The following is a 122886-nucleotide window of genomic DNA, read 5'->3' as shown; positions in this document are numbered from 1 at the left end:
GCATGTGAGTGTAGACTCCTAGAGAGGCCAAAAGAGGGTGTTGGGCTGGAGCTGGGGAAACAAACATTTGGAAGTTCCCTGATGTAGGTACTGGGAATCAAACTTGGGTCCTCCAGAAGGGCAGTGCATGCTCTTAACATCTAAGACATGTCTTCAGTCCCTTTTGGAATGTATGAACAGTTCAGACCACTAGCTTCCTTCCCCAACTTTAGGGATGTCATCCGATAGTGTCCGAGGCTTTTAGCAGAGAGTTCCAAGCTTAGCTGTAACCCCCTCTTCTAGTTTCGTTTCTGCCACTGTGAAAAATACCTGGACCAAAAGCAACTTTGTGAGAGAAGGGTTTAGCTGACTTAACAAGTCTGAGTCCTTCACTGAGGTAAGTCACAGCACTAACTTGACAGTACACCTGCTATTTCATCCAGAATTAACTCTGACCTAAGAATTGACTTTACAGCTAAGAAGTGTGGCAGGAGCCATGGAGATGCTGCTTGCTGGGTGGCTCACGAGCCGACTAGTACGCAGCTAGCTTTCTTATATAATTCCAGACTACCTGCCTAAGGAGGGTACTTCCTAGGGCTGGGCCCTCTTTTTTATATCAGGTTAGGATATAATCCCTCACAGACATTCCTACAGGTCAGTCTGATACAGGCTCAGTTCAGACTCCCTTCTCAGGTGGGAACGGTGGTGAAGGCGTTTAATTCCAGCAGCTTGATCTCTCTGAGTTCAAGGCCAGCTTGATCTACAAAGTGAGTTCCAGGACAGCCAGGGATATATTTCAAAAACGAAATAAATAAACAAACAAAAACAAAAAACCTTTTTTTCTGAGGTAATTTTAGGTTAAGGCAAGCTGACGTTTGAAATTAAGCAGCACACCTGTGTAATACATTGGTTCATGTTCCTATAAAAAGGTCACGAAACTGTTGGCACACTGGGCCATGGAAGGGCCAATGGCCACTCATTTTGTTCCATTGTTGGGAGCCGACTCCTAGCTGAAAGCAGCTATCATCTTTGCAGCCATCTCAGACCATATATTTGTAAGTTGATACTTTTCCACCCTGACAAGAGACTTGTTTTTCTAGCAATTTTTATTTTTGCAAGTAGCCTACAACAGCTGAGCACACTCTGATAAAATCTTGTTTTTCTCAGACATCCTGGACTTGCTGTTTAGTGCACTTAGCTGCAAGGTTAAGTGTCTTCAGCTGCAATCCCCTGTTTGTACTTATATACCCATAGTTGCCTTTCAATAAATGAGACTTGATCAGACACCCTGTCTTGTCTCCATTATTTGTGTCTCTTGCCCCTCCGTCCCTACTCTCTCCCTTGCAGACCCCATTGTCTGACCTGTGGGCCAGGTCACCTGCCGCCCAATGAGAGGCAGCAAGAACGAGAGACCCTGTGAAGGACATTACTGGAAAAAGGGTCGACCAAAAATCCAAAAGTGGAACAAAGGTGATTGCTGCAGGAACCTGCTGCATTGAGACTGGTAAATCATAGTAATGAAAATGGGGCAAGAAATAAGTCAGCATGAACTATATACATGTCGAGCACATGAGAAAGGCTTTAAAGGTGCGAGGAGTAACGGTGAAAATTGAGCATCTGTTGTCATTTTTTTTATTTTATTAAAGAGTTATGTTCCTGGTTTCCTCAAGAAGTAACCATTGATGAAAAAAGATGGCATAGAGTTGGAGATGCACTTACAGATTTTTATAGGACATTTGGGCCTGAAAAGGTCCCAGTTACTGCCTTTTCATATTGGAACTTGATAAATGAAATGATCTCAATAAAGTGTCCATCGATAGTGACGATCGGTCATTGAAGAGGGTGAAAAAAAGTTTTAAAGACAGTGAAAGGAAAGGAAAAGACAAAAGAAAGGGTTGATCCCTCTAAGAAAGAAATAGATTTAATCTCTCCAGATAGTGATGATGGAAAGAGAGCCACCTCTCAAAGGTCATCCAATAGGTCTCAAAATTTGGATCAGACTTTAGAGCCAGGGGTGGGGAAGGAAACAAAACCAAATAGCAGCGCTCAGCTCAAAGAGAGAAATGACTCAACTGTTTAAAAGAAAAAGATAAAATGCACATATCCAAAGTTAAAATCCAAAATATGACCAAAGGATGATGACGATTTGTTGGAGTCAGACTGGGATGACCTAGAGGAAGAGGCAGCCAGATAGTCAATGACAGGTAAAAGAATAATACCTCAAGACCCTTTCCCCTAACTGGGAGGCCTCACCAACCTAAGACAGGAGCTTAACCAAGTGGCTGTTGAGTATCCAGAGATGAGAAAGGGAGGTTGGGATCTGTTCCAACCTAAGACAGACACTGTTTCTGTAAGTTTTCCCAGACTTACCTTTCAAAAAATTAAAAAGGGAGACCTGTTGGGAGCCAACTCCTAGCTGAAAGCAGCTATCATCTTTGCAGCCATATCGGGCCATATATTTGTAGAATGATACTTTTCTACCCTGACAAGAGACTTGTTTTTCTAGCATGATATTTTTGCAAGCACCCTACAACAGCTAAAAAACATCTTGTTTTTCTTAGACATGTCCTGGACTTGAAGTTTAGTGGCCCCAGCTGCAGGGCACTCACAGTAGTGTCTCCAGCTGCAATCCCTTGTTTGTACTTATATACCCATAGTTGCCTTTCAATAAAGGAGACTTGATCAGACACCCTGTCTTATCTCCATTCTTCTTAGTGTCTCTGGCCCCTCCATCCCCACTCTTTCCCTTGCAGACCCCATTGTCTGATTTTTAGGCTGGGTCATTCCATGATAAACTGTTCTCTCCTTTGAGGTAAGTGTTGTGTTTTTGAGTCTACAATGACTAGAAGTATTTTTTTTTTTTTTTTTGAGACATGGTCTTGTTAGGTGGCTCACAATAGCCTCCAATCTGTGGTCCCTCTGCTTCCCAAGTGCTAGGGTTACAGGTGTGAACCACCATACATGGCTAATAGGGCACTCTTGACCCTTGTATTGTAGTATAGCCTTTAAACCCACACCCGTGTGTATACACACACACACACACAGCGCTCTCTAGAAGCAGAGCTACTAGCCTGCAGAAGACCATGACCTATAGTGATAATTACAAAGTGAGGTGGGCAGTACAACTAATAGCTAGGTCTAACGACAAATGACTTGTCAACACTCCATCTTGGAGAGAGGAGGTGGTCTTAAGACCCACAGAAGACCTTTGCTTCTTGTTCCAATCACCACTCTCTTATCCATCTGCATGAAAACAGATAAGAGATTTTAAAATATGACTTGGGGGTATTACTTTTTAAAACGTTGAGAATGACATCTATTTATTTATTGTTGTGGGTCCTGGAGCTCAAATTTAGGAAAGGTCAGAGAACTTGTAAAAAGTCGTGGGTTTGAACTCAGGTCCACCAAGTACTCTTGACATGGCTGTTGCATGATGGGACTTTCTATGGTGCAAGCTACCTCTGTGCCAATCATCTCATGTGAACAATTCTAAACTCATTTGGGAAGCTAGACTTGGTGGAACCTTTGGTTTATTGGTTCCTTCCCTTTTGGGATGAACAGACATTTTGTTTATGTCTCCCAGTCCCAAGACAAGCCCATTTCGATTGCTGCACTGATCGTTGTGGATGAAGCTCATGCAGAGCTACTGCAGCTATCACAAGGGGCACATCCCCCCATTTGTTGACAAAGTTCACAGAAACTACTTATTAGCAGGCAAAAGAGATTTAACATAACTAACTTTTTTTTTTGGAGAAACCTACCTATCTTAGAGTTACCACAAAGTATTTTGCTAAGGTGGACTAAAACTTAAGTTAAATAGGTGGCAGGAGAGATGGCTTGGGTTAAAGCACTTGCTGTACCAACGTAAGGTCTGGAAGAGTTGGGGTCTCTAGGAATTCACATAATTGCTAGGTGGGCATGGTTGTCCACATGCAGTTTTAGTCCTGGAAGGTGGAGGAAAGAGATCAGCTGATAAGACTCATCACCGCAGTGAACTCTAGGTTTGACTAATAAATTCTGTAAAAGGGGGTCCATGAGGATTCCTGACATCAACTTTAGGCCTCCACATGCATGTGCATATCCATGTATACAGAACTACATGAACATATATACACACATAAAAAGTACATTTAAAAAACCCAAATATGACATCTTTGGGTTAGTGTTTATATGTCAACACAAACCATGCTACTATGAAAACTGGCAAGCAGACATTTTGTTTTGTTTTGTTTTTTGTTTTGTTTTGCTTTAAGACGGGGTCTCATTATATAGCCCTGGCTGGCCCTAATAGACCATGTTGGCCTCCAGTTCACAGTGATCTGAAGTGTTGAGATTAAAGGTATGAACCACTACACCTGGCATAACCTTCCTTTTAAGACAAATTATAGTAGACCTTTTTTACATACCAACTTTGGCCCTAAATAATATTATAGATATTAACTTTATTAAAAGTTTATATCTCATCTATCAGAATCAAAAAGGAAAAAAGCTATAAACCAACAAGAATTAATATATTTGGAAGTACACAATTTACATAAATTCTTTTATTCTGGATTTATAAATGTTAACAATTTAGTTAAAATTATACACAACAATGGAAGATATTAGTAAATTCCCCTATATTGATATTAAGACTATTGAAATAACAATTTATTTTTAATTAGTGCAGTAAAACAAGTCTTATACCTGGTATTAAAAAGTGTTTAAAGCACACTTGATAGAAAACAAAAACGAAAAACATTTGTTCTAACAAAATTTATTATGCAGTAATTACAAAGATTAAGACTTCCATCTCAAATAAAAATATTGTTATAATTACACACATAATATGGTAACTCAGAGAGTGATTCCAATAAATATCACAGGAAATACAGTGCATTTTCAAATTGGAGAGACAAGCACTTTCTCATTCACAGTGTTTCCCATAGAAAGGCCTGTCCACATAGTGATTCCTATGCAGGCTCCCTCTTGAACAGTCCACACAGAGCTGTCCCAGCGCAATTCAGAATGTGAAGTACCGGGCAAACCACTCCTGGCGCTGGGGATCTGGAGAAGCCACCGGGGACGCTTCACTCTGAGGAGGACTGAATTCATAAAAAGAGAGATGTAACCCAGGATTAAATGGTGTGCAAAGTAATGAGAAAGCAATTAAATACAAGCCTTGATTTCCACAATTGGCACCCCACGTCAGAACTGTATGTAAGAACTGGCTACTCTGAACTAGAGTGCTTCCTCTGAGAACAGGAGTTCCAGTGGCAGCTCACATGGACCCTGTGACAGAGGAGCCACGTCACAGTTACTCTAGGATCCAAAATGCAAACTACTGGCAAAACCAGCAGTCTCGTCTTTGAGGTTTGAAAACTTGAGTTTTGTGGGAGAGGAGAGCAAACAAAACAGTGTCCCCTCTTTTGACAACTTTCCCCTGACACAAGGGGTTGATTCTCATGTATGTATCCTTCACTAGAGCTAAAGTCAATCAGAGTATAATTCTTTTTACTATTTGCATGTTTACATTAAGCTTCCATCATTCTATCAGATACTTTAAAGAGTGAATTAAAACCTAGTTTTCTTCCTAGTTTGCAAGCTCTAACATCTTAAATCTAACTACGTAAGGTTCTTTGGGCTACTTAAGACAACAAAAGCATCCCTACCGTCTTTGGGGGAATTACAAGGCACGCAACAATGTGTTATGGAAAGTCCAGCGGTCAAGTTCCTTGAGCTCATGCACATGCATCTTACTGATACCTGAACGCACCCATGCACGGGAAACAAGCAACACAGAGTATTTAGCAGGAGACACAGTCAGAGACAGCAAACACTATTTTTCATTGTCTTTTTTTACTCTTTAGAATAATTAGTCATTAACTACATTAGAAATAACTTAGCTTAAAAGCAGAAAACCCCACTTGTAAAACTTACTAGTGAGGTTATTAGGATTTAGTAAAAATAAGAGAAAAATCAACTTGAATCAACAACAACAACAAAAATCAGTTCTAGTAAACTGGGCATAAAACAGTACTTTTTAATTTTAATCATGTGATGATTTAATAATTTCATTTTCTTTAAAATTTACTTAATATATTTAATCAACTCAGAGGCAACTTCAAACTAGAATTAGTTTAAAACTAATTTGTTTCTAAATTTATTTGCATTTAACTACAGCATTAAGTTCTCAGAGCTTAATTTTCCTTTAATTTGGCAATATGCATATATGTTAATAAGCCTGATAAGAGGAAATATATATGTAAAGCATTAGAAATGAAAATTTTAATAAATAAAAATGAGTTTAAAGTTCTGAAAATTAAAGTTTGCACTAATAAAACCTTGGCAAACTATAAATATCAAAACTCTCAGCATATGAATTATGTGAACACCTCTGTTAGCATTTAGAAAATTCAGTACTGATAAATTTAAAAAAAAAATCCTTGAACAATGTCAAACAGAATTTTCTAGATAGGCTGTAAGACATGTTAAATTTTTTTTTTTTTCGTTTTTTTGAGTAGTGGATTTCTGTAATGTAAAAGGGAAATTTCTTAAGTTAAAAATGAGAAGAAAAGAAGCAGGGGGGAAAAAGCTACTGGTGAGACGTGGCTCACCTCAAAAATGTCTTGGGCTCTTTGGGTGGCAATGGCTGTGGAAGAGGCTTGTTGCTGTTGAACTCAACATCATGTGCTGGAGAATTGGGGATGGGCTCCAGGCGGGTAGGATGTCCACTGCCCATCCCACTGGATTCCAGAGCACTTAGATTAGGAACACTCACAAACCTGTTTGCTGGGGACTTATCATTCTTCTTCTTTTGCTGCGTTAAAAATAACACACGTGAGAATACTCATTCCCTGCACAAGCGCCAACAAAGGAAACAGGAAGAAGAGGACATGTAAATTTGGCTTGGAAATATTTTGGAAACAGTTGGGTCAAATTGTGATGTTACAATTAACCAGTGTTACCCAAAGTGTGGTCTGGGGATCCTCGAAAGTGCTCATCTACATGGAATCCTCAAGGACAGACATGCCACCAGGACAGAGAGCACAGGGGAAGGGACGTTTAGGAATGGTTCATCTCTAATCCTGAACCACAGAGTGGACTAGGGGAAGACTAGGTTGGAGTGCAGAGTGCAGGGAACAAGAGAGGTAGGAAGTTCTTCAAATACCACAAGGGTAAGTGGGTTTAGGCTAAACTTAGAGGTGTGAGGTTAAGTATAATATTAAAAGAGAGGTCCATGAACTTTGTCCATCTGTCAAAGAGAGGCTGTTCTTGCCTGGAAAAAAAAAAGGAATACAAAACTGCTTGGCATTGTAGTTTGAACAAAACCTCACATTTCTACTGAAGATTTAAAGCTAACTTAAATAATCTCATTTTATGTTCTCTGTGACATCTTTCTAAAGAGAGAAAACTAAGTATGCAGCATTAAACCTACATTTAATTGGCAATATCACGGACTAGCTCATAATATAAAGGCTAAAGACAAGAGTAGCTGATTTTTTTTGCATCCAGTCAGTATTTAAAATGAGCAAAAAATGAGGAAGGCACATGCAGCCTTGAAATCTGTCCACTTGCAAAAACGTCACCTTTAGTCTCAAAGAATTATATTCCTAATTCAAGGATTGATGAGCATCTACCCTTATGGAAAATCAAAATTAGTGTGTTGTAAAAGACTTAGGATATTCTCAGGTTTTCCAGGTGGATGCATCATGATTTTTTTCCTTGCAAAATTATTTTAGTTTTTAAAAATGGAAATAATATACATGATAGAACTTTTACTTTGATTAAAAAAAAAAAGTCCCTGTGGACGTTTCTTCCTGCCAGACAGTCTACGATACAGTGTGTATCTAGCATCAGAGAACAGAGTGTGAGCACTGGACCAGACAGCCTATGATACAGTGTGTATCCAGCATCAGAGAACAGAGTGTGAGCACTGGGCCAGACAGTCTACGATACAGTGTGTATCCAGCATCAGAGAACAGAGTGTGAGCACTGGACCAGACAGCCTATGATACAGTGTGTATCCAGCATCAGAGAACAGAGTGTGAGCACTGGGCCAGACAGCCTATGATACAGTGTGTATCCAGCATCAGAGAACAGAGTGTGAGCACTGGGCCAGACAGTCTACTATACAGTGTGTATCTAGCATCAGAGAACAGAGTGTGAGCACTGGACCAGACAGCCTATGATACAGTGTGTATCCAGCATCAGAGAACAGAGTGTGAGCACTGGGCCAGACAGCCTATGATACAGTGTGTATCTAGCATCAGAGAACACAGTGTGAGCACTGGGCCAGACAGTCTACGATACAGTGTGTATCCAGCATCAGAGAACAGAGTGTGAGCACTGGACCAGACAGCCTATGATACAGTGTGTATCCAGCATCAGAGAACAGAGTGTGAGCACTGGGCCAGACAGCCTATGATACAGTGTGTATCCAGCATCAGAGAACAGAGTGTGAGCACTGGGCCAGACAGTCTACGATACAGTGTGTATCTAGCATCAGAGAACAGAGTGTGAGCACTGGACCAGACAGCCTATGATACAGTGTGTATCCAGCATCAGAGAACAGAGTGTGAGCACTGGGCCAGACAGCCTATGATACAGTGTGTATCCAGCATCAGAGAACAGAGTGTGAGCACTGGACCAGACAGCCTATGATACAGTGTGTATCCAGCATCAGAGAACAGAGTGTGAGCACTGGGCCAGACAGCCTATGATACAGTGTGTATCCAGCATCAGAGAACAGAGTGTGAGCACTGGGCCAGACAGCCTATGATACAGTGTGTATCCAGCATCAGAGAACAGAGTGTGAGCACTGGGCCAGACAGTCTACGATACAGTGTGTATCCAGCATCAGAGAACAGAGTGTGAGCACTGGGCCAGACAGCCTATGATACAGTGTGTATCCAGCATCAGAGAACAGAGTGTGAGCACTGGGCCAGACAGCCTATGATACAGTGTGTATCCAGCATCAGAGAACAGAGTGTGAGCACTGGGCCAGACAGTCTACGATACAGTGTGTATCTAGCATCAGAGAACAGAGTGTGAGCACTGGACCAGACAGCCTATGATACAGTGTGTATCCAGCATCAGAGAACAGAGTGTGAGCACTGGGCCAGACAGCCTATGATACAGTGTGTATCCAGCATCAGAGAACAGAGTGTGAGCACTGGGCCAGACAGCCTATGATACAGTGTGTATCCAGCATCAGAGAACAGAGTGTGAGCACTGGGCCAGACAGTCTACGATACAGTGTGTATCTAGCATCAGAGAACAGAGTGTGAGCACTGGGCCAGACAGCCTATGATACAGTGTGTATCCAGCATCAGAGAACAGAGTGTGAGCACTGGACCAGACAGCCTATGATACAGTGTGTATCCAGCATCAGAGAACAGAGTGTGAGCACTGGGCCAGACAGTCTACGATACAGTGTGTATCCAGCATCAGAGAACAGAGTGTGAGCACTGGGCCAGACAGCCTATGATACAGTGTGTATCCAGCATCAGAGAACAGAGTGTGAGCACTGGGCCAGACAGCCTATGATACAGTGTGTATCTAGCATCAGAGAACAGTGTGAGCACTGGGAAGCTATCAGGAATCAACAGCAGCTGGCAGGTGCTCTCAACACTGCATCTTTGGCCTTTTCTTACTCTACTCTGGAGATGGCCTAGGGTTTTAAACAGGGCTCAGGGTTTTTGTTTGTTTGTTTTGTTTAAGAAATCAAAGAGTTGATAGCCAGGTGCAGTGGCCCACACCTTTAATACCTTTGAGTCCAAGGCTAATCTGGTCTACTTAGTGAGAGCAGCTAGGGCTGCATAGTGTGACCATCTCTAAAACCCAAAACCAAGATAAAACAAACGAACAATCAATCAAACAAACAAAAAAAACATACTTCTGATAAAATTCTAAAGTAGTTGTTTTAAAGCTAAAAAAGTATTTCTGATAAATGCATAACATTCTAGTATGCTTTGTCTACTAGACATGTATGTATATTTAGTATACAATTAATACAACTAGTATGTATGTTTAGTATACAAGTGTTAATTTTTTTTTGAGTTAAAACCTATGCTATTCTTAATTGTCAGTTTAAAAATAAAATTAAAGCCAGGGTAGATACCAGCTATACTCTAAGCTATTAGGAGGTAGAGGGAGGAATATCAGTAGTTCAAGGCCAGTCTTAGCTATAGGGTGAGTTTAAGGACAGCCTAGGCCACATGAGAATGTTTCAAAAATCAAACAAAAACGAAAACCCGGCATTAAATTAATTCTGTCCACCCATTCAATTAATGAAGAGCTTTCCTTATGGAACTCTAAAGACAGAGCTATAGCAATTTAGTTTGCAAATCGTTAAGTTCAAAGTGTAGAATACTGATGAAGAAAGAGCAAATTGGAATTCTAAACAGAGAAATTGTAATAAACTTTGAAAATGAAATTTCTGGGTAAGGGCCTAGCAGAAATCAGCGCAATGTGAAGCAATAAAATATGGATTAAAAACAGCTTTAACATAAGCTTTATTATATTATTATTTTCTCCTAAGAGATTCATAATCCATGTGAAATCCGCATATACACTTATTTAGTCATTACTTGATTTAATTACAGAATAATAGTTTATTTTGACTTGAAGAAGTATGATAAGGTTTTACAATTTAACACATTTATTGAGTACACACTATACCTAAACACTAGGGCTGTGTGGACAGGGGACAGTGATGTATAAAAGTTAGTCAGATCTAATTCAAGGCTTTTCCATAGTTGTTCTAAGAGAATAATAAAAGAATCAGAAAAGGCCATTCTTAAATTGTCAAGAACTTTCACAAATGCGGAAAGTGACACTTACAGGGTCACCTTCAGTTATGCTGGGAGGCCTGCAGCTAGGAAGAGCTGCCTAGCATCTGGGGCTGGAGTCTCTCTGAACTGCACAGAGGACAGCGCTCAGTAAGGAGGTGACGATAAATTAATTTGCATCAGAGCTTTACTTTTCTTTAGGAGTATGAAAAACATAAAGGCAGAGCCAAAGTGCTTCAATATGAATACAATATTTTAAGGATCTAAATTACTAATGAATGAGTGGCTCATTCTGACTTGAACAAATCAAGACGTCATAAACTTGAGCAGCAGGTTATTATACCTCAGAAGACACCGTGGGCAGCCTGAACCTTTTGTTGCCTCCTCCACATGAGCCCGTTTCCCTCCGGGTTTTACGTCCAACCCTACTCCACAGTGTCTATGGCACATACCTTAGCCAATGGGTTAATGACACCAACAGTAGGACTTGTGTTAAATATTTTGTTGAAGTTAGTTTCTCGATTGACTAATTCCAGCTGGTAAAATTTATTATCCTCCTATGCAAAAGAATTATAAACATCCTTTCAACATTTTCTATTACAGATTTGCAAACTTAAAATGTGTGAGTGCCATTTCATTAAAAATTTAGTGAAGTATAAAGGTTTATATATTTTGTTTAAACATCTCTAGGCTTGATTGCCAGTGTCTCAAATGTAGCAAGCAGGTCACTTTTTAGCACCTTTTAAACCCTGGGTCTAGGGACTTGACCATACCCTTTAACGCCCTTTCATTTCTGTCTGCAGGATCTACTGATGTCCTTTCTCTTTGTGGTACCTACTGTGGCATCTGAGTGGGGCTAACTTGTACTCGAGGTGTTATGTATACACAACTGCACTGACAAGAATGAAGACAATACTGAAGAGACACATGCCTCTTTTATTGGCTACCAGAATATTGTAACTAACAACAGTCCCCAACAAATTGGAATTTCCACCACAACTCTCATGGCTCAGAGAAGGAAAAGGCAGAGATGCCAGACAGAGGGAGAAGTTGTCTCCAAACGGATTTCAAACAGTCCTGACAGGCTGTCAGAGCGCCTTGAAGGAGAAACAGAGCTAAGACAATGGTGATAGGTAAGACCATATCTTGGCCAGGACTTAAGTTGTGCATACCTCTTGTCTGGCATTTAAACCTCAGCCTCATGTCAGGACCCCAAAGATGGGCACTGGGGTTCAGGGAAGAGGGTCTGGGGACTCATTCCTACCTCTTCTCACTATGACCTCATATGCTACATTTCCCTTTTCTACTTTTCAATATCACTTGTCTGTTTAATTGGCCTGTTGAGAGTGGGTAACCAAGCCCACTGTGTTAGCACTGCCAGAGCCAGACTCTGACCCTAAGAGTTTTTGTAAGCTGCATGTTTCACTGGTTTGCACATATAAATATGACACTACTATGTATTCTTCAGTACCTGAAAATGGATTCGATCTGTTCTGTCTCTTCTGGTCTTTTCTTTGAGACAGTGATATATTATACTAAAGGTAATGGAAAAGTGAATGGCTCTTACAGAGATAAAACCTTTCATTTTTGAGAAATTAGTAAGATGCGTTAATTAATTTAGCAAAGAGACTGGGAAGGCCACAGCAGATGGAGCAGTATGGGAGAGAATGGTGGCTGTGTTCAGACTGGCCTTGATTCTGGTGTAACCTAGTAGAGTAGACCCTCCTAACTCTCTTCATTAACCACTGACTCTCGCTTACATTACAGGTTTTGGCCACATGCCTCTTGGGGGTCAGGAACCACCATGTTATAGAAAGAGTGTGGAACTGACTCTGGTTACAACATCAGATCTGCCCTCTGATGAAGAGAAATGCAATTGTATCTGTAACATTCCAAGTAATAAACAGAAGAATAAACAGCTACTTGTAGGCCACAGGTGAATATACTTGATATGCTTGCTCACTTATAAATGAAACAGCAGTCTTCCATGAGTCTGTTGCTGTTGTGTTGGGTAGAGCTATGTTCATGTGTACCAGCCTTGGGAAGGTGGGTGCTTAGCAGACTGCAAGCGACAGGAAGTGGCATAGCCTATTCCTGGGTTCCCTCTAAGAACCCTAATCCACCCTGGAGGTTTCAAAAGGAACTTCCCAGTCTTGAAAACAGCTGGAATTTTCTAAATCATAAAGGTAAGTTTTAAAGGATGTCAGAATATTGGTCTTGTGCTGTTATGTGCTAATATCCAAAGACTGTAATTAAAGTAATCAAGGAATGTATGGAAGATTAGCGTTATTTTTACTTTCACTATGAAAACTTTAGTGACACTATGAAAGATTAGTGACAATGAACAGCAGCATTTTAATTACTGACCAGGATACAGCATTTTAGAAAATCCTGAAACATTTTATAAAATTTCAAACATCTGTATAATTTTTTATTCTCAAGTAGTAATGGTTCTAATGAAGACAGAATATTTACCGATATATATATATATATATATATATATATATATATATATATATATATATATAAATAAATTGCCAGTGGCTTTCTCAGTGCCCTGATGCTGAGCATCACTGACTCCCTGGATAAAGCACATCTCCTCTTAGGCTGGACCACAAAACCTTTCCTTCTGTTTGTTTGCTTTTGGCTCTTGAGACAGGTTCTTGCTATGTATCCCAAGATACTCTTGAATTTCATATGATGCTCAGGGTGGCCTCAAAGTTAAGCTCCTCCCACCTCAGCCTCTTGAGTACTTGAATGGCTCAGTATCTCTCTGGATCAGTGTTTGGTGGGACATACTTTAGGAAATTAACAATTCATTTGAGACAAGCATGGTGATGCCTGCCTGTAATCCCAGTCCTTCAGAGACTGAGGCAGGAGGGTTGTTGTGGGTTTTAAGGGCTCCATAGCATAACTATCTCAAAAACAACAACAACAACCCCCCCCACCACCAACAACAACAAAGGGGGAGCTAATCTGTAAGTTGACAGTGCAGTCTGATGCACAGCCACGCTAACAGATTTTTCTTTGTTCTAATAGGCATGTACAATACACATCCCTGTATATACCAAAAGGATATTAACTATTAAGTGATAAAGACATATTATTAAAATTTTAATATGTGTTAAAACTATTTATTCCAGTAAAAACACTGAAGAAAAGGGTAAAAATTCCCTTATTCTAATGTCAAATTTAAATTTGAAATTATGGTTTAATAAACGTGACCACAATACACAGATTTTACTTTCCATTTTCATTTAGCATTATGCAAAAACACTTCCCCCATTGTCTACTGATTACTAATATGGTTGTACTAAAAACAGAATATCTTACAATGAGTTTCTTTATAACCTGGTCTCGTTCTGTAAGCAGGGATTTTAATTCTGCAATCATCTGTATATCCTCGGGCCTTGATTCTCTCATTAGATACTTCTCTTCCATATCTTCTAGTCTAGAAACAAGAAAACCTTTGTCTCACTGATACAACTCAGACAACATCTGTTGTAATAAATACCTATATCCTTCAATTAGTCCACTTAAGCACACACAGATTTACCATAAGCCTTGCAAGCATGATAATGTGAATGCCCCGAGAGCCATTAAGTTCCCCATAGGTTATGTTTGGGAGGATTTATCCACTTTAAGTCATGTGTGAATGATGTGATGTGTGCTTTGAAGGAACTAAGAAGCCAGACGACACAACTTTACAAAGTCAGGGCAGGTGCTATTAGGAGTGGTTACCATCAACACAATGCTGTGTTGTGAGGTACATAACATATATAAGGAACAAGAAAGATACCAAGGGAGGGAGAACAAAAGACACACGTGAATGACACCCTCTTGTCTCCGTTTGTGAGGAATGCAGTTTTAAAACTCTACAGTAACAACCAATAAAAACAAATTGTTCAAGGCTCATCAGGGAAGAGAAAATCACATTTTCTTGTAGGCCAACTCATTCAGTGGTATTTATATACAGTGTAATGTAAGGATTTGCACACACTAGTAAGACACTATGTGAGAGAAAAACAGAGGTGAAAGGGCTATGTGCTGAGACAGCCACAAGATGTCACTAGAGTGCTCCTTTGTGGTTAGAAGTGACATGGCTGTGGAGCTACTTCCTAGGGCTGTAAGAGCAGCTGATAAAACCTGGAGCCAAACCCTTCCTAGATGTAAAGCTTTATTTGTTTTCATTGCAGAACAATGAGCAAGTTAATGAAACAAAGTAAAGTGAATCTAAAGTAATATCTACAGTTTTGGAATCTCCTTTTTGTTGTACAGGAAAGATCTCCCCTGCTCAAACGTATGCTTTAATTTAGTTGAAACATTCCTTTTATTATTATTTCGTTTTGGTTTAGACAGGGTCTCATTATGTAGCCCTGGCTTGCCTGGAATGCGCTATGTAAACGGGGCTGGTCTCGAACTCACCGAGATCTACTGCCTTTGCCTCCACGTACACCGCGGCACCTAGCTTAGCTGAGACGCTTTCACCTGCCGAACTATTCTAAGCCAATTCTCCCCATAACATACCTTTACATCAGCAACACATTTAATAAAAACGAGATATTAATGAATACACAGTATTGACAAAAAGCAATCTATTAGTACAAACAGGAAAGCATTAAAGGAGAGAACAAGAGACTATTATGAACCAGATGAAACTTAGAAATATACAAGGATTTTATCCAACTTTCTACTAGGAACTGTTCCCACATCCACTTCAAGACAACATTAGGCAATGGTTTTCCACAGCTATCTGGGCAGCTCACTAGACCAACAGTGCTTCTAAAAGGCTGAGTGCAAAGACTAAGAGATTGGGGGGAGGGATATGGAGATATATATATGATGTAAACTCAGAGATCTTCCTACATTGGCCTTCCAAGTGCAAGGATTAACAGGCAGGTAACTACAATCCTAGCTTCCTAAGTGCTGAGATTAAAGGTGTATGTCACTACACCCAGGCTGGTTCTATATTTCTTAAATGACCTTTATGAAATCTACTTTTGACTCTAACTTATAATAGCCAGGTCTGTGAGCATTAATATGGTAGCAGAAATCCAGTTTTCTTCTCAGTGAGTTTTTAGATTATCATTAAAAGTAATACAAAGGCTGAATAGAAAGGAGAAGCAGATCACATGGAAGTGCCAATCAGTTATTGTTGGACTCTCACCAAGTATATTCTCTCTCTCTCTCTCTCTCTCTCTCTGTGTGTGTGTGTATGTCTCTCCCTCCTTTCTTCTTCCTCCTCCTCCTCCTCCTCCTCTTCTTCTTCTCCTTCTCCTTCTTCTCTCTCTCTCTCTCTCTCTCTTTCTCTCTTTCTGTCCCCCCCCCTCTCTTGTGTGTGTGTGTGTCGGGATGTTGGGATAGGGAGTGTGTATAGGTCAATTGTCCAGAGCTCTTAAACAATGCAGTCCTATATTAAACTATACAGAGAAATTTCCCACATTATCATCTATCTCAGGCTACTTTATAAGACCCATCTGACAAGAGAGTCAATGACTTGACTAGAGACTGCAGACCTGAACAACAGCATCACCAGGTCACACGTAGCCAAAAAATTACATTTTATACACTCTGTTATTTATAAATAAAATAGAGGACTGAAACATTTTACTGTTGGACTTCTATAATTTCCAAGCAGACTTTGATTTGTGTTAAGAAGAACACTACTACTTCCAGATATCCTCAAAGCTTCTGAAAATAGCCTGAGTGGTAAATTAAACACAATGAAACAAAACAAAACATAAACAAACAAAATTAAACAACTACAGAATCATTGGAGAGGTTAAAAATTCAAAATAGCAAGTCTTGCATGGCAGAGTACATCTCTTTAGTTACTAAGTACTGGTCTATCTAATGCCCATGTGCACAACTAACAATTCCCTCATAAACAAATGATTTGTTTTTGTTCCAGTATAGTGGGATTTAAAATAAACCCAAGCAACCAAAAATAATCTCTGGCCAGGTGTAGTATCCCACATCTGTAATCCCAGCACTTGGGAAGTAGGGACAGGCAAAGCAAGAATTCAAGGGCATCATGGACTACTGAGGTCCTGTTTCAAAAACAAACCGACAAATAACAAACATGCAAAAACCCTAATCACTTTTTATACAATAAATATTTCTGGACCCCAAGCTACTGGGACAGTTTTTTATTTCACTTAAACTTTCTTTATCTATAGAAAATGTCATTTAGACAAAATTGAGTAGCCTGTTCTCTCATTTATTATCTTGGGTTTTTTCTCTCCCTTTTGGGGTCTTGACAATCAAACCAGTGTCTTGTGCTTGCTAAGGAAAGCATTCTCCGACTGAGCTATGTTCTAGGCCTTGCTTGTTTTTAAAACAAATGACAATTCAATACATTTAAATTTTAGATGCAAGGTTTTGTTTTTGTTTTGTTTTGAGCCTGGTTTCTCTGTGTAACAGCTATGGCTGTCCTGGAACTTACTTACTACATAGACCAGGCTGGCCTCCAACTCACAGAGTCACCTGCTTCTGCCTCCCCATCCCTGGGATCAAAGATGTGCACCATCACGCCTGGCTAGATGTAAGGTTCTTTGGGGGAAAACAATAAGACAATCAAATTTCCATGAAGCTCTAGGAGGATCTGAATACTCGGCACCAGAGAGTACAATTTCTAAGTCATTTCAAAGACACAAAGACTCTGGCACTGTTTCTACACACCTTTAAACCTGTGCCCCACTCTCCCCAGGAGTTCAATAGGAGTTGGAGCAGAAGGGAGAAGAGAAGCTTCCAGCTGCTCCGGGGTTCCCTCAGTACCATACTCTGGTCCATAGGCTTAGCCTGCACCTCTACAGTTCCCTGAATTCAGCTCTCTAATAATTCACCAGGGCTTTCTGAATCTGAAGCATCAAAGCTGAGGTGTGGGCAGCTTACAACACAATTGGACAACTCCAGGCTGTTATTATTAATTGACATTAACTAAGGTGAATTAGAGTTTTAAGTTTTCAGTCACACTGGCTACAGTTCAAGTGGTCGTTACTGCTCATAGCTCCCAGAGTTGGAAAAGTCAATACAGAGCATTTTTGTTACCATGTAAAAACCCGTGGGACAATATCAGTCAAAATTAAAGTGTGTAGAATTTGACTTTAATTAAACAAGTGACTATGTAAAGCTAAAGGATAATTATATGATGGTAGCAGGTAAAAAGAGAAATGTGACAGACTACTGTGGAGCCAAGGCAAAGGATAAAATGAATGCCAGTTCTAAAGGAGAAGAGAAAATATTTTACTTTTAGTAATATAATTCTTCAATTATCAAAAGGTCAAAATATAGATACATTAAGTCAACATTTACTATCTGTTAAAATTTCATAATGAGCAAATAGTAAATGTCCAAATAAACATGTGGCCTTTCCTTTTTGTAAATTAATATTCCTAAGGAGACGTCAGGACACACAGACAAACACAGGCTGTTCCTTGTGTGAGTGTGCTGTTTCAGGATGTGAAGAGCGAGGATGGTACCGGCGTCTGCCTGGTATATATGAAGGCCAGGGAGTGTGCGAGCAATGGCTCCCAGCTGATTTCATCCGCCTCTCACCAAGCATGTTGTATGTATGCTCTGCTGCATAGCATGTGAGTCCACAGTGGCTAAAAAAATCTAAAAACTGACTGTAATCAACGCAAACAACAAATCACTAGGTTTGTGGACATAAGAGTTTTTTCCTGCATTTTATGGGTAACTTCATTAAGTGAGAACCCTCACGAAACTTATTCATGACTTATTAGTATATGATCATTTACGTGAAGAGGGCAAATGCCTCTGTCAGAAAGAGTGCCTTATCCCAGAGGACACGCGAGCAAAAACCAGCAGCCAGAGGCTGTTGATACTGAGTGTGTCTACGTGTGTTTGCACCTATGCATGGAGTACGTGCTGAGACTGAGCAGTTATGTGGATAGAAGATGCGAAGATGGCATCTCTATCTGAGGGAGGTAAACAGGTATAACAGCATAAATGCAGAAGACAAACCAACAAAGCTGACAGTCTGACCCTCAGGGTGGTGGTGGTGACTTAACTGTTACTTTACTGAGGTATCTGGATAATTTGAAAAGTGAATAAGCAGCACCTTAGAGCAGATGAAACCTAAGATGACCTAAACCAGACCAGGGGTTAGATCGGAGACAGACTGAATGGAAGTGAGTTCTCTGCAGGAGTTGGTAAAGATCCTGGACAGACAGGTTCTGTTAATCTTAATGATCATTAAGAAATAATACACATGTTTACTTGAATAATGGGATTACTAAATTTGAGTGATAACTTTATTTGTAATGGTTTTTACTTTATAGATTTTTTAAATAAAAAAAAACCCATTTAAATGCTAATTGTAGGAATTCAAGCAGTACCCAAGTATAGGAAATGAAGTCTCTGCTCTTTCCTGTCCCTCCTGTCTAGCAGGTTCTGGCTAAATGGACACACGTCGTTAAAGTGTATGCTTGCTATGAAGGATGTTCTGAGTGTTGTAAAATACATATTGTTGACTCATGCACAGGCTTATATAATTTCTATTGTTCACAACATACTAATAATGTCACATTATATAATGAACACACTCTGAGAAGTCATCACGGATGTACCAATGGTGTGTGTGTAGGGGTGGGGGGTCGGGGGATGTGTATTATTTTAGGTGACCTGCAGCCATGGCAGCAAATGAAACAGATTGCTCGATGGCCTTATCCTAATTAAGGAACATACACATCACACTGCAATGACATCTAAATATAGTTCTTACACCTTCCTTACTCAGCACCATTTTTACGAGATTCCACCAGTCAGGCTGAGCGGAGACGCAGTGCTCCTCAGGTTATCACCCACACAGGAATGGTCTTGAACGCAATATGACTTACGACACTTGTAAGGCTGCATTTATCTCCTTGAGTAGCTCATTAGTCTTATTAAAATCTGCCCGCATGATATTTTTCTCTCTGAGGTGGTCTGCTGTCATGACATCCAGCTCTTTCTCAAGTCTCTTGTTTAAATCCTGTTCATGCAACCTGTTTAATTTATTTTTAGTTAAGAAAATGTTATTCTGAAGTCAAGTTTTCAAAACGTCTATGTTCTACCAGATTTGAAATGCCCCCCCCTTTTGTTATAATATATGGGAAATTAATGTAAATAGCTTAAGATAAGCTACAGAGTTTGCTATGGGCTTCTGGTTAGTGTTAAAATTTGTCTCCTTTAATGCTTTTTCTAATATAACTTTAAAAATCTTTAATGATGGTCATTTTCCAAAGTTAATGAATAATAAATATATTATCAAAATGCAGACATTTTATTTTCCAGATGATATCATACCCACCACACATAGTATAGACTGAACTTCAATATATTGTTACTGGGAAGGCACTAGTCACAAAAATAGGGACATATTGCTAAGCTTATGTAACAGTAGTTTAGACAATACATCTTCTGCTGTAAGATCTGCCATACCTCATTTGCTGGTTGGATTCACTCCGTATTCTGAGAATTTCTTTCCCTTTAAGTTCCAGTTCTTTCGTTAGGGTACTTATATTTTCATGGAGGTGCTGGACCTCCTTATCCAAGTCTGTGATGTGGTGCTCCCGGTGCCGCAGCTCCTCCTGCAGGTCACTTATTCTACACATGTGCTCCTTACTCTGCAAGGAGACACACAATACTAAAGGTTCCACACTTTGCTTTCTGCATTGAGAGGCCGAAAATGACAATTACGAATATCAAGTGTAATCAGTCTGACAAGGCTTCAAAACCAAACTGAACTGCTCAAAATGAGAAAACCTCAAGGCCCTCTATCTTCTGTATAGCTAAGAAATATTTACATTGAATATAGTTGCAATGTCATGGCTGTAAGAGACTTGAAATACTGTGAAAGCCTAGTTCACTCATTTTATAATGAGGAAGTCACTACTTATGAGCTGATTTTTCAAAGATAGTTTATAATTAAAGTCAGATTGATCATATACATCCAAGAATAGAACACGGGTCTCTTAGTAAGTTGTATAGATCTTGTAGTAAACTGCTGGTACCACTGTTCTTTAATCTTAAAAGGATTTTCATCTAGGAAGGCCTTCAACACACACACACTCCATGATTTAGAAAGGCAGACTTCGGCAGCTGTGAATACGCTCGCCCAGGGAATGGCCCTGTTGGAGTAGGCATGTCACTGTGGGTGTGGACTATAAGACCCTCATCCTCGATGCCTGGAAGGGAGTATTCTGCTAGCAGCCTTCAGATGAAGATGTAGAACTCTCAGCTCCTCCTGCACCATGCCTGCCTGGATGCTGCCGTGCTCCCACCCTGATGGGAGCCTCTGAACCTGTAAGCCAGCCCAAATTAAATGTTGTCCTTATAAGAGTTGCCTTGGTCATGGTGTCTGCTCACAGCAGTAAACCCTAACTGAGACAGCTGCTTCCACGGCTGTCCATACAGTTATCTATCTAGAAAGGATTTGCTTCAAGTCAATGTTTTTGTTTTTGTTTTACAAGGTCTGTAAAGTAGGCATTGTCAACTTTACTGCAGGAAGAGTTGAAAAAAGTAACTTCCCTCTATGGTTACAAGGTGGCTCATTTAAAACGTCCTAGCAATGATGAGCAACTCCAGGCTGACCATCTAACATGGGAGAGCCAGCTAAGTAAAAGCTGAGGGTATAATGAGCCGACAGCAGCTTTCTTTGCACAGTGCCTACTGCTGCACGAACACACATCTCCACAATCACCGAGTATCATATTACAAGAACGTATGCTGGGCCAAAGAGCAAAGTTTAACAAGCATAAGCAGTAGTGCTAATTAATATGTTGGGAATATGAGTTATCTGTCTTCTTACTGAGGACCTACTCCTCCTGTATGGTCATGTCATTCAATGTGACTGTTCAATATGGCTAAGTTAACTACATAAAACTGAAAATGTAGTTTTATGGGTGCACTAGACAAACCTGGGCTATGTGGCTAACCAACTACTACAACAGCTCTCCCAGACACAGGATGGGATGTTGCTACATCTAGTCCTGCTGAATAGCGCTGTCCTTACCCTTGACATTGTCATATTTCACTGTTTATTTTTCTTAGATGCAAACAAAGTATAAAATATTCAATCAAAAGGTCACAAAATAAAATGAAATTTTATAACTTGTGTACAAAAGTAGGGTTGTTCATTTTCTCTGAAAAAAGAAAAATTTCCATCCATGTGTAATTAGCAACTATCATAAAGTACCATTCCTAGCATAAGGGTTGGGGACCCCGTCTAAGGAATCAGCGCAGAGTGATCACACTTACCTGCCTTCGGCTGATGTCCATGCTTCTCTCCAATTCCATTTTAGCTGCTGCTAGTTCCTGATGGTGACTATGCCGCAATAAATCGATCGAAGCTGCATGTTGATGGTTTAGTTCAGAACGCAAGGAAGCTGGAACGCAAAGAAAAGGGGTTAGAAAAGATCCAGAATGTAACCTTTAAAATTAGGGCACTGGTGAATGTGCATGACGCAGACTTTCGTATACTGCTGTGGGATCTGCTTAGCTTTGCTGAGGGTGTGAAAAATGTCAAGAGCTCAGATGACAAAGGCGTGTCTTTTGTGAATTTGGTTTGAAGACAAAGTGGAGATGAAATGCTCTACTGTTTGGTATTAAACTAATGTGGAATTTAGAGTTGTACACTGATAAATGTTTAGGAGGCAACTTTCCTCCCAGTGGGAATTTTTTCACAGTGTCCCTGGACCATGCAAAGTACTGGCTGGTAGACACTCTTAATGATCAGGAGGAAGTCACCACATGCAGTACAGCTTGGAACTGAGTTTCTACATTTTTCTTTTTTTTAAAAGACAGGATCTCATGTAGCCAAGGCTGGTTTAGCCATGCAAACTATGCAACTGGGGCCTTGAAATCTGGACTCTCCTGCATCTATCTCTTACACACCTACCAGAGCTAAAGGCATGCATTGTGCCTGGCCCTGGAATTAAGCATTTCACATACCTCACAAACATTTATGGAATGACCACAGTATACTAGGAAAGAATAAAATTTGACACTGTCTTTATAATTTCACAAGCCAGGAGAGAAGACACTGTGCTAGGGAACTAAGTGGAACACCAGACGTTAATATTAAGGATAAAGAAAACTCAGTGGCGAAAACACCCAAATTTCTGGGTGTCAGCGACTGCGGTGAATTACAGAGAGACTGTGATGGTGACTCAGTCTATAAGATGGAGGGGCTGAATTGGGGCTTCTAAGTAGAGAAGGGGGTGCTTTCACCACGGAGAAAGAATGTCCAAGAAAAGTTAGAACCCAGTTTGTCCCACAACTGTGACGTCTGTGTGGCAGGAAGCCACAGGATACACAGGGACATGAAGGAGAATGGAACATGCATGGATTTCACTTAAACCTTTAGGCCGGTGGTTCTCAAACTGGGATGTGAGACAGGCATTTCTAACAGAACAGAGGGCTTACTTAAGGTGTTTTCTTAAACATGATCAATACTTGAACATTTTAAAATGTTAATATGAAGATGTGAGTAAAAGGCAAATTATGGATTTTGAGGCCAAAACCTGGTATCTAACAGAAGAGATGCTGCCCCTGATTGTAGCCAACTTAAGTTCCTCTTGTGGTTTTCATGGAGATCATGAGTCCAGTTTTTCCTGCTGTTAAGGGCTTCCTTAGAAGAAAAATTTGCCAGATACTGTCATGAAGAACCATGAATGGACTTAACAAGGGAAAACATTTTTTTTCCCTGAACAGCTGAGAGAAGGAAGTCAGGAGAAATGTTATAATAACAATATTTCAAAAAAAAAAAAAATATAAAGGCCTAGAGAGACGGCTTAGCGGTTAAGAACACTTGTTCTTGCAGAGGACCCAGGTGTGATTCCTAGCACCCACATGACAGCTCACAGTTGTCTGGAACTCCAATGCTAGGGGATTCAACATCCTTTTGTGACCTCTGAGGGCACCAAGCATGCATGTACTGCACAGACATATATGTAAGTAAAACACTCAAGGACGAAAAATAAACACAAACACAAAAAGAAGTCGTATGGCCTCGGTGTAAGGATGGCGGAGGGACTAAACCAGAGGAAACAGGCATCAAAAGGATGGAAGAACTCACAGGCAGAAGGTGGCAATAAAAGAAAAAAGCTGCTCCCATTTCCCAGTTTTGACAACTCAATAAAGTGACACTGTTAATCAGAGTGAGACGTACAGGGACGGACATGGACTCTGACAATGGGGAGACGATAAGATTGTATTTTAAGACCTATATAAAACACACTGTTTCAATATGTAGCAACAAATACTAATTTAATGTACGAACACAAGAAGCTTGATCTAGAAACCCCGTTTGGAGTCTCCAGCACAAAGGTGAGAGCTAAAGCCGCGGGGGTAGAGAAAAAGGAACAGGCTAAAGAAAAAAGAACTTGAACTAAATTATAAGAAAAAAGTATTTGATGGATACACATGAACCAGGTCTGGCCCATGAGAGTAAAAGGTACAGATAAAAAAAAGTCATTACAGTATTATAGTAACACAGAGACCAAGGGCAGAAAGACCCAAGAGGCCAAGCAGCCGGATGTGCACGTAGAGAAAATGAGAGGAGAGCCGGTCAGTGAAGATAGCTCAAGTCAGGGGTGACCTCAGGAAGGGTATTCTCATGAGCGTGACAGGCTAAACAGACGACCCAAGGGATCCTGACACAAGGCTAGTGTCTAGGATAGATAAGTAGAACACCGAAAACAACACCGACAATGAAGAATCCAACCAAAAAGGATGAGAACATTAAAAATAGTCAAAATCTCTAGCTACTAAGGAAATGTAAAGTAAAACTCTGAGACAGTATGACACTCCTACCAGTATACTTGACGTACGGTCACAATGTCCAATACTGGTGGAGGGCAAGGGAAATGAGTCATTCGTACAATGGCAACTCAGGGTGCCCTTGAGTGTGTGTGTGTGTGTGGATATGTGTGTGACTGCACTGGGACATGAGTGTGGCGCTTGTGTGAAGGAACATGTGGGGATGCATGTGTGTGGTGCATGCACAGGTGTAAGAAGAGTCGGGGAGCACGGGTGGGTGTTTGGGGGCTCCTGGCCAGTGGCTAATTTCAGGGATCCCTAAGATCCCCGGGGGATCCTGCCTCCATTTAGTTCCACGAAGACAAACATTTATGGGCACCGCCTTCTCGTAGTGCAGAGGACGCTGGCCTATTCTGCTCAACCCTCTTCACACAGTGGCATCAAGTAAAGTCTGTGGCTCGCTTAGATAGCCATCTGGATGTTCCAAACTTTAAATATACCACTTGGTGCTTTCTGTTGATGTTTGCAATGGAGGAACGTACAAATAAGTATGGCAAGATTATAATCCTGTCCACCATACCAAGCATAGCCTTTCCTTCGTCTTCTAATTCAAACCGGAGCGTCTGGAGCTCCTGTTCCATCTCCACGCGGAAGCCCTCCATAGACTCTCGGTGCGCATCTTTCAGTGACTGCAGCTCTGCAGAATGTTTCTGCTGTAAGTGAGTCTCCAGAGCCTACACAGGGGAAGCCAATTACATTATTATGTGAGAATACAGCAAGCAAAGTAGAAAACAGTTCTTGAGTCCAGGAGTTAAGAAGTGTAAGCCGCCTTAGTTCATTTTCATAAAATTCAAGATATAAAGTCATGTCACTGGAAAACAAATTCAGTGTGCCAATTCAGGAGAAGACAATTAATTATGAAATCATTTTGGCTCAACGCATTTTGTTGAAATTGGAAATACAGACCTTTAGCTTCAGGCAGTTTTCAAATGAGATCATTTTCTAAAGTTGTTAAGGATACTAATTTCAGAAAACTAAGAAAAAAAAAAAAAGACCCTGTGCACAGAGACAGGAGAGGAGGGAATTACTAAGAAAGCAGCACAGAGCCTACTCCTCAGCTAGATTTGCCTAAGCACAGTGAGGGGCTTATGAAACATCACTTCAGTCCAATCTTCTATAGCATTTTCTATGAAATGAAAAAAAAATCCTGGAAAAAATTAAGCAAAGGAATAGCTTTCTGGAGATATCTGGAGATGCTGGCATAGAGTGTAATAATATGGGGCGTGGGTTCAGTAAGTCAAATTTTTGCTGTGCAAGCCTAAGGGCATGGGCTTCTTGACTTATGTGTGTGTATGTGCTTATGTATAAACATGCATACATTACAGATGTACATGTGCTCCCTCTCTGTGTTGGGGGGGGGCTACTTAGAAGACAACGTAGGATGTTGGTCTTTGTAGTCCATCCTGAGGCAGTTCCTTGTTGTTTTGCCACAGCAGACTAGCTATCTCATGGGCTTCTGCGATATCTCCTGTCCTCACCTTCTATTCCACCACAAGGACACTGGGATCATAGATGCAAACTATTGTGCATGGCTGTACATGAGTGCTGAGGACATGAACTCCGGTCCTTATAGTGGAGTGGCAAACATTTTACCCACTGAGCCATCTCCTTAGCCCAGGGCCTGCACCTAGCTCACCAGCATCCATGTTAAAAGACAGGCAGGGTAGTGCACACCTGTAATCACAGCTCTGGGAGGAGGGGACAGGAAGATCCCTGGCCAGATCAATCAATCAGTGAGCTGCTGGCTCAGCGAAAGTCATTGCGTATCTCATTAAAACAAAACCAAGCAAAACAAGGGAGCAGGAGAGGAAGAAACCTGGTATTAACACCTAGTCTCTATGTAGACACTTGTGCAAGTATATATGTGCTCTCTCTTTCTCCCTCTCCCTTTCTTTCACACATACACACACACACACACACACACACACACACACACACACACACACACAAAGTGAAAACTAAAGAATATGATAGTGACCCAGTAATATATTCATTTGGTTTAAATTCCTTTTAAGTTATCACTGTTATACTTTTTCATATTGGCTTTGGGATTATATTATAAGGAAATTATATTTTAAAACATATCCAATTTTATTACATCATGAATATTTCTTCTATGCAGAGAAAAAAAGAATGCAAGGGGAAAATCCAAGATCAAAAAAATATCATCCCTTGGATACATTTCCTCCTTCCTTCCTTCCTTCCTTCCTTCCTTCCTTCCTTCCTTCCTCCTCTTCCTCCTCCTTCTTCCTCCTTCCTCCTCCTCCTTCCTCCTCCTTCTCTTCTTCCTCCTCCTCCTCCTCTTCCTCCTCTTCTTTTTTTTTCTTCTTCAGCTCAGAGTAAAAACAAATTTAGAATTTGATAAAAATCTGAGTGTGGTGACACACATCTATAATCCAAGCACTGAAGAGGCCGAGGCAGGAGGATCAGGGGTTCAAAGCAAGCCTGGGCTATAGAGTAAGTTCAAGGCTAGCCTGGGCACATGAGCCTCTGTCTCAAAAGTTTTTGATGAAAGATTATTACAATATTAATACACTATATCTAAAACAGTGGCAACTGTTAACTGCTAAGGAGCCGATGATGTGCTCAGCTTGGCTTTGTGATAGGTGGACAGCAGGTCAGTGGACTCTAATGTGTCTGCTGTCATGTGCAATTAGTGTGTGTGTTTAAGCACTGCGACCCCTGGAGAACAGTTCAGTAAAACAATGTGTAATGTTTTAAAGAGAGAGAGGGGGAGGGATTAGAGTTCCAATGTAATTCTGAAGAATCTGAGGCTGGCGATTCCTATTTCATTTTCGAATGCTAGGCTCACACTGTGCTGCATATAGACCAGACGGTTACAGGAATCTAACTATCAAACTATCATCAATCTAACTACCATCAATCTCTTAGATGGTCTTTGAACTCACTGCCCTGGAACCTTACCCTTTGCTCCTTTTCCTTCTCTTCCTCCATGGTCTGGAAGGCGAGGACGTGTGCTTCTTTGAGGGACTTGTGCCTCTGCTGATGCTGCTCCTCCAGCTCCTCCAGCTCCTGTGTGAGTCGCTGGCGCTCCTGCGTGAACTGCGCTTGCAGCTGCTGCAGAGACGTCTGTGACTGGCAGAGCTGCAGCTCCAGGTTCTGCTTCAGCAGGGAGATCTACACCAGAGAGACACACAACAGAGACTAAGCACAAGGCATGGTTTACAGACTGCCTGCCCAAGGTCAACGTGTCTGGTGAAACAGCCATCTCAAGTTAAAAACGTTCTCCATTCGAAACCCAATTCAAAGACAGACCCATTGTTATTGGATGTGTGTAAAGTGTGTGTATGTGGAGGTCAGGGGGGAGCAGCATGGAGTTGGTCCTCTTCTACCTTTATGTGGGTTATAGGAATTGAACTCAAGTTGCCAGGCTTGACCGAAATACTATATGCTGAGCCATCTCACCAGCCCAAAAGTCTGATCTTGAGTTATCACTAGTTTAAGTCTGTCTTCAGAAACTATCTTGAAAATAGTCTAATTACCATGCTTATAAAATTATGCAGATAAATATAACTGCTGTAATAATATAAAATACATACAAAATTTATAATAAGAACAGAAACAAGAGGCAACTAACACTCTTGTAAAGTAAAGTGGCTCTGAGATTTACTACAGGGTAAATGGCTTCTCGGTGAGGCACTAAGTACGATTATTAGGACTGTGGGTTCAGAAAGAAGAGCTGCCTCCTCTACTAGTACCTGTACCTCAGCACGGTGTGGGAACTGGGCATTTCCACACCATGCGCCTTCACTTAGACCAGCTTCTGGCATACAAGAAACAACACAATAATTGTTAGTCAAGATGATTTGAGGACTGAAGACCTGCTCTTTTGAAAGATTTGTCAGGTTGTTATTTACTTATTATCTACTTGATGTGTGAGTGTGTGTGTGTGTGTGTGCATATCCACACACATTTGTGAGGGTGTCTGCAGAAGCCAGAGAGAACATCGGATCCTATCCCCTGGAGCTGAGATTACAGGCAGCTACCACGCATGAATGCTGAGGGCCAATCCCAGGGCCTCTGGAAGAACGGTGAGAACTGGGAAGTGATTTACTGTTCCTTTTGAGAGCCAATAGTATCAGCTTTAGTAGGTAAAGCATCACCTCTGGCTGTTTTAATTCAAATGACGTCTTTTCAAAGAACAAAAAGCATGTGCTACGTGTATTATGTGCTTATAAATACTGTTTAATTTTTATCTATTTCTGTTCACATCTACAGGTTACTCTAAGCTGAACCGGTGTTAAGTATGTCTTACTCTAGAAATCTGAAGAAAAGCGGAACTTGAGTCCAGATAAAAAGTTATGAAATATGCCTCGTAAACAACTTAAGACACCATCCACTCATACCAAAGTAACAGTATCTGTGGACTCCAAGCCAACAGCAGAGGGCGCTCTACAGCGAGCAGGAGCCCTTTCCATTATTATCCGCAACAACTTTCCTCTGATGTATTGGTGGCAGGAACGGGCTACTCAGCCATGTTTCACAGAGAAAGTTCCAGAGAAAGAAGAAAGATCCAGGTCTCACCAGCAATGTAAAGGAAGGCAAGAGGAAGAGCTGCTCACTGGCAAACAAGGAAAGCTAAAAGCAGCGGGGATAAATCTATGCAGTGAGTGTGACTGAAATATTAGCTACAGGAAGGGTTCAGAACAGAGTTACAGATGACGACTAATAAAAGAGTCGGCACATGCCATCATGAAAATAGCCAAGCCCTGGTGAGAAGTAACACAACTGACACAGATGTTTGATCTGCCATTATGCACTTCCAAAGAAATATTTTGACTGTTGGAATTTTATGAATTATTAATTTGTATACAATGGCATGTTTCAGAGGTTTTACAGATTTGGGGGCTAACGGAGGAACTGTCTCTGACTCCAGCCAATGCAACTTCTTAAAAGTAAAGGAGACAGGGTTTCACTCTGCAGCCCAGGCTAGCTTGGAATTTATAGCAATCCACTCGAGTTCAGAGATTATGGGTGTGAGCAACCATGCATAGCTAATTTCACGAGAAAACCCCACAGCAACAGGTAAGGTCATGCTGTGGGCTAGGATTATAGTTTATGTGCTTGGGATTTTATGAAAGGCTCATCAGGGTGAAATGACTACGAAGGAGAACCCAGAAAGACAGGGCAAGGCATAAAATGTAACTGCAGTAAACATTACTGCAAACACTGATCTGTAATCAACAGTCCTCCTCTGCCCAGCCAGTGTGGTCTTGCAAGAGAAAAGGCCTCTTACAGGTATGGCCTCAGCAACAGGATGGATCTCATGGTGACTGCCTTGTGTTTCTGTTAGAATACAACATGGGAAAGTCAGGGACAGTATGTATCACATGTATGATCTTAACTGATATTCTCAAAGCTCTTCCTTGGCACTCTAAGTTCCTTTAGTGGGAACTAAAATTGAGCTAGCCTCTTCTTCTCCGAGCTGTGTCCCCTGGCACAGCTATATTCATCTGGAAAGAGTAGACATAAAGTTTTGCTTTACCCAGAGGTACTATCTGGGCTGCCAGGAGTCCCTGATCTTGTCCTCTAAATCAGTGTGCTCAACCTTCCTAATGCCGTGGCCCTTTAATACAGTTCCTTCTGTTGTGGTGACCCCCTCCCCCAAACATAAAGTTATTGTTGTTGATACTTCATGACGATAATTTTGCCACTGTTATGGATCATAATGTAAATATCTGATATGTGACCCCAAAGGAGTCATGACCCACAGGTTGAAAAACACAGATCTAAATGCTTAGGTTAGTAAAAAGCTAACTGCTGCCTTACACATATTTATATCTTTGTGATATGTGCTTTCAATGTTCACTGCCTCTATACATCTCCCATTGTGTTAGCTCGATCACACTGCATCAAATTCTATTAATGTGATTACAGACTGACTTAGACTTGCACTCTTTAAAGGTGAAGCTTATGAGGAAATAACTTTAATATAAAAAGAATTGCCACATATATTACACATTTAAATATAAGCAGTTTAAACTTTCTCCCGTTTAAATGCTGTACACTATAATATACTTTACCTTAAAATAACTCCAAAAATTATTTTCCAACTTAGAATGTATGATAATATTTGAATATGCACACTCTAGAAAGTAATAGACATTATATGCAGAGAGACACCATGCAATTTAGTAGTCAAATATACGTTTTTAGTATTCTTAATACTGGAAGCACACAAATGCTAAAGTATTCATTCATGTTCAATGCAGCAACATGAATCATATGCAGCCTTATCATGCAATGCAGCACTGCAGAAAACATACTGGTAAGGCAGCAATAAGGAAATCGGCCGTTATCTTGTGGGAAATTGCATACCATTAGAGAGGACAGAAAATGAGCAAAGCAGTGTAATACAAACTAATGTTTTAAAGCACTGTGAAATGAACTAAAGTTCTATAGCAATTATTTAAGCATCTGAGTTTAATGTGGGTATAAACTGCATAATAGTATCAAGCAGCTTTAATTCAAGATAAAGGAAAACAAGGATGGGGTCTGCATTATATGTTTGGACAACCTTGATCAATAATATTGTTATAGAGTACAGAACATCTATGGAGTTACTTGTTGAATAGTGAATGAGAAACAGCAGTTGCTTTGATTTATATATAACACTCAAATTAAGTACTGCATGGTATTTGAGTCTTTATGTGTTATCAATTTTCAACATTTTATCCATTTGCTTTTTAGAGAGATTTATTTATTTTTATGCATATGGGTGCTTTGCCTGCTTGTTAGGTCTGTGCACACCACGTGCATGCAATGCTGAAGAGGTCAAAGGAGTCGCCTGTAACTATGGTTACAGCGGGTTGTGAGCTGCCAAAGGCTGGTCCTTTGGACAAACAGCCAGTGATCTGAGCTGCTAAGCCATCTTGCCGGCCCTATTTTAAAAAAAACACGAGTCTTTATTTCAGAAAAATTAGTCCCTATTTAAAAAAAATCCTTACCAGTCGACATAGGTGTAGTCAAGTAACATGTTCTATATTTTGTAAACAATTTCAAAAATTTAACTGTGCTGACAGCAACTGCCATTCTCTGGTCTCTCTAGTCTACCACTCAACAAGTAGCCTTTGGGGAAAAAAAGTTTGACTCTCTTAAAAAACTTGGTGTTAAAGGCAGAATTTTGTAGAAATGTCAAGGAGAAAACACATTAAGACATACGGTGTGTTTTATAGGAGGAAGCTTTGCCTGTCTGTGGAGCCCTCACGTGTGTCCTGGGCTTTAACCACACACATGTGGAAGCTGCTCAGCATAAATACAAATGAATAGAGTCATTTGGTAATTAATAGTATTCTAAATATTTAGATTGTATTATTAACTCTAAACCAGTTCAAAGCTAAGGCGGCTGGTGTGACAGGATACCAGGCACAGCACTAACCTACCACCTTTGGTTTTTAATGTGATGTTAAGTTTTTAATTCCCTTCTCCTTCAACCTTATTACCAGAGCTAAAGAACACACAAAGTATACAATCTATCCTCAAGAGATAGCAAATGACCCCCAAATCTAGCTGTATGTTAATCTCCTGACCCTCTGAGACTCTGGTTCTGTACATCAGAACTGGGTCCAGGCTGACCAACAGGTTTGTGTCTAATTACCAAAGTAAGTGTGCACTGCACATGGCAAACACTCTGGAGTGCACCAGAGACTCGGGCTGAAGATGCAGTTCACTATCTCGATAGAACACCATATCTCATTTTGCTTAATTTATAAAAAAGGACACCAAGTACAAAATAATAGTTTTCACCAAATATAGATAATATATCTGATATAATAGTGGTTTATGTCCGATATACCAAAGACTCTAAGTGGACTCTGGGCACATGTTTAATAAACCTTAGTATTTAATGCTTAAAGCCACTGCTGTGGGACACATACCCAAGTGTGTCAGAGGGATAAGAAAATGCCACCATGGAAGTGAGGTCATAGAGGAGTGCTGACTTGCAGGTGCTGACAAAGCAGCATTCACAGAGTCAGCTGTGGATGGCCTCCTCACGATGAATGCATCTGGGCTTTATTTGACGATGCTAAGTGATTCCTTCCCCCACCCCCCACTTTTAGAGAGAATTTTAATTTTCTTCTCTCCCCTCCAAAATGGCATTAATAGGTATATATGGTATTTAGATACATGACCCATTCTTTTCTTGCTTTGTTTGCCTGTAGATTATAAGCCAGGGTCTCACCCCATCACCTAGGCTGGTCTCAGCCTTACAGGTGTAGACCACCATATACAGAATTTTCTCTCTGTTTTTTTTTTTTTTTTTTTTTTTTAAAATTGTTGTTGTCCTGTATCCTAGGGTGTTGGTCTAGAACCCTTCTTTGATGCTATGATGCTATGATTACAGGCACCGGAAGACCTTCCTAGTGCTTGCAATGGCACTTCCCACGGCAGTCACTGGCTCGAGCTTTTCTCCATTCCTTCAGTGTCAGTTAGCACATTTCAGGTTCTGCTGAGATTTAAACATGGGTCCCTCTTTTACCACCGGTACATAACTAGGACTATTGAAAGTCATACCAGCTTAATTGGAAAAAGTTTGGTACTTTTAAGTATTAAAAATAACACTAAAAACTGCTAACTTAGGCTTAGTGGAGAACAATAAAAATAATTTATCAGTATGTCATACTTACTGTCATACAGTATGGCTTACATATACTTTCATGAACAATTATAGACCATTGGTGCTGAGACATTTTGATACTTTTTAAAGACTATTAATTTGCTATTATTAAAGACTCCAGGGAGAAGAAAAGCAATAAAATTACATTTCAGTTAAAAACATATTTTTAAAAAGAAGAATATAGTTCAGATCATGAAATTATGGCCACTCTGAAAACCTTCCAGTTGGTAATTCCAGGAAATGGTTTTCTTGGAAGATTTGAAATTAAAATTAGCAATTAAGAGCCACAGGGACACTTCGTGATTGTCTCAGAGATGCTATAAATTGTGTTCCCCATTATCTTCTCAATCTTAACTAAAACAAGCTAGAAGCATCTGTAAGGAAGAGACAGATGTATTAGCAATCGCTTGATGGTTTTAAGGATGGCCTGTAAGAAGCCACCCCTTGTCAAGCACGAACTTTCAGTTGAGAAGCTGGGTCAGTGTATGGTGGGTGAGGAAAACCTGTCTGCCCCGTGCTGCGTGCTAACAATTCAGGTTGGTTATGCATGATGAGGGCGAAAGGTGACCAATGACAACTATGATGTCACATCAGGGGTTTAATTAATTGAGGACTGTTTAATAATATTTAATGCTATTTTTTGCTTAGGGAATATATAAAGATATTCTGACCCAGGTACAAATAGACATTTAAATAATGTACCTTTACTTATATTAAGTCAATGATCTAGTTTTTATTTAATTAGTATATTTTTAACCACTAAGGGGAATAGTTATGTCATCAAAATGTCTTGAGATACAATGTAATTAATTTCAACAACAATCACATCTATTTGGGTTCCTATCCCCATAAACAAATACATCAAAAAACTGGATATTAAGCTGAACACAGAAATGATCAAGTAAAATTATTACTCTAAGTTATGCAATTTTTATGTTAACAAGAATGTTTAAATGTAGCCTTTTTGTTCATCAAATTGAGATAAATATATCTGTCATTTATTTTAAAATGTACTAAGAAAATTAAGGTAGTCATATTGACTTTTTAATTTACTTATTTGATAGGAAAGTTGACTTTTCTCAGGTAGTAGAAAATATTAAAGTTTCACAGGACATATTTAGACTCAGACTTTGATCTGTCTAGGGAAAGCATGGGCAGGCTACATTCTGCTTATAAGTAGGCACATGGGAACATAGCTGCCCGCTGCCTGACACTCCCGTGAGTGAGTGTTTCACAGGACAGCAGCAAAGGCAGTGGCTACCTTTAATATTTTCATCCTCCACTACCTGAGAACAGGCGCACATCCTCACAGGCCCTTTCCAGGAGAAATGTACTGACCTCTGCCCTAAGGTAGCAAGGAGTCGGGGGACACATTCGGAGACATTCAACTGTATGATGTCATAAAGAAGGACAGGGTATTAATGGGACTTGATATGCAGATAAACTCACTGTTTTTCTTCAAAGAGAAAGAGAAACATATGAACTAGTATTTTGAAGCTTAATTTCTGCACATGTATCTACATAAAAGTCAAACATAATTCTTTTGCCAATTATAGGAAAGGGATTTACCTCATTTGTTAAAAATTATGACATGAAAACGTAAAATCCCTATTTAAATTTTCCCAAACACTTATTCCTTTTAAGTAAAGTCTATTAATACTTTCTTTAAAAATAAATTTTTAATTAAAGAAAACATATTTTGCATTTATTCCCCTTTTCTGATAATCAACTAGTTAGCGTTTTTCAGAGACATAACCATGCCTTTCAAGATTAAAATGAAAATGAATTTTATGTATAAAATGAAAATCTAGCTTAGCTTCTTCATGAAATACATTTAATAAGACAATATGATAGATGAATGCACATACACAAATGAATGGTTAAAGGTTAGATATTGTTAGTACCCATATGCAAAAAAAAAAAAAATCTTACATTGTAGAATCAACAAGTCTATTTTTGTATCTTAAAGCTTCAAAGCAGTGTTGTTATGCAAAACCAAAAGTTCGAGCGACATGCCTTGTGCACAAACTGTAAGTGCCGCTCACTTACATTGTTGATAGACTTATGCAAAGCTTCCCCCAGAGAGTGCCGCTATGAGAAAAGATCACAGAAGAAAGGGGACGTTCAGAAACTGAGTCAAAGAGAGCAGGAGTAACGTGGAGTGGGAACACACAACATAGTTATAACATGCACACAAAAACAGTTCTGAGGAGAAATTTGATTTAAGAGGAAATTGAAGACACAGTGTAAATGATCTGCACACACTGGATAATCAGAATAGGAATGGGGTTAGATCATCTTATCTGATGGATCTGTGGGCCAGTCGACTTACCTGTGCAGGATACTTAAGGTTAGAACATGTGACCTGAGTCCAGGGTAAAATGTAACGCTTACCAAAAGGTACAGAAAGAAAGAAGAGCTATTGTTCTAAAGTCCTTCCGAGAGCTGCCACCTAACTACTTGGGTGCTGCACACATGGCTGTAGGGCACAGCATTCTCCAAAGAGCAGAAGAGAACCACAAAATTGCCTTGGCCTCTTTGTATCACCACTATCTTGAGATAATCCTTGGAAATCAGGACTCCAGAGGGAAAAAAAATGAAGTGATTTTATAGCTTTTAAATTCTCTTTTCTAGCATGAACTCTAGAGACTGCAATGTTGTTTTCCAATGTCACAAGGTTGAATGGGGGGCTAGAGAGCTGGCTCGGAAGTTAAAAGTACTTGCTGCTTTTGCAGAGGACCAGGTTCAGATCCAAAACCTCACATAGTGGTTCACAACCATCTGTAACTCCAATTTCAGAGGATCTGATGCCCACATACAACACACATATGGGGTATACATACATACATGCAAAGCAAGAATATTCATACATGTAAAACAAAGAACATATTCTAAAAGGTAGATGACACGGTTTACTAGAACTGAATGGTGGACGATATCACACCTGTGAATTTGACATTGTATGTCACTGACTTGCAGAGCTATAAACATTGCAAGACAGGCTGGGATCCTCAAAACCTATGGACTGGATGTTTGTGTCCCCAGCACACCAACTCTTCTGTTGACATCCCACCCTTCAATGGATGGTATTAGAAAGTGAGACCTCAGGCAGGGGTTAGGTTATGGGGACAACACTTTCATTACTGGGTACTGTCCTTACAAAAATACCCCCAGAGAGCTTCCCCATGCCTTCCACTATGTGAAAACACAGAGCCGTGAGAAATGTTTATGTTCAAAAGCTAGTATCTGCGGTGTGCCACCAGCATAGCCCAAGCTAAGACAGGACGATTGGTACCCAGGAGTGAGGGTGGTGCTCCTCACTTCTGAGCAAAACATTCACACATGTTTAAAAAAAATCTACAAAGAAAAAATGTTTTAAAGAAGAGACAAACAACTTAAAAGATCCAGCATCCTGGGAGCGGTTTAGACAAGGCTGGAATTTGAGCTGCACATTGGAGAAGCCTGTCTTCCTGTAAATGGGCCTTTTCAGAAAGAAAAGTGGACAGGTGCAGAGAGTTGTCAGTCATTTTAGAGAACACTAAGAGAATGCTGGGTAAATAAAAGGGTGGTAGAAATATGGACAGTAAGGCCACCCAGAGGAGGGCTCAAGCGGAAGAGAAGGTCACAGCGCTGAAAACTGGTGTGATGGCCATCCCTCCCACGACAAAGCCATGACCTTTGCTGACAGTGGCTTCTCTACCTGAGTCTTACAGAAAACAGAACTTAAGAGGAATTGAATATTGAACTAAGTGTCTTCCAAGAAGTTTTCAAGGTCAGAGTTGGCTGTCAAGAAATGGGAGGTTGTACAGATGGCTCGGTGGTTAAGAACACTTGGTTCTCTTACAGAGGACCTGGGTTTCATTCCCAGCACCCACATGGCTGCTCATATCTACCCATAATTCCATTTTGAGGAGGATATGGTACTCTCTTATTACATCTAGTAGCACCAGGCAGGTATGTGCTGTACAGACAGACATTTGAGCAAAACATTCACATATGTTTAAAAAAAAAACTTCAAAGAAAAAATGCTTTAAAAAAGAGACAAACAACTTAAAAGATCCAATTGTTAAGCAAAAAGTAATTAGAATATCAAGATTTTGAAAATCCTAAGCCTATCCATCATGTAAACATAAGAAAGCAGGCTGTTAAGACAGTTCGAAATACACCTGAGGACCACTTACTATGTTATTAGCATGACCAGTGAACATGGACTAAGGAGTTCTTACAGCAGTAGCCAGCAAGAGGGAAGGCTCTGGGCATGATGGCATGCCTTTAATTCCAGCAGTTAGGCATATCTGTCTCAGAGTTTGAGGCCAGCCTGGTCTACATAGAGATTCCAGGACATCCAGAGCTATATAGTGAGACCCTGTCTCAAAGAAATAAAACAAAACAAAGAGGAGGAGGAAGAGGAGGAGGAAGATGAGGAAGAGGAAGAGGAAGAGGAAGAGGGAAGAATGCCTCTGGAAGTGAATCATCTATCTTCTTGGTTTCTAAAGGCACAGTGACCCTGTGCCTCATTGTTAGCAAGCCACCTAAAGCTGGGGGTAGGGTGGTGGTGGTGAAGTTCCAAAGCTTTAGGGGCTAGACTGGTAACCCAGTGTCTCATTGTCTCTGGAAGCTGTGACCTCAGCTACAGTGGCACTTAGAGGGCAGAGAATGAAGAGGTGTTTTTCAAGCCTTTAGATCTCACTGTGTCTGCCTTGCAGTTCAGAATAATTACTTCCTTTCCTGTTTCTCACATCAGGAAACGGAATGCCTGTTTTATTCTTTTCCCATCCTTGCATGTGGAATGCATAAAACTTACCTAGTACAATGGTTTAGATGGTAAATCTTCTGAAAACCCATGAGATAAAGACTTGGCTCTTAGGGTGGTGTTATTGGGAGGTGGTAGAGCTTTGAGAGATGTGGCCTGGTACACAGCTTTATATCACTGGGGACAAGCCCTTGAAGAGGAGACCGAGGGTCCCCAACTCCTCTCTATTTCCCTCTGCTTCCTGTTCCCATATGTCTTCTCTATGACTTCTCTAGGACTCAATGCTTTCAGCCATTGACACCCTGACACCACACCAGAGGCCTTACAACTAATGAGTCTACCCAAGTATGGGCTGGAATCTGTCAACTGTGAGTCAAAGTAAACTACTTTATAATTATGTTGGATCAGTTTTATTAATTTCTCAGGTAATGTTCTGAGTGGAGATAAATAAATGAACCATAATAAAATCCACCTTAAGATGGAAATAAATGAATATGTGATAGCATTTTAGCATTAAAAACAGAGAACACTGTCAGGTGTTTTCTCTATAATTTTCTAGATATTATAGCTGAATAAGAACCTAGTTGTTTTGTTTGTAAATTGTGATGTATACACTATTCCAGAAAGTACACAGGCTGTGCTGAACAACTCTTGAAGCCCGGCCTGCTGGCACACAACCATAGTTTTGGATGCTTGGGAGTATGAGGGAGAAAGTGAATTTGAGCCCAGAGTTCAAGATCAGCCTGGGCAACATTGATCGTGTAGTCCCCACACTATCACCACCACCATCATCACCACCACCACCACCATCAACAACAACAAGAACTAAAATAAGTTAAAATATATTCATGGGATATAAAGTGGGGTGAATGAACTATTCAAAGAAAACCTCTTAGTACTAAGCACTGAAGAGACACAAAGAAGAAAAGGGAGAAAAGAAGGGAAGGAGCAAAGAGGAAAAACAGAACAAGGATGACCTCTGACAACTTAATGCAAGAGAGATTACAAGAATAACAAGAATAGGGCCAGCAATGGTTCTGCCACCAAGTCAGATGACATGAGTTCAATCCCTGGAATCTACATGGTGGGAGGACAGAGTTGAGTCCTGCAAGCTGCCCTCTGAGCTCCACACATGCACAATGTACATGGGAGCGCACCCACAAATAATAACAAAAGAATAAAAATTAATTTAAGAAAAAATGATGGGGAAAGTGGTGACATTTCTTTACAATACAAATGCAGTCCCTAAAACGTTCTACACTTCCTGGCTGAAAAATATCAGAGAGATTTTAGGAATGGTTTCCATATTAATACATCATTGAACTGACTATACCTTGCTAGGTATAGAATGTGACAGAAGGATGGGGGGAGTCTGCCCAGGAAAATCGACCACTTTGGGTCCCTAAATAATAAACTAAAAGCAGTCCACAGAAGGGCACTAGTAAGCCATGCCAACCTCCAGCAAGGGTTGTTTACTTGTTCTTATTCCAAAGGCTCCAAATGATTTAACACACACACACACACACACACACACACACACACACACACACACACACACACACACAGAGAGAGAGAGAGAGAGAGAGAGAGAGAGAGAGAGAGAGAGAGAGAGAGAGAGAGAGAGAGTTCTTTTTCAGAGCTCCATTATAAATTATGGAAACCAGAGAAAACTGAGCAGGCCTCAACCATTCCTGAAATGGCAATACATGTTTTTACATACATAAAAATTAGCTTAAAGACAGCCTACTACGAATTCTATTTTGAAACTCTTTACAGTCATTAACAGAAAGAATAGACTAAGATATCTGTAGATTATTCAGCACTAACTTATTAGGAGTTGCTTCATGCCTTAGTTCTGTCCTTGCTTGTTGATGCACACAGTCAGTCTATTTAATTACTAGTTTACCAGGATCACCTTGCTTGGTGATGGGTACGATTGGGTCTAGTTAATTATTGGTTTAACCAGACAAGTGCAAGAAGTCCATAAAGTCTGAGTTTGTGTAAATAAGTGAAATGTAGAAACAATGTTAACGATAGCCATAAACGTTGTGGGAATGGTATGGAGGTAGACATACTACCACTTTCTGTTTGTGCTATACTATCTCAGTACTTGAGGCATAGACCAACGAGAGAAACCAGTACCAATCGCTCACTTGAGTAAACAGTTCTAGAAACTCAGGACACAGCTACTGAATATCTTCTGCTGCCCGATGGCATCTAAGGGCTAGAAACGAAATGATTTTTACATTTTCAAAAACTAGCTGAGTTTTCCCATTTAAAGCTTATGTGTTCTGTTCAAATATCAAACTAAAATGTTACAAATTCTCAGAACTTGGGATCACATACACAACTGATGTATTTAGCATACTATTTCATACAACTATGTTTCTGGTCTTAAAACATTTAAAATGTTTTAAGTCTGTCCTACAGAAAAGAAAATACAGCGAGTTAACACGCAGCGGGTTGTGTTTCTCCAGGTAAGGAGTGCCAAGCAGAGGACCGACTACAGGTGCAGACTTGTCTACCTGGTTTAAGAGGTCTTCCACCTTCTTCTGCCATGAATCCCTGGCAGCAGTTTTCTCTCTCTCTTTTAGCTGCAACAGTTGGGACATCGCAGACTTTTTATCTTCTTCATGTTGAAGCCTCAACTCCTGGCGAAGCTTGGAGCACTCTTGTCTAAAATAAATTGCAGGCATCTGCTTTGTAAAGACAGTCACTTCTCTCAGGAAAGGTTCTCTAGGGGCTCACGGGGCTTCTAAAAGCCCATTTAATCCTCAGGTCTCTGAGTCTGAGTGCCATTGGGCTAACTTCCAGAACGTAGTCACTTGACCAAGAGCACTTACTACTCTCCCATGTGCAGACTAGGCATGAGAACAAATGGGTCTTCTAGTTTCATGTTAATTCTCTGCTTGTTTTTGTATTCAAGAAAATTAAATTTCAGAAGTGAATCTGAATTCAAGCAAGGGGGAAAAGACTTCTAAATCCTCTCTGCATTTAATCATGAGAAAGATTAACTTACAACACCGCTGCTAGCACCCCTTTTAAGGAAGCTATCACAGGAAAACTGCTTATGGTGAGACTGCACTGCAGAGCCCAGTGTACCTAAGATTTTCAGTCCACTTGATCTCCAGGTCATGGGCCATTCTGTCCACCCTCAACTTCTCTTCTTCCTTCATGGTGGCTAGTGTTTGTTCGTGCTCATGCCGTTCTTGTTGTAGCTCAGCCTGAGAAACAGAAGGACAAATGATGACTGGCCTTCATGAACTCAGACAGAACAACAGTCCAGCAGCTTCTGATACACTAGCTAGAATTAGTCACAATATTTCAGTGAAATACAAGGAGCACATTCTGTATTGAAAAGTTCTTCTCTTATTTTTTTTTAAAATCAAAGCTTATACTATCTAAACAATTTAAAAGTTAGTTTATTAAAGCTTTTTTTAAAAATCGTAAGCATACATCATACTGCCATGTTCTTCTAATGAATTCATATTCTTGTTTAGAATCAGGCTACTTACCCAAAGCCTAATCATTACATCTGTGTACCATCAAAATGAATAAAGGGACTATGAGGAATTTAAGTTTGGATGTTTCTCTTACATAACTTGAAGCCACATGGCCATGGGCTTAATGTTACAACAATGACATAGCCTCTGAGGAATCCTTGAAGATTGGCATAAATCAAGTGATTCACTGGTGGCTGGAGGTGACTATGTGGACAAAAGTGTCAACTAAGGACTATTCTGAGTACTGTGGTTGTTCAAGAGCACCTAGCAAAACAGGAACAGGCATTGGGCTAGCCTTTGGTCACTATGATGGGCATTTTGGGATAGCACAGGGTATAGCAGTTATAAAGGTTGTATTCAGTACTGAAACTCTCACAGGACACTGTTGACGTGGCTAACAAATTAACCACTAAGCTGAACTCAGGCGCCTGCCTTGCCTAACCCTCAGCCTTCTCTCCACAACACAAATTAACCACTAAGCTGAACTCAGGCGCCTGCCTTGCCTAACCCTCAGCCTTCTCTCCACAACAGGCAGCACTAAACATCATACTTACAGCATTTCCTATTTAAGGAGATTCTGCATTAAGATTTATTTTATTATGTGTATGTGTGTGTATCTATGTGTTGGCATGTGCATGTGAATGCAGGTGGTCTCAGAGGACAGATGTATCTTATCAGATGTCCCTGAGGCTGAAATTACAGGATGAAATACATTAAAGTTAGGAATAGGGTGTATCCCAAGGTGAGGTACCATACTGACATAAACACACACATGCACACATGCTCGCATGCCACATGCAACTTTCAACTAAATAGATTTACCAATTTAAATACCTTCCCCCCTCATTTACTTTTGCTCATGTAAAACACCACCTCCCAATATGATTTAGTCATCCTATTCAGCTGTATGTGGAAAACTGCTACCACGGAGGGTATAGACAATGTATGGCATCATATACATTAACTATACTGCATATTATAGTATTATATTATAGTGTATATTATAGTATATTATATTATAGTATATTATATATTGTATGCAAACTTTTCGGCATATTAGCATTGTTGTATCATATAACCACTAGAGAAAGGTAAACAGAAGCCATCTATTTTGTCACAGATTTCAAAAATAAAATCCAATTGATATTTAAAATACACTCAATTATTCCCTAGGTAAGCCATGAACACAATTATATACACACAGGATAGAAAGTACATCAAGTATTCATTCATATATATATGTATGTGTGTGTACATATATATGTATATGTATACATATATGTATATATATGCTTACTTTTGAAGTGTCACCAATTCTAAGCCAAACACTTATACTATTACCAAAGCCAACACCAACCGAGTGATTACACTTTGCTGACTGCCATAGTGTACACAGCTCAGCCCATTTAATTATTATAACTGTGATATGAAAAGTATTATTATCCCGCTCTCTGCCTTACTAAAGTGTCAGAAAGGAAAATGCAGCTGTGTCCAAGTGACATAGTAAGTGGTGGATGCAGAATCCTCACAGGACCAGTCCCGTCTGACTGAAGCCCACACTTCAGATCACTCCTGAGGGAGGACTTGAAGAACCCTCGTCTATTGTCTGCTTAGTTTTACAGGTTCTGAAACTTTGAGCTACTTCTTAAGGGGGGGGGGGGAGGCGGAGCCTCTGAGACCTGTAAGTCACAGAGAAGCTCTTGTTGGCTATGTATGAAAGCTGCAGCTTCTACCAGAAAAAGAACTTGCACATTCTAATTATCCTGGATTGAACTGTGTCTGTAACAAGCATTCCTGACATCTCAGCCCTTAGACTCAGCGTGTCTCAGGATGCAACCTCATTTGGAAACAGCGCTCACACAGTTGAATTGTTTATGAATGTATGCAGTTTAATTGAAAGGAAGCTGTATCGGAGCAACAGACTCCTTAATCCAGTATGACTAGCACACTTAGGAGATGACAATATCGAGACAGACAGAGATGCAAAATCCTGTGAATAAATGCAAAACAATCTCGGGCTACAAAAGGCTACAAAAAGAAAACAGTTTCCTCTTAGCAACCTGAGAGAGAGGATGTCCTCGCTAGCACCTTCATCTTAGACATCTTGATGACCCATTTCAGTTGCACTCAAATCCCAGCATTTGGATTACTTTTGAATGGGAGTCCTGGGAACTAATACACTAATTCTATACAATGATGTCCAAAGAGGCTTTACGGAAAGTGGCCCAATTGTATTTTTATAGACATTTAGATTACAGCAGAATCATGCAATTACCTCAACACTTAATAGGGCATCCTTGGTCTCCTTTAGCCTGCCTTTTGTAAGGTCCAGCTCGCTCTGAAGCCTCTCCTGGGAATCCTGAAGACTAGCAATGAGTCCTTCAGCAGAGCCAAGACCTTGTTCACTCTTCCTTACCAGATCTTGGAGGCGGCCAATCTATGAGCGAACAGAGTGGTTTTAATATGCTGTACAAAGGCAGAGCAGCGCCATTTCCACAGCTTCTGAGACAGTTTCCTTATTTTTGACCTTACTGAATGGATCCCTTCTTCACCACTATGGAAGAAGCACTTGGCCATGATACTCTTTACCACCTGTGATTTCTTTTAGACTTCCATGTCTACAGTTTCTACTTTCCAAGACCATAATGCAAGGACATGGCTATACCTTTTCTCAGGCTCTTGGCTTAAAGAAAATTCCTGGTTGTATCAGATAATAAAATACCTACAAAAGGGAACTGAAGTGAGATAAATATTACATTAAAGATAAAAATATAAACTGTTTTAAAGCTTTAAAAAAAAATGAACCATTTCTATACCATGAATCAAGTCCTCGTGCTATTTAGAAAGGCAATAGACTTAGGTTAATGTTGGCAATCTCTTGCATATATCTTTGCGACTCAAGTTTTATTTGTATTTCCATGTAAAAGTTGCCTCAGGGGAGAAAACCTTTGAAGTGAAACTAGGAATGAACGAACAATTTGTTAACTGGGTCAACAGAGACCTCGAATTATAAGAGCTATAATCCATGAATTTAAAGATCTTTAAAATCTAAGAAAATGCTATGAAGTCAAAACTCATTTTAAAAAAAAAATAGGCAAGCCTTCTTTTAAGATACATGACCGTTTTCCTTGCAAGTATTTTCTTACAAATATCGATTCCACATAGAACGGTCTGGAAACTGCCCTTCAGCACCCTCTACCTAGCCGTCCGGTTATTTCAATGTTTCTTCCTGTTTCTTTCTTTGTGTGTGTATGCTAAATGAGTCTGGGGTGGTAGAGTGTGATCTTGTTAGTGTCTCTAAATGGTCATCATCTTTGTAAAATGATTTAAGATCTCCCCTTCCTGTGCTCTAACATATATTCATAGCAAAAGAATCTGAAAATTTGGTAAAACTTCATCCGTTTGATTCTCTGAACCTAAGACCTACCTAGGTGACTAGGTGGACTATTTTCTTTCATGGTTATGACTGGTCTGGTCAGTTGTTTTAAGTTCTCTGAGTCATTTTAAAACGACAAATTGTCATAAAATACATATTCATCCCTGATTTTAAAAGGTCACTGGCAGGGTCATAGATAGCATCCACTTGCAGTGTTTGAATACTTAGCATCATTGCTTGAACATCCCAGTTCTGTATTCCACATTGCTCATTTGTGTCTTCTTAACTCTTTGTGCTGATCTGGCTTGTGAATAATTGTGTACAATAACGGTAAACGACTTACAGTACGGAAGACCTGGGTAACAACTGGAAGATTATTGAACTTAGCAGAAAGTCTAGGCTAAAGTCCTAGCTCTGTCAATATAAACCATAACAATCTCCATCTTGGGGGAGGGGGTTACTGTAAATAATCACATTAAAGGACACAGAGAAAAATATTAACTAGAAAAGATATAAAGGATAATCCATATGGAAGAACAGAGCCAGGTATGAGCCTACAAGAGAGCCTACAATTATAGTACTTGGGAAGTTCAAGGCCAGCCCAGGTGACACAGTGAGTTCAGGCTAGCTTGGACACTATGTGTTTTAAGGAAGGCCTGAAGAGATGTCGCAGCATTTAAGAGCATTCGATGCTTGAGGATCCAGTTTCAATCTCCAGCATCCAGAAGGCAGCTCCCAACTGCCTGTCACTCTAGTTCTAGGGGATCTAGCTCCCCCTTCTGGCTTCCACAGAATCAGGCACACACGTGGTGCAGAGACAGAGATGTAGGCACAACACCCATACGCATAAAATATTTTGTGTTTAATTTTAAAAGAAAAATAGCAACCAAATTTAGTAATATGGTAATATTCTTGCCCAATCTAACAAGTTTTCAGTTGAATGAGTATTTTGTGAATATAACATATTTAAAAACATATGAAGAACAGCATTCTAAGTACCACCTCAAGAATAAAGGGAAGTTGTATTAAGAAAATAAAGAATCTAATTAAAAAGGAAATAAATTTCCTTTTTTTTTTCTTTTTGCTAAAAGTCAAAATGTTTTACCGCATACATAGTTAAGTGTAATAAAATACAAAAGTCAAGCAAGGAGCGAGAAGGGCTGATTGTTTTCTATGAGTCCAGTACAAATAGGCCATGTCTGAAAACAACTATTGTTTGCCACTGTCAGGATCTCTTTTGGCTCATGGGAGATCTACTCTCCTTCCCGATTGGTATTCTGTGCTCTCAGGAATTCAGCCCAACTCCAGAGAACAGCTTGGTCAGAGTATGACCCAAGACAGCTGCCTCAGTCTGTAGCCACTGGGAATGGTTCAACAGCAGTCGTGGGGATGAACACATCCTTCACAGAGATCTTAGATGTTCTGGAGAAAATGGGTCTCCCAGTGACGTTCTTTTGTCAGCTGTACCAGGCCCAACGGAATGCATGACTGAAGAATAAAGTCAACATAACTAAGGCAAATCCAGGAGGACAAGGAAAACCAGTTCCAGTGTTACCAATTTCAGTTCTGAGTCAAAGCTGCTTGAAATTCACATTATCCAGGGACATTTTACTCACCTGGGTCAGTGTAAGTCCTTCTGCTCTTTGCAACAGAGAGAACAACCTAGATTCTTGTTATTAAGTCTCCTGAGAGGATACAGAAGGTAGGCATCAAGTCCCTAGAGTCTCCATCTATTCAGCCCCTTCTCTGTGGAAGCGGAGGCTAGTGTGGACGCGAGCATACACCTGACTCACGCACTGTCCTCCTGTTTCTGCTAAGCATCAGCCTTACACCATGCAGGCATTCAAAGGTTTCACAGGGCCTCTATTGTTAAGAGCTGCCTAAACTCTCTAACTAACTCAGAAATCTTTTTTCGTTGGTCTTTGTATTTGTTGCAAAGGTAAAGTACTGTGGTCACAATGATTAAACTGAGCTCGAAATAATACCAATTGGAGTGAAATTTTGATTTTTACCCACTATGGACAAGTTCTCTCTTTCTAAAGTGACTTAGTAACTAGAATCTCCTACCCTGGCTTGTATTACGGATAGAGGAGAGAATACAAATCAATGCTTGGGAGACCAGAAGTGATGCTATTCCTATAGCTGCTAAAGCACCACATCTATACTGATATTCCAATAGTATCTACAAAGGTTCCATGCATCAGGGCCTTTGTATAATATTTCCTCAGTCTATCATCCTGTCCAGCCCCTGTCAATCACTTATTCCTTTTACAGAATGCATCGAGCTAGATATATAAATACCTCATTTTGTGAAACTCCTTATTAGCAGAGACCATGTTAGTTGTAACTGTAACAGCACCTCAGAGCTCTTTGCACCTAACCATCCATTCAATGTTTACTAAAGAAATGAATAAGTCAACTACTAAGATACACCATATATACTTACTAATTAAGGGATAAAATCTCTTTAACATCTCAGTACGTATTTAATCTGCAAAAAGAACCCCAGTCCCTCTGCTTTCCTAGACCTTGTACTATGACTAGGCCACTAGCAGGCCACATGGTGCCTCCATGTAGAAACAGGCAATGCCCACGGGCGTGGGAACAGCTCCAGAGCATGGAGAGACACATGGCAGATGCTTCTATGTGAATTAGAAAAAGACTTCCTTTCTTTTGGGGAAACGAGTTCCATGGAGATTAAAGCTATTTCTGAATTTCTCCTACAAACAGTGCTGACATTTTCTCAATAACCCTTTGTTATTTGCTTATGGTGATAAACATTAAGACTGAAGCTGCTGTCACAGGGCATGTCTGTCCAAGACTCCCACAGAGCCTGCTAAGTCCCTTTCCAGGAAAATGACATGGTTCCATATTGTCCTGAGCTGCCTCTGTGTGGTTCTCTCTCTACACACTCAGCAGCATTGCACAGCCCCAATTTTAACCACAGTAAACTTCCCGGTCATGGAATGCCATGTTGCTCACTCCCACCTATGAAATCTAGTGAGGTTAGAATTACGTTTCTTGTTTCTCTTTAGTTTATAAAAACACAATAGTGGTGCCTGTTCTCCTTACTGTTTTGTAAACACTCTCACGGTAGTGAAGACGGGAATCTGTTCAATTTACCAACCACTTACACCCCTTCCTCTTTCGTTCTCCTTTGTGTATGGGAATGAAAGGCCAACATAAACCTCATTTGTCTCCCTTTAAGAACCAGACCTGATTTCAAAAAAGGCTGTAGAGCACCAGCTTAAGTTCCAGAAACTAAGTCATAAGACACCAAGCAGCTCTAGGAACAGACTATAAAATCCAGAACAAGATCATAAAACCCCTCCAAAGAAGAACCTGGGGATAACCACAAAAAATGGGGAAATATATCAGAATGGTCCATCTGTGCTGGGCGGCTCTATCTCATCACACGGATGAACATTCATGACATAGGAATGCAGACCACCGACTGACAACCTGTGACCCCCCTAGGACACACCAATGAAACTTTAGATTACCTAATCATTCTAGCAAGTCCCCACCCCCACCCTGCCCCACCCCATTCCATATAAGGAGGCCTGCGTGACTTTGTCTGGGATCATCATTTCAAAGAATGGTTGACCCATCATGCTAGTTGTTTCTGCAGAATAAGTGCTCTTTCGTTTTGCATACTGAGTCTGGGGTCTTCCTTCAGCTATTTCCAGACCCTTAGAGAATGTTTTCTTCTGCAGCCAGAAGGTTTAGCTTTCACTGAAAGACCAAACAGGCCCTGCTATGGCTCCTATAAGCATATACTAATGGTCGGCCACAGGAGACACGCAAGGCGCGTGTTACCATGACTTAGAGAGTTGAGGCTGAGTTCTCAAACAGCAATGCATGCCATTCAGAGTCACCGATGAACAGGTGCTAAAATTCTTAAAAATTTACTCCTAATGGTTTTAAACACTTATTCATATTAGAATATCCACGGTATCTTCCGTGTTTCATTTTTTCTAACATTACTATAGTTGCATGCCTAATAATGTAGTTATAATCTGTTTTCACTAACGATTTGTGAATGGGTTTTGTACAAGCTTTAGTTAACTGGGAAAGGTGGCTATCCCTCATTTTAAGTTCAGGAAGCAGAGTAGGAATCCTGTCCCTGGAGATCTGAGTCAGTAGGCTCAGCTCAGTCAGAAAGGCTGCCCAGTCTGAAGAGACAGCAGAAGCAAGTGGAGCCATGAGCCAAGCAGATTCTTGGGGAGCGGTAATAATGTGGCACCAAAGCCAGGACGCTGAAGCATAATTGAAAATGTAGCCAGGAGAGAAGAAAGTTACATATTCACTGCAACTCTACTCAGAAGCCTCAGTATGTAGATTGGAAAAAAAAAATGGACATGAACCGTTTAGAATTGAGATAGGAAACCTAAGGAGCCTGCGTAAGAAACAGGTCACTTAGGTGCCTTCTAGTGAGGGCGGGCCATGGTAACTTGTGTGGACTCTGATGACAGTGCATTCCTGAAGTCACTGTGGATTAGCTAGGACAACAGAAGACGGGCTGGGCTGCCGCCAGGGTCGGCCCTTAGCCTCTATCGCTCTCTAAGGTAGGATTGTCTGCTTTCTCTGGATAAACATTTATCAACAACCCAGAACACCGAGGGCAATCTACAGCCCACCCAGCGGCACTTGGGTCCTTTGCTGTGGTTTCCAAGGGCAGATTCAGAGTAAGAACAAAGTGGCAAGAGAGGGCTGTTGGGAGAGATGAGGTCAGTGAAGGCCGAGAGGCTGGCACCATGCAAACGGTAAAGACAAGAACTCACACGGAGAGTGAGAGGGAGCTCACCCAAGAAGCCATACAGGAATAAACCAGAAAGAAAGAAGGCAAATATTAGGGACGCATTTAGCAATTGCCAAAACAGAGACAGCGGAGGAACTGATGATCTATAAACATATATATGTATGTTTACATTTATTTATTTATTTATAGCATTTCCTTATGTATTCTATCCTTGGCCTTTGCTTTCCAAGGCTAAATAATATTTTCCTGTCCATCCAACAATCAGTCTTAGAAACCAGTATCCAGACCCTATGAAGTTTCTCTCTGTAAAATAAGGCACAGTGGAGCAGAGACTAAGCGGGATTCTGCATATCGGCTGCTACCCTTTCCCCTGTTAAGATGCGCTCTGGTTGCTTTGCGTCCCTCCACAAAACACATTGCTGGCTAATGTTTTTGATATCGAATGTTTACCTAATAGGATATAAACACGGCATTAGGAAAATCCAGCACCGAGTCAAGATCCTTGGCGGGTTTTCTCACCTACCTATGCCCCTGCACCAGATTAAGTGACTACACAGTGTATACGTAATGTAGGCGAAAGGCCTAAAGAGCTCTTGCCTCCTGATTGGCTGAAGTCAGCTTGTCCCCCAGCGCTTGCTTTAGATTTTCCAGCTCTAGTTGGAGCTGAGTTTTATCCTCTTCCAGACTCAGCTTCTCCTTTTTATACTGTTCTTCCAACTCCTTAGAAAGAGAAGGAAAATTTAAAAATTAGTAAGATCGCAGTACTATATTCCTAAAGAGTCCAATAAAGACGGCCCTGCTAATATTTTACTTTTCACATCAGCTCTCCCTGTAAATAAGCTCACAGTTGACTACGATGCCATTTAATATGCAATGTGGTATAGCAAACCATCTGATACAGTCATTAGTCAATGCTTTCAGTCATCAGAGTGTTTGACTGGCTGAGCTACTGTAGAAAACCAGGAAAGCATTATATAACTGATAATTTGGCTGAAAAACAAATTTTCCAATTCTCTTAAATTCTCCATTCTTTTATATTTATGTACAAAAATTCCTCTAGCATTTCTGGAATTCACTATTCAAAGGTGGAGTGTAGGTGAGAACCAACAAGAGCAAAGTGAAGGAAACTAGATTGTAACATCAGTTAAACTGGTGCCTGCTAAAGAACTTGCCAACTCTCTAGGCATGCTCCTGAATACCTGGGCCTCGAAGGCAATAAGATGTGGCACGGCACCCGCTTTAATAACCCACAGGACCAAAAAGAAGTTATTCACTCATCAGAATTAAATTAACTGTACACAGAGAAGAGGGAATTATCTAGGCAGAGAAGTGATTAAACTATACAGAGAAAGACGATTGTTGGCATGACCACTCCATGGTATGATTAATGGTAAACTTTTTATTTTAGATACAAGAGACAGAACAGCCAGGGGCACGTGGACAAGTCCAGGGCAGACAGAGAAACAGGCCGGGCATGGCAAGTTGACTGTACATGGCTTTGTGTGAGAGGAGATTAGCAGAAGACGGAGAATACAGAAAACATGGTGAGAGGAACAGAAACAGAGCACAGACGGACCCACATAGCAAGAAGAGCAGGGTTCTAGGAGAATGGGCAGTTTGGGGGAAGGGAAGCCCATGAGCTGGAGGGAACCTAGCTAGGGGAGGAAAGGAGCTGAGATGCTAGCTTGGACTTCAGAATGTGCAGCAGATACTTGTGATTCGGAGGGAGGCTGGAGGCCAGCATGAGCTCTGATATGCTGATAGGTGCCATTGGCCACCACGCCCTCTGCCACAGGTAAGGGAAACTCCTTCTGGTAGAGGGGAACCAGTTTCACTGGTTCCTGAGGAATCCCGCCTTTTACCCCATTGCCAGAGGCCCTCCTTTAGTCTGGGCTGAGCTCACTTCTGAATGCATGAAGTGCCTTTTGGAGTCTGGAGACCTTCAGTTTCCTTTGGACCTGACACTAAGTATGGTTGAAAATAATGGCAGTTAAAAATAATGGCAGAGTAGAGGAGCACTGAGCATCCCAGGCAGAGGAAAAGGGATACTTGAACACAACGGAGGTGCACATACATGCGCAGTGTGGTAAAAGTGCTGTTTCTATAGTATAAGGAGAGGAGAATGGTGGTAAGGTTAGAGATCTCCATGACAAAGTGGAGTTGGATGGTATTTGGAGAGTAGCCATTGGTTTTGATATATGACTGACACATGGCTATGATTTAGTATGGTGAAAATATTTAAATTACAGTCTAGAGAGGGAAAGATGCAACTGAAGAGTCTCCAGGGGAACAGGCAGTGGCTTCCACGGGCGCTGAACACTGGACTTGATAGTTGGGTTCTAGCAAGCTGTGACAGCAGTATGAAGTAAGGTCTGTAGAGATGCTCCCGAGACACTGGAGCCCAACGTTTCTCACTGGGGCCTCATTGCACAGGCAACTTCCTCTGAAGCTCCAGTAGGAAGGCAGGTGGTCTGCATTATGACACGATAGGGATGTACAGTTTAAGCAGGTGAGCTTTTCATGTAGGGGAAGATGGTACCCTTCTGCAACCTCAGTTCCTAGGGGCCAAAGGCTAACATGTCCAAGGAGAGCAATCTTGGACGCGCTACATGATCGTTTCTACACAGGTTGTCCCTGTACATTTGTTCAGATGATGAATTCCCTATAGTTACAGTAAATACTAAATAAGGAGAAGAGAGGTCACATTAGCTAAACTTTGTTTTATTTTGTCACTGTCATCAACATTTTATTAGTCAGTCATTAAGTTCGTTAGGATAATTCTTACCTTTTCTTTTATTGAAAATAGATTTTTCCCCTCCTGATTACAGATTCCTCTCTCTCTCCTCCTCCCATGTCTTCCTCACAGCCCCTCCCATTTAGACCCATTCCTTTTCTGTCTCATTGGAAAGAAAAACAGATTTCCTAGGGAATACACACACACACACACACACACACACACACACACCCCAAAACATAACAGATCAGAGTAGGACAAAACAAACAAACAATAAAAGGAGCCCAAGAGAAGGCACAAGAAGCAGAGACTCAATACTGGCACACTCAAAACACTAAACAGGAAGCCATGATATTTATGTGCGTAATATAGCACAGACCTCCGCAGGCCCTGTGCCTGCCGCCTCAGTCTCTATAAGTTCTTTTTGTGTGTTGACCATGTTGATTCAGAAAGCCTCGTTTCTTCAGTGTCCTCCACCTCCTCTGGCTCTTACACTCTCTCTGCCTACTCTTCTGGAGGGATCCCTAAACCGTGATGGGAGGGATTTGATGGAGACATCCCATTTAGGGCTGAGGGTTCCAAGGTCTCTCGCTCTACACAATGTCCAGCTGTTATTTGATCCCATCTGTTGTAGGGGGAAGCATCTGTACAGGGCACTGATCTGTTTCCCTTAAATCCTCTTTAAAAAATACTTTGACATTAGAGAAAGGGTTCTGGAGAAAAGCTAGTTTTCACTTACATACTTAGCATATTCACTGGGCAGCAACAAGGGGAAGCGGCTGCATCAGGTAAGAAGCAAGCTGTTATGGCAGGTCCTACCTGGAAGGCAGGTTAGAGGGCTCTGTAGCAAATCCCTCCGAACAGGAGCACAGGAACACTCTCTCCAGGAGCTCGTGAGCCCCAGGAGGAAAGCAAAATGTCACAGGTGTGGTGAAGGGGAAACTTGCTGGCTTAGAAAAGGCTGGTCCCCAGCTTCATGAAAGCAGGAGGCAATGGCTGGGGTAGGGACCCTGGCCAGCCCAGCTACGAGCCTGAGTTTCTCAGGCCTGTGCAGCTGCCTGTATCCATGCGCAGCGCTCGTGAGCTGTCACCCGTGTCGGGGTGGGCTTTTTGTAGATGCAGCTGCTTCTGAGTCATTCCTGCTCCTTGTAAGTAACCCCTCATCCATGCTCCGAATAGGAGCTCCAGACCACTCATCACCTCCCCACTTGCACACTGATGTAATTATTACTTTGGTCTCTTATAGCCTCTTTTTGGGGTGAGGAGGTGTGTATATTTCTTCCCCAACGGAACCTCCAACATAACACAGAGCTTTTGAATGTGTTCTCGTACAGGAAAGGCCAAGTCATCTTTCTGATGGCAAACTTGTTCACCATAAGTGGAGAGCTGGAAAGAGCTCAGGAGTTAAGAACACTGACTGCTCTTCAGAGGGACCCATATTGGGATTCCCAACACTTACATAGTGGCTCACAGCCTTCTGTACCTCCAGTTCCAGGGGGATCCAATGTCCTCCTTTGGCTTCTGTGGTCCCTGGCACACATGTGGTGCAAAAACCCTCACACATAAAACAAAAATAAACACATCTAAATTATTTTTAAAAGGACTGTAAGCGGGTTAAGGCAGGTTTAAGGGTAACTCAAAAATTAGAATTGCATGAGTAAGAGATGACTGGGAGTAATATGGTGAAGACTCTTGCTTAAGTAACATCTCAAAGCAGGACACCATCAGTTAAAACAGGATAAAGTGATAAACAGGAGCCAGGGAAGCAGCAGGTGCTGGGTGCTCAGTGTGCAGGGTGTGCATTAGTGTGGAGCCCTTAGCAGAGCACGGTCCCCTCTTTAAGCAGGCACAGGACTACATAAGGAGGGGACACGTGAGTTGGCATAGAGAAAATGGCAATCAGTCTCATGAGAGTCTGCCACTAATTTTTGTCTCCGAACACATAATAGTTGAGATAGCAGTAACATTCTAAGAAAAAAATTCTAATTTTTACATCTTAAAATATCCCAGTACTTATGCCACAACATAAAGGTTATTATGGCAGACAGTCTAAATTTATACTCTTATCTACTCCACTTAGTAACGTTTGTGACACAAGTCTCCAGTCATGAGTATCAAAGAATATATCACAGAAAAATCACTTGTAAACTGTAAAGTGCAACGATATAAAACATTACAGCCCTTATTAGCAAACATCTGCCGGAGGGTAATTAAGTGCTTTATGGTTTTACAGACCTGAGGCCTAGGTTTGAGTAAGTCTTACAGGGGACTGAGCACATCTCTTTATCAGTAAGCAGGGTGCAACAACCAGTCAGGGTACAGAGAGAAAACTGTATGGAAGGTAACTGCAGTATGGCATATGACAGACAACAAACACTAGTTAGCATTATTGATCCCCACAGCTAGGACGTGCATGAGTACTCAACACCTGCTCTGCACAAGAGCACCGTAGGACACATTACATCCTCTTTTACCAGAGAAGGTGCCAGAGGCACAGCTTAGGGTCCCTCCCACCACAGCCAACAAGCCAAGTGCTACCTACGTGTAAAGGTGTCAGGTGTGTCAGACAATTTACATTTCCTGCTATGTAATACTGCTATCACACAGTACCATTAATAGTGTGATTAATTAAGGAAAGGAAAAAATAAACACACACATGCACGAATAATATTCCCAGGGAAGGAAGGCATCTACTAGAAATATGTGTGTTGGTGAGTTAAGGCTTCCTGAGATGGACAGTTATCTCATGATGAAGAAGCCCCATGTGAAATAGTGCTTATATAAAGTAGTCTGCCTCAATAAAGCAGGCCTCTATCAGGACTTAATGTAAGCCAGGCGTATCACTACAGCATCATGATTTAAAGCATGCTGACAAGACAGGAGCCAGGAAACTCCAGCAATGGTTCTCCCACAGTACAAGTCACGATGGACCACCACCAGGCTCCCTGAAGTTTGCACTCACCATCTGTAGCTTTATCCTATCTTTGCTTGCATTGCTGTGGACAGCCTCAAGCGCCATGTGGTGTTTCCTTGCTAATTCTTCCAAAGTCTTCCCATGGGCCTCGTTTAACTGGGCCACCTCTCCTTCCAATCGATTCTGCAGGTTCTTAAGCTCCATTTCATAATATTCTTGCTGAGTTCTCTTTGCTTCATTTACTTTCTGGAATGAAAACTAAGATTAAGAACTGGCACCTGCTTTTCCATCCATGTTGTCAGTGTCTGAGTATCTTAGATGTACATAAACTGGAATGAACTCATTGCTTTGGGACCTAGACTTTGAAACCTTACAATTGTTCTTCTCGGAGAGTCACAAGGTGGATGAGGCAAAAATAAAATCCTTTAAATCAAAACATAAAATAAGACATTGCTGCATTAGAAGCAAACGTGGGTTGGTACAATAGCAACCTTAAAGGATGAAGGTTTGTGTACAGTGCACAGAATGGCTTACCTGCTAACTACTCATGTAATATCTAATACAACTGGGGAGTCAGTGCCATACCTGTTCACCAATCACAAGCCAGTGATGAGAAGTAAAACAACAGTGGCAACGCAGTGCTATGACTTGTATGAAAGGGTGTGTCTACTGTATGTTGCTAGAGGATACAGAAAAGGGGTGTAACCTCACTCTGTCTCTCTCTCTCTTACACACACATACACACACACACACACACACACACACACACACACACACAGAGAGAGAGAGAGAGAGAGAGAGAGAGAGAGAGAGAGAGAGAACAGACAGACAGACAGACAGACAGACAGACAATGAATCAATTCAATTAGGGAAGAGAAAATATCGAGTTGGCAATGACATGCTCTCACACTCGACTTTTCACAAGCCCAGAAGGCATACAAAGGTTGCTCATGTCAAAAGCATGGATTCATACCCATTTCCATTGCCTTTCAGCATTTTGAAAAATGAAAAAGTAGTTAATCAGGGGACAAAGATACAGGGAGACGGAAGGCCTAACTTGGTCTAATGCACACAAGCTACCACAGGCCACATACTCCTGGGAATACTGAACCAACAGTGATGGCGCTCAGAAACAGGCACAAGTCAAATAATGAAATGGGGTCTTCATGCTAAAAACTTGGATTTTTATTTTGGAGGTAATGAGAAATCACACATACACACACATACATGAGAAATCATAATGTATATTACACACACACCGACACACACACACACACACACATTCATCTTTGTAATAGGTTAAGGAGAAAAGCTTAGGAGGTTGTTGTCACTACCAACCAGAAAAGCAATGATACCTACTTTAACTTAACAATCTGTGAGTGGGTATGAAGAGAAGAGGATGGTATAGAAACATATGAAGGGAGATTGGAGAAAAGACATGGGAAATACCTCTCCTGACTAGGTCAAATAAGGAACACAATAGACAGAGTTTTAAGGAGAAAGAATTTCTGTGCATACTGCAATGACATGTTTATAAGAACCATAAATAGAGGCATTGAGTGGAAAGTTGAACATACAAGACTCAGGGGAAACGACTTTGCAACTACCAGTGAACAAATGGTGCTTGTTGTTACTGGAATAAATGAGTGTGTGGAATAAGAAAGAACCCTGGGCTCATCTTGCCAGGAAGGTCATTACTGTAGCTTGCAGGGTTCCCAGCTGGGTACCGTGTTGCATTGGGTACTTTGCTCCCCTGGTGGCCAACAGCACTGTCTGGCACTGTGGAAGCTGGGATGAAACTTTCTGGTGAGCACCAGCTTGATTTCCCATCGCCCTGTGATTCAAGCTTGTGATGTCTTCAGCAGCAGGGTCTTACTACCGTCAAGTTCGAGCACACAACCAGGACCAATAGTGATGACGGCAGGAATGTTTTGGGAGTAACTGTGGTGGTCTGAATAGGAATGGCCCCCATAGACTTGTGTGTTTGAATGCTTGGCCCATAGGGAGTGGCACGTTAGAAGGTTTAGCCTTGTCGGAGTAGGAGTGGCACTGTTGAAGGAAAGATGTTATTGTTGGGGTGGGAGTGGGGGGGCTTTGAGGTCTCCTATACTCAATCTATGCCTGGGGTGGCACAGTCTCTCCCCGCTGCCTGCAGAACTCTCAGCTCCATCTCCAGAACCATGCAGGCCTGTATGCTGCTGAGCTCCCTACCATGAGGAAAATGGAGTAAATCTCTAAAACATAATCCAATCACAATTTAATGTTACCCTTTAAAAGAGTCGCTGTGTTCACGTTATCCCTTCACAGCAATGAAACCTTAACTAAGACAGTAACCAATTGCTACCTGTTTCACAAGACAGAACTGGCAGAATTCTGGCAGAATGTCTGGTACTTTTATCTGGGCTAAAAACCTGTGGCTGGGTGGGCCTCAAGCCCTAGGGGAAAACCTACTATCATTCTGTTCAATTAACATTGTATTAAACTGTCACCCATATACTTAAACGTGTAAGTTTATGCAGCTGTCAATTCTCAGCAGTTAAACTTCTTGTTTTGCAGTAGGTGGGATTACTACAGAGACTCACATCTGGTCAGAGTGCAGAGAGTAAGAGGCTATAGAGTGCTCAACTTAAACGGGACGTCTGTACCACACTCCCTACCCATAAGGCATAGGGATCAACTCAGAAGAGACAGAAAGATGCAAAGAGCCAAGGTTAGAAGACTGCACTGAAACAAGCGTTTTGTGGCCATTATAGGACGCTTGCAAACATGAACTCACAGTGGGTCATGGCGGATGCGTGAGACCAGGCCAGCCAAAGTCCCAGCATGAATGGAAGAAGCTCACAAAAATCCCACTTCTGGCTGAGGAGCTACTGGCAACTAATGACTGCGAAGGGGAAAAGAGGCAGTGATCTTGGGACTCAGTTCTTACCAGCTAGGCTGCCCACACTCCAGTGGGTGGCCCAGCACCTATACACACACTGGAAGCATCAGCGCTTAGTGGGTTTAAACAGAGCTCATGAATTTGGGAGGAAAGGTAGTAGATATGTGGGAGAAGGTGAAAGGGGAAAGATTTGACCAAAGCACATTATAACACATTCATATGTGAGATTCTCAAACAATTATCATTTTTATTGCTAGGAAAATCTCTACTGCTGGGGGTGGGGGGAGGTACAAACAGTACCGTGTATGATGCACTCAGTCTCCTGACAACTACAGACAGGGGAACTGAGGCAAACTCAGCTTCAATGGCACGGTGTTAAGAGAAGGTAATATCAAGTTAAGGAGTGAGCAGCAGCAGCAACAGACACTTCTAAATATATTTAAATATTGATAGGAAAAGGGAGAGGATGACCCAAACTCACACTTCTTTTATGGGAGAAACAATCCCTGGCTTTCTGTAAAACTGTCCATAAGTAAGCCGCAGCTGTGGGCATCCCAATGCTGCTGTAAGAATTTTCACAACTTGATTGTTTGTCATCTTCTTTTTACTTTTGTGAAATTCCCTAGGATCCAGACATCATGCTACATGGCCCTGTGGTCTTAGCTACTGGGGAGGCTGGCATAGAGGATGACAAGTTCAGAAACAGCTTTAGTGGAGACTTAAAGAGACCCCGTCTCACAATACAAAGTGAGAAGAGCCTGGGGATAGAGTCCAGAGGCAGAACATTTCCCCAGTACAGGTAAGGCCTTGGGTTGCAGGCCTTAAAACAAAACAAAACAAAACAAAACAAACAAACAAACAAACAAACAAACAAAAAAAACAAAATCCCAAACCAGAAAGATAGGAAGTAGGGGAGAGGAAAGAAATGGGGGGTGGGGGTGGGGAGGAGGGCAAGAAAGAAAAGAAAAAGATTCCTAGGAGTATATGCAATTACATATTTTATTTATTTAAAAAATATGTTCAATATGGTCTATAATAAAATGCAATCCCACTCAATATCTGGCTTGAAATAAATCGAAATTCTTAGATTTTTTATAATATTATTTTATAATATATATATATATATATATATATATATATATATATAAATAGTTTTTCGAGACAGGGTTTCTCTGTGTAGCCCTGGTTGTCCTGGAACTCACTCTGTAGACCAGGCTGGCCTCAAACTCAGAAATCCGCCTGCTTCTGCCTCCCGAGTATTGGGATTAAAGGCATGCGCCACCACTGCCTGGCTTTATAATTTTTTATAATTTTATAATTATTCCCAAATATTTGGAATGCATACATAAAATTGCATAGAATACCTTTAAATCTCATTTCCTCAACAACAAACAAAAACTAGACTAAGAAATGTACGCCCCCCGTGCGGCAGGACTTGGGATCTGAACTCCCTTCCTCTCCTCCCCTGCCCACCCGTCGATCACAGTACCTTCTCCAGCTCCAGCACCTGCTGCTTCTGTTCTTCATCCAGACTCTGCGTTCTGCTCTGCAGAAAAGCTCTTTCTTCTTCCAGCTGACATAATCTTTCGTTGGCTCTGGATTTTTCTGATTCTAAATCTTTAATTGTAACTTCCTGGGTCATCTGAGTTGCCTGAAGCATTCCAATATGACCTAGAAACCGCCCCCCACAAAGAAAATCTCCTTAGTTTATAAGTCTGTCACTATGAAAGTGTGCCTCTAATGACACAACTGTACTTCATGCCTGAGTGGTCCCCAGCTGTCTCGTTGGCCTCCTTGCTGTACAAAGGGAAACCATCACCATGGGAATGTCTTACCCAGTTAGACTCCTTTAGAATACAAAGTCGTTTTACACCACTGATGGTCCCTGGTACCATCTGGATTTTTTTAAAAAGGAGAAGCTACAAGGTAAACAAGTTAGCATAGGACCTTGTGGGGAAGTCCCCTGGGAACAAGTATGGAAAGAGGGCGCACTGCTAACCCTATGAAATAAAAATGGGCCATTTATTCTCTTCTGTTCTTTCCTCCCCTCATTACCCACTCCGTTTTTCTCTGTCTCTGTCTCTCTTCACCTCCCCCTCCCTTTCCCTCTTCCCCTCTCTCTCTGCCTCTCTCTCTGGGAAAGTCTGTGTGCAAGGAACAAAGGTAGCAGCTGAGTTTCCATTGAATTCATTTTAGATAAAGACTAGACTGAAAAGCAGAAAAGAGCAAGATTATGAAGACGAACTAAACAACAGTTAAACTAGGTGAAGGGTGTGGAAAGAGTAGTTGGGCTGGATATGATCACAACACACTGTTTACATGTCTGGAACTGTAAAAGAACAAACAGAAGACTTATTTAAAACAGGGACAGGTGAAGGGAGAGACCTGAGTGTGTGAACAGGTTTGCAGAGAACGCATCATTGAAGGCAGCGGTTTTCAAAGAACCCTGGACAAACAGCAGCAGACTCACAGGGAGCTGTAGTCAGAACAGGCTGCTGCAGCCCAGTGAGAGGGAAAGCCTGGGGGTAGGTCTGTCTGGCATCTGTGGGCTCTCCAACAGCCCGAATGACTCTGATGTATGGTGGAGATCATTTAAATCACTGGCTTATGGGCAAGAAAATTTGCCAGTGAGCCAATCAAAATTAAAGGTGTTCCTGAAACAGCTTCACTGGATACGATACATCATCCAATTAGACAAAAAGCAGCTTCAGACTTGACCTGGATCAGCAACTGTCTACGAAGGTCGATCAACTGAAGACCACCGCCACATCACATGGGTGTCTGTGAACTCACCTGTGTTCCCTACATACAAATTCAGTCAGCCAGTCAGACAGACAGATAGACAGAGGGAGGGAGCGAGGATAGAGAAGAATAAATAGCTCATTCTCATGCATCGGGAGTATTTTCTATAAAAATATACTCCTAAGGCCAAAAAATACGAGGTATCCTGAGGCAGGATAGAAAGACAGGGGACAAGATGGGGACGCGGGAAGCAGAGGAACCCCTTGGTCCCAAGCCTAGGTGAGGCCTCTCAGCATCCCAGTGCCGTTAGCATGTGTTGTGAAGACTGTTTCCATAGAGACAGTCCTTCTCTTACACAAGAATACTCAGAGATCAGCAACACGCCATGCTTAAAGACTGCACACACTTAACTTCGAACTCAGTCTTTTTCTGGGAATCTCACAAACGAGGCTACTAACTGGTCGCCAGTAAATGCTTCCTGTGATTTGGAGACGTGGCCCTGAATAAAATCCTGGCTTGGAACACCCCAGGAACTCCTTTCAACCTCAAATTCCACGACAGCTGTAAAGATGGCAACTGAAAACCCACCAACATCGTACGCATGGCTACTGTAAAGACAGAAATGCAGGTCCCCCATAAAGGCTGGGGCCAGATGTGTGTACAGATGTGTGTATTATTCAGTGATCACCCTTTTCCTGTTGACTTTGGGTTTGAATCTATACTAAAAAATCCCTTCAGGCAAACAATTCTGCTTCAAATTGGCTCATCCTGAGACTCCTGTTTGCAGTGAAGTCATAGACCTAGCTTAACCTTGGTGGGGATCCTTAGGAAGCCCACAGTCCGATAGCAGGGAAGAAATTGTGTTCCACAACTGTTGACAATCCCGTCGTTCCAGTGTTATAACCACGCAGAACATATTAGAGACTTCTAAAATGAAAAAGCACAGTCTAAACAATTTCAAAATACCAGGAGCAATGGTAAATACTAAATTAGAAGAACTGTCAAAATATTCAGACATTGTTTTGAGTGAAGAGCGAAGCTTCCGGTTTTGCGGAGCACTGCGCTCAGCTATGAGTAGACATACTAGCTTTGAGGACGAGATCTGAAGCTTGCTCTTGCAATCGCTCCCGGGCAGCTGCTAGCTCGCTCTCCACTTCCTTGTGCTTGCTTAACAAGGCCATTTCTCCCTCTTTGGCATCGTCAAGCTGTTTTTGCAGAACCTAAGGAAGATCAGATAGCCATAGTCAAAATGCAAGCCTGCCGTTAAGCTGAACTGTTTTCTTTAAATTACAAGCATCACCTTTCTCTTACCAGAAAGTTCTGTGTAACTCGGACTACCTAGTTTTAAGTCTGTAAGACGAGGTAACACAACCTGGCATTTTAAGTCATATGACTTAATGAAGGAAGTCTATTTCTACCCTGCCTACTGCATTCGAATGCTCTGCGGATACTAACGTGGCCAGGAAACCTGCTGCGCCAGTGCAATAACACATGTGGAGGCTTTTGACATCCGTTCTACACGAGGGCTAGCTCTTATAAATTTCACTTTTAAGAGCAATAATTTCTTTGCTCAATGTTTAAATATCAAATAATGAGGCAGACGTCCTTAATAATAAAGAGAAAAAGAAAAGCACAATTAAGCCCTAAGCTCAATATTTTTACTCTCCCAAGCCACTGGTGGAAATACCAGGAAGCTGTTTAAATAAAATCCATGTATAGTATCAGTAGGGTCTTAAATTTATCTTTCTGGGTGCTTGATATCTGAATTTCTAACTGAATAGGTAAAGGTAATAAAAATTACTCCTTCCACTGTTTTTCCTCACAAAGGCAAAGAAAAAAATTGGGGAAGGGGCTTAGTGTGGTATGAACATAACCAAGCAACGCTAAAGCCAGCAGGCTGCTCTTCAAATCAACCAATTAATACATGAAAAGGTGATTCATAAAAGAAAGGTAGACGAGGCTGAGCAACGGCTTAGCAGTTAAGAGTATTTGCTGATCTTGCTGGAAACGTAAGTTCAGCTCCCACGCACCCACGTGGTAGCTTACAACCATCCACAACAGATACCCGGAGTTTTGTAAAACACCAATATGCATAAAATAAAATAAAGATAAATCCAGAATAAATTTCTTAAAGTCATTAAGCGTCTACCATCCAAAAGACTTCCTGAACTCAGGGAAGCAAGGCAGCTGCCTGCAAAGTCAGAGCTAGGGAGGCAGGAGCTGGGAAAGCCTGGAGCACACAGGCTAGCTTGAACGGCTGAAATGACAAATGAAGTCCTCTGGTTTCAGAAGATGGAGAACAATCCTAGAAAATACCCAGTGTCAACCTCAGTTTTCACATACATATGTGGGCACACACCACATTAACACATAAACACGCATGCTCACACACCACACACGAAAACAACAAACCCTACACGGCCCATGCAAAGAACAAACCCTACACGGCCCATGCCCTCTCACCTGTACGTTGTTCTCTGCTGTGGCCAGAGCCATCTGCAGCTTTTGGCATTTGTCAAGAAGGCTGCTGGCTTCATCCTGCACCATCTGCAGTTCCGTCTTCAATTTGCCTATGGTCTTTCGTAAAATGGCTTCTTGCCCCTGAAACTCTTTGCGAAGATCAGCCTCCTTGTCTCTGCTGGCCTGCAGGCTTTCGGCCGTGAAGAGCTGTGACCTTTTCAAATTATCAAGCTCACGCTCATAAAATAATTGGGCTTTGCTCAGCTTGCCCTCATATTCCTCAATGAGCGCTTTCTTTTCGAGCCTCAGCTCTTCCAGGGTGTTGTTCAAGGCCTCCACCTCCAGCCTGTGCAGTTCCTCGGCTTTCTCCTGCCCCAGGTTCACCGAGGCGCTGTGGTCCTGCTGTGACTTCAACAGCTCTTGGACTTTGAGCCTGTGAGTGGTTCTCAAATCTTCCAGGGCTGACTGTTTGTCGTTTTCAAACTGAACCTGGAGCTGCCCAAAGCTCCGCAACCTCTCTTCGAATTTCTTCCTGATCTCTTCGACCTCCCGGGACATGGTCACTATGCGCTGAACGTGCTGGGCCTCTGCACAAAGTTGCATGTCCTCAACTCTGCGCTTATAGGCTGCAAACTCTGTCAAAGCCTCCTGCTTCATCTTCACATGATCTTCTAAAGACGCTTCCAAAACTTGAATCTTTCTCTTCAGGTCTAACTCTTCGGTCACCTTGCTTTTGTATAGCAGTATTTTTTCTCTTGTTTCTGCAAGGATTTGTTGGATTTCTTCTTCGTGGGCATCTTTGAGGGCCTGAATTGCAGAATCGTGCTCATCATTTTTAGTATTCAAAGCATATATTACCTACATGGTTTGGAAGAGGGGAAAAGAATTCAGCACATAGCCTTTTATATCTTGAAGCTAATTTTTTCATTTGACTTGACTTTTTTTTCTACACACATATTATTTCTAGTAACTATTAAATACTGAAATGTCAGGCAATTGTTTTTGTACCCACAGGTTGATTCATTTTGCAGATTCTATCCTTGCATAGACTTAAACTGTTATTTTAAAACATCCAAGATGTCTCACTTGCAAAAATGCACACGTGCAATCCCGGCACCCAGGAGGTTAAGGCCAAAGGATAAAAACTCATTACACATACAGTGAGTCTATCTCTGTCTCTGTATGTATCTGTAGGTCTGTCTATCTTTCTTTCTCCCCCTCTCTTTCTTAAAAGAGCACTCAGAATTAAGAATAATATACAATAAATGAAAGGAAGAAAGGAATAACAGAGGCCATCTGGGCAGAGAAGAGTTCTCTGCACAACCCAGGATGAGGTAGTAGGGGCTACAGAGGAGAGGAGGAGGAAAGTCTCAGGGAAGGAGCCACTTTGCACCATGTCCTTATCTCGCAGTCACATGCACGGAGCTCTAGGTACCAGGGTTCCCCAGAGCCCTGTTTATGCGTTAAAGGACCTACTTAAACATACAGATGTTAGAAATTCCCTTTCTACATCCCTTATAGTTTCCCTTTGTTAGGGGATTAAAACTATTTTATTGACGATGAACAAAGTCTGCTGTGTTCTAAACTAGTTAAGTCGATCCAATTTCTCTTATACTTTGAAAACTCACTTAAACAATTTAAACCTGACTGGGGCTGTGCCTCTGTGTTTCCACAGGGGACTAGGGAGCAGTAGCTCTCCAGTCCGAGGGAGCTCCAGAACCACAGGGTTCAAGGGATACAGGGTCAGTCCCCTTTCCCCAGATCACGCCTATGCTTTGGAGCTCCCAGGGACACCTGAGATGGGAGTGATCATGTGGACATTTTACAGACAAGAGTCTTTGAAATTTATTGTCACCTTCAAGAGAACAATGTTAGAATTTAGCTGAATTATAGACACTGAAGAAATCCACATACATTGTGGTGAGTGGAAAAATCTTAGCAAACCACGCTGAGTGTGAGAAGCCGTTAAGATGAATGAGCAGGGTGGACATGGTGGCACACGCCACTCATCCTAATAGTCAAAAGGTTAGGGCCAAGGCATGGCCATGAACTTATGGCCAAGCTGGACTACGCAGTGGACTACCAGACTAGTCAGGGAAAGCACTGCTTTGTCTAAAACAAACAGCAAGAAAAAATGATAGAGAAAAAGAACAAGAAAGGGAAAGAAAAGAGGGGCAGAGGGGCAGAGGGGCAGAGGGGCAGAGGGGCAGAGGGGCAGAGGGGCAGAGGGGCAGAGGGGCAGAGGGGCAGAGGGGCAGAGGGGCAGAGGGGCAGAGGGGCAGAGGGGCAGAGGGGCAGAGGGGCAGAGGGGCAGAGGGGCAGAGGGGCAGAGGGGCAGAGGGGCAGAGGGGCAGAGGGGCAGAGGGGCAGAGAGGCAGAGAGGCAGAGGGGCAGAGAGGCAGAGAGGCAGAGAGGCAGAGAGGCAGAGAGGCAGAGAGGCAGAGAGGCAGAGAGAGAGGCAGAGAGGCAGAGAGGCAGAGAGGCAGAGAGGCAGAGGCAGAGAGGCAGAGGCAGAGCCAGGTGAATTTCTGAGTTTGAGGCCAGCCTGGTCTACAGAGTGAGTTCTAGGACAGCCAGGGCTACAACGAGAAACCCTGTCTCAAAAAACCTTAAAAAAAAAAAAAAAAGGATATTTCCAATAACTCTAGAAATAATAGCAAGCATCAACAAGCAGGCCTGTATTAAACCAAAAAGCTTTTGAGCAGTTAAAGAGTCAACTGAGTAAAGCGTAAAGAGACGACATCATACAGAATGAGAGAAAATCTGTGCCGGCCATACTTCCAGGAGGGATCAGTACTTGGAATATATAAAGAACTCAATGTATTCAACAGCAAAAGGCTACGTAATCCATTTAATAAAGGGTCAAAGGATCTGAATAGATACTTCTCAAGGTCCAAATGGCCACTGAGTATAGTACATGAGAAAAGTGTTTTAACAGCCTCAGCTCTCAGGAAAGTGGAGACCAGTAATATGGCTCAGAGAGTAAAGTAGCTTCTCATTAAGCCTGACAACATGAGTTCGATTCCAAGAACCCACATGGTAGAAGGAGAAAACTGACTCCCCCGAGTTGTCCCCTGAGCTCCATGCATGCAGAGTGGCATGAACACACACACAACAAACAAGTACATAAATGTGTAAACAACTACTTTGATATGTTTTGGTCTTTAATATGCTTGATAAATAGATCCCTCATGCCAACTTTGCCATGTGAAAGATCTATCTGAAACTGTACCTTTAAAACAGTTTCAAACCCCTGATTTTTAAAAAGCATACAGTATGTATAACAGTAAATAATGAAACTGTCGTAACAGTTTTCAATTTTTTTTAATTGAAAATAGGTTTTTTTTCAAATAACATATTCTGGTTACCGTTTCCCTTCCCCCCAACTCCTCCCAGATCCTCTCCTCTTCCACCGACCCAAATACACACCTGTTCTTTTTCTCTCTCGTTAGAACACAAACAGGTATATAAAAAATCAGAAGAAAATAAAATGAGACAAGGAAAAACAAGCAAACCAGAATATAATGTAACAAACAAACGAAAGAAAAACAGCTGAAGAAAACACACAAGAATCATGTAGACAGAGTGGCACAAACACTGGCAGACTGAAGAAAAACAGTCAAAGAAAACAGGCAAGAAACACATACAGACACAGTGTCTCACATGTCTACACAGTCAGAAAACCCACAGAAATATACAACTGGAAACCACAATAGATAAGCAAAGACAACTAAGGTAAAAAAAAAAACTAAAACTCAATAGAAGAAACAAACAATAAAGACCCTACAAAGCATTATGAGTCAAAGAATCTTCAACAATGCCATTGAGCTTGTCTTGAGTGATCCATCTGCGGTCAGACCTTCAGAGAAGTTTCTACACCCAGTGAGACTACACTGGAGAAAACAAACTGCCCACTTGTAAATGGCTGTCAATTGGAGATAGCATCTAGGTTGCAAATGGGGTGTGTCCACTTCTCCTGTCAGTACAGGATCCCATATGGCCCAGACCTGTGCATGCTGTCATGGTCTCTATGACTTCATATGTGTAGATCAGATTGACTTAGAGGGCCTTGGTGGTTCTGTTTGTTTTATGGTTTTGTTTCGGAGTCCTTCATCCCCTCTGGCTCTCAAACTCTTTCTACCCAGTCTTCTGCAGGATTCCCTGAGCTCTGAGGCTCCAGGGAGACTTGAGAGAGACACCCATTTAGGACTGAGGGTTCCAAAGTCTCTGACATTCTGTACATTGTCCAGCTGTGAGTCTCTGTATTTTTTTCTTATCTGCTGCACGAGGAAGCTTTTTTGATGATGACTGAGCAAGACACTGATCTGTGAGTATACCAGAATATTGTTGGGAATCATTTTACTGCTGGGTTCCTTAAGCAGAATGCAGTATCTCGTTTCTCCTAGTCCCTCATGTATCTAATAGCAGGATCTTGGCCATCTAAGCAGTGTCAAGGATGGGTTCCATCTTATGGAGTGGTCCTTAAATCCAATCAGATTTAATCCGGTGTTGGTTACTCTAACATCGTACCACTATTGCACCAGCCTATCATGTAAGCATGTCACCACTGTAGATTGGTTTGTGGCTGGGTTGAGGTTTACATTTTCCTCTGGTGATATGTTGAAGCACCTTTCAGGATCATGAACACTAGTCATTGGAGGTAAAGGCTCTAGTTAGGTGCCAGCTGGACTTTTTCTTGTTCAGTGAGACATGTGGGTGTTATCTTCAGCAATGAGGGCTTACCATCAGATTATGGTTGAGTCACCAATAGACTTGGAAATAGCTTGGGTTGTTTGGGGATTTCAATGGGTCCTCTTTGCTGACAACTCAATTAGACGTAATCCAGCCCCAGAAGTGGAGGCTTCATTTGGTGATAAGAGATGTCCAATGGGGGCTCTATCTCCCCTGTTATTTGGTGATTCCATTTAGATCACCTTCACATATTATATATTTTAGGAAGCTTCTCCTGTATTAAGTTTCTATATGACCCCTCAAATGATCCTTAGTTTTAGCTGTCCCTCCCTGCATTCCTCCCTGATGTATCTTCCCTCTCCCTTCTCTATTTCATCCTCCTGTTGTATTAACCCCCCACTTCCTCATGCATCCAAAACTATCTATTCTATTTCCCCTAGAGTGATCTGTCACCATCCTTAAGCCCTTACTCTATACCTAACTTCTGTGGTTATATGGATCATAGCTTCCTTATCAAAGACTTAACTGCTAATATCCACATATAAGTGAACACATAACATATTAAACAATACTTTAAAATTCTTATAGGAACTAGAGAGATGGTTCAGTAGTTACAAACACTGGCTACTCTTCCAGAGAACCAGGATAAAATTCCTAACACCTACATGGTCACTCATAACCATCTACAACTCTGTTTCCTGAGGATCCAACAGGCTGTTTTTTCTTTTCTGGCCTCCACAGGTGTAGGGGGAGGAGCTGATAATTAAAATCTAGTTCCCTAATCGGTTCTTGATTGGGTCAATAATGACGGCAGAAGCTAATCACTGGGCAAAGGATAAGGTGGGATTTCTGGGCTGAAGAGGAAGAAAGGGGACGGAGAGGATTGGAATTTGGACCAGGTGGCAGAGTGGACAGAACAGACACCATTTAGGCCTGTGGGCTATTAGATCTGGTGGTGGCCTCCACCACTGGATGAATTCTAATATAGAATAGCCAATGAGTTTAGGACAATAGATTCGGAGCAGTTATGTCATTTGGTTGATTTTAAAATATTAAGATTGTCTGGTGTTTTCCATTCATGACGATTCAGGTGGGCAAGAGAGAGGGCATAACAGTACAGCGGTCACTGGTCGGCGGAGCCAACCACTAGGGTGGTCAGCAGAGTCAACCAGTGCGGCGGGCAGTCAGTGGAGTGCAAGCAGTAGCTCCAGACGTTCTCGGGAGGGATGGGTGCTGGGACGCTTAGCAAGACAGCCATGGGAGCTGGGTGAGATGGCCGTTTCCAGCATGGAGGAACAAATGGGAATAAAGGCTGCAGCCATTCTCGGAGCAAAGCCAGGATCTTGGGAAGGCATTAGCTAGCCATGGGGGCTGATTAGATGACAGGCAAGCTGCTGATCAAGCCTAGCCAGAGCAAGCGTGCATTTTTAAAATTATACGCAACACACAGGCACCAGGCATAGTCACAGTACACAAACATGCATACACATGCTGTACAGACAAAATAACCATACATGTAAAAAAAGATAATAAGTCATTTTAAAGACATGGAAATTCCATCCACACCAGCCAGAATGGCCATTATCAAGCACACAGAATTAACGAATACTTTGGATGCAAAGGTGCAGGAATTCCTCTGTCCATATCCTCCAGTATGTTGTTTCTCTGTAGCCATCACTTAACTGGAGTAAAAGTGGATTCAATGTCATTTTAGCTTGCATTTCCCTCATGGGTAGTGAAGTCAAGCATCTTTTCTGTTCATTTCTGACGTGGTTTGAATAAGAATGGTCTCATAGGCTCATATATTTGAATGTTTAGTCATCAGGGGATGGCAGTACTTGACAGAGATTAGGAGGCATGGCCTTGATGGAGGAAGGGTGTCACTGGGGGTGGGCTTTTGAGGTTTCATTAGCCCAAGCCAGGCCACGTGTCTCTCTCTTCCTGCTGCCTGCGGATCCAGATGTAGAACTCTCAGCTACCTCTCGGGCACCATGTCTACCTGTGTGTTTCCATGTTCCCTGACATAATTATGGACCTGTGAGCCAGTCCCAATTAGATGCTTTCTTTTACAAGAGTTGCTATGGTCATGGTGTCTCTTAACAGCAACAGAACACGGACCAAGACAATTTCAATAGCTCATATATTGTATTCTTTAATTTCCTGTTCTATAGTTATGTTTGTAGTTATTATTATTTTTTTATTCAAGATATTAATCCCATCAGGTGTATAGCAAGTAAAGATGTCCCTATTACCCATTAAGCAGTCTCTTCACTCAGTGAACAGTTTCCTTTGCTGGGCAGCAACAATCTCACTTATGAGGTTCTGTTTATCAGCTATTGATACTATCTCTTGAGCAAGCAGACTCCTATTCAGAAGGCCCGTAGGCCAAATTACTTTTTCCTTGAAATGTTAGAGTTTCAGATCTTCCATTAAGGTCTTTGATCTATCTTGAGTTGATTTTGTGCAGGGTGAATTTCATTCTTTTAAAGTGTGGATTTTCCCAGCATCATTTGTTAAAAAAAGTTGTCTTCTCCAATGTCAAAACTCAGCCACATGGGTTTCGCATCTGTGTTCTAAGTCTCGTCTGTCTGTCTGGCCTTGTCACTGCGCTCTACAGTATAACCTCAAGCCAGGCAGAGTGGTGCTGCCAGCTTTCCCTTTTTGCCTAGGAGCCCTTTGGCTCTTCAGGGTCTCTTGTGTTTCCACATGAATTTTAAGATCTGGTTTGTTCTCTATTTCTGTGAAGCATGACTCTAGAATCTTGGTGGTGAATACAGTGAACCCAAAGAATGGTCTGGGCGGTAAAGCCATTCCTACAATACTTATTCTGTCAATAAAGCAAGGGAGAGGGCTTTTATTTTTTCTAGTAATTTCTTCAATTTATTTCTTCTTAGTTATAAAGTTTTAATTCTAGTTCCTAGTGTATCCCACCCCCAGTATGACCTATCTATCAAAAGAATCTTTACAATCAGAATCTTTTAATTTTCTCAAATGTTAGAAGAAGAAGCACAGAGAGAATCTGAGACTAAAGAAAAGGGAGGATGATACAAAGGGGGATAAGGCAGACATTGTGAAGGGTGTTGGCTCCATACTGAGGTTTGTGAACATTGTCAGCAAGAGGGGTGGGGGCAAGGAGGTAGGGATGCGGGGCTGTGTGTCTGTTTGACTTGTCAAGTTTGGAGAAATAGAACCTACTGGAAAAAAAGAAAGCAAAATGTACTGGGGACTGAACCAGGGCCTTGTGTCCAGTAGGCAGGGGTTCTGCCAAATGAGTCTCATCTCCACTTCACACTTAAGCTTTATATTTGTCTGCTGGGACCAGTGAACAGGTTACCTGGTCATACGTTATCAGAGTTAAATGATACTGTCAAAACCCAAATTTCTCAAGAAAACTTCTTACTTTTATCATGAGTGCTTGTTCTATTTGTTCTAGAATGTTAACACGCTGCCTGAATTTATATTCAGTGATACTCTTGAAATAGCTTTGAATGTAAAATTTTCACAAATTATCCAAGATAATTCTCTAATTCTTAAACATCTCCAATGAGCTGTGAACAGCTTACTTAGGAAATATTACTTGTCTGTAGCCTATAGTTTGGAGCCTGAATATTAGCCCTGTGCCTCAGTTAATCATATTAATTTATAATTAATATTAATCATATTAATCAAATACTTAAAGCTCCTTTCCTCTGGAAGTCATGAAATTGTACAAATTTCCTTGCTGATTTTCTTGACAGTTCCACTGAGGATGAGAAGTTTCATGTATTTACGCCATCTACATTACTTAAGTGACAGTTTTAATCACTGCAAACAAAGCAAAAACTGTTTATAAAACCAGATTCATCACAAGTAGCTCAAGATGAGGTGGACAAAAGAAAAGCAAAGAACGAGGAGATCTCGTTCTTTTGAGAATGAGCTCAAAAGAACAACGATGAGGCAGGAGCCACAGAATGGTACCCAGTACCATCAAATACAGAAGGAAAGTCAGTAGAAAACCCTAGGCTACGGCAGCACCAAGTGCATGTGTGTGCATCACACACACACACACACACACACACACACCTAGAATTCCACCTGCAGATATGCACATGCATAACTTTCTCTTTTCTGAACCAATTTAAAATATATTTTATCTACCAGTGCATACTATTCCTAAATGCATTCAAACATTATTTTCTAATATCAAAAATTATTACACTCCCAAATTTAGACTGATAGAATATTCTCTAATTCCCAGAGCAAAATAAACATAATCAAATGATTCCAGTTGTGAAATTTTTAGTATATTTTTTTATCAAGGTGTCTAGATCTACCTAGAATTCCACATAGTAGTAAACTGTCATGTCACTTTAGTATTCTTTAACCAGAAACACATGCACACACACATGCACATATGTAGAGAAAGAGAGAGAGAAAGAGAGAGAGAGAGAGAGAGAGAGAGAAAGAGAGAGAGAGAGAGAGAGAGAGAGAGAAAGAAAGAGAGAGAAAAAGAGAGACAGAGAGAGACAGAGAGAGAAAGAGAATAAGAAAAGGTATTTTTCTTTTTTAAGCTTTATGTTTGTTTTTTTAAAGAATTTAGATACTGGTTATAAACTATGTAGTTTTCTATATTTTTATTTTATATTTTTAAAATATCATATGACTTAAGGAAATTTTATTTTCTATCTTTTCAGCCCAACTATCTGTGTGCTGAGTATCTAAAATTAACTGATACCATATTAATCATCTGAGGATAAATCTACGAAACATTCCTTTTTCAGCCCTCTTCTCAAGTAGTATCCTTCCCTTGTAATGTTCTAGGCTGAGGCAGGAGGAGCAGCACATTTCAGTCCCTAAACCGTAACATATGACTGTGTCTCAAAACACAAACAAAAAGAGATAAGTAAATAGGAAAGAATTCACTTTTGCTTATAAAAGGTAGATCCTATGGCCCTGAGGCCATCAGAGTATGAGAGTTGGCTCTCACCACGGGCTGCAGCATTTGGGAGAGTGGGCCAGGCACCTAGCCTGGGCAGCACAGAAGAGCAGGTAGGAGGCTGTGAGCTGGCCCCACTCCCTCAACTGGGCAAAGCAGGAAAGGTGACTCTGGTGGTACAGGCACAGGAGAGCTGGCAGGCTGACCAACTCAGCTACCCCCAGGCCCAGATGCGAGGTTTTGAGCTGGCCCACCCTGACATGTACCCTACTTTGAACTGTTGGAGTATGTGAAGGAATTGGTCTTACAGATCCAAAGCTGCAGAAACTCCATGACATAGGGCAATAACGGGATGTCTGAGAGAAGTCCCAGTGAGGGACCAGTACTGATGGTGTAGCAGAAGCCAAAGGCCTCCAACCACAACCAGTCACTCATTGCAATGAACATTTGCAAGTAAAGCTGTATGGATGATAGGGTGTACTGTGTGGCATATTGTGACACAGCACAGCTTGAATGGTGAGATGTTCTTTCTTATTTTTCATTTTTTAAATTTTGTGTTGTTTTTTGGAGGGGAGGTTGCAAGGGTGGAAGGTGGACATGGAAGGGCAGGGAGATGAGTAGGATTGGGGTACATGATGTGAAATTCACAAAGAATCAATAAAAAGTTTTTTTTTTTTTTTTTTTAAAATAAAACCTCACTGTTCACAACAACATTCCAAGACCAAGAGTCCTACCCATGTGCAGCAAGTGACAGGCCAGGGCTTGCCACTCGGCTCTGTGGGATCATGTCCTTTCTTTTTCTGGGTCGGGGTTGTCAAGCAAAGGCCAAGTTCACAAGCACAGAGGGAATTTTAAGGGGCTGGGAGAACAGTAGAGAAACACAAAGTAACCCTGTAAAGAGAAGCTGACAGTTCTCAATGATACATGAGGAAAACCTGTCTAATCCACATTCCCACACACCATTCAGGTACACGGTTCATTTCCCACCACTAACTGTACAACAGGATGCACTTGAGAGTTGTGCACAGATGGATGTCCAAGGTGAGTGGCACAGAACGTACACGTGAGCTCTGCCCTGGCCGGAAGTGAACGGCCTCCATTCTTCACCTCCGGATCCACTTTCTTTCGTATTAAATTAAACAGAAAAACAAAAGCTGCTTTTCATACATTATGTAATCAAATTAATTCCAACAACAGACTTGTGCCATGAAATGTTTAGGAGGCAATTAACAAAAAAAGCTCATTCGGATTTATATAAGCCAAGGGCACTGTAAAACCTTGATTTTAAAATAATTTGAAAACCTAATTGCTTTGGGAAAGAATTACTTTTTAGGAAACATTTGTTCTGTTTGTTTCTATTACTGTTGAAAACATATTCCAGAAAATATTTATAAAGTGTAACGATGCTTTCTTTCTCTGCATGATGTAGATAGAATGCATCTATTTTCTCAGGAGATTAAACCTGACTTTTGAAACACAAAAAGTCTTTTTGAACACAGAAGTTGTTAATTCTCACAAATCCAGCTATCAACCAATGAGATCTGTGGTACCAAACTTTAAAAATAACCAACAACTTTTTGTGAAGGTCTACTTAGAGCTCTAAATTTTTTTTTATGAATTCCAGCAAAGAAAAATACATGCATTCTTAATCCTGAATAGAACTTTTCAAAGTAAAACATACACAAAATACTGACAATTTTAGATAATATACATGTGTGTCAAGTATCAAGCTGCAGGGTGCAGGATACGGGACACAGCATGAAGTCTTCCGTAGACTGGAGGTAATCAGAAAAGCCCTGAAAAGGTGAGGCTGCTGAGATGGCTCAGCATTTAGGGCATTTGCTACTCTTCCAGAGGCTCTAGATTCAGTTCTTAGCTTCTGGAGCTCTTCAATTCTGTTCCAGGGATGTGATGCCCTCTTCTGGCTACCACAGGCACTGCACACAGATGAAGCACATACATGCATACAAATAATCATATATATAAAACAGTTTTTTAAATTAGTAAATTTAGAAAGGCCTGAAGGACACAGGCAGTTGTGCAGAACTATGAGGAGAGCCACTTGGGCTAAGGCACAGGGAGCACTGTGCTCTGGGCTTTGTGTAGTCTAGTGACTCATCAAGAAGATTGACTGCCAGGGAAAGCCAATGTTGAAATTTACATTTCTAGAGACTGACAGTGTTGCAGAAATTTGATTAGGAAAGTAGATAGAAATTTTATACTTTAGTAATTTTAGAAGACTTAGAATCAATACCTATTTCTTCATTTGTATGTATTCAGTGACTCTAGACACATTCTACCCATGTCCCCCCACCCCAATATTTTCATTGATTTTTCTGGGAGTTTCAAATCATGTACCCCAATTAGAATCTCTTCCCAGGACTTCCATATTCACCACCCCTTGTGACCTACCCCAAAAGAAAGAAGAAAAAAAAAAAACAAAAAAAAACAAAACAAGAGAAAAGAAAAGAAAAACAAACAAAAACCAAAACCAACTCCACTTTGTGTTACCTATATATTTGCTGGAGCATGGTCAAACTCTCAGTAGCCTGCCCCTTAAATAGAACTTAGACTCTTTAGACACTAATTCTTTACATTTCACAGTTTCTCACTAATTTTCACATAAGACATAATTTTTGTTTTACATTTAAACATTTCTTAAGGAAGAGAGCAATATATGATTAACTGCGTATCATAGCCTCCCTCCCCCAACCCCCACATCCCCACCCCGCCCCCAGGTTCCTGGTAAAGCAAAGTTAGTAATTAATCATGACTATCAGTGATGGTGGTGGAGGAGGTTAGACAAGAAGATTCAGTTCAAGTGTGTCGGGCCGTGGAAGGGTATCCTGGTTCTTGGGTTGTGGGTGTTTGGCCCTGCCCCCAGAACCCAGGATGGTTCTTGTAGACTCATGGGTGTTTGTGCCCCATATTAGGCGCCAGCTGTGGGAAAAACTCTTGGGGAGTCCAGCGGCGGGGGACAAAGTCACAAGGGCCAGCAGCAGGGTCCCAGGTGGGCTCCCCACACTGCCGGCGGAGGGTCCCACATTCACATAGCAGCCAAGGGCGGGCCGACGGCTGTGTCGGGAAGGTTCAGGATTCCAAAGGCTGGGAACCTGGCAGCAGGCCCAGGAGACATGTGGAGTCCAGGAGTTTTCCAAAGCTTTTATTGGTCATGGCGTGGTGAATGGGTGTAGATGGTTCACACTCCCCCCAAAAGCCAGGGGAGCTTGGCTTTTATAGGGAGGGGGAAGAAGGGAGGGAATAACTTAATTAGCTACATCCCCCCCCCTGCCTTTAGACAACTCTTTAATATTTTAATCTCTGGAGGTGGAGACCTGTTAATCACGCCCTCTACCTGTGCCCTACGTGATTGATGGTGCAGGTTGAATGGAGATTAGACCTCATGTCAGGAGCCTGGGTTCTGGGGGCGTGGCTGAACACCCACAACCCAAGAACCAGGATACCCTTCCATGGCCCGACATCCCACTCTCTTTTCTTTCATAAAAGGAGAAGTAACTCTACATCATCTGTAGCCTGCAAGGTGCAGGTTAATGAGAAATGTGGACTGCATGGAATAGTCTGGAATCTGGGAGCATAGGGAGATATATGCCATCCCTGACAGCATATATATGTCCTATTGGGTCCCTGGCTACCTCAAACCCAGCGCTCTACCAGGGAGACCAAACCATCTCTTCATGGCCTGACACAAGTGTTTGCCTTAACTACATAAAGGGCTAGGGCTGTCCTTGGCACAAGAGCATATACCTAGCAAGCACTTGAACCCAGGCTCAATCCCCTGTGTTGACAGAAATCAACTACTACAGTGAATCAGTACCATAAAGCCATAGACAGAGGGAGTTAGTAAAATGTTTTATGTTGAAAGAAACTCAGTTGGTTCTCACCTAAAAATAAATTATAATTTGCTGGACCCCTTTTGTCAATAAAATAAAGTAAGAGTCCAGTTGTTTTATACTGGGACGCAGCCTGGACCAGGTTTGAGTTAAGTCTTTACAGAAAGCTAAGATTCTAAAACAGACAGACAGAAGTACGGCCTTACAAACCAAGGTCGGAGCCAGCTAGGAACTAGCTAGTAACAGAAGCAAGCAACAGCAGAGGGTTCCTGAGCAATCACTGCTTTTACCAGGAAGTGTGAACATGTCAAAATGCTAGCAATCAGCTAACTTTTGCTTCACTCAGAGAGGACAGTTTCTAGCCCTTGTGTTCCTAGGGGTAGGGGATCCATGGGCAGACTAAGAGCCTTATAGTTCCGACACAGAGTTAAGGACCACAAGAAAAGGGTCTCTCCTTCTCAACTCTTGATTTTCACCATTGGTAGTGCAAGCTCACATGCTAATATGAACAGAAGACAGCAGAGCTAACAGCAGAGTCCCAGCAAGGGAGGTGGGGATAGACCCTCTCCCAGTGGCAGCAGCAGCACCAGGTGGCTTGACAGCCCTTATCCAGGAAACCCAAGGATGAGATCCCACAGAGCTGGGTTAAAACCCAGTAAGCCCCAGCCTGAATCCCACTGAACTTGGGTAGGATGCTTGGCCTTAGGATCTACCTTTTATACACAAAAGTAAATTTGGTTCTGTTTTCTTCTCTCTGTTTGTTTGTTTGTTTGTTTTGGGGGAGGGATTCAGTCACACATTGTGATCCAGGGACTGAAATGCAGCTGACTGCTGTGAGCATTTACCCTGAGTGGGCCCGGAGCTTGGTATCTAGTCATTGCAATTCTTTTGCTTCCAGCTTCAGACAGCACCCGCTTGTGTTAAGAGATCTTGAACAGGGTTTGGGGGCCAGGACCCTCAGTCATATAGACAAGTTGTTACAACTCTTGGGTGGCTAGTGTCATGGCTCATAGGCCTGAGATACCATGATCCTCAGCCCTGACATTGGCTATGTCAGAACTCCTGCACAGGGGCATCCAAGGCCTTTGGTTTTGAGGCCTCAGTGCTTCCGGAAGCTGTTCTAACAGTCAGGGCCCATGGCTGCTCATCCTCGGCTTTTCACACATTCATCTCCACCAGCTCTCTGCCGTTTCTACCCAGGTGCTCTTGGCTCTGACTCTCTGCTACCTCTGCTCTGCTCCTCGTGTTAGCGTGCTAGCGTGTACTACCAGGAGTAAAAATCAAAAGTGTGTGTGAGAGAGAAGACTCCTTGAAAGAAAATCTTTATTTGGCCTAATGTCACAATACCAGAGAAGCATCACTCAAAGAGTGAGCCAGATAGCCTGCTTAAATCCATATCCGATAAGAGTGTGGCAAGGGGTTTCTACAACAATCAGAGCAGACCTTCATATAAATGAGAGTCTATGTGCACAGTGCAGATGAAAATCTCTACACAAATCACATACCCGAGGAGTTCTTCCCTCTAGGCTAGATAAAATGGCTACAAGGTAGTCAAGAGTTCACTGCTGGCAAATAAATAAATAGATGAAAATAAAATCTAGAGCAATCTGTTTTCCTAGCTGCGGAACTTTCTGGAGCCACAGTTTTGTCATGGTGGCAGCCAGTTATGGTTGCTATGTAGTTTCCTCCCTGCACCACAGTGTCCAGAGCTGGTGGCTCTAGCACGAGGGACATCTGACTGGGGGTTTGACATTCTTTACTCAAGGCATCTGGGACCACAAAGAAAGACCTGACAGTTGTCACAGAGGGGGTTGAGGGGCTCGGTGTTTAGAGGACATGCTATGAACATGTGAGAACTGGAGTTCAGATCTCTAGCACCCATATAAAAAGCGATGTGGGCAGGACAGCTCCCTCACAGCCCCAAAGTTCTGAAGGCAGGGACAGGGGATTCCTCAGGGAGAGCTGACAGAGCAAACTAGCCAAACCAGCAAGCTCCAGCTTCAAGTGAGAAACCCAGCCTACGTAAATAAAGTGTACAGCAAATGATCAAGAAAGACCCCTAACATCCACCACAGGCCTGCCCCACACATGAAAACATGCATGTACACTATGCACATATGAAAACATGCATACACAACACATACACATGAAAACATGCATATACACTGTGTACATATGAAGACATACATACTACACACACGTGAAAACATGAATATATACAACACACATAAACATGCATATACACTATGCACATATTAATGTGCTTGCACATAAAGACACACATAAACACATAGATGCAAGACATACACACATAGACATACACACACACACACACACACACACACACACTCAGGGCTCAGATGGTCCCTTTATACAAATAAGTAATTTTAGGATTCTTTTCATTTGACAATACCATTCTCCTCATCCTCTGACCATTCGGTCTACTCATTTCTAAATAACCAGTGTTTCTGGTTCCTCTTCATTCTCTAGATATCTGTTGCTTATCATTGCTGGGAAGATTCTTACTGCTCCTCCTGACCTCAGTTATCTCTGCTCCCATCTCTCTGTCCACAGTCCTTACACTAATCATCTTAAAGCATAGTATCATTCTGCCACCATATAGCAAAAGCAGATCCTATAGGCTGAAGACAAATGGCCCACAAATAAAGACAGCAAAAGCGTTCAGATCTTGCAGTAAAACAAGACCCGGCTTGAGTCTGTGGTGCTGCTGATGCTTATGCCAGCTGGAAAAGTTATGCAGACTCTGCATATGCTTCTGCACCTGCAAATGAGAATATTAGGTTAAGTACAGAAAGTAAGGCAATTAAGGTGCTTGCTAACACACCTGCTGTTACAGACCTACAGAGAGTAGTTACCGTCCGTCTGTCCTGTTTTATCCACAAACCATGCTGCACACGCTAGGACTAACGTTCACACTCTACTCCACTCACACTGGCACTCTTGGAAGGCCATAGCTTTCCACCCAGTTGAGGTGACCTGTCATCCCTGTGCCCTCCCTACTTTATATGACTCATCTTTGAGAAGCATCCCGAGGAAGGCCCATTTCACCTTTGAAGTCTCATCTGTCACCAGTTCCCTAAATCTTCTGTTCTACAAGTCCTGCCTGGAACCCAAATGTGTCATTTGCAGTCACATCAGCCTACTGTTTGACATACATACATCTTGTCTCTGTAAATGAAATCAACTGTCAGTGACATCAGAGAAATGGTTTGTCTCCAGACTGTCTCACAAATGTCCACCAAATAACAAGGAGGTGAGAATGAAGTATCTCTTAAAGCATCTCTCCGCTACCCTCTATTTAGTGTGTTCCATCCTGCTTTCTTAGGCACATTTAAATTTCACTAACAAGATGTTTTGATTATTAAGCACATAAAGTCATCTCTCCTATAAGCCAGCAGGACAAACAGCTAGCAGAGTTTTCCACAGATTTGACTGTAGTGAAATTGTTGATGTTCTTTCGATGTCACAACAAAAACGCCTGCACTACTCAATGAAAAAGAAGAAATCAAAACTGCATTTTGCTCCGTTGAATCAAAAATCCTATTGCTCAAAGAATAAGTTTCAGAACAAAATATCCAGAAGATTGGTTAATTATATCAATACATATTATCTGATATTAAGTATACAAAAATATTAGCCAATTTTATTTGTGCTTAATAAAATAGAATGAATTGATACCAAACTTCAAATATCAAAAATGAATTTGAAAAGTCAACTAACAAGGCCATGACAACCAAACTATTTCTTTTTTAGAAGTGCTCTAGAGTGAAGAAAATAAGATAAACTCTATTCTGATAAAAGCTACCAAGAGCAATTTACCTAGACCTCAAATACATAAATTTTAAATGATTACTAAGAGAGAAAGATGCTAAAAATTTAAGCATTGTGAAAAATACCACCAACAAAAGTTAGCCTGCTGATCCCAAGGGGAACTCAGGGAAGGGGAAGACCCAGGCAGACATACCAGCAGCTGCTTTCAAGTGTATAAAGAGTAGTCAATCATCCAGGTCATGGCCTGCTTCATGGGCATAAGTAATTCACTCTTACGATGGTTATTTTGTAAAAGAAAAACAAGAAAAAGAAAAACAGAGAAAGTGGGCTATCACAGCTGCAGGTTTTGGGACAAGGGACACAGCAAACGAGGAGTAAAATGTGGAAGAGGAGCAGAATTCAGTGAAATATCTTTAGGAAGCCTCAGGGTAAGGAAACATGAGAAAAGATAGAAGATGGGTACCCAAAATGGATAATAACTCCTCAGACTTAGTAAGACAGGAAGTCTTATTAAACAACAAACAAAGAGCTCAGAAGATAGACTGTCAAAGAAGACATGATGGCAGATGAGAGATGAATGCTTGGACTCGTGTGTCGTTGGGGATTTTCAAACAACCGGGTGTCATGACACACCGGTTAGAATAATGGCTCAGATCCTGAACGGTAACAGCCAAGCTGAGCGAGATGGGCAGGAACGCCCCTCGGCTGCTAGAAGGAATGGCACAGACAACTTAGTGGAGGTTTACAAGACTGAAGACCTTCTTACCACAGACCCTAGAAATTTCAATCCAGAGAACTTCACTAAGCAAAAACACGCTCATACAAAATCCCATAAGTAGATGTTTAGGGCGTTATTCAAAACTGCTGAAACTTGGCAGCCACTCAGATGTCTTTTAGCAGGTCTATAAGCCAATTTTTTAACAAGATTTTTTGATTAACTAATCGATGGGTTGATTGATTGATTTGGTCTAGTAACAGAGATGTATGATATTTCAATGGTCCAAGAGTGAAGCCCTTAACATAAACTATGGTGGTAATTATATGTCATTATGGGTTCATCAGTTTTAATAAATGTATCTCCCTGGTGCAGGAAGCCTTTATAATATACAAGAACTTGTGTGCGTGCAAATCTATTTCTGTAATATCTGTTCAGTTTGCAAATCCAAAGCATAAGGTCTGCTTTAAAAGCGCATCTGAGGGGGCTGGAGAGATGACTCATTGGTTAAGAGCACTGACTGTTCTTCCAGAGGTCCTGAGTTCAATTCCCAGCAGGCTCACTACCATTTATGATGGAATCTGATGCCCTCTCTTCTGGTGTGTGGAGACAGCTACTTCAACCCTCTCTTTGCCTAAGTGCTACGGTACTAAAGAACAGCTCCATCCTGTCCTAAACCTAAATGGCTTGCTACACCCAGATGATTAAGGTGTTAACTGCTGAACATAATCCTTTGATTTACAGAGCGCTGAACATCTTGCCACCTTTGGATAACACCATGTTATGTGTTATGGCCACAAATGTTATGTGCATGTGGCCCTCTCTTTAATTTTGGCCAACTAACATAAAACAGAGAATGTAAATTGCTGTGATGTGTTTCAAGGCCAACTGTCCTGTTCCTGCCAGGAGAGGAGAGGAGAAGAGAGAGGCAAGGAAGGGAGAGGGAAAAAAGAGATATCTATGTTCTGTGTGAACACGGCCCTACCCAACATAGAGTGGTCTTCCTGTCCCTATGTCACTAGGGGGTTGTCAGTTCTAATAAATGTGTCTCCCTGATGCAGGAAGCTCCTATAATATACAAGCACCTCTCATTTCTGTCCAGTTCTGCTGCAAATATGAAATATAAATAAGCTCTACTTTAAAAACCACACATGAAACACAATTCCCCGGTAGTCCCTCCTGTGTGCAGCCTCTGGAAGCTAGTGGTAAATAAAGTCCCACTGGTCCCTGAAACAGATCAAAGAATTTATTGAAGAAAATGAGTCACTCAAGGAAAATTTCTGTTCATTCTGGTATTTGGCTGTGTTCAATTAAAAAAAGAAAATCATCCAATGGCTTTTTCCTTCCTACTCTCTTAGTTAGGGTTTTACTGCTGTGAACAGACACCATGACCAAGGCAAGTCTTATAAGGACAACATTTAATTGGGACTGGCTTACAGGTTCAGAGGTTCAGTCCAGTATCATCAAGGTGAGAGCATGGCAGCATCTAGGCAGCATGGCACAAGAGGAGCTGAGAGTTCTACATCTTCATCTGAAGGCCGCTAGCGGAAGACTGGCTTCCAGGCAGCTAGGACAAGGATATTAAAGCCCTCACCCACAGTGACACATCTACTCCAGCAAGGCCACATGTCTGAAAGGTGCACTCCTGATCTGAGCATATACAAACCATCACACCCACCTCCAATGCAGAGTGCTGAAAACAGGACTGTGCCTAACGAATGTCACCATACAAAGTCATGATCTTGAGCCTGTCAGGTGGCACAAACCAAAGTACAGCCTCTCAGGATCAGAAAAGCCTCCTAGGCCAGACAGAACAAGCACTGTGGTATGTGTAGCAGAGCACAGGAAGAAAACAGGTTACCATGCAGGCAGGTGAGAAAAATTAAGTGAAATTTTGGCAAGGAGTTGCTGGAAGTCAAGCGTGGGCACCTGTCAGAATCGAAAACTTCCTGAAGGTATAGTCAGGGCTGACTTTTGTATGTGTCGGCTAAACCTCAGCAGGTGACTACAAGAAAAACTGCAGATGGAGCTAGAGTGTTACAGGGGAAGTCTGGAAGGACAACATAAACCGCATCTGTCTCCACTCAAGGACCAGGCCCCTGATGTCGAAAAAGGCCATAAGGCACCAGCTTCAGGAATAGAGCATAAGTCCCAGAAACTAACTCATAAGACACCAGCTCTAGGAACAGACCATAAAATCCAGACAAGATCATAAAACCCCCTCCCAAAGAACAGCCTGGGGATAGCCACAAAAATGGAGAAATATCTCAGGATGGGTCATTTGCACCGGACAGCCCTATTTCAACACAGGATTGAACATTCATGATATTCATGATATAGGAAATGCAGACCATAGACTATCTGTGACCCCTTAGCATCCACCAATGAAATTTTTGATTACCTAATCCTTCTAGAGATAAGAATCTAGAGATTCCAGTTCCCTATAAGAAGGCCTTCGTGCCTTTGTCTGGGGTCACCATTTTAGAGAACGGTTGTCCCCTGCATGTTATTTCTGCAGAATAAACACTCTTTGTTTTTGCATACTATCTGAATCTGGGGTCTTCCTTCAGCGATTTTTAAACCCTCTACTCGGAGGGGCATAGCAGCAACTGAGGAAAAAGCTCACAGCTATCCAGACTCTCATTTGAGCACTAAAAGCCCAAACCAGGTAAGGGCAGTGGTGGTCTCTCTTCTCCAGTCCCAGGAACCAATGTTACCCATAGAGGCCCGGGGAAGAGGAAAATCCAATGCCATTTAGGCCAAGGCCAGGAAAATCATGAATATAAATGAACATAAAACTTATTTCAAGACTTTTGGATGTAAATTAAATATGTTTTGGTGAAAAGGGTACCAACCTGTTTTTGCAAAAGATCACAGCAAAATTCATTAATTTACAAGATACTGGTGGCTCTTTTCCTACTGTGACATCTTAACCTGAACAGCTGTTAATATTTACCATGAAAAACAATAAAAGTATGGCTGTCTCCTGAGAGGCTCTGTCAGAGCCTGACAAATATAGAGGCAGATGCTTCAAGCCAATCTTTGACTGAGCTCAGTGTCCCCAATGGAGGAGTTAGAGAAGAGACTGAAGGAGCTGAGGGGTTTGCAGCCCCATGGGGAGAGCAACAGTGTCAATTGGCCAGAACCCCCAGAGCTCCCAGGGACTGGACCACCAACCAAAGAGTACACATGGAGGGACCCATGGCTCCAGCCACATATGTAGCAGAGAATGGCCTTGTTGGACATCAGTGGGAGGAGCGGCCCTCAGGCCTGAGGGTGTTCGATGCCCCAGTGAAGGGGAATACCAGGGTGGGAAGACAGGAGAGGATGGGTGGGTTGGGGAACACCCTCATAGAGGCAGGGGGATAAGGGATGGGATGGGGGTTTCTGGAGGGGAAACCTGGAAAGAGGAAAACAATTGAAATGTAAATAAAGTAAATATCCAATTAAAAAAAGAAAAAGAGTAAAAATATCAAATCAATAATGTAAATCACACATCAAAGCGAACCAGAAGCTAGGTGGTTTTGAAGACCCCCAAACTCGGGAGACCCTTACTCAAGTCTCGGGAAGTCGTGACCACCCACAAACTCCAAGACACCATACCTGGATGCAATCAGCAGAGGTTTATTAGGGAAGAGAGCTGGCAGCCAGCGGTCAAACTGCACACACACCCAGGAGTAGAGTTTGACAAAGCCAGTCAGTCTGAGGAGGGTTTTTAAAGGGGTAAACCACAAACCAGGGGAGTGGGAAGGGGGGGGGGTGAGGGGTTGTCAAGGATACATAACATAAAAATAGTGGAACATTTCAGAGGAACCCACCCTAAATGATTTAGAGCCATGTGAAAATCACTCTGCACACTCATTCTTCGCAAGAATGTAGTTTTACCATGTCACTGTGTCCTACCCTGTCATTACCAACTATTCCAGGTTAACTATTTCTCACTTGCCATAGCCCCACCTAGATGACTTGTATCTTTTTCTGTGGTCAGGAATGTGTCTTCTTGCTTTGGGCCTTCCCCACCCTGAGGCTTGAGTAATGTTAATCCAGCATCCTCTGATTCAGGGATAATGTCCTCCACCCAGAATGTGTCCCAGGGCAGTGAAAGCCTGAAATCTTACATCCAGTTCTGCTTTCTGGAACTTGCATTCTTTTGCTCAGGTCTAGGGTAAAGAAAAAGTCTGTATATATTTCATAAAATGGTCTTTATAATTTTTCACTCTACAGTTTCTTCTATCAGACAACCGTAACACACAATTTCTGGTCATTCTTAAGGCCTTCCTAGTGGGTCTTTCCACAAGTGCTTGCCACATGCAAAGACTGCTGACATTCCCAGGCAGATGAAAAACCTATAGATGCTGTCCTTCCCTCCTCCACTCCTAGACACATGTCTGTGAAGATCTCAGAGATCTAAACAAAACAAAGTTAGTTCTTAATTACAGAGAGTCCAGGCAACTGTGAGAGGAAAGGAAGGAACTTCTCCACATGCCAAATAAATCACTGTGACCGGGTGGCTCCTGGGTGCTCATTAACTGTGACAGGGAGTGGGACCCTATAAGAAGCTGATCTTTTCTTTGAAGCAGGTCTGCCTACAGACCTCTCTCAAGGCTGCCCTAAAACTGCTTGGTGCAGCACCACTTGGGCCTGGCTGAGGCTTAGCTCACCTGCAAGGCCTTCAGAAAGCCTCTCAGGTCACCTATCCCCACCAGCAGCCCTTCTCAAGGCCACTTAACAATCAAGTCCACGAGTGGCCTAAGAAACAACAGTTCTTCACTTAACAGCAGATCATGCTGACTGCACGCTGCTCCTGGAAAAGGCACTACAGTGTAGAAAGGGGCTGCAGACTGGGCTGCAGAGAAGAGACAGGCTTCCTGCTATCTGTCCTCGGACAAGAAGCAGAGTGTGCTACCATGAACTTCAAGTGACATCAAACTGTGTAATGGACAGTTCCCGACTCTTCTGGAATGTCATGAAGCTGAGCATTTTCTTTTTAAAAAAAACATAAAATATTGAATAGAGAAGTTAGAAATACTCAGAAATTAACAATGTTTTATTCTTTCTACATCTTTCCCTTAGAAAACTCTTTTTCTCCTATATAATTATTGAAATCTATCTATACTTGGGGGAAATTATCTATGTTATATATTACATGATTCCTAATCTGTTCATTGTAAAAAGTTTTGAAAGCAGAGAGGAGGGGAGAGAAGGTTGCATTTTTATTTTTAAGAATTTAAGAGATTAGACATAACGGGAAAGTACTAGAAAGAATGAAAAAAATCACAATCCTTACAATCTGAGAAGATGGAAGGACAATTAGTTTCATGGTAAAAAACATTTACTTTGGAAAGCTAACTTCATCACAATTATACAGAAACTGGATGCTGACCAAATAAAATGCACCCAAAAATACACTGTAGTTTTTCATACGTCCATCTAATTTCCGGCCAATATTACCACTATTCTCAATTTCTATTTTCTTTGCAAAGGAAATTCAGAGAGATACATAATACATAATGACACTGAACAATATTGTCAAAATTGCATCTGCAAAGTCATGTAAAACATTTGAATACCAACTGTCACATCAGTTCTGTTCCAGAACAGCACTGGAACTCCAGGGAGAGCCATAATACTTTGGGTTCCTGTAATATTTTCATTCAACATGTTTTGCCAAGGACCAGCCTCACCTTGGACAGGGGTTCCTGAGAGAATGGCTGTTTGGGAGCTTTTTCTTTCTATTCTAAAAACTCTCTGGCTCAGACAGATCTCTCTATTAGAAAAAATTGTAAAAGCTATCTGCATAGCTCATGGGTTTTCTGACCAAAGTCAGAAAGCTACTATTGTAAGACCCCCACCACCACGAAGGGAGGACCTCCCTCAAGCCTCAGAAATTCGCGGCCACCCAATAACTCACAAGACACCATTCTTGATGCAACAGCATGAGGTATATTTCAGAATCAGTTGACTGATGGTCAATTTGTAACCCATGCAGGGGCAGAGGAATTGACCCGGTTGACTGGGAGTGGAGGGTTTATATAGGGCAGAACCACAAACCAAGGGGGGATGAGAGGGTTACCAAGGAAACATAACATAAAAACAGTAGAAAGTCTTAAAAGGTCCCAACCCAAATTTAGTCAGGTCATTCGGGAAAACATCTTATACACTTATCTTTTGTAAGGATGTAACCTCACTCAACCATTTATCTTGCGGTCAGCCAGTTCCTGGGACCACCCAGATGACTTGCATCTTTCTTTGTGGTCAGGAATGTGTCTTCCTGCTTTGGGCCTTCCCCACCTGCAGGTGGGTTCTCTTTCCTGAGGCTTGAGGAATGTTAATCCAGCAAGTGTCCTCTGACTCAGGGATAATGTACTCCTCCCAGAATGTATCCCGGGGCAGTGAAGGCCTGAAATCTTACATTCAGTTCCACTTCCTTGGGACTAGTGAACCTGCATTCTTTTGCTCAGGTCTAGGGGGCCATAAAAACTTTATATATTTTTCATAAGTTTTCTATATATTTCACTATAAAAAATTATGGGATCTTCCAACCAAGTTAGAATTCCTGCTTGAAGAGCTGTTTTCACTCTTCAGACATCTCCAGACAGCTTATCTCTGTCTAGAGAAAATTCTAAAAAGAACTGCTATCACTTTCTGCTAGCTCATCTTATGCAGACCAAAAGCCCAGTTTTTAATTTGCATTTCAATTATTTCAATTCAGTCAATTACTTCAGGTTTCCTTTTGATTATGAGTCAGCATCCTGTGACCCCAGCCCTTTGATTCTTAGAAGACAGCAAACATACACTTTCTTTTAACATTGCAAAAGAATTCTGAAATCTGTCTGCCTTGGTTAAGCACAGACAATAAACTAGCTGGGTGGGACCCTGTCCTGAAATTACCATTTCTATGATATCTGGGCCAGAATTGTGTTCCAGGCTGACACTGAACTCAGGAATCTGCCTGGTTTTTTATATTTCTGACAAGCTGGCTAATAATCTAGCTGCCTTTTTTCCTTTAGATTCATGAAGCCCTCATATAATTCATATTGCATCCTTATATTTTTGCATAGTTGAGAAATTATATATTTTTAAACTCAGATTTTAGAGTTCTTTTCCACAGCTTTAAAGGCTGTCCTGAAGGTCCCAATGTTTACAATTTTGCTGAGACATAGCCATACCCTCAACTCCCAGACTGCTGTTTCTAATTATCAGGGAGTCGCTAGCATTAACAGGGAGGACAATTCCTCAGAAGGAAGGAGTCCTCCAATGCTGATACTGGTTCTAGAAAATATGCACATTATTATACAAACAAGCCTTATACCCACAGCATCCATTGACACTCGTGGAAGCTCACACCTGGGCTCTGTCACAGGGGAAGGAACCATGTCACTCTGTCCCTACTAAGGCCGCAGCAGGCTCAGCAATATCTCTTCTATAGTTTTTATTTAACATAACTCATTCTATTCTCATACACAGTTAGTCTTTTTCTGTATTTGGAGCCTTTTGTGTGCCTTTCAATAATCAACTAAATATGGCATCTTATAAATAAATACATATTGTGAAATATTAGTGAATCATCACCCACCACTGTAAGTCCTTAGAAGTTGTATGTCAGAAAGAAAGGAGACTGTCTATGTGGTCAAATCTGGAGGGAGAATAAAGGCTGCTTCTTGGGCCCCATTCTGGCCCTGGTTTGGGCCTTGTGGACAAACCCAAGCCAGGCTTGAGTTTTGAGAACTGTCTTAGTCACTTCTGTCCTGGAATGACTCAACAGGACCTGTTTAGCCCTGCCTCTGCTCAGCTGTTGGTGATATAGAACTTTGCCACTGGCCCTGTCAGTCACCCCATACCCTCTTGTTACCCTTCTACATCACCTATGTCATCTTATCCCACCAAAATCCCTCCTCCCTATGCTCCGAGTTTATATAAACAAGAGGTTGTTACAGTAAAGTTGAGTTCCTGCCTCGACAAGACTCCCTGCCAGGTGTGTTTCTTTGGGCCATTAAACACTCACCATCCCACTCAGCCCCGGAGAGAGACCTGACTGGACAAGGACCTCTCTCTCTTCTCCCCTGGACCTGCTGGCTGCAAGGAGCCCACAGATGCTCATGAAGAAAACAACTCCTGTCAAAACGTATCAGCTGAGTGCAACCATTATGACCGGCATTTCTCTACAGTTTAGGACAGGTCCCATCTCCCTCTGACATACCTTGATTCTGAGTGACTAGGACCCAAGGACAGACCTGAAGAAGAACTGCCACAACATCCCTTATGTGGTACATCATAGGATCCTCAGACTGGAGGCCATTATTAGTAAGAACATCTGAACTGGTCTGAGTGCATAACTGAGAGGGAAGGTTATAATGTGCATCTTGCTTGACCACATGGCCTTGGCTAATCATGAGACTCAAAGACACAGGGTTCTGAACAAGAACGTTCATGACAGTAAAATTTAATGAGGTGACTCAGTAGGACTGCAAAGTTACTTGATATAACCCATGCTGGATACTATTGAGTATGGTGGGACACCGTCCTTGAAAGCCACAGTTTTGAGACCCACAGCCATCTGAGGTCCAGAGCTCCATATTCCAGTATCTATGCCAGACACTCTAGTCCTGAGGTGAAATACAGACTTCCTGGCTTGTACTAAGAGCTTCAGGACTTTTTCCTGGGTTACTCTGAAGCCTTCTGACCACACTCACTGACAGGAATTTCCACTATTCCAGACGCTGCATGGACCTTATATTGTCAAGTCACATATTTTTATTTTTAATCACTAACATTAGCTGTCTAACACAAGCATAGCTCTGGGACTGAACATAATTTTTATTATTGACTTTAAATAAAAAAAAACTATTTTCTAATTTTTTCATTTCTCACTTTCCTACCCAAAAGTGCTGTGAAAGAATTAAACAATCAATCAATCAAACAAACAAACAAAAACAATAATAACAGCAACGAACATTTCACCTAGGAGATCTTCTCTTTCCTCCTTTCTCTCCCTCTTCCCCTGTATGAAGCCATTACTAGGTTCTGTCCAGCCTCCAGAATGCATTTGTCTCTGCTGTTGTCTCCATTTTTATTGCAATGAGCCCAGTGCAAGTCACCAGTGTCAAGGTTAAGGAACCACGAGCCTAACTCCTCCCTGTACTTGCCCTGCTGCTGTGCTATGATCTACTCCTCATTCAGAAACCAAACTGGCCCCAGAAACAGAAACCATGCAGCACTGTTGCTCCTAACCGTGTCAACAGCTTCCCATCAATGTGCACAGAACAACAAAAGCAAGTAGCACTGGCTAGTGCTTTAGTCTTGAAGGACTAGAAGTCCCCCTCGAACTCCACCTAATCTTGAAGCCATTTGTACCAAATAAGTCAAACGATCCAACAAAGTACTCACTAGAGACAGGCTAGGAAGCAGCTCTAGCTGGGCTAGGGCAGTATTATCCAGGCTTTGTAGGCAGAGGAGGTGGGGGTAGTTAAAGGCATGAGATCCAACTGAAGAGTATTTGAGGTCTTGGTAGACAGAAGAAACTGACGGTCGTCCAAAGTCTAGACATGCTCTATCCCAGGTGTTCCATCTGCTAATCAAGTTGTGCACTTTTTCAAAGTTCATTCTATCAACAACCAAAGTGATAGCCTATGCTACGTTTGTGGTACTGTTTGACCCCCAAAAGTTCATGGGCTAAAAGGCTTTGATCTACAGAGTTGGAAAGCTAATATGGTAAAAGATAAGTAGGTCACAAGACTCCCCTGTCTCAAACAGTAAAGTTGATGTTCCAATGAGGAGGCGTCTAAGGGGTTTGGCAGCTGTTTACAGAGTTGTGGGTTATAAAGGAAGCTATACCACATGCTTGGTATTTTTGGTTTGTGGTCATTTTTCCTTATTCACCACCATGTCATGGTGCCTCACCATGACACTAGCCCCTGGTTGCTTAGACTTTCTTGTCATCAGAATCATTAGCAATAAACATCTCTTTACTTAGACCATACCCAACCTCAACTACTTTGTTACACCAATACAAAAACAGACTAAGACTCTTTATGTTTTACAGACTTACATAAAATTTAGGAATTGAGATTTCTCACATGTTCTCCAGACTGTAACCTGCTACCTCAGACAAAGCAAGTTGGCCTATAACTCTACCATTCTGACGTCCAGTCTTCATCTTCCCAGAACTATAGTCCCCTCCAAAGCAGGTCTTTATGTGACAGCCCAAGGCTAATTGTGTGCTTTACCACTGTTTTATCTAATAATAACTAAGGGGATAATCCACATCTATTAGCAACTTTTGATTATTAAGGAGGATGAACTCAATGTAGTGTGGGGATGAGAGGTAGTTTAAGGATCATTAAGTCACCCTGTTAAGAAGTTACACACTTATCCTGCCATCTCCACCCTGATGGCCAGTCACACCCACCACATAGCGAGGAAACAGAAAGCCACTTATGGCTTTTAAAAACACAAAGATAAGGGTAAGAACATTCAATTCTTAAAAAAAGAAAATCTTGCAAACCAAAAAAGTTTGAAATATGAGAGAAGCATAACAAACAAGGGAAGCAACTGTGTCTTGAAACACTTCTTTCTGCTGTTTGCTAGGTGATAAACGTTTTAGGTCTCAATCTACTTCTCAGCAGGAATTACATACAGTTTAATGAAACGAGTATTATAATGCTCTCCCTACTGAGATAATCTCTATAGCATCATGAAAGAATTTGAAGAAGCATAATGAAGTTCTAGAAATAAACTTTAAATTTGAGAACATTCAAAGTCTTTAGGAAAAATAAGACTCACATTTAATTCAGTGACACCCGTCGTACCTCCCACATTCAACCATCATATATGTATGTATGTATATATACATATATATATTTCCATAAATGACCACAAATATATGTGTGTGTGCATGTCTGTGTGTATATGTATATACATATATATACAAACATACATACATATATGTATATATATACATATGTGTATATATATACATATTTGGAAAAGCTCATATTTCAAACAGTAAACAACAAGGAGGGAATGAGAACTCATGTCAAAGACTGTCTTATTAATAGTCTAGTCACAGCACATGCAAGATAACTAAAATAGAAGAACATCAAAGTCAAGATATCTTGCAAGACAAAGGCTAACATGGATTCCTCCCTGGGGTAATAGGAAGGAAAAGGAAAGAATAAAGAATAATAGGCTACTGTTAATATTCTGGACTATTCTCCAGAACTTGACGCTGAAACCCTGTAGCTGAAGACACTATACACTTGAGTCATAGAGCGTGGAGAAATGAAACAAGTATGGAACTAGAAGCTTCATCCTTATTGGCCAGCTTTCACAGTACCAAGTGGTTCTGTTTACATAACTAGAGGAGAAAAGTAATCACCACTGTTACCTCACTGTGAACCTTTGAACTACAACAGTGACCAGTCTGGCAAGACATGCACATGTGTGCAATCATTACACACATGTCATAGAAACCACCTTCTGGTTGGATTTACAAGCCCACTCCATAAATTGAAAAAAATCTCATAGCTGGTACAAGTCTCAGGTCCCAGGGGAAAGCCTACTATTACTACTTTGCTAAATGGCCACAGTGTTAAATCAACTTCTAATCAGTTATCACTAAAACTGTAGATTCGTGAGTGCATCTGTCAACCCCCATTTGGGAAGCTTCTCTGTACAAAGACAGGGTTAACACAGAAAGCCACAACTGATCAAGGCGCAGAGAATAAGGACTATAGGATGCTCAGCCCTAAATGGAACGCGGGCATCATAGCCTCTCCCCACACGGCTCGGGGGGTCACTGCTGAAGAGTCAGAGATGGTAAATGAGTACAAGAAAAGAAAGACTTCTGAACACAGCAAGGCGACATATGTAAATTCACAGCATATGTAAATTCACAACACATGTAAATTCACAGCAGGTGAGACACCAAGCCCAAGACAGACAACTCAGGCAGACAACACTTCAGCACCAAGAGGCCAGTAAGTCCATCTAGCTGAGGAGGTTGGAACCTGAGAGTGGCTGAGAGGGAAAGTCCATTTCCACTAAGGTTGAACCCTCTGGTAGGTTGACCATGCTCCACATAAGCAAGAATATATGGGCAGCACAGACTGCATTTGATGTTTTTCTTTAAAAAGAGGACACAGAGTTTGATGAGTGAGGATGGGACAAAAGGTCTGGGAAGAGTAGACTGGGGATTGAATAGGATCAAAGAACTAATGAAAATCAGACCAAATGTAAAAGATATTTGAAAGGAAAAAATACCTAAGACACAAAAGAAGAGGTAATTTTAATTCCAAAGTTACTCTCTTAAAGACTAAATGTAAAAGCAGGGTTACATAGAAATTCTGGAGTTGTAAAAGGAGACCAGGCACTCACTGTAGCTTCCATGTCTTTAGCTTTGTTATATGGGATGTCTGATAGAGATGACTGATTGAGTTTTAGACATGTGATGGGAAAATGGGGTCATGGTAGACACCCAGGTGCACATGACAGTCTTAAAGGATGAAATGGAAAGAAGCTTCCCCCAAAGTAATTAGTGGCTCTACACCCCAGCAACATTTCAGTCACCAGAATAGAGATCTTCTTTTCCAAGGGCAGCCCTTGACACTGGGCACCAGATCAACTGGCTACTAAATCGTGGTTCTTGCCACACAACTACAATCAAATAGGTAAACACTATTCAGAGTGTCCTTCCTTCCTTTGTGCTGTGTCCCTGTTGGTTGATATGAAAATGGGTAATTTCATGAAACCTGGGAAAGTGGTTCTAGTCCTGGCTGGTCCTAGACTACTCCAGACACAAAACTGTCATCATGAAAAAAATAATTGACACTGACAGCTCAGAAAGCTCCTATAGCCTCCCTGTTGGTCATTAGTTGCTTTTCTCCCAGAGTGACAGCTGCCGTGAAGTCAGATACTAAGGCTCCAAGAAGGTGGATAACTACAAGAACCTCACACCCTCAAAGTCCTCTGTGGGTATCCCCTTGAACAAAATTGTCACCAACAAGGATTCCCTTGAAGATCCAGCTCAGAAATGAAAGGCCAGATGGGCAACGATCAAGTTTAAGACCAGACAAGACATACAAGAACAAGAGGCCGTTCCAAATGCTTAGGGTTTAGGTCAATTATTTTTGTTTCCATCATTAAAAAGAAATACGGAGTAGAGGGAGCATTATCTAATAGTTTATTAGAAACTTTTGTTTTTTTTTTTTTTCCTGAAGGGCCACGAGAGTGCTGAGGTTTGCACTGTTGCTGTGTATTTTAATGCTAAATTCTATACCAGAAGTCTAGGCCTAAGAGTGACTTCCCATGTTGTTGTGAAAACCTTGCTCCTTGACTTAAAACTATTGGTTAAGTAAAGTTACCTATAGCCAATGACTGGAGGGATTAGAAGTAGGTGTGTTTGGAATGACCTGATTGGGAGAAAGAGAAGAGGGAGAGAAAGAAGAAAGAGAGGAGGGAGCCACCATGAGGGGAGATGGATGATGAACACATGGCCAGGAGAAACAGCAAGTATCTGTGGAACACTGCTGGGGAGGGAGCCAGGCCAGCAGTTAGAAGACTATATTAGGGGTTTACTCCCTCCCTCCCCAAGTAATTGTCAAAGACAAATAAAATAACCATAGCCTGAGTTCTATTTATTTGTAAGTTGTTGGGCATGAGCTTAAATTGGTTTTATTACATGAGAGTGTGGCAATCACCTCTGCCTTACATTTACACGGTGATATAATGAAGCCAGCTGATAAAATGAGAAAATGCTACAAGAGGCTATGTATATACAGGACAGGGTAGGCATTAGTCAATTCTCCCAGCTGAGCCCAGCCTTTAATTCATGGTCTAAGTGCCAGATGTGTAAACAAGCCCTCTAGAAATGGATTCTACCTCAACTCAGCTTATCAAATTACAGAGGGGCAAGTGACTGTCTTGTTTTGCATTCCCGACCCAAGAACTTGTGGGGAAAATAAAATGGTAGTTATAGGAGGCGTAAGAGACAGCAAGAAAAAAACACAGCAACAACAGACAGCTGAATAAGTGCTGGATAAATGGCTGTCCCTGGGCTTAGTAACCGCCAGTGAGCAGTGCCGAGGAGCTGACGCAGAACTTGAGATTCACCAGAACCAGGAGACTCCAGGGTTAGCTGCCTAGAGCTCCTTCTCTGAATCTTTTATTCCAGGGTATCTCGAGGTTCAAAGCAGGGACAGAGAGGCAAAGGGAAACACGCAGAGGAGTTTTCATCACTGTCCTCCGATGAGCTCAGGGAGCAGAAACTCTCACTGGCCAGTGGGAGCTGTTTATATGATGCTTGAGTCCACTAACCTGCAGTGCTGAGGACATGGAGGAAACATCTTGCCCGCGGCATGCCTTGGGCAGTAAATGAAGCCGTGTGGGAGCAGAGTTCATGTGGAGGATAGTGTAGCACACTCTCTAAGATGCAAGCTACCTGTAACCATACTCCACGTGTTTATCTTTATAAGAACTTCCATTCCTCATTATTTTTGTCAATAAGAAAAATTCACTGTGAGTTTTCCTATCTTTGAGTTCAGCTTTAGAAACGATCATGTCCAAGAAAATTTATTTTCCTAGAGTTTAAATTTCAGTTTATTTGTGTTAAAACAGCGTTTTCTCTCTACCTTCTATGTACTTACCAGAATTATTTTAGTCTTTTCACCCTTCTGATCCAATCTGTGTTTGAATTAGGTAATGGCTAAAGACATGAACAGCCTAAGAAAGATTCTATGCACCCAACCATGACTAATGTAGGTGGTGGCAGTGCTGGGCAAAGGGGCACTTTATTATTTAGAATGTATTGCTAGGAATAGTGTGAGCTGGCTCTCCTGAATTTTATATATCCATTGCTCTCTCTCATCTATATATCTCCCCTTTTGCTATTTTTATCAAAAAAAGCATATTTTAATTCTTCCAAAGACCTGTTATTTGAGATATAATTTAATATGAACTCATTGTGTATAAATGTAGTCTTCCTATAAATATAGTCTTGCTACTGTATAAGCTATTCACTTACAAATCATAATGTAAGACATGAAGGTTGGAGACTGGAGAGACGGCTCGATGGCTAAGAATACTGACTGCTCTTGCAGAAGGCCCTGGTCTAATTCTCAGCACCCACATGGCTGCTCACAACCCTCTGTTATTCTAATTCCAGGGGATCTGATGCCTTCTTCTGACCTCTGTGGGCTCCCGAACACATATAGTGCATATACATATACTCAAGCACATACATAATCATAAAAATTAAATAGAAACATATATACGCACTATAAATAAAGATTTTTAAAAAGAAAATGAAGTTTGATTCTCTTGAATATTGTTATTTCAACCACAATAACTATTTAGGAAAATAAAATACTACCCTGAATGCATTCAATCTCCCTGAGTCTCAAAAGCTGAGCAGGTCAGATCTGGTTAGTACTTGGGGTGGGGATCCTTAAACCTGTTGCCCTCTAGATTACAGCTTAGACCTTACAGAAGACAGTCAGTTAAAGTAAGGCAAGGTCATCTCGAAATTTCATCATTAGAGCTTCTTCCTTAGAATCTTAAAGTGCTCGGCTGTGTCTTCTCCATGCCATGTGCTAGAATAGCATCAGAGGCAAGAGAGAGCAGACAGCGAGACAATGGATGAAGTAAGAACGTAAACAGCCTAGAAGTGAAGCAAACTGTCTTACCTCTCCGATGTGAGACAAGTAGCATCTGTCACAGGACCTCATTGCCATGAGATCCCACAGTGGGCCAAGGACTCTGGCTGAACTCCCTAAATCTGTGAGGCAAAAGAAGTCCTTCCTTAATTGGTCCTGTCTTGTATTTTGTCACAGAGATCAGAAAATCGGACTGATAACAGCTATCCTAACGTTTATATTTCTATGCCAACCTAGACCTTGTACATGGCAAAGATGCTTCAGTTGAAACACACATGGCTGATGGCCTTCTGAGGGTGGAGCCTGGGTTTCCTTCACTTTTGCAGCAGGTACTTCATCAATTGCTGCACGCCTCACTGTTAGAATGAGAGGGGGAAAGATGAAAAGACAAAGGCGAAGAAAGGAGGTGATGAGTGAAGCTAAACTGGCAGCGCATAATAAACACCGGGAACTATGTGAAGCGCGTAACTTCATGTACAAAGAACTGAAAAAGTAACGAAACACAACAAAACTCATCTGCACTATCAACAAATGCCTACACAACCCCTTGCATGTGGTGATTATAGTTTAAGCAGCAGAGGAAAATGTGTATGACTAGTTTGAGGAAAAATGAAATTCTCAGAGTCTGTAGTGTGGGACGATGTAGCAGAGTGTGGGTATAAACAACCCTGGGACTCAACCCCAGGAATTCTATTGACAAATGGTGAAGGAGTATAAGCTTTCAAGTTATGACTTTTTACTAGAAGATACTGCCTACTGAAGAAATGTATGAAAACAAGCAGTGGCCGGCACAGGGGGAACATGGTACTCAGAGAGAAAGCCAGGCGTACTTTCAGCCAACAGATGTGGCTGCAGAGCTATGTGTTGACATAGGTGTTATAGGAAGTGATTACCAAATCCTGGTAGAATTATCATACATTGCTGCAAGAGCTAGAAGTGTGTAAGTACTCTGAATAATGGCTGGCCAGTATCTATAGTGGCTATACCAACAAAAATTTTAATGTTGGTACAAACGTATAGAAAAATGCTTACATATGGATACTGAAAGAAACATGCTAAGTGTTCAGAAAACATAAGACATAGCAGAATAAGACTCGGTATGGAGCCAGCTCCCTGCATCTGAAGCTCAGGCCCAGCAGGGCAGAAGAAAACATAGACAAGAGTGGATTAAAAGCCTTCAAGAAACAGCTACGTTCTCCTTGTTTGAACCCAGAAAACTGTGGCATTTACACAGGATTTGAATGCAACAGAGAGCTAGTGCCACAGCCATTGTTACTTTACAAGTGTACAATGTTGAGAAAGTTATTTTAGGCATCTCTACACCTCGGGATTTTCCTGCCTGGTGGAAAGAAATATCATCTGTTTTAAGACGCTATAACGAGAAGATGGAATTGAGTGGGGACAAGGAGACAGATTTCAGATGTTTCTTCATGCAGCACTGGGGCTGGAGGGAAACAAAGGGCAAACTCTGCTCTGAGAAGAGAGGAGGGAGCACTGAGCAGTGAGTGGGAGTGACAAGCTGAAAAGCACTGGGAAGCAGAAAGCAATGCGACAGATGACAGAAACGTGCCAGGAGCAACAGACACCACTGGAATCCAGAAGTTTAGTAGTTCACAAACATTCTTCAGTGCCTTCAGGAATCTAGAAGTGGACACTCATGACCTGCCCCAGTGAAACCAGGATTAGCTAAACAACCTGCACTGCTCCATAAGGAGCAATGGGAGCTGACCATAGTAGTAGACTCTCCCAAAGACGGAACGATCAAGACCAGGCAGACCCCACTGCACACAGTGAACGTATATGACAAGCTGCAAGGCAGTGCCACCAACACAGTCAACAAAGCAAACACACCAGAAAAACTGCTCGTATCTCATCAGAAACCTTGAAGGCCAGATGACATGGAATGTTGTAGTTCAATCACTGAAAAAAAAAAAAATTCACTGCCAACCTAGATTACTGTGTCCAGAAAAGATATCCATCAGAAGCAGTGGAGTAATAAAGATATTCTAAGATAAGAATAAGCTATAAACTAAAGGGATTTGTGGCCACTAGTTCAGTGTTATAGAAGGTACAAAGAGACAGAATAAAAGTCCAAATCTCAGTAGCCGACCCCCCCCCCCAAAAAAAAAAAAACAACCCAGTAAGTCTCCATAGGAGAGGAGATAAGCAAAAGAGCATTAGGAAAGAATTACATTAATATACTAAACCACAAAAACTTTAAGATGAGCAAAAAAGAGAGAGAAGAGAGGACAAAGTATTCAAAGTAACAAAATGATGAAAGTTAAGGATGCCTGTTAATACTAACTCTGAATGTAAATTGTCTTAATTTTCCAATTAAAAATAACAGATGGCCTGGGGAGGTGGCTCGGTTGCTAAGAGCACTGGCTGCTCTTCCAGAGGGGCCCAGGTTGAATTCCCAGTACCCACATGTCTGCTTACAACCATCTGAAATTTCAGTTCCAGGGCATTGGATGCCCTCTTCTGGCCTTTAGGAATGCCAAGCTCACAAGTGGGACAGACTACTTGTGATGTCAACAGAAAAACAGACTGAATGGATTAAAAACGAAACCCAAGTACTTGATATCTACAAGAAACTCAACTAATCCATGACGTCCATAAACTATAACAGAAGGGATGGAAAATGATATTCAATACACAGACTCTGAAACCAAGAAGGATAAAATATAGCCACAAATGACAAAGCAAACATCCCAACAGTATTAATAAAAGACAAATAAAGCTACTACATATCAATTAGGGGCCCAATCTACTTAGAAGAGATGATGGTTTTATGTATAATACACTGAATGTGGGCATATCTTAGTCCACAAAATAAACAACATTGGACGTATGGGGACACATACGTCCTGATAAAATTATTGTAATGGCTTTACCATACTCCACCAACAGACAGACCAAGTCAAGAAATAACCAAGGAACTATCAGTGTTAAATAATATTCTGAATCAAATGGGCCTAATAGACTTCTACAGAGTTCAACAAATGAAGAAGAAACACTTTTCTCACAAGTTCATGTCATCTTCTCCAGAATAAAACATATATTAGACAATAAAACAGGCATTCAAAAATATGAAAAAATTTTTCACAAATTTACCATATCACAATGAAATGAAAAAGAAATGAGAACACAGACAGAGAACAGTAATTTTCTTTTCAATGCTCAATGGGTGACTAAAGTATCTAAGTGGAAAATTTTAATTTCTAGAATGAAATAAGAATGAAAACATAGCAGAACAGAACCCACAGAATATGGTGAAGACAGTTAAAGGAAGGAGGGTAATGAAAACTGTAAGTTCCTACACTTTAAAAAAACAGGAGGTTTCAAATAAACACCCTAACAATTGTTGGTAAAGTCATAGAAAAACAAGAACAAAGAAAACTCAAAACCAATATAGAAGAAAAGAAATACTAAATAATAGAACTCCATTTAATGAATCAAGATTAAAAGGGTAATATACAAAAGACTGTTGAAACAATTTAGTTCTTTGAAAATATAAACAAGATTACTATTACTAAACAAACCTGAGGGAAATGCAAATTAATAACATTAGAGACAAGAATGGAGACATTACAACAGAGACCACTGAAATCTGGAGGATCATTTGGTTTTGTTTTGAAAATTTATACTCTGGTGCTATAGAGAAGATGGAAGAAATGGAGATTTTTAAACACATATGGTCTACCTAAATTAAACTAAGATATTATAAACAACCCAGACAAATCTATAATAAGCAAAATGACAGAGTAATAAAACCTCTCCCAGTAAAACAACAGCACAGGACTAGATGTTTTCTGCTAACCTTTACCAGGTCAATGTGGCATGAAGTGTTGATACACCTCCAGTCCTCCATACCACAGAAAGTAGACAATGGTCCAGGTTCATTCTATAATTCATTTTCCTAATATCAAAACCTCATGAGGACTCAGTAAAAAAAAAGGAAAACTATCGACAGGTATCATTGATGAACATAGATGCAAAACCCTTCAGGGAAACCCTTGCAAACTAAATTCACAACGTACTGAAAAGACCACACAAAACGGTTAAACTGCCTTAATTCTAGGGAGGCTAGCTTGCAGAGCTGGCTCAACATAATCATGTCAATAAGTCTAATCCTGGGCATAAACAGAAGCAAGGAAGGACAAATCACATAATCATCACAATAGATAGGCAAATGGTCTTTCACAGAAATCCATCACTCTTCATGAAACAAAATCCCTGAAGAAACAAGGACTTGATGGATCATAATAGCAAAGGTTGTAGATGAAAAACAGAGAGCCAACCTTAGACTGACCAGAAAATCACTTAAAGGATTTCATTCAAAGTAAGTTCCAAAAGTAAGATGTCCTGAAACAACCCAAAGGGGGATTCCCACTCAAGTCTCAGGACGGTGCCAACCCAAAAACTCACAAGGGACCGGCTTGCTGCAAACACATGAGGCAGTTTAATATCAGAGCTCTGGGCCAGCCCCTATCTCCATATGTCACATAGGAGATAGAGGGACTGACCTGCCAGCTCAGGGGTCTAGGATTTTTATAAGCACAGGGTGGGGAAAGGGGCAGGGTGCAGTTCCTCTCTTCCGGTTCCTGAAACCGGTCAGTCTACATTTTTAGCTTGCTTCAGACAAAATTTTCCATGTCCTTTAAAGTGAGGCTTAGAGAAAAGCCTATATATATTTTATAAAATGATTTTTATAATTTTTCACTCTACAGTCCACTTACAACTTAAAAACAGGTTTATTTTGACACAGCTTGAGGGTATAATTCATGACATTATGGGAGGCATGTTAGGCGGCAGGAGTGTCAGACAGATGGTCACAGAGTGGTTATGCTCAGGAGGGAGAGAGACAGATGAATACTGCTGTCTATTCACGTTTTCCTTTTTATTCAGTCTGGGACACCAACTCGTGAGACAGTGCCTCCCCACTCCGCATCCTTCCTGCCCTGTTCAACTGAGTTGGAAATGCCCTTGTAGACACACCCAGTGAGGTGTTGCCAGGATGATTCCAAATCACATTCAAGTTGACAATAATGATAACCCTTCCAGGCAGCAGTCATTACAGGTGACATAAACCTACCCAGAAGCCCTGGAGGCTGCCAACAGAAGACCATTCGCTTTTTATAAATAGACTTAGAAAAGTGACGAGATACAGATCAACACACAAAAATCAGTAGTCACTTTTGTACATGAAGAATGATAAAGAAATCAAGAAAGCGAGTTCATTTACAATACCTTAAAAAGGGCTAGAGACAAACTTAAACAAAAAGCTAGAAGAACTTAGGATGAAAACTTTAAATTCAAAGAAAGACATGAAAGAGGGCAACAGAAAATAGAAAGATTGCCCATATTCATAATGTAGCTCAGGCTAGCCTCCAAAGTATAGTCCTCCTCAGCCTTCCCAATGCCAACTACAGCTATGCCCCACAATGCTGAACTCAATATTTTTAATATGACCAAACGTGTAAAAATTTTGTGTCAATAGTTTCGTCAAAGTAGAAGGATGTCTATGCTGATATTTCCCATTCAATGCATCACAACCTTGCTTTAAAGCTTTAGTTTGCTTCATTAGCATTTGTTCAATACCTATAATTTTTGAGCTGTTTTCCAACATTTACAGAATTTTGAGCATACATGGCTATAAAATGGCCCAGTGCTTAAGAACAAGAACTATTTGGAAAAGACCCGAACCTTTCCCAGGAGCTTACAACTGTGTCAACTCCAACTCCAGGAGAGCCAGTGACTCTGATCTCTAAGGGCAACAGCAGTTTAAAGCATTAGAAGACACTCTAAAAACAAGGTTGGCCCTTTTCCAGGAATTTTTGTCTAGCAGGAAGAAGAAAAAAAGCAAAGCAGGCCCCCAACACATACATAATTAAAAACAATAAAAGGATATTGTTTTTTTAAAAACACTATCTAAGATTTTGCATTCATGACCGTACATTCTACTTCATGTAGCCAAATGATGGCGGAATGTGTTGAAAAAGCTATATTCCAGTGTCCATCCCCATTGCCTGGTTCTTCCCCTGAGACTGTCCTTCCAACCTGCCTTGTTACATCATTGAGAATCCAAGGTAGCATCTGAATAATAATCATCCAAACAAGGTAAACCTAACAACTACAAACTCAGAATCCCTTTCTGCTGCATTCCTTACTGAAGCTGCTCTTCCAGCTGCAGTCCCAGGTTCTCCTCACCACAAGCTGCTCTCTCACGGCACCTAACTCATCATTGATCTACAAATGACTTATGTGGGCATTCACCTAACTGCCAACATGCCTACAAGGCCAACATGGCAGTGAGACAAGTCTGGCCTCAAATCCTGGCTCCGATCAAAGCCTGGCCCAGAGCAAGTCACTGAAACTCTAATACCCAGTTTCCAGGGGAATCTGGCAGCAACCCCACGGGACAAGATAAATATAGGGTCCAACTTAACACGGCTTTATCATATCACTTAATCTGCTTCATCCCAGTACCTTCCAGGGATTACCGTTATGCATTGGAAGGGTCCCTTAGACACACACACACACACACACACACACACACACACACACACACACACAGAGTTTATTATTTATTAGCTTCATGTTAGCCTCTGAATTGGCTACTTTGCTATTGCCATAATGAGATGCCATGACCAAGGCAAATTATAGAAGAACGAGTTTATTTGGTTTTAGGGTTCCAGAGGGCTGAGTCCAATTATGACTGAGAAGGTGGCAGCAAGTGGCAGGCACACTGGCAGGAACAGCTGAGAGCTCCCATCTCGAAGCATAAGCAGGAAGCAGAGAGAGTTAACTAGAAATGTCATGTGGCTTTGAATCCTCAAAGCCCAACCCTGGTGATACACTTCTCCAGGAGACCACACCTCCTAAATGTACTCAAGCCGTGCCCCCAACTGGGGACCAAGTATTCAAGCCTTAGAGCCTGTGGGGGACAGTCTCACTAAGACCACCACAGCCTCACTTCCCAACACAGTTCCTAAAGCCACACAGCAGTGGTAAAGCCTCTGCGATGTGTTTGTCCTTTTTTAAGTCAACAGTTATGTGTGTAACTGTAATGAGGGCCCATGTACGCATGCGTGGAGATTGGAGCACACCTCACAGATGGACTTGGTTTTCTTCTTCAACCATGTGGCTTCTAGGAATCAAGCTCAGGTTGTCAGCCTTGACAGCAAGTGCTCTTACCCTCTGAGCCATCTCACTGACCCTCACTCTGTGTTTGGAAATGAATTATATGTTGTGTCCCTTTCTCTGAAGTAGGACAACGTGATAGATTCAAGATATAATTAACAGGCAAGTAGCAAGTCTGAATGGAATTGTGTAGCTTCCTTCTGACTGTAGCACGGGCCAGGCGACTGGCTACTCACAGAAAACATGCATATTATTGAGTCCCGGAGCCCTTCTATTCCTCTCACCACCAAGTACTTGGGGAAATGCCAAGAGCCATAGTCGTGCTTAGAGGAGGGTGTTTAGAGCGGTACAGTCACACAGACCCATAACACGGGCTGAAAGCCAGCGCCAGGGCTAAGTAGAGGCGGAAGTCTGCCTGTTTTCAGAGATAGCCGACCTTTCACACCGACGGAGCTCCGATTTGTAGGGCCCCGAAGGGCTGCCATGCCCTGGCTGAGACTTTCCGCGTGCTGCTGTCTACTAAGTAACATTCTGCGGTTTTTCTAAGATCAACACAACCTGATGTAGGCATGGTACCCCAGGAAGGGAATTTACACTTGACATCCCATTGCCCCCCAGTTGAGTTCCTGCTTTTCCTTGAGTTTGTGTTTTTCCTTCCCTGGCTTGGTGTATATATCGAACCTGCTCAGTAAAAGCTTTGGCATTCTCTCATAACGAATGACCCGAGACTGTCTTCCTTTAATGCCCCAGGCCTACGCCCGAGCTTGGTACCGTGGCACTGCTGGAGCTGTCACTATTTATGAATTTACTCACCTGCTAACATGTGTACCTAACTCTAAACCTAAGACTCACAGTGTGTTATAGATAAGCTGCATTTGGACATGAATTACACAGAGAACTCAGTGTCAATGAATCAATGGTGCGCAATGTGTTTCAGGTGGCCATGTCTAAAGGCACTGCGTGCTGACCCGGTGAGGACATCAGAGACCAGGGGTACACATCAACCTAGTTCTAATTTGCCTGAGAACTCAGAACATGGAATGTGACCTGCTTTGAATAATGAGAACTGACCGGAATTTCATTACTCCTCAGCCTTTGCTTCTAGCTATGGTTTCCAACGATGGGAGACATCGCTTCATCCAAGAGACCATGGGCAAAACAAATCACACTTTGGGTTAGAGACTGTGTTGGCAGAGGCTAAGCTCGGGGCGGGTGGGGCAGGGGAGGACTGGATCGCACAGGATTTGACATTTATTGACCGCCTTGTGCCTACATAAATTATCTCATCTGACCTTTGCAATAACTTTGCGCAGTACGTTCTGTTAATGTCAATTTACAATGAGGTCCAGGTGAAAATGTTTACTGAAAGGCGGCACGTGAGGAAGCTGTAACTCACTTTCATGTAGTGCTAAGGGGGCCATGGCTCTGATTGGCTGATGAACACTGCTGCAGCCCTCCTGGGGGCCTCTGATTGACTGATGAACACTGCTGCAGCCCTCCTGGGGGCCTCTGATTGGCTGATGAACACTGCTGCAGCCCTCCTGGGATCCCTCTTGCTCCTACACAGAAACACTAACTCCCCAGGTTTCTTAAACCCTCCACTCCTTCTTTCTACTCCCTGTCTAAATAATACACCAAGGAGATCTGTAACCACCGAATGAAATGTACAAATCAGGGCACCAAAACCTTATTAAGGAAGTGTTTTAGAAACAAAGTTTCTTTGCCTGACCAGAGCATTTACATAACTTTCTACTTCAAATAGAAAAAGTTGTCCATAATACCATAGTGGTATATTTAGGATTCTTATAATTTATTCATGAATGTTATGTGATCAGTATTTCATTTTCTCTATCAAATAAAAAATTATATAATAGTAGTAAATTAACAGAAATAAGTAATTTAAAGTGCTTAGCTTAGTGTTTTTGGAGACATTAAATTTTCCAAATACAGCTAAATCTGAAGTGCCCACCTCACATGCCATGGTTGGTCACTAGCCTTTGCTTCTAATCTCCCATGGACACTACAGAGCTTTGAGACTCCATGTATACATCAAAGTGTCAGAAGCAGGAGGAACAGGACACACACATGCATCCAACTTGACTTCTCACTCAGTTTTGTTCCAGTAGGAAGGATGAAAGTCTTAATGGCATAAACTCAAGGTCTACAAATGACAGCTGTCTGCTGGTGCAGTTGAGCAGCGGCTGAGAAAATATTTTCTCCAATATTGGCTCTTGTCTCAGATGTTTTAATTATACCAAAACACTGACTACAGCTGGCAATCTCCCACATACAAAGGTTGGCAATTCCAAAATTCACTGTCAGACAAGAAGTGATTGGCTTTGTGTTTCCAGGACAAGGTGAAGATCTTTAGCTTCTGAACAGTGAAATCTGAAATATTCCAAAATCCCAGCAGTTGTTTTTCTTTGTTTAGTCTTCCCCATGTGGGGGTCTCAGTATTATCCAAGCTGGTCTAGAACCCATGAACTTAAGCCATCCTCTAGCCAAACCTTCTCTCATAGCTCAGCCTACATGCAAATGCTGGGCCCAACTCTTAGAAGCTCTGTAAACATTGCCATGCAACTCAAACATTTTGAATTTTGGAGCACCCTGAACTTTTTGAGATAGGAATGTTTGACCAGTAAAATCTGCATAAATATGTCCAAAAAATCTTGGAAATCTGAAACACTTCTAATTCAAGCATTTTGGATAAGAGATACTCACTGTGTAATATTTCAAAGAACCACTTGGTTACCAGGTAATCTAAAAGAGTAACTATGGCTCAAATAGGCTTAAAACAGTAAATGAACCAGATGGCAATGTACCCTCCACCTCCACCAAGCTGTCATTTATAACATTGTTTTCCAGTTTTAGTGCTAAATTCAGTTAGCAAGTGTTCCCTGCAGGGGTCTACCTCCAAAAAGGCCTACTGTGCTCCAACTGTGACAGCTATTTAATGTCCTTTACAGTCACAAAGGATCTGTGATCTCAGAAACTTTCTACAGTGAAAAATCAGTGGTTTGGGCAAATTCTGGTGATGCACGTCACTCTCAGCATCACACTGGCATTATCTGGATGTTCATGAGAAGGGGGTTTCTTGCCAGGATCAGCTGGCAGGAAAAAAATGACAACATATGGTCAGTAGGTCCTCTGTGCCACCCAGCATCTAACTAGTATTGAAGACCTAGGTTCCTCTTCATGCCCAAGTCACATGGAAGAGATTCAAGCTTTCCAGAGATGGGAGATACTCATCATTTTAGAATTTAGGGTCCAGCAGCTGACATCATTCGATTTATCCGGTTACTATAATACATGAAATACCCCTCCCCCCAAAAAAAAAACTGAATCTTGATCATTCATTGCATTTGTCTCTCGAGGTGCTGGTAGGAAGAGGCAGATGCAAGGTTTTGTAAGCAAACAGAACAAAGAAAAAATGTTAAAAACAGTAAGTTTTCTGGCTTTAGCATTCAAGAAATTGTGTCTAAGTAACAACACAATTAAGCAAGCATCAAAAACCAAACAAAAAACAAAACGAAGAAAACATTTGGGGCTGGAGAGATGGCTCAGCAGTTAAGAGCACTGATTGCTCTTCCGGAGGTCTTGAGTTCAATTCCCAGCAACCACATGGTGGCTCACAACCATCTGTAATGGGATCCGATGCCCTCTTCCGGTGTGTCTTAAGACAGCAATAATTAAGTAATAATTAAATAATTAAATAATTAAATCTATAAATTAAATAAATAAATCTTTAAAAACCCCAAACATTCAAATGACTCCGGTAGTAATATCCAAACAGAGCGAGACAATCTCTCAGTCAATTCTATAAGTCTGCAATTTAGTCATTCTCAATAAAAGCACAAAAATAGTATGACGTTTACCTAACATACAGAGGAAGGGAGTTGGGAAGGGTTCAGGTATGTTGTTCCTCAGGCGCCAGGCCTTTTTCTTTTCTTTTTTTCTTTCCTTTTCCTTTTTTTTTTTTTTTTTTTTTTTTTTTTTTTTTTTTTTGTTTTTTGAGATAGGATCTCTTATTGGCCTAGAATCTATCAAGTAGGCCGGTCTGGCTGACCAGTGAGCATCGGGATCTACCTATCCACCTCGTTTGCCTCACTCCTTCCAGGATTACAAGCATATAATACCATGCCTGGCTGCCTGTTTTTTTTTTTTGTTGTTTGTTTGTTTTTTGTTTGTTTTTTTTTTTTTAAAAACACGGGTTTTGGGCATGATGCTTGTATGGCAAATGCTTTACCAACTGAACTATCTCCACAGGCCTTAAATCTTGAAAATTACTACAGTGTGGGTAAGAAGAGGATTGGTTTTAATATTATCAAATATCTGTTGATTTGGATGGTATACAAAATATTGCGCCAATAACAGAAATAAGAACTGTGATCTCCCAGATGAAAATGAATGGAACTCCACAACTGAGTTGGATGGGGAGGTGGGGGGCATCTCCAGGACATGTCTGAGACCTGGGATAAGGGAGGCAACCAAGAATCAGTGTGTGTGTGTGTGTGTGTGTGTGTGTGTGTGTGTGTGAGTGAGCTTAGCTGTGACTCACAGCACTGGGGATATGAAATTTGAAGAGGCCACCTTCTATAGCCAGGCAGGAACCACAGTGGAGTGATAGGGACACGAACCCACCCACAAAACTTTCAGCCCAAAATTTATCCTGTTTATAAGAAATACAGGCATGGGGAATAGAGCAGAGACTGAGGGAATGGCCAACCAATTACTGGACCAACTTGAGACCCATCCCATGGGCAATAGTATCAATCCCTGACACTATTAATGATACTCTGCTATGCTTGCAGACAGGAGTGTAGTGTAGCTGTTCTCTGGGAGGCTCCACCCAGCCGCTGACTCAGGGGATGCAGAGACCCACAGGCAACAGTGGATGGAGCTTGGGGACTCTTATGGAAGAGCTGGGAGAACTGTAGGTGTGGAAGGAGATAGGAACTTTATAGGAAGACCAACAGAGTCAACTAACCTGGATACTTGGGGCTCTCAAGAGATGGAACCACTAACCAGAAAGCATGCATGGCTGGTCCTAGCCAGCTTGGTCTTCATGTACATCCCAAACAACTGGAGCAGAGCTATCCAACTGGAGTTGGGGTTATCCCAAAATCTATTGCCTGTAAGTAGGGCATGTTCTTCCAACTGGGCTGCCTTGTCTGGCCTCAGTGGGAGAGGAAGTGCCTAGTCCAAAGAGACTGGATATGCCAAGATGAGAGGGATACCCGAGGTGGAGGGGCTTCAACCCTCTCTGAGGAGAAGGGGAGGAGGAAGGGGAGGAGGTAACTGGGAAGAGGAGGGGCAATGAGCAGGATGTAAAGTGAATAAATAAAATTTTTATAAAAACAAAAAACTGTGACTTAACTAAAACTGGGAAGAGGGAAAAGTCAGGAAAAAAAAAGTAAAACTTGGAAACTCAGCTGCCCACACAACCATCTACAGACTTGAGTTTAAGTCCCGACAGTCCATATAAGTGCCCCATAATTTCAGTTCCTCAACCTCTGTGTCTGTCCATGAGTGGTTTAAGTTAGCTAGTGCCCAAAATTTTGTCCAGAGTTTCCTTTAACTATAAAGGCAGGTCCATCCTTCCTATGCCCCTGCTAAAGGGGTGGGGGGGGGGGAATGGGCTGGACAATTACTAGAATATCGTGGCTTTTCATTTGTTTGTTTTTATTCTTGAAACAGGGACTTGTTATGGAGCCCAGACTGGCCTGGTTTATTATAATAATCCACTCTGTAACTAAAGATGGCATCAAACTCACCATGATCCTCCTGCCTTGGCTCCTACATGCCAGGATCACAGGACTCCACTACTCTACCTATCTGGATATCATGCTTTTGTGCACATTAGTAAAATCACAGAAATTAATCCACTCAGCTATGACTCGACCATTATGTCCGTGCTATTGCACAAGGCAACGGCAGAGCTGCAGTGTAACATGGGAGAGAGAAGGGGGATGCATTTGGCATGTGCTAGCATTGAGCTGAAACAGCCAGATGTTGTTTATACCATGAGGCTACTTACAGCAGGAGTTTAGAAACCCAAGCTAGACATTATTATGCAGCAGTATCTAATTCTTAAAAACAGAGAGATTACGATTATAACCTGAGTAACTGCAAAGTACAGGAGAGTAAAATGGGCAATTGTGTGAGTGAGGGGCAGCAGAAAGAGGAAAAGCAGGTACAAGTGACCAGAAGGGGGCAATGAGAAAATGAAGGGGTGCTTTACCTAGGGAGGAAGATACATACAGAAGGAGCAGAGGGTAAAACAACAGAAAGAATGTCTGAAATATTCACAAGGAATCATATTACTGTGTATCTACACAAAATATCTATAATGCATATAAGTCTATGCATACATATACATATATACATATATAAACATATACACACATACATACATATATACATACATATATACATACATATATAGTTTAAATAAAATCTTCCCATCTAGAAGGCACAGAGGGTAAAATAACAGAATGTCTAAAAAAGTCATAAGGAATCATATTTCTGTATATCTACATAAAATATCTATAATGCATATATGTCTGTGCATACATATACATATATACATACACAAATATACATACATATATAGTTTAAATAAAATCTTCCCATCTAGGCTGACAATGCTCCCCACCCCAAGAGCCAGAGACAATCTAATAAAAGCCCCAACCAGGCATGAGAACCCTTCTTTTGCAGGGTTGCATATGAGCTTTACAAAACATTTTAGGCTACTGCAGTTACCCTCAGTTACCTCCCAAAAGATGAAAGGAATACTTCCCTACTGCTAAAGACACCATGTACTTTGGACACAGCACCCAGAGGACCTGAGCTGGGTCTGATGCGAAAGCTACTTCTCTGAGGATTAGCTTTCATGGTACCAGAAGGCTCCATGCAACCTTCCCAAAGGTAAGCTACCAATAGTATCACCCAGCTATGGTGCCTTTGAGCCACAACAATGCCCAGCATGGCACAATAACCCTTAATGCCCAGTAGTGGCACACTTACATCATTGGTGACCAACAGCTATCTAACTGGATTTGAGACTAACTCAACACGAGGGAAATCATGCTTAGCACTGAAAACCTAGCCACCAACTCAGTGCAAGGGAAATCATGGATCTTGGAAGAGAACCACTTTATTTAACCAGCATGATCCCTCGCTGCATTCTAAATATTTGCCCTTATGCCCGCGGAGAAGTGTAGTCTTCACTCATCATCGAGGAAATTTTACTTTCCAACAGAGAGGGTGACTGGAAGCCACAACCAATCAAAATGCAGAGTTGTGGGGTCCAGTCTTAACGGATAGGTGTATGAAACAACTCCTGTACCTATGGCCCAGGAGTCATTGCAGAATAGAGGTGGAAACACTGTAAGCACTGGACAAAGTCTGTGGTGGGATTGTGTTTGCTACAAATGTCAGAGACGCTACAGTCATGATGTCTCACCAACAGTAACCGGCTAAATATGACCTAGACAAGGGTGACTTTAATAACATAGAACAGAAAATCTCAGGAGGCCTGGACCCTCCACAAAGACCTCCATACAATTAAGAAATGAGGAGAGTGGGAGGAACACTCTCCAGGAGAAGAGGGCCCAAACTGGTTAAGCCACAGGAAAGAGCAAGAGGGCCCATGGGTGGGACTGGAGAGAGGAAGGGGAAAATGAAATGATTGATGAAATCACATTATAATCTGAAAAATAAATACATAAAATCAGTTTGTCTATGAAGAGAAGATGGGACTGCTTGAAACATTTACCAGTTTTCACATTGCAGAAATACATTTTTATTTGGAATGTAGAAAAACATTTCCAAAGGATCCTAAGACTTTAAAAAAGAATGTTCACTATGAAACCAGAACATCAGTTGCATTCTGAAATGACAATGTTATATTTTAGACAAAGAGCTTATTTTTTTCTTATGTGAAAATTAAGTTCAGATACCTCTTATCAATAGTTTAATGAACTCTCAGTGCTCATTTAAATGGCTGAGACTATTTTACCTCGGCTAACCCAGGAAAACGGTAGATCTAATTCTCAAAAATACTGAGTTTTTCTACTTCAAGATAAAATTCCTTTCATATTACCACCTCCCCAACCAGTGCTCAGTAACTTTTATATTCTGTGAAAGGTTTTCATATTAAAGCTACAGGAAATAAAAGATACGGCCCCTAAAGCTGAACAATCAACAATCAAAGAAAGGGTACAGTCATAAACACCATGACCACTATTGACAAATTTGCACCACTAAGTATCAAATAAGAAATAAAGGTAACAAATCCTGTAAACCTTCAGAGTAGGGAGTCCCCAAGGCATCAGACTGGTCAGGGCAGCTCCAGGTGCAAAGGCCACAGCTGGGTACTGAAGGAATCAGGTGTCATGCAGAAGACCAAACTGAAAGCTTTTTCTCTCTACCATCTGCAAGGTACAACTCTAAGTGATGCACAGAATGAGGTGTACCAAAAGCTCAAAATCTAAGAGGTACAAGTTAAAATAGCAAGATAGCAAAACAGAAGTTTCTACTCAGAGCCAAGGACAATAAAGCAGCGTTCCATAGCAGGTGGCCAAAGCACTCTTTAAAATGCCAAAGGAAGAAGATGAAAAGAAACAGGGCTGGGGTAGAATACCCCCTGTGTCAGCTGCTATAACAAGCAGCTTTGCGGAGATCCCAGAATGGTTCTAGTGGTCCTTAGGGAACATACAGAGAAGGGTCTCAGGAGAGATGCCTCTCCCACACTGAAGCTGAGAAGACAGCTTTAGGGGGAACACTTGGAGAGCTTCACCTCAAGCATTGTGAAGAACACTGGACCTGGCACCTGATCCATTCCCCATCCCCTTAAAGCATCAGCAGGATGAGAAGAAGCTGGGCAGAGACACATTGAGATGACAACAAAATGAAGATAAAGGTAACACCAGCCCCAGGAGGCTGAGCAGGGGAATCAGAAACTAATCAGAACTTAGATGCCTTTTTCATTACCAGGGAAGGTAAAGTGCCAAACTCAGGCAGCTCAGGTAGGAGGTGGGGAACCCACGGGTGAAGACTGAGCTGGAGCCATCTGCCAAGGCTACAAAAGCACTGGAGTTAGACTCCATGGAATGTCATAACTGTTCCCTCCCTTCTGTGTCCTTCCTTGTATCACTTCACAGGGGTCAGACAGCAGGGCTGCCTAGACAAAGGAAGGAGAGTAGAAACCAGGTCAGAAGCAAAAAGCCCATGAAATCCCTTTCCCAGTTGCCTACCTTCCCCCCTTGCAGGAGGCAGGGCTGAAGAGTGTCAGCTGAGTACAAAAAGCTTCACCTGCACATCTCCCCACGAGGCTGTATGGGTTGCATTGGACATATTGATAAATTTGAGGCTTCTGTTACCTAGTAACTTGAGGATGACCTATATTGTCTAAGGATAACAAGAAAAATCAAGTCCATTCATAGCAGAAAACGATCCAGTCCTAAGAAGTAAATTTAAAGGGATGAAAGGTTGGAGGGGGTGGGCAAAGTACTGTTTAACAAGGCTAGTTCCCGGTTGCATCTCCAAGTTCTGCTTTTTACATAAGACTCTAAGCAGTAACATAGGGGGCAAGTACAGAACTGGGGTCTTACAAATCAAAATAGAATCCATGTGGCCTCTCCCCTGCCTTGAAATTAGCCGTTAACAATTTCAGAAACATGCCGCAACATGGGAATCGACCACCAATTCAGCACTCATTTGCAACTCTTGACATAAACGACCTAAATATTCCTGACTTACAAGCAGAGACTGTTCTGGCCTTCTCTCTCACTCTCTCTCTTAGAAAAGCCCCTGTATATAAAAATGGCTCTGAGAACTGCTATTCCCAACACGAACAGGCTGCTCTCCTGGGTTCTTAGGAAACAGACTCTGAGCAAACATCACGCACTGAGTATTTTCATTAGTTAAAAGTATGCTGGAGGGCTAGGGGTTATGGCTCGGGGGCAGTGCTCGCTTAGCATTCACTAGGTTCTGGGTGTGATCCCGGGCACCAAAGGGGGAAACAAATCAAATAAGACTCACCACGTACATTAGAAAATACTGAACGGTCCTCTTTCCCCTATCAGAGCTAGGATAGTCTCTAGAACATGCCTTTCAAAACCACACAACAAATTAGGATCTGAAACCTTGAAACTGTTATTCAATAGAAGGTCTGCTATACATATTTTAATAGAGCTGAGTAGAAAACTCTCAAAATGAATGCAGTATCAATGTTGTTATCAAATGCAGAAGAATGGAGCCCAGAACTCAGGAGTCACTGTTACTCTGAGGTCAATCTGAGTTACATAGTGAGATCCTGTCCAAAAAAAAAAAAAATTAAAACAAAATACTCCTTTAAAAAAAATGTAAAGGTATCTAACCCATTTTTTCTTAATACTCTGTTGGTATATAATAAGTATTTTCAGTGACGCTCTTAATTAAGAGATGCCACATGCCATTACAACTCTCTATATATCTTATTATCCCATCGTTACGTCTAGGAGAGTAAAGCTCAGGGTTAATGACTTGCTTGAGATCAACAACTTTAACTCAAGATAGTATGTGAGATCAGCAATGCACGCGCTTAATCGTGCTGTTTCTTTAATGCTGATGAGAGTCCATTTGACTCTTTGGTTGTTGTTGGTGGTGGTGGTGTTGGTGGTGTGTGTATATGTGTTGTGTGCACACTTGCACACGTACATATGCATAGAGACCAGAGATAATACCAGGTGTCTTCCTCAGTCACCCTCCATCTTACTCTTTGAGACTGGCTCTCTCACTCAACCTGGAGGATGCTGCTTCAGCTAGACTTGCTTCAGCTAGACTAGCTGTCTAGCAAGCCACAGGCATCCCCTGTTTCCTGCTCCCCAAGCTCTGGGATTTGAAATGTATGCTGCAGTACCCAGAATTTTTATTGTGAGTTCTGGAGATCAAACACAGGTCCTCAAGTTTTCATGGGCAAGCACTGTATCAACCGAGCTCTTCTTTTAGTCCCAAGTTTCTACTTCAATGGTTATCTATCTCTACAATACATTATTTTGAAATAAGAGCTAAAATCAAGTTCCAACCATATTTAATTTGCCTCCTACTGATATGAACTCATTAGTAAACTCTTGATGACACTCTCAGGCAGCAGATACAATGGAACAACTAACTTCTAACAATCCTTTTATATGTACACTCACAACGTAAGGTTTATGACACACTATTTACAATAAGTATATGCGATTACAGAATTTGATAATTTCCAAGGGGATAAATAAGAAAAACAGCTTTTTAAGGTTTGTGAGACAGGCTGCAATGGACCTATTATTAGACTGTTTCATTGCCAGGCTCTATCTTAAGGAATATAAAGGCCAGTGGTAGGGGCTGGGAAGCCTCAGGCATTTCAGTACAACTCATGGATAACCATCCCTCACCAACATGACTCTTACACTATCCTGCCCAGGGAATATTTGGTCATTTCTGTAGAGCTGTCTATTGTCACTTCTAAGTGCAGGGCAGAGGCATGTGCAACTTGTACCCAACGTTTGCAAGGATGCTGCTAAGCGTCTCTGTACCACACAGGACAGCTCCCTAATGGGAAAGTACCCAATCTAAAATGTCTATTACAATGATTAAATGTCCAGAAAGCCTACTACAAGGGATTAAATGTCTGCAGCCCTTCCAAGCCCACAGGGGGTTAGATACAGTAACTACAAACAGGAAATCAAAGTGTGGGCAACCCTCAGCAGTAACAAAAGCCCTGAGCCAGCAGCACCTGGCTCATTACATTTGAGAGAGAAAGATACCATCATTCTCTTAATATCCTACCTGAGCCGGCGGGGCTGAATTACCTTTACTGGAGGAAAAAGAAAAAAAAAAGAAAAGAAAAAAAGAACAGGAAATTGAAAGTGTGAATAGAGGGAGAAAGTTTATTAAAGAAAACCAGCTTTTATTAAATACAAAGTCCCACTTGTAACCTATGGAGTGTTGGTTAGTCACAGGAGTCTCAGAGAGTTACAATCTAAAATAAGAACACAGATGTTGTGGACACGGCACAAGAAAAACCCAGAAGAAAAAAAAAAAAAATCCACGAGCCTCACTGTGGCTACCAGCATTCTGAAGATGAAGCACTACCTTGGAGTCTGGGCTTTTAGCCTCAAATGTTCTGATAACATGTGGCCACCACAGTAACATCCTACACTTCCATTCTGGGTTTGACGACCCTTCAGAAAAGCAAACAGTACCAAGTGCATGCGCAGCATCTCTTAGGATGATGCTTAGAGCAAAGACAGACAATCCAAAGAAGGAAAGTCCACAAACGGTGGTGTTGATTAGCTTGGTTTGAGTCGTGATCACGTTGTTTTTGTTGTTTTCATCTTGTGTTTCTATGCATCCCTTCATTCATTCGCGTTATCTGTTTGTATCCTCAATCACATCTTTTTACTGAAACCGCCCCATCTCTTCATTCCCTTCTCACCAGAATGCCCCTTCCTCTCTCTAAACTCTAATGAAACTGTATGATGGAGTTGAGCCAGATCTCAAGAGATTATCAGGCTGTGACCCTCAAGCCCACCGTCCTCTTCAACACTGCAACAGTCTTAGGGAACCTGGTCATCACGAATGGCGCTTCCAGAAATCCCAGAACAGTTCCACACAGCGTTAGACTGCTGGTTAAGAGCTACACAGAACCAACCCCTTCTGATCAGTATTTACTAAATTCGAAAAAGGACTCCCTAACGGACATACCACCCTGAACTATGCTTGGAAAACTGCAGGTGATGTATCTATGGGCTCCTTGAAAACCGTCTTCTGATAAGATGAAGCATTTGCTAAATGCAAGCACAGTCTGATTCATCTAATAAACCTCACTTGACATCTTGTGAGGGTAAGTAAGGAATGACTCATTAAATCCCTAAAATGGCACCGCAAGGTATGTTTTACCCTCCTACAGTCCTCGGAATAACCTCGGGAAGTTTATTCTCTCCTTAACCGTGTAACCAGTAGCAGGCACCCATTAACTCCGAAGATTCTGGGTCATATTAGGTAAACCGGTACAATACTTCACCGGCTACTGTAGCGCGGTGCTTCGTGCAGCCCTTGGCAGAGGCACTTGAGCAACAGGAAAAGTCCATTACTACAGTGGAACCCAGAAAGTAAGCCCTCGTGTGCTCGGTGCAGGTTTAGCCCTAGCCGGTAATGGGGTGCAAACCCTGTAAATCCCGGGGTGCGGTGTGCGGTCTAGCTCAAGTTAGGTGGCCAGCGTTCTACCCAAGTTTGGCGGAGCGAGGAGGCAACTCTGGCTGTTGCTTCTCTTAGGAGCTGCCTCCTGAACCCCGAGCCCCAGTACCCCATACCTTGGTGAGCTGGGCGATCTTCTTGCTCATTTTCAGGTGCATGTCCTGGCTGTAGTCCATGTTGTGCCCGGCCAGCTGCGCGGCAGCCGGGGAGGTCGAGAATTTGGCCGGCCCGGACGCGGAGCCACCGTAATAGTGATGCTGCCAGCTCATGCCCGGGGTCGCCATCTTCCCGGCAGACCCCGGCCGGGGCACCTGTCCCCGTGCACGGGGCGAGGCCGGCGCAGCGACGACACGGGACAGGCGACAGCCCGGGCGACCGCTTGCCGACCCGCCAGCCCGTGCCCTCCAGTCCCCGCAGCCAGCACCCCCCTGCCCGCCCGCGACGGCCGCGTCCCCCTGCCTCGGCTTGGCGGCGTCGCGGCTAGCGTCCCGCAAGCAGCGGCCACCACCGGGCCCCGAGACTCCGCCGCCGCCGGGGTTGCGGAGGGAGGCGGAGACGGGGCGGGCTGCAGCGGCGGGAGGCGGGGCCCGGGACGCGGGAGCCGCGGAGCGCCGTTACCAGGACGCGCGGCTCGGGGCTCAGCGAGCGCGCGCGAGGGTGGCCACGTCATTTCCCCGCAGCCAAGCTCCGCCCCGCAGCTCCCCGCCCCGCAGCCCTCCGATCTGCGGCTTCCCGGCCCGCAGCCAAGCTCCGCCCCGCAGCCCTCCACCCCGCAACCCTCCAACCTGCAGCTCCTCAGCCCGCAGCCAAACTCTGACCCTAAACCCTCAAACCCACAGCTCCGCGTCCCTGCGACCCGCAAATCCGCGACCCCGCAATCTGCAGCTCTGCACCCCTCAGCCCTCCAGCCGCCAGCATTAGTCCTTCGCACAGCCTGTAGCATCACAGGTCTTCAGCCCCTCCATAAGCGGCCCTGCTCCATAGAGGCCTCCAGATCACACTCCCACAGGGCCTTACAACCCCATAGACCTGGAGTTCCCACAGCATCCCACAGCATCACCACTCAGACACACAGCTGCCAGCTCCCTAACCCGCAGCCCACCCATTCCCGGCAGTATGCACTCTTTGGCTATTGCCCTGTGCCTGAGTGGAAAATCTAGTTGTGTTTGTTTGTTTGTTTGCTTGCTTGCTTGCTTGCTTGCTTGCTTGCTTGCTTGTTTGCTTGCTTGCTTTTTAAAATAATCGTTCAGAGAAGTTAAGAATTTGATGATGACCTTCACTTAGCAACAAGCAGGAAGCTTGACAGAGTCTCTCTGGGTGTGCCTTTTGTGTACAGGCCCAGCAACAGTGTACCCAGGACCCTAAAACCAGGCATCTCTACACCAGAGAAGCGGTGGTGAAGTAGAGGGAGATCCATAATCCTACACTTGATTGGTTTTCTCAAACTCACTCAGACTCAAGCATTTCAGGGTCAAACTGACCTAATGTGTGCCAGGCTAGAATGAAGCAATGCCAAGTGCCTATGTGTGGAGGAGCAAACCTCTACAGTCAGCTGCTTCCGTGGGATGCAGCCTGGAGCAATTAAATATGAAATATAATTGGTTAAAAATTAGAATAGGACTGGGATATAGTGGGGGAGAACCTGCCCTTAAAGACTGGGGGCTGAATCAAGATTTGGCATTACAGGTACTTTTTCACCTTGCTAGATATATTACTTTATACTGATTTTTTTTTAAAAGCATATCTGCCCTTCTAGGTAAAATGACTTAAAAACAACAGACAAACAAAAACTTGTATCCTGTGTTGAAGTGGGGCCCTTTTAGATTAACGTGAATGCAAACTTTATAGAATGATACTTATATTTTGAAAAGTCTATTCTCCGTGCAGTTTTGTAGAACTGAGGTCCTCCGCTTCATGTGATTCCTCTTTAACACGGGAGTAGCCGTCACAGGAAATTGATTGAATATGCTAGCAAGTCGAATTGGGGGCCAAACTAACAAAGTATCTGAATGTGACAAAAACTAAACAAAACGCAGACTGACTAGGATCCTAAAACAGTTCCAAATCGGTTAGAATTCCAGAAGGAAAGATCAAAACTGATAACACCTTCCGCCAGATGCAAGGCATTCAGGACTTTAGTAGACCTTCCAGAAACAGAATTTAGTTCTAGTGTTCTGAATGGGGCAGGTAATGAGAAATGTATGTGCACTTTCTGCTCCCTTAAGCACTCATTAAATAAGATAAAGAGAATTAGAAGTTGTATAAATTGGTGACACAACAGCTCCATGACATGGTTAAGGGAAGGTTTTCATTTTAGATATTAAAGAACAGCCAGAGATATCTTGAAGAGTCCCGAGCAGGCAAAGAAAGTAGACTGAACATGGCTGGGGCTATCTGCAAGAAAGGAGAGGCTAGCAAGGGATAGAGAATAGAGAAAACACAGAGAAAGAAGCAGGAATAGAGTGTTGAGAGAGAAAAGGCCAAGCAAGAATAGTAAGGTTATATGGTGAACTAGTAGCTGGGGAGGGAAGCCTGTGAACTGAAGGGAGTTTAGAGTAAGGGAGGAGAGAGAAGGGTGGGGATGCTAGCACTGACTTCAGAGTGTGTAACAGGTACACGTGACACTCGGGGGTCCTGGAGGCCAGCATGAACCCTGATATGCTGATAGGTGCCACGGGTAACCATCTGTTCCTTCTGCCAGCCGTTGAGAGCAGTAACTCCTTTCATAGAGGGGAACCTACAGTCCAGGCTGAGCTCATTTCTGGGTGTATGGGTGGCCTTTGGAGTTTGAAGAGTTGAGTTTCCTTTGGACCTGAGATAAAGTCGTATTATTTAATTACATTTAGGGCAGAGAAAACCCAATCATATTAGCATTCTTTTGTACTCATTTCCAATTTAAAAAATGTTCACTAGATTTGTATATCCTTATCTTCTGAGGCAAGAGGGGTGTTTGGAAGTTCTGTCCCTATAACAGAGTGGAAAGAGCATAAGACAGGAAATACAGAGACCAATACGTAGCATCAACTGAGTCCCTTTCCATAATTCCTCCTAAAGGAGACAGGTACCTGCATCTTCCATCTCTGACTTAGACGTTAGAGGTTGTGGTATACAAGTGTCTGCCATCACTACTTTAAGGCAAGAGAACTCACACACCCCTAAACTTTATGCTCAGAAGATATCAGGTGTTCGATGAATTTAACATTTTCCCTATAAATAATGAATAAATAGGTTATTTATGTATAATTATGTTTATTATAAATAATACATAAAGATGTAAAGTATACTATAATACCTTCATGATCTCATAACACAGGGGCTCACTTTTAAGGAAGGTGTGTACAACACTAGAGAAAAGGAGGGGTGCCAGTTAGACAAATCTTCGTACAGTACCAGCTTCTATCATGAGATGTTTATTCAAAAGTCATCACTAAGCGTTCTTGGGTTCTTGGCGTTGAGGCTGTGGATCAGTTTCTGTCCTGAGGGTGGCAACAGTGTAGTAGAGAGGACAGACTGGTAAAGAATATGCAACAGCATTAAGGTGTTTTAAAGGAACTTTAGGATAGACTTGGGGTGTCTGAGAAGGCTTCACAACACACAAAAAGGTGGTAATTAAACAAACTGCTGAAAGAGGCATGTTTCAGAGAGAGAAGGAAGGAAAAATGAGCTCTGGGATTGACCCTAGAGACAGGGTTGAAAGAACAGAGCCTGTTTAGGAAACATCAGGTGCTGCAATGTGACTAGAGCAAGGTTTGAAGGGTTCGAATGCTAGTGTGGTAGAGCAGGTGTCAAGACGACTGGTGGGTGGAAAGACTTGTGTGTCTTGACAATGAGACTTCGGGAGCTTATTCTGATGACACAAATGAGCCCCTGAAAAGCCTTGAGCAAACAAAATGAAATACTTAGATTTGCATTTCTGGTCCAAAATTCTTGCGACTGAGGAATATGGACCACAGAGACACCTACATGGATGAGGAGCCCTTTGTCCCTAGTAGATGAGACATGAGGAGTTGCCACCTTAAATATGTCGATGATAAGAAAAAGGAAGGGGTGGAAAAGAGCCATCAGGACGTACAGGCTGGGGAAAACAGAGCAGTCAAGGATGTCACTTCAGAAACGGAATAGTAGGGACCGATATGTTCAACGTGTGACATGATAACCTTTGAGATGCCTGTAAGACATCTATATGGAGATCTTTGATCCAGTTAAATATATAAGAGGAACTATAACCATATCCAGAAAAGAAAAATAAATGCAAATGCCTTCAAGGGGACACCAGAAGCCATGCTTTTGTGTGGAAAAACTGCATCAATGTAGGTGGGTATTGTAGTTTGTATAAACATCCCCTGAATATCCATATTTTAAGGGCTTGGCTCCAGAATGATACAATGGAAAAGTGGTGAAGACTAAAAGATGCTCTTTGGTCCAACCACAGCCTCTGAATTTATTTGTGGCCCCAACAGGAGCAAGTTTGCTCTGCCACATGCTTGCTGCCATCACTGTCTTCCAGACACACCAGAGCCACCAGCAAATGGGTCTATAGGTCTTAAGATTGGAGGTTCCAAAACTGTCCATGAAATAGATCTCTCTCTCTCTCTCTCTCTCTCTCTCTCTCTCTCTCTCTCTCTCTGCACTTACTGTCACAAGCATTTTATGTAGTGATGGGAGGCAAGTAGGTTATTGTCTGGCACATTTTAGAATTTCTCTCTGAGGAGGAGTCATCTGCAGTGAGTGAAAGCATCAGACCTATGAGATAATAGCCACGAACCCAAGGTTCATACTAATGCAGAACCTTGGTCTAGCACAGGTACAGGCTGGTACAGAGGAAGTCCCTGAAACCAGATAGAAGAATAAACATTAAATAAAAAGAAGTATTAGCTATTAGAGCTGTAAGGGAATTTTGAGCCTAATCTCTTAGTTTTGTACACACTGAAGATCAGAAATGTAGTTACCCAAATTTTCAAACTAACTACTAGGAGTGATAGAATTATATATGATATTTGTTGGCTTACAGCTAATTCCACTAGGCTCCTCCCAGGAACCTAGCAACAGCCACCTAGCAACAGCTTACATCATCACCTGCCTCCAGGTGCCAAGCTGTGAGCCAGGTGTGGAGGCTATAAGAAGACCACTCATTACCGCACTTCTCTCTTTTCCCTTTTTTCACTCCCTCTCTCCATCTTCTTTCTCTCTCCGTTCCCACATGTTCCTGGCCAGCCTGTTTCTCTCTTCCTCTCTCTCTCTCTTTGTCCTCCTTTGCCCTCCCTGCCCCTTTCTCTGCCTCTACTGGTTTTTCTCAGTTTCCCCTTCCCTTCTCTCAATAAACTTTCTTTATACTAGGCCTGTCATATGGTGTAATTCCTCAGGGGGATATCTTGGCAGGGCCTGCCAAGGTGCTCCGTCCCACTGCACTGTACCACCTTATAAAGCATAACAATATTAAATCTCAATTTCTGGATGTTACTGAAATAGGATCTCACCATGCAGCCCAGGAATGCCTGGAATTTGCTATTTAGTTCAGACTGGCCTCAAACTCATGACTTTTCTGTGTCTGCCTCCTCTGTGCTAA

General features: G+C 41.9%; 1 protein-coding gene across 14 annotated transcripts; it reads right to left on the bottom strand.

Annotated features, from left to right (window-relative positions):
* Positions 1–4508: 4508 nt before the first annotated feature.
* On the bottom strand, positions 4509–117866 carry Fam184a (family with sequence similarity 184 member A). Of its 14 annotated transcripts, XR_013105450.1 has the most exons (20): positions 117437–117865; positions 63342–64196; positions 61963–62098; positions 59626–59807; positions 55304–55501; positions 50205–50327; positions 43745–43906; positions 41069–41190; positions 40492–40642; positions 35263–35304; positions 27501–27713; positions 25096–25249; positions 22014–22141; positions 20196–20380; positions 19613–19759; positions 14085–14202; positions 11204–11308; positions 6576–6778; positions 5631–5724; positions 5017–5063 (listed from the first exon to the last, which is right to left on the bottom strand). XR_013105450.1 is itself a non-coding variant. In XM_034524520.2 (19 exons), exons 1-19 carry the CDS (start codon positions 117602–117604, stop codon positions 4982–4984), a joined length of 3474 nt encoding a protein of 1157 aa, XP_034380411.2. In that variant the 5' UTR covers positions 117605–117865; the 3' UTR covers positions 4509–4981. The 14 variants fall into 14 exon arrangements, 12 of the variants coding, with proteins under 12 accessions (XP_034380411.2, XP_076773200.1, XP_034380413.2 ...); XR_013105451.1 differs by lacking the exon at positions 35263–35304 and having other exon boundaries at positions 4509–5063; positions 117437–117864; XM_034524520.2 differs by lacking the exon at positions 5631–5724 and having other exon boundaries at positions 4509–5063.
* Between the last annotated feature and the right edge of the window lie 5020 nt (positions 117867–122886).

This window comes from Arvicanthis niloticus, chromosome 20 (genome assembly GCF_011762505.2).
Source record: "Arvicanthis niloticus isolate mArvNil1 chromosome 20, mArvNil1.pat.X, whole genome shotgun sequence".
Lineage (NCBI taxonomy): Eukaryota > Metazoa > Chordata > Mammalia > Rodentia > Muridae > Arvicanthis > Arvicanthis niloticus.
This window is presented reverse-complemented; position numbering and strand designations above follow the sequence as displayed.

Excerpts from the sequence above, each read along its gene's own strand:
- Fam184a (XM_034524520.2), bottom strand. The coding sequence starts at position 117,604 with ATGGCGACCCCGGGCATGAGCTGGCAGCATCACTATTACGGTGGCTCC. Across the intron at positions 59,808-61,962 it reads AGATCTCGTCCTCAAAGCTA|GTCATATTGGAATGCTTCAG; the intron begins GTATGTCTACTC and ends GGCGGTTTCTAG. Across the intron at positions 11,309-14,084 it reads AGGTTATAAAGAAACTCATT|GAGGATAATAAATTTTACCA; the intron begins GTAAGATATTCT and ends TCTTTTGCATAG.